The 115905-nt window shown below is 43.5% G+C and overlaps 7 protein-coding genes across 9 annotated transcripts; 5 read left to right on the forward strand and 2 right to left on the reverse strand.

Moving 5' to 3' along the window:
* Nucleotides 1-11850: 11850 nt before the first annotated feature.
* Nucleotides 11851-50623, reverse strand: LOC121612706 (membrane-associated guanylate kinase, WW and PDZ domain-containing protein 2). 3 transcript variants are annotated; one of them, XM_041945757.1, is made up of 18 exons: nt 50359-50623; nt 39814-40103; nt 37794-37910; nt 32936-33055; nt 30719-30892; nt 28136-28331; nt 26542-26612; nt 25307-25468; nt 24020-24548; nt 23129-23684; nt 22838-22901; nt 22346-22759; nt 17460-17660; nt 17284-17360; nt 16991-17137; nt 15827-15965; nt 15409-15512; nt 14731-14944 (listed from the first exon to the last, which is right to left on the reverse strand). In XM_041945757.1, the coding sequence occupies exons 2-18, from the start codon at nt 40091-40093 to the stop codon at nt 14876-14878; spliced, it is 3420 nt and encodes a 1139-aa protein (XP_041801691.1). In that variant the 5' UTR covers nt 40094-40103; nt 50359-50623; the 3' UTR covers nt 14731-14875. The 3 variants fall into 3 exon arrangements, with proteins under 3 accessions (XP_041801690.1, XP_041801691.1, XP_041801692.1); XM_041945758.1 differs by having other exon boundaries at nt 14828-14944; nt 15425-15512; XM_041945756.1 differs by lacking the exon at nt 15409-15512 and having other exon boundaries at nt 11851-14944.
* Nucleotides 50624-51550: 927 nt separating this feature from the next.
* gpkow (G patch domain and KOW motifs) lies at nt 51551-60834 on the forward strand. The gene is made up of 11 exons (XM_041945593.1): nt 51551-51744; nt 51986-52155; nt 52271-52416; nt 53735-53841; nt 55161-55365; nt 55520-55652; nt 56226-56394; nt 56554-56674; nt 56857-56926; nt 59013-59098; nt 59183-60834. The coding sequence occupies exons 1-11, from the start codon at nt 51551-51553 to the stop codon at nt 59309-59311; spliced, it is 1530 nt and encodes a 509-aa protein (XP_041801527.1). The 3' UTR covers nt 59312-60834.
* pqbp1 (polyglutamine binding protein 1) lies at nt 59058-62599 on the reverse strand. The gene is made up of 7 exons (XM_041945594.1): nt 62508-62599; nt 61625-61692; nt 61404-61515; nt 61078-61178; nt 60671-60853; nt 60534-60591; nt 59058-59931 (listed from the first exon to the last, which is right to left on the reverse strand). Exons 2-7 carry the CDS (start codon nt 61689-61691, stop codon nt 59781-59783), a joined length of 672 nt encoding a protein of 223 aa, XP_041801528.1. The 5' UTR covers nt 61692; nt 62508-62599; the 3' UTR covers nt 59058-59780.
* Nucleotides 62600-62607: 8 nt separating this feature from the next.
* On the forward strand, nt 62608-67548 carry timm17b (translocase of inner mitochondrial membrane 17 homolog B (yeast)). The gene is made up of 6 exons (XM_041945595.1): nt 62608-62650; nt 63636-63735; nt 63822-63885; nt 64094-64222; nt 64329-64439; nt 65483-67548. The coding sequence occupies exons 1-6, from the start codon at nt 62625-62627 to the stop codon at nt 65569-65571; spliced, it is 519 nt and encodes a 172-aa protein (XP_041801529.1). The 5' UTR covers nt 62608-62624; the 3' UTR covers nt 65572-67548.
* Nucleotides 67549-68238: 690 nt separating this feature from the next.
* Nucleotides 68239-89717, forward strand: cacna1fa (calcium channel, voltage-dependent, L type, alpha 1F subunit a). The gene is made up of 47 exons (XM_041945147.1): nt 68239-68357; nt 69218-69405; nt 69607-69714; nt 71554-71693; nt 71783-71928; nt 72022-72174; nt 72262-72458; nt 72553-72656; nt 72764-72906; nt 72997-73065; nt 73146-73209; nt 73311-73337; nt 73851-74011; nt 74111-74336; nt 74456-74663; nt 74773-74893; nt 74984-75056; nt 75149-75212; nt 75295-75352; nt 75435-75531; nt 75679-75808; nt 75913-75972; nt 76064-76170; nt 76354-76441; nt 77262-77369; nt 77781-77833; nt 77927-78073; nt 79230-79431; nt 79536-79694; nt 79781-79891; nt 79977-80060; nt 81136-81156; nt 81288-81422; nt 81517-81582; nt 82011-82102; nt 82321-82480; nt 83955-84082; nt 84202-84298; nt 84385-84487; nt 84582-84683; nt 84873-84997; nt 85132-85493; nt 85588-85743; nt 86240-86613; nt 87092-87207; nt 87307-87636; nt 88940-89717. The coding sequence occupies exons 1-47, from the start codon at nt 68339-68341 to the stop codon at nt 89144-89146; spliced, it is 6189 nt and encodes a 2062-aa protein (XP_041801081.1). The 5' UTR covers nt 68239-68338; the 3' UTR covers nt 89147-89717.
* Nucleotides 89718-90538: 821 nt separating this feature from the next.
* Nucleotides 90539-103764, forward strand: sypb (synaptophysin b). Its single transcript, XM_041946101.1, has 7 exons — nt 90539-90560; nt 91912-91977; nt 98479-98603; nt 100592-100790; nt 100882-101073; nt 101175-101487; nt 103682-103764. Exons 1-6 carry the CDS (start codon nt 90543-90545, stop codon nt 101454-101456), a joined length of 882 nt encoding a protein of 293 aa, XP_041802035.1. The 5' UTR covers nt 90539-90542; the 3' UTR covers nt 101457-101487; nt 103682-103764.
* A 4423-nt stretch (nt 103765-108187) lies between these two features.
* Nucleotides 108188-115371, forward strand: plp2b (proteolipid protein 2b). Its single transcript, XM_041945819.1, has 5 exons — nt 108188-108575; nt 112810-112965; nt 113091-113189; nt 113969-114065; nt 114161-115371. The coding sequence occupies exons 1-5, from the start codon at nt 108480-108482 to the stop codon at nt 114172-114174; spliced, it is 462 nt and encodes a 153-aa protein (XP_041801753.1). The 5' UTR covers nt 108188-108479; the 3' UTR covers nt 114175-115371.
* The last annotated feature ends 534 nt before the right edge of the window (nt 115372-115905 follow it).

The following is a 115905-nucleotide window of genomic DNA, read 5'->3' on the forward strand; positions in this document are numbered from 1 at the left end:
ATTCACTTTCAAGAAACGTCACTTAATTAAAAGCTACAATCACGACTGATAAAGAACAAGTTGGGCGATATTCTCTTTTTTTCCTTATTGTGAACAAATCCCATGAAAAGACAAACCAACACATGAACTCATCCTACTAACATGTGTTGCCTGTGTAGCCACAGAGCTCCACTGCTCAAAAAACATTAAAAAAAAACATTGATGATGTAGAAGATGAAGATGCAACTCGATCGCCCCCCCTGGTGGCAGCCACCATGTTAGCAGATGAAACATGAGCCAAACTAAAAAACTCAGAATGCACGTCAAATAAATGTTTCCCCAAGATGGTTTCTGTCATTTCAGGTAGTTCTTATCATGTTGATGTATGTCCAACTATGCATTTTAGGTAACATTACGAGCTAACCCCGTCGGCGGCTGTATGGGCGGGACCTTGATCACTACTGGGCAGACTCTGTCACCAAGATACCAGCGCCTGTATCTGGGATTCATATGATATATTTTGGCTTCATTTTTTTCCTACAGTGGGAGGAAGAAGAAATACGTTGTCCATCTTTTCTTGCATTGTTAAAAATAAGTTGGGCTGCAACTCACTGCTTTCATTTCTGCAGCAGCAGGCTCGATACACCCACTGTACACTACCTGCTCAGCAGCAAACAGCAGACAAACACAGCTAGCAGGTTGCTAGTTGGTGAACATAGTGGAAAATCTGACAAGAGCCAGATATTTCCCGCAGGAGTGGTAGTGACCAAAAACAGAGCTAAAAAAAAAGAGTGAATACTGGAAGACTTAAAATGAATGATGACGTTCTGTAACTGCTGGATGTGTAAATCAGCAACTGTTTGATAACAGGTTTGCCACATCAATTTATAAGGTGATGATATGTCAATGTTGTGTTTAAAGCTTGTTCATGCTGCCCCCAAGTGGTCAATGAAAGATCTTGCAGGTTTAAAGATTCATCCTCTGTTGGAACAAATGGACTTGGAGCTGGGAACCACGGACAGGGGAGGGGAGTTGGAAATATCGACACACTGCTGGTTTTGGTCTTTTGTAGGATTTGCTAACAATGACAAACACATGGAATATCATCAGCCTTTAATCCTACCGATCACACAAATTGAAATACATTTCATGTATTCATCTTTGACAAGAATTCAAAATGACGCACCACGAGACTGTTTTCACAGCTGCATTTCTTGGTCCAGTTTAAACATGAGCCGACCCAACTACCAGGTGTACACCGCCAGTTTGAGCTCAACAGCTCCTGCAGCCAGGTGTGCTTTACATTCTGGGATGTGGCAGAGCACACAATCTGTATCTAGTAGCAGCAGCTAGCCTTGTCCTGCTCAGTCGTGTGAAGGCGGCGCAAAGTGTGCAAAGTGTGAAACAGTGTGTTTTCAACACGTTTCCTAGAAGTACATTGAGCATTCTGCTGGTATAGATTTGGCTGTTGGAGCAAATGCTAACTGTTGCACAGCAATGTTTCCCTCACAGGATTATGCACTAGTCCAGAACACAGCACCTCCTTCCTGTACTCACAGACAGATCTGACCAATAAGCAGATTGAATGTCCTCGTGGTTTGTAGTGAAGCATTTTGGTTCGCTTCGATTTTACTGTTCGAAAAGAGGAAACCGCTCCAACTTTACAAACTCATTAACTGATTCGGACCACAGCAAACAAACTGTAGGTGTAAAAACATCCAAGGACACTGAGTAGGGCTGGTTGCAGGGGTGCAAGGGTTTCTAATCAGAGGGGAAAAGGAGTGGTAAAAATTAAAGTGTTTAAGGATATAATCATGTAGGCGGCACGCTCGTTTTCTTAGTGCAAATTATAAAAAGTTCCAATTAAATGAGAATAAGCTGTCAGCAGCTATTTTAATAGCAGAGGAACAAGAGCGCCTCGCTCATTCCTATTTTTAAAGATTACACAGAGGTTACAAGTCAGCGCCTTGGAAAGAGTTTCAGGCTTTAATTTACAAGCTTGGGTTCAATATCACCAAATATTCTGACGAGATGTGACCTGTGCGTTGTTAATTTCTCTTTATTAGGTCTCAGAGAAACAAAATATTCTGAACAAATGATATTCTGAACAAATGAACCCGCTGACCTGTTCAGCTTTGGATGGAGATGTGAAGAGAGGCAGAGGTGCTGTTATGTAAGCCTGAGCCATGCTTGTACACACTGTACCAGTCTTACGCTGCCAAGATTTGTATTTTACCAGTGGTAACTAATGCCTCCGGTTAGAGCATCCCCAGTGTGGCGAGCGTTGACAGGCTCATCAAGGAGCTGATTTTTTTTTTTTTTTTTTTTTTTTTTGCTTCATGAGCAGTTGTGCCTGAATCCCTGAGTGCCATTAAAAAAAGCAGACACACACACACAAAGCCCCAATTGTCCTCCGCCTTCTTCTTCTACTCCTCCATGGAGAAAACAAAACACACATACTTCCCACACGCGCTCTTCCTGTCATTAGCGGGCGCGCGCAGAATAACAAAATAATAATGAAAAGAAGAGAGACATGAATCAACGCACCACGGGTCAGATGACAGTACTGAGAGAACACAGGAAGTCCGGGCTGAAAGAGAAAGTGGTACATAGGGAGAATGTGTGAGGTGGCGTGTATTTAAAGCGGTGAGTTGACAGAGGCTGGAGGCAGGAAGAGGAGTGGGAGGAGAGCGAGCTGCGTGAGAGTGGGAGAGGTTGAATACGGAGGAGGGCAAGGGTGAAAACAATCAAGAGAGGAGGGATGGAGGGAAGGATGGAGAGGGGAGGAGGAAATGGAAACAGTGTTTCCTCGAACCCGTGCCGTGGCGTGGGGGTGTCAGCGTGTAGGTGAGTCTATGTATAGATGCGCGAGGAGAGTGGGAACGAGGCTCACGCGGCGATCACGCGAAGACATCGCCAGCGCCGTTGTGGCAGCCCCCCGCGCGCTTACACACCAAAACAACTGTTTCGCGAAGGAGCCCACGGTCAGAGAGCACTTCCGCTTACGATCCACGTGGCTTTGCTGGGGTATAATCTGTCCGTCCGATTCAGCCATGGTGCGACCCACTTCAAACTGTGGCTTTTTTCTTTTTTTCTTTCTTTCTTTCTTTCTCTGCCATTGTCTATGAAATAAGAGTGTGGGCGCGCGCTGCGTCATCCCACCTCCAGCGCGTGACCCGCCTGACTCCTGCTGACAAACAGAGACGTTTGATAACCACACACGCTGCATTGTAGCCGAAAGTTAAGTGTTTTTATACACAGCAAACCCCCCTCCCCTCTCTTTTCCCTTCCATCAGTTCTTCCACAGCGCCCCCCCCCCCCCCTCCCCGCTTTCCTCTGTGAGCTTGAGTCTCCTGCTGCTTGGCAACAGTGCGGACTGCCTGTGTGGGCGTCTGGCGATGAGTGCCAGGCGAAAGCACTGACGAGGAGGGGCGCAGTTACAGCTACGGCTCAACTCTGCACTCCAGGCACCTGCGGCGCACCGCGAGTTCGCATGCACGCGCGTGCGAGCCCTTTGTGTGTGCAGGTGCGCGCTCGAGCTGGACGTGATTCACCCAAATGAGGAACAATTAGACTTAATTTGAACGTGACGTGGGAGACGCGGGAGGAGTAATTCAAGAAAGCGATATCCACCAGAGGGACATTCTGTAAAGTCTGAGACTGATCTGAAGCATGAGTAACTGGCAGTGGTTGCCGGCCAGAGAAATCACATCCCAACTTTTCAATGACAGAACCTGCAGCGTGTGATAAATGAAAATGTCGCGGCACTCATCTGTCTTCAATATGTCTCCTCCATCCCCATCGAGCCGTCATTCAATCCTGCTTCTGTCTTTCACCCTGCTCCTGCTCCCACTCCTACCCTCTCCTCACTTCTCTCCATCTCGCTATTCTGTGTCTCTCGCCCACAGAGTTCTTCACAGAAGAGCTCACAGCGTTCCCACGGTAACCAGCCTCCCTATTCTGCTCCACAGCACGCGTGCACGAGTGTTTGACAAACATCCCGCCTCAAAAGTGCCACTTATCTGCATCTGAACGGGAAAGAGGACGAATAAAGTCGTGGCAGCAGCTGGTGAAGTGCACCTGCGTCAGTCAAAACGCTGACCTGCAGAGTCCAGCGCGCGCGCGCACTGCGCCACGAGGAGGGGGTCACCATTAGATCCACAGTGTTTAACCCACTGATGAACGGACTGAAGGCTTGGCGCTCTGCCCTCCACGCTAATCACAAAGCAAGACCGCTAATCTCTGCGCTAATTTGGCACGGCTGTTATCTGGACACAGCTGCCGTTTAAAACAAAGGAAAAAAAGGGGGTTGCGCCAGACTCACGGGGGGCCAAGAGGAGGAGGAGGGACACGGGAGGAGGTCAGGATCAAGATATCCAGCATCTCCTCACCTAGCCTCGACAGGTGAGGTGGATTGGAGGTGGAGGCAGGGAGAACGGGTGGATGGAAATACAATATTGTAGCTGCCTCGAGGACAGCTTTACAGTTTCCACAGCAACTACATCTCTCACAGCACTCCTGCTCCAAGGACATTTTACTTCCTGTGAAAAACTTTACATCACAGCTATTCACTTGTCTGCTCACTGTTTCAATGGAGTCAGAGGGGATGGTGCAGTGCGCGCGGATGGAGGGTGAATAGAACATAATTGTAGACGAGCAGGTGAGGAGAAAAGGATGACAGAGGCAAGGTCGCGTGTCTGCGGGAATAACAATGAGACTCTGAAGTTCAACACATTGCAGATGTAAACCAGACGTTTTATTTCCGTCACTAAGGCCGACTGTCTGTCTGCTGACGCGATATCTCGTGTTTCTGCACCTAATAAGGCAACATATGCTGCAAAAACATGCAGCCCACGAATCCCCCTGCATTTACATGTAATATGCATGTTAATATAAAAAAAAAGTGTGCATTAAGCGCAAAGTGCCTCACTGTGCTGACCATGGCCATCTGCAGAGGTCATCACTTCACTCCAGGGCTGAAATGCAAGCGCTTTTCATTGGCCCACTCACACGTATCCTCATGAATCCTGAGCAACACGTGACTCAGTATAAACGGAAGCGTACGATTTTTCCTTCGCGCGCACTGTATGAAGCCATGAGCACTCGCTGCACTCAGATATGGCGAGGAGAAGGCAAAAGAAAAAAAAAACACCACCCACGTGCACTCCCACACACGCATCCATCATTTAAATTTACGTCAAGCTTAAACTGCATCACTGTAATCATTAGCACAGCTGCGATATTTTAAATCGGGCCAAAATTAAACATCCTTAAATCCACTACGTTGCCCGAAATAGAAAATATAAAGGGGAGTGAGATGCTTGAGTTCTAGAGAGCTGCTGCTGCTGCTGCTGCTTCACTGTATTTCTTCTAGAAGCTGTTGGGAGCAGGTCAGCACAGGCTCAGCTGAGCTTACCCACACATTCGCCTGGGGCCATTTCATTTCTCTAAGTTATATCTGCGCTATCTCGGCTGCAACAGGGTGTGCGATGCTGCTCAAAATGCCCAAATCATCACGCGTCATGAACGCATTATTTGCAGGAAAGACGGAATATTCCATCCGCACTTCAGTTAAGAGCAGGGGGAAAAGGGAGCGAGTGAGCAAAGAGGGGAAGAGAAAGAGAACAGCACAAAAGTGATTTCTGCAGCTTCTCTGAGTCATATCTGCAGCAGTGGGAAACAGAAACAGCGAGGGGGAGAGAGTGAGTGTGTGTACGTGGGTATGTGAGAGAGAGAGAGAGAGAGAGAGAGAGAGAGAGTTAGACACACAGAGAGAAAGGGTGGAGTGGGGGTGGGACAGGGGATGGGGTTATGTGTAGTAGAGCTGCACATAATTAGCAAATTGAGCTCCTTGTGAAACAAAAGTCCATTATCGTTCTCCGTGCACCCCGAGCAGGGCCGATGTCAGTGTCAGAGAGAGTCGAACACATGCCCACAATGCCCTGCGTGGAGATGGGGGACGGGTGGAGGCATGGTGGAGCAGAGAGGAGAGACACAAGCACCTTCACAGGGCTCTGTGGAGCTTCTGAACACTCCCACTGTGACAGCGAGAGCGCAGCGAAGAAGAGAAAAGATAGCTCGGGTTTCCTGGATTTTGTGTGTGTGTGTGTGTGTGTGTGTGTGTGTGTGTGTGTGTGTGTGTTATATAATAATACTGCTCTGAGTATCAGCACCACTGGCGCTGTCACCAAGACCTCCAGCCGCCCCTGCCTCTCATCCTGTGAGCTGGATGAGGGCACGTATGTAGCACATAATGAAGGATGCAATCTCTCACCCATGCAGAGAGAACTGTCACATCATCATAACATGAGAGGCTGCGCGGCAGACTGCGGGGTCACATTAGTTGTCTAATAATGGACATCCCAGGTTATGTCCCACTGTGCACACTACACACACACACTCACCAATAAAGACACGCAAAACACACACATATATATATGCACGGCATTAATTATCACCCCTGGGCTAGTGGTAATTATACTCTGGTCACACTAATTAATCTCTCATGCACTCCGTGTGGACCTACCTCCCCCTTTCACACATTTTTGCGCACTCACACCAGCACATACATTATATAAAGGCGCACGCACGCGCATGCATGGGCTCGTACAGGACGCACTCGCGCGACCTCTCCCAAAATAACAACCAAAAAAACATCTGCCGCGCTCGCAGCGAGCCGCGGCAGATGCCCTCAACCCCGCCGCTTCTTGGAGGAGGGACTCGACGTCGGAGACCGCTTCACCCCGAGGCCTCGGACTCACATTGTTCACACTGCCATTAACGGGAGGAGAGGGGCGAGATGGGGTAGCATTTGGGACAGCTGTTTACAGCGCGCCGCCGGGGGAAAAGAAGAGAGGGGAGCGACTTTGTTTTGATGCAGTCGCTGCACGCATGGATGAAAAGATTTTTTTTTTTTAAAGTGGACAAGTTTATTCAGCTTTCTTGTCCGGAGTCTGAATTGTTACGTGAGGCACAGAGAGCACGGGGCAGAGATGACGACTCCTGCTGGAGGAGCAAAAACTAATTGGACAAAAACAAAGAGCCTCGCCTTCTCTGGCCCGGACTCCTCCCTCCCTCCCCCTCTCACGCACTCTGTTGACAGATGGCGAATCAGTGTGTGTGTTCCACCTTTTCTCTTTTAGACCGGGGCACGCCGAGGAAGGTCGCTCAGTCACTTTCCTCCCCCTTGTCATCTCACCCTTCTCCCCATCCCTCTCCCAAATCTTCCTTCTGTCTCTTCCTCTGACTTGACTCATATTTAGAGCTGAGAAACTCATGTTGGTACCTGATCCTGTATCAGAGAGGAGGGTTTCGCTGCTGACCCCAGCTAACAGGCCAGCTTTGGGTTAGGCTGAGTCACAGCCAGACAGGGACAATATGGCTCTACTGTGCGGGTGACTCTTTATTAAATGTGACACTTCTTATGATGCGCTTGTCTGAGCTTGAATCCAAAGCCAGCTACAACCGCTACAGGCAGTTAACAAGGGAGGATCAGCAAGATCTACATCTGCAATTCATCATTGCATTTCACACCTACATAAATAACTAATATGTGCTTCTTTCTAATGACTACATCACCCCCGGGGATGAGTGGAGGGGGCCAGAGAGGCAGACAAGCGGAGGAAACGACAGCGCTAATCGATAAGGGATTTGGTCAAGTCTGGAACAATCACTGATAAGAGGATTGGGACCATAAGAAAGCAGATAGCAAGCAAAATCCAGTAATAACTGCTGAGATGATTGTGTGCCGAGAAATGTTATCATGTGCACAAAGACCAACGGATTCTGTCACTAAGGCTGCAACAATATATTTCGCGGTGTACTTTTTCACATGAATTGCTGCCTACTCACAAAGCTTAATGCATCCGGAACAAAAGCTCTATCTGTGTGTGTGCGTGGTTAAGTAAAAAGCGAGGACAGATGCACTTGCTGTTTGCCAAAGCTGTGTTTGCAGCACTCTAACTTCAGGTCAGCCTTGAGTTTGGGGTGGCGATGGTGGTGGTGGCGGTGGGGGTTCAGAGTGAGGAGGAAAAGAAAAACACACTTTTAGCAAACAGTGGGCGGATTCTTCATACAGGAGGGCCTCACCGGTCCAGAAAGTTCAAACCGCCATAAAAAAAGAGCCATAACCCTCCAGTCTGGACTTCACTTTACCTCAGCACGCTACTATGCAACTCCTACGCCGCTCACGTAATAGACTGTGATCTTTACACAAATCAAACCCTCTGCGGGCATAATCACACAGCACGAGGAAATTGACACCTTGAGCATTTATCTTTCTACCCATAATCCTTCAGCATATTTCCTCATGGTGGTTTATTTAAAAAAAATCTCTTCATAGGTTTAGTCCCATTACTGTGAGGATTATCTCTGACGACTAGAAAGGCTGCAGCTCCATACAGCCTGTCATTATGAAGGCTTAGCATATAAATGTTCTGTCACACCGGGTATTATGCAGACTGTGGTCAGCGCCGTATTTTAGCGCAACCTGGTCAGGATCACTGACATCCCTGTAATCTGACATGAAGCTCATCATTCAGTCCGTGCTGGAGAAGAACTTACTTTCTACGAATGGTGGAGCTGGCGTTGGTGTCTGTGCTGTCGGTGCGCTCAAGCCGGTCTCGCTCGGTGGTGGAGGAGCCGCAGGAGAGACCTCGGGTCAGCCTGGTGTGGGTCCTCCTCTCCCTGCTGGGCCCTGGGGTTGTGGCTGATCCAGCCGTCGCCTGAGCTGTCGAGGTGCTACCGTTCCCGCTGCTGCCGCCGCCACCGCCGCCGTGATGGATGGGGAGGGACAGAGGCTGGCTGTGGTTGTGGTTCTGCTCGGGGGTCTCCGAGCCAGGCGTCCGCGGGCTGCGTTCCTGCCTCAGGTCTTGGTTCTCCTGGCTGACCCGGTCCAGCTGGCCCTCCAGCTCCTCGATGCGCCGGCGCTGGGTCTCCAGGAGCTTGGCCTGGCTCTCGATGATGTTGTTGAGCTCCAGGAGGTACTCCACTGCCCGGTTGGGGCTCTCTGGGCTTGTCTCCATGGTGGGCGTCTAGGGGTATGACCACCACCAGACACCACCACAGTTCCGACCCCGTGGGGCCGAGATCCACCCCCCCCACCAGCCCTGATGAGTGGGGGGGAGGGAGGGACCAACGAAGGCTCTAGTGAAGATTAATTAATGTCTTCAGATCTTTAGAAACAGGAAGTCACAGAGATTGAAAGGTTGAGGAGTTCAGAATGACTACATATCCCCAAATCTGAGGACAAAAATGAGCATTATAGCATCTTAGTAGCCATTAAAAATGTTGCAACACTGAGAAAAGAGTTCAAAGCTCAAAAAGAAGCTCAAGACTCTGCCGATTGTCTGATTCCCTGAAATCACAGTCAGTTTGAAGGACCACGCCAAGTCAGCGCGGAGCGGGTCAAGAGTTTGGGGCAACATGATGAATTTTAATTCATTAAGCAAAATGCTTAAAAACAAGCCTGACTGGGAGGGAGTGACCGAGGTAAGTATTGTCTAAATGAGGCTGATGAAAGATGTGTAATGAACCTCCGCTTGCTCTGATGGCTCTCTGAGCAAACAAACACAAAGGAGGACCAAGTCGAACATCAATACATCCACTGACCTGTAACATCTCCCGCTCATTAACTTTAAGAGCTCTGATGTGAGTTCATTATAAAACATGTCAAACACAACCCCTCCTCAGCCTCCTGGACATACAGAGGGAGGCAGGGGGGTAGGGGTAAAAGGGGAGGGGGGGGGGGGGTGATTGTTTTTGTGATCTACCACCAATTATAAGGCACTGTCAATCATTACATAACACAGAAGATGCTGCTCCCTCCCACGTTGAACATCCCCGCAGTCTATCATCGTCGCTTTCAACCCATGGCTTGATGTGTCTTTATGGCACAGAAAGTAAGCAGAGGTGGCTGACTAAGTTCATTCTCCAGGTCCAGACCCTCCCCTCTGGTCCGACAAATTACATCCCAGTGCGTTAAATTCAGATTAGTTCCCAAACTGTGTGTCTGTGCGCTTTTTCATCCGAGAATAATGCAGAGTTTGCGTCCACGTCACGCATTCATAAGCGCCTGTCTTGGAGATAAATTGTGTCTCCAGTAAAGGACCAACAACTATCCGGAATCTCTCTTGACAAGCCCGAAAGTCTCAATAGGCTGTGGCAAATCTTTAAACTGCACTTTCGTGTTTGCCGCTTTCGGCGCTGACCTGAAATCGGTTTAAACGAACAGGTTGAGTTATTTCCTACTTATCTGAGGCGAGTTCCGGCTGTGTCAGGTGGGTAATCCAAGCAGGAGCGCGGCGGTGAATCTGCTTTGCGGTGGCGCAGAAACGCGGAGAGGTTTCGCTCCTTGAGAGTCTCAGCTGCAGCGATGCGTGCGGCTTTTCCTCTGAGCGCATCACTGTCAAGTCAGCCGTAATGATATCCGACTTCCGAACAAGACTTTCAAAATAAAGGATTAACTATCTGAGTGCTGTGCAGTTGACTGCAGATGAAAAACAGAAATGCATGTGAAGTAAAAGATTAATGGAAGTGGTGATTAAACGAAAGGCTTTATTATTGTGTCATGCATACAGCCTGCATTGTCTTACATGACAAGAAAAACGTAAGCAAAACAAACAGTTTGAGTAATTTGGTTTGTTTACAATAAATACTCCTTCCTCGACTCCGTTTCCAGGCTTTTGGGAGACGGTGTAACAATGTACTAATCCTGGCCAGCCATTCCATTTTTGATCATCTGCACTGCGGCTTTCTTGAGCCATTTCATGTAATTTTGCCACTTTTAAATCATCATAGTGTGTACAATACAAAAGAAAATGAGTTTTCCCAGCATGCATTCGTTATTAAGGCAAGAAGCCAATTTAGGATTGCAATTGTTAAAAAAAAGATAAATAGTAATAATAGCAAAAATCATATATCAAGTCGATTTTCATCCAAATTATTGAGGAAAACTTGCTCTTTGGAAGAAAGACGAAGCGCGCAGGTGACATTTTATTTTGAAGGTAAAATCAGAGTCTCGCGTTGCAGCTTTGTAACTTTACAGACTTGAGGAACCCTGTTGAGCGCTTAATAATCAGGAGTGCACATGTAGAAAACAGTTCTATACACTATAATGCCTACAGGACAGTGAAAGTACCACATTCTAGCCTGTTCAACATTTCCCAATAACTGAAATGTTTGATTTGAGGCTTTGTGAATAATTACGATTTACTTATTTAACTCCATCTGAGTGCATCACTGTTATTGCTGCGGTGGGATTTTTTTGGTTGTTTTTTTTTTTTTTGCGTCTGAGCCGACTTGAACAGAAGGATGCGGCTTAGGATAACATGAGAGAAAAGGCAGGCCTCAGGGCGATGTTATTTTTAGTGGCTGTGCTCAAGTGCTCATATCTGAGCTGAGACACTGGCTGTAAATCCAACCGCGTGTGAGTAACAGCTCACACAGGTGATGCTGCTCTGCTGTACAGTATCCGACACTAATATTAGACTGAGAGGCGAGCCCGCATGGAGAATGTAAAAGCCCTGTTCTCGCGAAAATCAGGTGTAATAATTGATCTGTGGAAAATGATCAGATTTGCAGCCTGTTTCTGTATAGGTAACCTGGTTTATAGTCTTTAATTTAATTAATCTTTATTCTCAGACACACACCTCAACATGTTTCTGGATATATATCCTATTTCATGGGATCCTTAAAATAATCTCACACACACACCTTCATCATTTTAAATCCCATCGCTCCCAAATCTGCTGTAGCCTACAATTTTGCTGCCATCTGCTGTCCATTATTGTAGCTCTGCTGGTGTTCAGCAGAGCAATAAAAGCAATAAAAGGAAAGACATGCATGACCACTGAGGAAATTGGTTGAGCAGTTTATTTGGAGTTTTTTATTAGAACATGTTTACAGTCCGGCCATATAATCCCCCCTTAGGAAATGAAAGTCTAAAAAAAGAACATTAGCAAACGTTATAAAATAACTCTTACGTATAGGCTACCAAGCTACTCTGTACAGTCACTGGTTGGGGGAGACAGTATGTCAGTTTGCTCACTGTGCTGCCATTTCTGCAGCACAGTAATGCAAACAAATGGGCAGGGCACACCAAGCACTTTATTTCAGTTCTGCGGTTTGTTCAAAACAGGTACACGTGAAGGAATGACCTCACATATAGCATCCATCTTTTGATAATTATGGGCTGGTAACAAAGAGCTGTAACAGTCTGCGTCTCCTAATGCCGCCATAAATAACCAACGCAACATTGCTTCAATGTCTAAATCATACAAATCCACTCTGTGTTCTGAAAACGGCGTGAAGTCACTTTGTAGCTTTTCTTCCTCATGGCTTATCTAGAGCAAAGTATCTGAAAACCTGAGTATTTCAAAAAAGATAATTTCATAGAAAAATAACATCTCACAGTATCCATTCAGCTTTTTTTTTTTTTTTATCCCCCCCATAACGGAATTTCTTTAAAAAGAGAGCAAAACAAAAGGATGTGCTATTTTGCCTTCCTAGACGCGACACTGAGCTCAGCTTCTGCAGAGGCTTATGATTATTATTCCTGTGGAGTCACAATAAGGGCCTTTTTTTTGGCATGACTGAAATCACTCAACGGCCCGCCCGCCTCTCGCGTGTTAGAGACCTCAGAGCAAAGGGTTTTCACAGTAAGAAAAATCAGTGGTTAGGATAAAGTGGTTTATGTTACCAAGGCAACTGTACGTGGCACGATGGGCACAGCACTCTCTAGAATCTAGACAGTGGCTTTGTTCTGACCCCACATACACAATGTTAACAGTACAAGAAATATGCACACCGGATGCATATTTTTGGCATCTTTTGCTGACTTCTGAAGAAGGGTACAACAATACAGAGTATCCTTATCCACACTCAAGCAGCATATTACAAAACATTCATTTATGAATAGGGCAGGTATAATATAGTTCTGTGTTTACATTTTCACGAAAGCTATACCAATTTTCACTTCTCATCACACATTAATAAATAATACGAACGGGTAGATGTTGTATGTAATATATAGATATACTGCATATGTTTATATTTATATAGACATGTATTACGGTACAGTAATACAAATCAGGGCTTGGCTCCAGGTAGTATTTACAATAGGTTCTGTCATTTATTTCTCTACACATATGTACAGAATATAGATTTCACGCCTGCCACCGAAGGGGATTTGCATTATCACAATCAGATATTCAGTTATACGGAACAACATCACAAGTCGAGGCAAGTGTCCACATAAGACAAAGAGGATATTGTACAAACATGTTACACTGTGTCCTCTCAGACCAGGTGGGCGTGGCGCACTGGAAATGGATGGCTGATAGTCTTGTACAGTTGCATTATTATTGCTCAGTATCTTCATGAGGTATAAGTGAATGTCTATGCAGTCTTTGTACAGTCGGGATGGTGCTTCATGGTGGACACTCTGCAAAAAGTCGCTCGAAGACGGAGATGCAGAGAGGTGAGTGAGACGCAGGAAGTAGGATGGCCAAGATGTCTGAAATACCTTGTTGTCCTGGAAACATCTATTACAAACGTAAGGAGAGGAGTGAAACACAGCGCCAGCGAGACAAAGACAACATCGCCGTTGTTCCGCCAGCAACTCAGACAGAGCTTTGCCATGTTGGCATCATTTATAAATTCAAATGAGATATCGATATTGAATCAGCCAGAGGTCGGCTGTAAAAAGGCACAAAGAATATGACTTCGTACGACTGTAGATATCGAAGTGACTGAGAGAAAATGTTGGTAGTGTGGGTAGCTGTGGAAAACAAGTCGAGGTCTAACAGTGTGAGAATCTGATACGGCGTCATTCAGCTGCTGCATGCTCTCCTTCCTGTTAAAAATCAGGAGACAGCGCGTCTTCCTCCCCCCTGCCCTGTCCGCCTCCCGTGGCGCCCGTCCCCCTCCACGGCCTGAACCGCCCTCTGCTGGCTGGGCGTGAGCCAGGGGCCTGGCAGCACCTTGGCCCTGCGCCTGCCCGCTTCTGTGGCGGCCAGAGAAAGGCCCGAGATGCTGGCAGCAGACGTGCTGCCGTCAGATTGGCTGCCTCCAGACTCTGACTCATCATCCCCCAGCTGCTGCTGTATGGACAGAGAGGAGGCGAGGAAGGAGAAGGGCCTTTTCTGTGACACCGGATCCATCACAGCAACGCTCGGTAAAGGCCTCTCGCTCTGCGCATCGTCGTCTTCCTGACCGTCGTTCAGCTCTGTCGCACCATCCAGTGACCTCCCCTGCTCCTCCTCTCTCCTCAGCCCTCTGTACTCTGCTGCCACCTCCCAGTTTTCATCATTCTCCACCTCCCAGTTTTCATCATTCTCCACCTCCCAGTTTTCTTTGGGTCTGGGAAGCTTTTGGTCGGGAATCGGAATGGGTAGAAAAACAGCCTCACTCTCTTCTCTCTCTGAACTGACTCTCTCCTCCACCTCCTCCGTCCTTTCTTCCACCCCTTCCTCAACAGCAGGTGCCTCCCGCTCTTCCTCTCGCTCAGGCTCTTCCTCCCTCTCAGGCTCTTCACCCTCTACCCTCCTCACCCTCTCCTCGCTTCTGCTTTTCCTCTCTCTGCTTTTTCTCCTCCCTCTCCCTCTCTCCCTCTCCCTTTTCCTTCCCCTCACAGTCCCTCGTTCTGTCTCACTATCGTCAAAATTCCTGAGGGCATCTCTGGGTAAACTCTGAGTCCCCCCTTTTCTCCTCCTCCTCCTCCTGCCCGAGGCTTCCCGAGACCCCTCTCCCCGCTCGGAGACGGGGCTTTGCAAACCCGAGCGCCCTCCTCCCTCTGAGCCCCGTCTTCTCCTTCCCGTCCCTTTCTCTCTCTCGCGTCCATTTGAAGACCTGCTTCTCTTCTTCTGCTTCGAGCTGTGGCCCCTCCGCCCGCTGGAGTCTACTGCAGCCAAACCCTGCTTCTTGGGGTGATGCAGGAGGGAGGGGGAGGTGATTCTGTGCTCACGGCCTGGACGCACATTATATGGAGAGGAAGGGGAGGAAAAAACAGAGTGAATGGGCAGGTAAAATAGAGGAAGAGCAAAATTAGTTTATGTAATCTGCTATTAAAGAGCTCTGAAATCCAGTGTTTGCTTGGTTTTGTTTGTTGCTATTGAGGTGCATTAGATCAACTTGCATAACAACAGCTGCTTTTCTATTTTAGTGCAACCTTCAGATGAACCTTTATGAGAAATATGACATCTTATTATCAGTATGCTCCATTAAGGAACTGTAAATTGTGAACCTGGTGAACTGGGCAACAAATCAGCATAACACTGTAAATTTCTACCCCTTTACTTCAGTTGATAATCAGGTTTATGCTATAACGAGGAGTCAAATGCACAGGCTGTGAGGTGCCTTTCACTACAAGTGAGGACAGGAGTGGTGACTGAGTAGAGGAATGTAGAGATACAGAAAAATGGGAGAACTAACAGGAACCATTACCAACCGCGTATTCTCTGTCCGTCCAATGACATAGAAGCAAGGCTCGCCTAGCTTGGAGTTGGTCATACATAGAGACAAACTGGAGAGCTCCACTGAGAGAGAGAGAGAGAAATGGAAAAGGCAAGAAAAGAAGGAGCAGAAAGGAGAGAAGTGTTTGGAAACGAGGAAAATCCAGAGGGAAAATGTGGTGTTTTAAGCAAAAAATGAGCCACAGGTGCAGAGGGGTTAAAAGGTGGGTTAGAATCAGTCCCACAGAAGAAGAAAAAAGATTACACACCCAAGACAAATGCACTACATGCAAGAGAGATAAGGTTCGGAACATCTTATATTTCAAATCTCATGTATTATAATTTCCCCTGTACACACATGTTGGTAGCAACCTGAAGCATCCCTGAATGTGTCTCACCATAGTCAGGCACGTAGCCGTTTCCCCTCTTGAGCACCAGGTGGATGCGGTGGCCTCCTCTGCGGATCTGCTCCACCGCTTGGCTGTGGGTCATCCCTGCTGTACTGTCCCCATTGATCTCCACCAGCTGATCGCTGACCTGCAGCCACAGCACATTACTTTAAATATTTCTCAGATTATCCTGCAATATTAACACGTAACAGTAACTAAGACATTTTGACATATCATGGCAGGAAAAGCACAGCTCTAACAGGGGCTCTTCCCCAGAGTGCCAGTAACCCATGAGTGCATTTACATGTGCACCAGCATCCTGGTTAAGATCTGGTTTTTGAAGTGTCCTGGTTATGTTCTGTGCACATAAACATCTTATCCTAGTGTCAGAAATCCTGATCTGGATCTGGTGTTTAGAAATCAGGACATGCTACTCGGAGTACTCTGATAGAAAGCAGGATACTGTGGCATGTAAACGCCTTCTTCTTTGTTGGTCATTTTCAGATGATCAGAAACCTGGATACTGTTAGAATAAGCAGTTTTTTCATGCCCCATGTAAACGCCACATGATGAATATGATCAAAAACAAACTCAAAAGCAGGATACCAGCGCACATGTAAACACACTCCACGACAGTGTGACAGTAAGCTAGCGTGCACACCAGCGCCCTGAAACTGAGGCAGCTAAAATGAATTTATTTACACATGTACTTGTGATTACTTACTTTCATTACCTGATGTGGATTAAATGGAAAAAGACTAGTCTACAGCAGCTCTGTGAGCAAAGTAATGCAGAGTATTGACCAAACACCAAGCTATCACAATTGATCCTGATGGATGGAAATCCATCCAATAGTTGCTGAGACACTTCACTCAAAATCACTAGGACAACCTCAGAAGATAGAGGATTCGGCCTTCGCTGTCATGACTGTACACACAACATTTCATCATCAGCAAAAATGGTGCACCCTATTATTGTTCAATCCATCAAATATTTGCTCTGAATTATTCAAAAGGAAAGTTTGAGCAGGTGCACAACATGCTTGGCTACATACAGCAGTGAGATACAGAATACAGAAGGTAATTCAGATATAAATACTTCACAGTAAAAGTGTATAAAGGGTAGTACCGGTATATATACAAATTGTGAAATGCACACAGCAAACTGCCACACCTGCATTTTTTGGCTGCGTGAGGCCGGCCCCCCCTCCATCAGTCCCAGGACGTAGAGGCCCATGTTGTACTCGCTGCCCCCTCGGAGGCTGAAGCCGAAGCCTGAGGGGCCGCGATCCAGGTCGACGCTGTAATATCTGGAGTCTCGCTGGGAGAGTGCAGAGAAAGTGAGAAGGGGGAATGTTAATCATCACTGCAGTAAATATTATACACTGGCAGAGGATGAGATGAGTCACAGCAGAGCCAATTCAGTGATCATGAGGCGCACACTGTTAATCATGCTGCCGTCCTCACCTTCGGACGCGACCTTTGACCCTTTCTGCCTCTGTGACCGGGGTCATACTCAGTGGTTTCTGAAAGGCTGGAAGAATCTGAAAAACACGATGATTGAAGTCAGATAATGCATTCAGGACCAGGCTCTGCTTGTGTGTGCATGCATGTGTCTCCTGGATACTCGTGTCCACGCTTACAGGTGCTGGGACGGGGGATGATGGTGAGGCGCAGGGTGTTCCCCGCTCTCCGAAGGATTTGAGCAAGCTCCCGATGAGGCAGAGTCACCACGGAGCGTCCCTCCACGGCCTCCAGTCTGTCTCCAGGCCGGATCTGACCGCTCTTGGCCGCTGGGCTGCCCCGACGGACCGTCACAAACCGGTGAGGGAGAAGTGAAGCAGCTGAGGAGAGGACAGAAAACATCAAACAGTTACAGCGACCTTAAATGACTTGTTGAAACTCCATCAGGCCCCAAAACTTTCCTTTTAACTGAAAGGCAGCGAGCAACCAGTGGGGTCAATATAGACTCATTTAAAAGCTGGTAGATTTATTTCACCACTGCCTCTGCCAGAAATCCTAAAACAAGCTATAATTAAGCTCTGGATCATTTTTGGCAGGGTATACTTCATAAATTACTTCCCACAGAAGCCTTTCTTTACACCTCCCCCACTGTCTCCTTGAAACTCTCCTCTTCTCCTTCATCATCCCATCTATCTACCTCTCTCTCCGTCCGCCGACACACCGGGAACTGTTTTTCGCTGTTCAATGATTTGTCTTGCTCCTCAAGAACAAACTGTCACGGGACACAAGCTTTCCAGCAATATTTTCCTGTCCTGAATCTGTCAAAACGGCACATAACGACAGGCTTTGGATATTTACACTTCGGTTTTACGGCGTCAGTGATTCTTATGCTCAGCTCCTCTAAGATCCACAAACTTGCAGTCTGTCCGCATTAGTATGCCTCCAGCATACGAAACACACACTTAAAAACACACGCAGCAATATTTTGTTCTTTCTGCTGGCGCCGCAAAACATCCTTCTTCTCTGTGTGGGAAAACGCTGTCCATCCTCTCCCACCCCTTCGCTGCTCAAACACGCCTCATTATCACTCCTGGAAAGCTTTGACAGGCAGGAGAGTGCAGCTGGGGTCACAGACCAAGTGCAAGTTTCCTTGTTGTCAGATTCAACGGACCTCTGAACTGAAGCGAGGGGGGACAATTAGCTTAGTGTATCGAGAACTCAATTTGTCTTATCTTCTGTACAAAGAGATCACTCACAATTAAGCTTAATCCTGGTCACTGCCTGAGGCTGATGAGAAAAGTATCGAGCAGCCTAAAAATAAATTTGCCTCCATTAATCTTCTGCGCCAACTAAAAAGCTTCTTACAGTTTTCAGATGGACAGTCTGTCTCTGTCTGTTCCCCTTTCTGTATCTTAGTAAACTCCCGATTAGTCTCTCTATGACCCCTCTTTGAGGGTATGCTGTGTTTTGGTGACAGCTGGCCCCTCTAGAGTCTTGCCAGTGGCCTTATGTAACCCATCAGGCAGCATAAACATTTTGAGACTCTCACTCAGCTGAGGTCCATAGTCAGTCTATATCCCCCCAAGATAAAGATGGCAAGTTTAAGTTGTCTTATAGAGGGCCAAGACATGATTGTTAATGGCTTAAAATGATAATTTTGGGGGCTTGTAATATGAGCTGAAGTGTGTGTCACATTGGAATGATGATCCCGTTAAAAGGTACAGCCTATAATTCACAGAGACACATCTCCAATCTGGGCCTAATCTGGGTGACCCAGGCAGAAACGGCAATCAGGTCAAATCAAAGCCAAGGCAGCTTTGCAAATAGTCTTCTTATCATGCATAATACATCTGTCCGACATCAACAGTCGCCAAACACATGAATACACATGCAACAGCCATGCTCGCACGCACCCAGCACCATTGTGCACCCACACACACGCATGTGCAACACCACACACACACACACAGTGACTCACACGCAGAGTGATTGGGACAGATGTACTCAGCCACACACACACACACACGCTTAAACTACACACAGATGCGTCCAAATGGACTGCTTTATATTAGTGTCTTTTCCTCTGGCTCTCCATGTTCTCCTTTCCAGAGTAATCCCACTGCGGTATGCCCAGCAGCCAGCAAGCCTCTGACGCGCTGCACTGATCACAGCTCAGGAGTGCTAGCAGCCCCCCTCCCCGCCATCGTAAAATCCCCCTCTGCAGCCCAGATGCATCAGCCGGTGCAGACATCCCCACAGCAGCCTGCAGATGCTTAGTGCGTGTCGGAGGAGCGGAGAGAGCACTGTTGATCCTTAGCAGGATCATTCATACAGGATGAATATACCATAGTGTGTGTGTGTGCAGGTTAGCTGATGCTGCATCTGTTAATACCGCACGTGTGGCTCTAACACACAGACCATTACCATATCACCACATCATGTCATGTGCAGTTTTAAGCCCAAATGGGTTAAAAACATATGACATTTCCTTTCATCTGTGGCTGTCGCTGCAATTATCATCTAGTATAACAGTAAAAACAACCCTAATACATATGGATCACAGCATCAGGGACATCTAGAACATGTGAGCCTGTGGATCTAACTTTCGACACATCTGACCGAGCAAACTTTCGTGTGCAGCACAGAATCAAACCCTCTAGCTCAGGCACAAAGCTAAACGAGAAACATTGCACCAAACCGGCACCCTCCCATTTTCCGGCAAACATGAGACGAGAAGTGGAGCGAATAATTACGTTTAGACTCCTTCACAGTTTTCAAAGCAGACTGTAGTCTCTCCAGCATGGCTCTTTGATTAACACGTGCAGAAGAACAAACCAAAAAAAAGAAAGAAAAGAAAATCCTAAATTCCGTGTCAGGCAGCTTGGATTCACATGAAATGGTCAACAGGAGCTATAGCACAGGTTTGCTGTCCCCTCTGTTGCTCCTCTGCGAGGGAAATGTTCGGTGTAGCATTTCTCTTAAGCATTCAGAGAGCAGCGGAGAGAGCGGGAGGTAGGTGGGAGGCGGAGGGAGGGAGAGAGAGAGAGAGAGATGGAGAGAGAGAGATAGAGGGGGGGGGTTTAATCTTTTGAAAAACCAGACTGGACGCTTTTACTGCAGAGTAAAGGGGTGAGAGAGGGAGAGAGTGGGCAGGAGTGAGGGAGCGAGAGGTGAAAGAGAGAGGTGGGAAGAGGAAATGATAGAGGATGAGAGCAGATATGGAGGGACAGAGGGGACTTCTTGCTGTGACACGACAGGAGTGAAATGAAGGGGAGAATGAGGACACAGTGGAGATGGAGGTGGAGGGGGAGGGTCCCTGTGCTGCAGGGACAGGTGCACCTACAACCTTAATCTCCCCATGAAAACGTAAATGTGTGTTCGCTCAGGCCATAAAGCAAATTGAACCTCATCGAGCCGCAACATGGGGCAGCCAGCGCGAGACAAATGACGGGGAGAGTGGGTGATACATCGTGGGGATGCTGCGGTTAAACTGCGATTCAGAAGCACGACACTGAGAGCTAATAAAGGCAGGACGCGTTCGCTTCCCAGAAAGAACATAAACAAGCCTCTACGTCCTGTCAGGCCAGAGCCGATAGAGAAATACAGAGCGAGGTACTGTGATATGATACTTTCAATTCATTCTGCAGGACTCACTCGAGCTGACAAACCGAATAAAAACAAACACACTGCTACATATAAAACCCGATGGTTATCCACCAATGCTCTCATGTCTAAATATGTAGCTTAGCACCTCTAAAGCTCACTAATTAACACATTATATCTTGTGTGTTTGGTCAATAGAAAAACAGAAGTGTTAAAATGAGTCCATGTAACCCCATGTAAACTACAAACAGTAACCAATATTTGTGCTCTATTTGTGCTGGTAGAGGGATTTACAACCTTTGGACAGATCCAGGAAAACTGTTTTCCAACAGACTCCACCATCAGCAAAGTTAATCGGCTGCTGGCTCAAGCTTCGTCTTCAGAGTACAGACATGAGAATGGTATCGATTGTCTTGTATTACTCTCTGGAGAATAGCGAATGAGCATATTTCCCAAACTATACCTTTAATAAGCCAGTCTATGTTGCGTCATGCATGAGATTCAGAATGTTGACTCCAATAGCATCGGCCTATCCCTCAGAGCACAAGGAGGTGCAGGCAAACACCCACCCACATACAAATGTATGTGTTTGTGTATGTTTGCAAGATCCTATAAAAACAGGAAGAGGTCTTCCAGAGATGAGAAGCCGTACATTAATAGTAAGCTGTGGGTGCACCTGCATGCAAAATGATGCTGATATGTCTTTTTATTGGGTTTTGTTATCCAGACAGCCTCAGCCCAACATGATGCTGTGACGCCCTACTGCCATGGAGGCGTCAGTAGCTCAGACTTGAATGGAGTGTGGACTGGGGGCTGTAGAGGTGCCGGTTCACCTCCTGGGAACTGTGTGTGTGTGTGTGTGTGTGTGTGTGTGTGTATGTGATGCACAAAAAAATAGTGTGAAGAAAAGTATTAAAAGGAAAGTACTTCTTCTTCTACTTCTTCTTCTTGAAATACAACTTTGTTTAGTGGGTCCACTTCTTTTTTATAAAAAGAAGCAGAAAAATGTTGAGAAAATATACACTTTAGTAATTATATTGTGAAAAAGATGTACTCAATGCACAACAGTTTGTGTCAGTAGTTAATGCCAAAACTGATTTCCATCAACAATTAAAAAAAAACATCTTGGGAGGAAAAAAAATAATTTACAAGAAAAGGGTTGATGATGCCTCATGACTCATCTGATGGCAGGTAGCCATGGTGACCACTTTTTAATCTGCAATTACCTAATGGTGCGTCTGTCCACAAGGGCATCCAGATGAAACCTGCTTCCCTGGGCAGGTAACCAAATGGTTCCACTGGGCCAGAAAAGTTCAACTGATGCTGCGCAATGTCAGCCCACTCTATCTCACATCACTAGATGAAAAAATACAGATCTACAAACCAACGCATGTGCTATATTTAAAGAGTTTAGCTTGATGCACATGTTGCACAGTGTGATTGTTCATGAGGCGACGCTCACCTTTGCCGTTCTCTACATCCTGAGAAGCAATGACGAACCCAAAGCCCTCTCCTGGCTTCCTCCTCAGCTCCACATCGAACCCTCGTAGGGGCCGAGTTCGTTCGCCGCCCTGCCTCTCTAGACCTGAATCAGGCACTGTGACACCGCCCGCCTCATCCTCCAGGCCCGTGTTGATCCAGTCTTTGGGCTCCATGGTCAGGGTCACTGGGATCGACTCCAAGAAGCTGGTGCTCTGGATCAGAGAGGAGCGCATCGGGGCTGGGGAGGGAGGTGCGCTAATGGAAGTGCGCGGCATAGGCAGCGCTTCTGGGAGCACAGAGGAGTTGTCTGAACCAATAGGTGGAGGAGGCGGGCGGAGCAGAGGTGGAGGGAGTCTCCGAATAGAGCCGGGGGAGACGGCTGAATGATAGATGGCTGATAATGAGAGAGAAAATAACTGTGAGGTGGATTTAGCCACAGTGGGTACAGTTACTAAAATCACTGGTCATTTACCTCCTCTGTAAACCAACAAGATGACTTCTGCCTGTTTGGTGTGTTCCTGCAGAACTGTTTGTACCTGCCAACAAACACGTAATTATATTGTGACTCATTTTGAGATTTTTTGGTTATATTTGACACGTTTCAATGCGGTTTTCATCTCTAAAAGTGAGTTAAAGCTCCACATTGTTGATTTAGTATGTATTAACACAGTGGTTCCCAACATGGGGGCAGGGAGATGAATTCATATGAAGGAATAACTAAATTCTAACTATTTTTCTGACTTTTCTCTGATCTTTTCACTACCTGTGCAAAGCTGAGACTCTGGACATCTGCACCGTTGATTTTGACAATAGCATCCCCTGGCTGCAGGGAGTTGCACTGCTTCCTGTCCCAGACTCTTTTCACTATCGTCATCCTGCCTCCTGGACCGCCGGCCGTCACGCTGAAGCCGAGTCCTCGGTCTCCTTCGCTCTGCGCCAAGGCCACCGGCACCAGCTCCCCTCCGCTGAAACTGCCAGCTCCGCTGCCCATGCTCATCGCCCCAGGAGAGGACACGCTGCTGGGACTCGCGGTGGGGCTGGCGTTGCCATGGAAACCGTTGAAGCCGCGGTGGTGGGGGCTGTCGGGGGTGGGAGGGGGTCTGAGGTGTGAGGTCTGCGGTCTGAAGAGGTGGGAGTGAGCATTGCGGGGGCCGCCGGGGGAGGACAAGGGCCTCCTTGGCGACTGAGGCAGGGGCAGCCGGGACCCTGACAGGGTGCAGGTGGACAGGTCGCTCTCAGACGACTTGGACGTGCCGTAACGAAGAGGATGAGTAGGTGTCGAGAGGGAGTTATTGTTGTGATTACGAATCATTGATGCCCTGATAAAAAAGAATGAATGGAGTCAGAACCAATAATAATTGTAATAAGTCTTTGCTTTGACATAACTAGCTCTTCTTTTCATCATCAATTAATCAGCCAACTTCTTATTTCATTTCTTATTTCATTTCTCCTTGAGTCTCATTTGACTCTCAGAGCTCATTTGGAAAAGCTGAACTTGATATTACAGGTAAACTTTCAAATCATGCTTAAATTTAGATTTTAATCACCTCAACTGAAAGCTGATTATTTTAATCAAGCTAAACATTTAAACACATGCGCCTGAAAAGCATGATCTCTGCAGGACCCTCCTTTGTGCCATGCATGTGGGTGCTACCTGTGTGAACCGATGGCAGAAACGACTTCGCTGTCACTCTGGCTGGCGAGCGTTGGGTCGAACGACTGCAGCCTGGCTAAACTTCTCAGGGAACGAGGAGGACGAACGGGGGAGGAGGAGGAGGCGGCGTTGCTCATACTGGAGCGTCTGTACGAGGGCGGCGGTCTGGAAGCGAAAGACGTGGCATTTCCGTTGGAGTCCAGAGTCACCCCTGGTTCCATGTAGCTCCCGTCACTGTGGGCCCCATTAAAGTTAAAGTGCTGGGTCTGGGGAGTGGGCGTTGGGAGGCGAGGTAGTTGGTGAAGAGGCTGAGGCTGGGTGGTGGTGGGTGCTAGGATGGGGTCCCCGCTGTCCAGTAGCCTTGGCGGTGGCTGCTTGGGACAACCGTCATGGTTGTAGAGCATGGGATACCCTCTTCTGACCTCTACGTCCACACTGTGGCCCACAGGCACAGACTTCAGCATCTCCACCACCTCTTTGTGAGACACTCCCAACACACAAACGTCGTTGATGTAAACCAGGATGTCCGCTGGCACAAAACAAAGCACATGGATACAGATATCATTACAACACAATCAATATTATAAATGCAGTTTTTAATGATCTGCAGCGAAGTTACACACCTTTCTCCCTTTCTGGACACTTTGACTATGTTTTATCATATTACTGCTTGAACTTTTTTGACCATTCTCATATGCTTGAGTGCGCAGATAAGTGCCGTCTGCAAATGAAACTCAGTCTGCGTGTTTTATGTGGGTGTTGACTAATCCAACCAACTAATCCCTCTAAACCAGCCTATTAACAGATATGAACTAGATCAGTCCCTGCAGAGACAGCCTGTGCTGCAGCCTCTGAAAGTGGTAATATCTGCCTGTATGGGTATTTACGTGTGTGTGTGTGTGTGTGTGGATGCATACCGTTGCATATGCGTGTGCTATGATAGCTTGATTATGGTGTGCTAACCCTGAGGATTAAGGACTGATTGTGATATAGACTTGCTGCGGGAGATCAAAATGTATAATCCCAAAGAGAGGAGGCAGAGAACTGGAGAGACAGGCTGTTAAAACACAACGCTGATTAAAACGTTTTCTGTTTAGCAAGATTTCAGCAACCATAGTTACAGCTCTCAGTCTGCAGCTATGGCAAGTCCTGTACTTCTACTAATAAAATACCAGTAAGCATTGTCTTTGTCTCCTCTCTATAGTTGATATCACCTCATGTATCTCTTTTCTAGCAACCCACTTCAGATAGCTTGCTCATGAAGTAATCATCCCTGGTTCATTGTACCTGTCTTGAGAGCTGTGGGTCCACTTGCAGTTACACTGTAGACCTGGAGGAACTCTCTTGGCCTGCTGCCCCCGACGATATTGAAACCAAACCCTCTGGAGCCCTTGGTCAAGTGCGTGTGCACAGGGAAACCCCTCAGCTCCCCAGGCTGGTCTGTGAACCCTGGTAGTGACCGAAAAAATATACAGAGACAGAGAGAGAGAGAGAGAGAGAGGATGAGGTAATGATGATGCTTACCTCCAAGGAAAAGTCATAAAAGCCTTCAAGGTGGCAAGGATTAAAAAAAAAAAAACGCCAGAGTAACATAAAAAAAGAGAGGAGTGGTAGCTGTTTCTTTCCTGTGTGTTTCTACAACCTAATGGTTAGAAGTGTTTTAGGAGCGAGGGAAAAGGGAGAGAGAGTCAGAACACTGCAAACCAATCGCCAGATGGCTTTTAACAGAAAATACTGATAAATAAATAGACATGCAAAAAAACCCCAAAATGCTGGGTGGAAAGACTGCATTAAAAGCAAACCCATCACAGACTACCTCCTTAAAATCCACTGGACTAACCCAGTGCTGTAATCTGGGTCTTTTAATTTATAGTTTACTTTTTGCATCAACATGTTATTACAGATTTTATGTCTCTCCCATTTAAATGTATTTTTCATTTAAACATTTGTCAACCCTGGCACATTATGGCAGTGCCTCTTGGATTCCACTTGTTCCAGATTTCACAGTAATCCCTCCTCATGCAGGTAATTCTGGCCATAATGGGAGATTATATCACCTTCTGCTGGTGAGAGAAGTGTACTGCACTTTACTGAGACAAGCTGGAGTCATGGCACTGAAGCAGATGGGCTTCTCACAGTTTGCAATCAGCCATGTCAAACAGACATCAGAAACTGGATTATGTCCTTGTTCTTTTAACAGCGAATCATGTGACCAAATTATGAAATTAAGTTGCCAGTCACATGCCATCCACGTGTCGACCCTGCCAGCCTCAGCAGCACGTTTTGGCTCGGCGCCAGCAGCTCCGAGCTTTAGGCCTTAATCACTTACATGTCTCTGTTCGGCTAAAAGCTCATTCCATCTCATTTGACTCTAACAAGCCGGCTGTGCCTGCTACTTCCGTTCTTTACAAATATGCAGCTTCATTTAGGCTGTTCAACAGTTAAACGCGTCGCCAGTCGCCGCAATAATTACATCCAGAGAGAGACAAGGCAGAAAGAAAGGAAGAAACAAAGAGGCTCACATTCATTTTTGTAGACGGTTTCCCTGCTTGAGGCTCGAGGACTCTGCCAGCTGGTCCTCTTTGGGTTGCGACTTGGAGAGACAAAGGGGCAAAGCGAGAGAAAAGCTTCCCTCTTCAGAAACATAATCGTATTTGATATGACAGCATTGGATTTCAATACACTCGGAGCAGAGAGGCCTGTCATTGATAGTCATGACAACTTTGCGTTGCAGCTCTGCCGTATTCAGAGCATGTTTAAAGGAACTGTTTGACATTTCGGGAAACATGCACATTCACTTTCTTACCAGGTGTTAGGTGATAAGATCGCGACCTGTCTCGTGTTTGTCTGTTACATATGAAGCTGGAGCAAGGAGACTGTTTTCTTAGCTTAGCATAAGTACTTGACACAGGGGAAACAGCTAGCCTAACTATCCAAAGGGAATAAGGGGGTTTGTATTCTTGTGTGGAAGTGTGTATTAGTATAATAGTCTTAGCCATCCCAACACCTCCATCCTTGGGATTAAGGATTATTGGGTTATGGTTCGGCATCATAAGTAAGGTCGGGTTAAGGTTAAGCATCAGAGAAACTGGCTTGTCGAGGTTCAGAATATCTTTGGTATCAGGTTAAGGTTCGAGGTGTTTTTCCTCTTAGAATTATCTCAATTATAAATCAAAATGCTCTGACAAAAAAAAAAAAAAGAAGCAGGCTTGTAATGAGCTCATCCAATCATCTCATTCAGCCCAAATGAATTGATTGGACGGCCTACCTGCTTGTTTACCTGCGTGCCTGCCAACCTGTTTCTTCAACAAGGGTTGGCGGATATATTGCTAAAGCCATAATGAGCTGGTCGCACAAGAATAGCAGAGAAAGTGCAGCCAAAGTTTACCACTACTAACATGTCAGCTTGACAGCTGTGAGCACTAAATATATCTGTGCTCATTGTTCACGCTGATTATCATATTGTTAGGTGTTTTCTTACATGTAAATGACACATGAGGAAGTTAAGGCAGCTAACACAGCAGCACACACACACAGCAGTGAGCGGTAATTGTAGCTGATTCAGACTGAAGGGAACATTCATGATGGCTATTCTGCTTGTGTTCATATGATGGTGGCATTTAACAGAGTTGTGTGTTTATGGATGTATTACAAGAACCGGCCCTTCGCATCACCACTCCTCTCCCCACCACTCTCTCCTGGGCTCGTCCTCCAGCTGTAGTCAGGCAGTGACCTTTCATGTGATTCGGGGGAGTGGCTTTGGGGGGGGGCATAAAGGGAGGAAGGGGGTGGGATATTGGATACTTTCAAAATACAGCCTGCTCTTGCAGGTTTCTCCAACGTTACCGACCCCAGCTTTAAGGAACAGAAATCATACCAGAAGCAATGGCTGCAAAATAAGTCTTTATAGAGGTGATGTAGATTTTACCGTACGTTCAGACAGATCTACTTCCCACTGTTTCCAGTCTTTATGCTAAGCTACGCTAACAATCTACTGGCTCCAGCTTTGAATTGAGTGAAAAGATACCGAGCGTCATACGGATCTTCTCATATAACTCTGTTGCAAGATGTCACAAATGGCTGAACTGTTCCTTTAATAGATTTGTAAACACTCACTCAATGTAGTGAGACTCTCCTGGGTCGCTGAAGGCCAGCTCCCAGTGATCAGGCATCACACCTCTCACCCTGGCACCACTTCTGCTGCCGATGATCCCGTTCTCTATGGCACGACCATCCCCGCTGCTGGATGCCCGGGGCCGCCCGGGGGACCGATGGAGGGGAGGAACGCTGCTGCTGACACCTGCAGAGCCTCCTGTAATTACAGCAGCAAAGAAAACGTGTTAAAATCAAAACCGCGATGTATCACCTAACAGATGCAGGAGGTGAAAAAGTTTCTCCGGCATTCTGTAACGACCTGATGCTGGCGATTCCACTGGGGGCTGCCGGGTGAAAACTCCTGAGGTCAGCATCACGGCTGGCTCTGTCCTCCCTCTGAGGAGGCAGAGTGTGTGACCATGCATGCCACACGACTTGTGGGAGAAAAATAAGCATATTTTTTGCCTAGCTGTCCTTGTAGCTGTCCTTCAGCTGTGAGCTCCAGCGTGGATCTGAGAGACATAACACGGGCGGAGTCCTGCTGCACACGACAAGTGCTGCCGAACCCATCCGCCCACACAGTATCACTTCAGTGGATGACTCAGCAGAGGTCAGGGTGTTGGATTGCTCTCTTGAACTCCATCCTGCCTGCATCCTGCATCCACGCCCCCCCACCCCCCTTCACCCTTTAGTCCAGGCTGCCTGCTGCCCTACCTGCCTGTTTGGAGCACGTCTCTAACTATCTGGATCTCCGCCTGCCTGCGTTTCTCACCTCCCGCTCTGCCCGCCTCTGTCTTATCTTCTGTACCATTCTGGCTCCCTGCCTCCACCTTTCCTAACACTCACCCTCCCTACCTGCCTCCACCAGCACCCTGTGTCACTGCCTGTCTGCCTTACCCTAACCATCTAATCTCACACTCGCCTTCTGCGCCGCTCTGGCGTTCTAGTTTCTTGCTGCCATCCCTTCTCTGACATTGCCTTCGTGATTTTATCTGCACAGATGACCCGAATACGAGTAGTGGAAAGAACAATTTTCAGGGACTTGTCCTGTACTTGAGTTTTTGCATTTTATGCAGAGCTGTTTTATGAATTGTACTTTTTTCTTTATTATATTTATTCGACTGCTATAGTTCCAGCATAATTTAGAGATTTAGATATTAAATAACAGCAATACATCATGAACTTAGGAGACATCATGCATTAATATTTATGATTAAACAGAAGGCTCTGGCTCAGCGGGTTGTCCACTAACCACAGGGTTGGTGCTTTGACCCCAGCTCCCCCTGTCCACATGTGACATGATGACGATAGAGCTTTTTATTAGCATTTTTTACATTTATCTGCATTCTTATGCAGATATCTGTTTATGGAGGTTAGCCGAAATGTTGTCTGGAGCTAAAACAAGTTGCTAACTGGACTGTAAACAATGACTGGTGCACAGAAGAGGAGCTCTTGGCACAGATATCCGTTATCCGGATATCTGCTGGTTACACCGGAAGCCAAAAAACATTGACTGTTGCTCTCAGAGGCTAAATTATCATCTGATGATAGCTGATGCGCTTTGGATTAAAGCATAAATACAACAATTTATCATTAATCAAAAATGTATTTTCTATTCGGCTTGCGATCCCTCTTATAAAAAAACACAAGTTTACTTGTGGCCATTTGTCATCCATTCATTCAACCTTTATTTAAATCTTAAAGAGGCAAATGAATAAATATTTCACAAAAAGGCAAAGAGCAGAGAAAAGTCCAGAAAAGGAAGAAGAAGTAGGACATTTTTGGAGCAGAACTTGACCCCTGAGCTGGAGACCACTGGACTAAACTACTTCAGCCACAGGGGACATTTTTCTGCAAAATGGCAACTTTTACTTTGACACTTTAATTTTGCTGAGAATACTTCTGTACTTTTACTTCAGTGGGATTTTGAATGCAGGACATGGACTTGTGATGAAGTATCTTTACATTGTTGTATTGGTACTTTTACTTGCACAAAGGATCTGAAAGCTGAAATCCACCACCGGTGATTAATAAGCCTTTCAAGCCTTAACATAATAAACCGTGTCTGGTACAGTGAGTCATCCATCACATCTACGGTGAAACAGAAAACGTTTTTGCCTCGTGAAAGGAAAAAATCAAAGACCTTGTGTTGGCCAGAGTTATGTGAATTTAAATGCCTTCTTCTTCCTTGTCACATGACTTCCTCTGTGTTTTCCCTCAGCCCCCTGTGTGCATGCTTACCTATCTGCTTACCTCCTTGCCTGCTCGACCTCAGGGAGCCTGACCTTCCTTTGGAGGTGATCCAGCAATCAATGGGGCAACAGCCCCACTGAGAGTTTAGAGCATACTAATCGTGCTAATGATTGATTAATTTGGGTATCAGAGACTGGGGCTATAGATAGAAGGACGATGCAGTATTTAGCTGCTGGCTGCTGCACAGGGCTTAACAGATACGTTGTCTACCATCGATATGTCTGAAAAACTGCAAAAAAAGGGCCACTTGTGATTCTATGAACAGCTGATTACCTCTTGGTTTTTCCTTGGCTCACATGCATGACCTTGCCCACACATGCGGCCACGCAGACCAGGTTTTCCGATACTTGCCTGACAGGCCTGAGTCGTCCTCGCTGTTCTCGCCGTCCTCTGCAGCTTTCTCCAGGTTGCTCAGTGATTTGCTGCGTGTGCGGAAGTTTCTGAGCAGGTTGCGGTGCTCCTGGTAGGTGATGGGGGGGCTCTCTGCGCTGATGTGAACGGGTCGAGGCGTGCCGTAGTAATTCCCTGAGACAGAGAAGGACAGGAGAAAGGCGTATCTCTTTGAGAAATGGAATCGCAATGAACATATCAAGCTACAAAATGAACCACACTGACTGCACATTTTCTCTGTCTTGACTAATATTGAAGTAAGTGGAAATGCCCTTTATAATAGAGCAGGAACTGAAGGTTATTTTCATTTTCGATCAATCTGCTGATTATTTTCACAGTTAATCGATGAATCATTTTGTCTATAAAATGTCCAAAAAAATGTGAAAACTGCTTATCATAATTTCCCAGAGCGCATTATGTTTAACCAACAGTCCAGAATTTTCATTTACTAACATGAATGACAAAGAAAAGCAGCAAATCCTTACATTTAGGAAGCTGCAACCAGAAAATTTTGGACATTTTTGCTTGAAAAATTACTGAAACGCCATTAACTAATTTTCCATAGACTAATCCATTAATCGACAAATTATCGGAGCTCTAGTTGTAAATAAAATCCACTGACATAAATCTGGGTGGTAGGAAACAGCAGACTGAGCTCCAATCTCATGAGTTCACAAGGTAAATATAAGATTTTACATTCAAATATTGGCAGAGCTGGTTTATGTCATCATGTGCATAAACAACAGCATATATTTCTACATGCATGTGCAATGTGTATCCCCTGAGATCATCTCCTGAATACGTTCTATATTCTCAGTTCTAGCCATCTGCTGCAGCTGCTAAAGAAGAAATCAAATTACCTCCATCCCTCCATTTGGCTCACGGAGATCCAAATGGGTTGAGGGGAAACATTAGATTACTGAACTCAGCAACAAGGTCACCAGCCGTCACCATTTACGGTGGTTTCTGCAGGCTACTGCACGCACAACGCTGCCGAAACTCCCGATTGCTTTGCCGTAGCGATGTGTCTGTCAATGTCGCAGGTAAGGCAAGTGAGGATGACATTTATTGCTCCCATTAAACTCTTATAAATTATGGATGCTAATGTATGGAGGCTTTTTAATCAGAGGCGGCACTCTGACCCTCACGGGGGGGAGGAGTCTGCAGGGTGGATATGTGGAGAGCAACACCTGATGGCATCAGCATGCGTAAAGAGATTTCCAACAGACCGGCCTATTATAACCCGTACAAACCTCATTCATCACAACAAAAAGCTGTCAATAAATGCTCTTTAAGTCTAGGGAACACAGCGTATATGAAAAAGAAGAGAAAAAAAGGTCTTTGAGGGAATAGTTTGACATTTTGGGAAATAAGCTTTCTTGCCAGCTAACTGAGAAGATTAATACCCTTCTCATGTCTGTATGGTCATTATGAAGCTACAATCAGATGCTAGTTAGCTTAGCTTTGCACAGTGACTTAAACAGCTAGTCTGGCTCTGTCTAAGATAACGAATATCACCTGTAAAGCTCGCTAATTAACACGTTTTACCCCCCCCCCCCCCCCCCCCCCCCCCCCCCACACACACACACACACACAAACACACACACACATACACACACACAACTACCTGTAAAACTACAACTTGTTGTCTTTATACTTCAGGATTTGTACAAGTGTACGTGTTAATTATTGAGCTTTAGAGGTGCTGGTAGGCAGATTTTATTGCCTTGGAAAAAAAGCTAGGCTGGCTGTTTTCCCCTGTTTCCAGTGCTACGCTAAGCTAAAGGGCTGCTGGCTGCAGCTTCATATTTACCATACAGACATGAGAAGGGGATCAATCTTCTCAGTTAACTGGCAAGAAAGCTTACTTCCCAAAATGTCAACCTGTTCCCTCAAAGACCTTTTGTTCCCCTTCGTTTTCATTTAGCGCTCTGCAAGAACGTCTTTAACATACAGCACAGAGATTGTAGTAGCACCTCAATTATATGAATTAAGTGAATGATTAAATTTTTATGTATCTTTGCAGTATTTAAACACAGATACATTTTGGCCGTAGAAAAGTAAATGTAGAAACTGTGTTATAATTAAGGTGCAGAGATAAACCACTCGATCTGCACTGTATATGGAATCATGTAAATGCAAACAGTGAGTTGAAATGTTGATCAAGTTCAGCCTCACCTTTGAACTTTCCACTCTCGAGCAGCGCTCCCGACTCCTCCAGGGAGAAGAACTCCTCAATGGAGACAAAGTTGTAGTCTACCCCTGAGATTTCCCCATCTCTGGGCTGTCTGGTCGTACCTGGGAGAGGGAGACAACAGGACAAATTGCACCACACATCAGTGCCGTGAGGCTAGAAATACTGCCAGTTCTAACGTGGATGTCAATTAATCAAGGCCTTTTCCTCTCATCGGTTCAGTTCAGCGTTTAAACAAAACAAGAATTCAGCAAACTATAAATAGTCCAAGCATTACATTGGTTTGGCAAGTTATATAAAAATAGTTCAACAAACGTTAACAACCTAATGAGCCTATTAAAGCTACAAACATCTTAAAAGGAGAAAAGAAATGTAAACAACAAGTGACCTCTTTAATAACAGCATTTTCAACCCACAAGCCAAAATTTGCCCTTTGGTATGAAGAGCACGATGGCGATGGTAGGCATTTACCAGGGCTTTGTTATGAACAGATCAATAAGGGCAGAATTAAACATTAATGAGGCACTGTGAAAGTCTTAAAGTGTTTCTATCACCATTGCAAAGATGGAGCACTCAGATGATCAATGGTCTGTCATCATAATTGATTCGCATTGACCTTGGCCTGGAAGAGAGCGGCGAGTCCAAACCACAGCAGGAAAAACATCCCATCATTACAGAATCGCTGTGGTAACCCTCAGTGTTTGCTGTACTGTCACCTCCTAACCGTTAAATACATGTGCAGGCATGTAGTGTGAAATCTATCACAGTTTTATAACGCTCATTAAGTCAAATCTGGTCTTTTTCATTTGCAAATTGAACTACAAGGCACCAGTTCTGACCTTGAGACAAGTAATTTCTACTGTCTTAAAGACATAATCACACCGAGCCCAAACTAAGCGAGCCTTCGTCCTCCTGGAGGACCGCATGTGATGTCAGTGTGGGGCCGGCAGGAGGGAGTCACACCCAGCTACCCTATAAAACCCATGATTAATGCACTGCTGTCCTGGGAGCTGCTCTCCCAGCCACAATGACACACGCAGGAATGAACGGAACGTGCACGCAAACACACACATGCACAAACGTAGACCCAAAAAAAAAAAAAAAACACACTCACACACACCGCAACCGACTCGCACATGTAGACACACAGGACACACAAACGTTAGAGAGCATGAGGCATCTCCATCAGTCTGACCTTTTCTTTCTGTAGCACAGAGTGTGTTTACTGTACAGTGTCTGCACAGAGGGTGAAGCGCTGGCCTCTGAATCTCTGCTAGCATTTTTATTACCAAAGCCAATGAAGAAAGCAATTTTCACAGCTTTAGCTGGCAAAGGCATACACGCAGACCTATCAAAAAAAAAAAAAAAAAACCCAAAACATTATATATGTCAAGGGCTGCAACCAACAAATTGATTCATCATTTGGTCTATAACGTCAGAAAATTGTGAAAAATGCCCAGCACAATTTAATGTAAAGCTAGAATCAGTGAATGGTGCTTAAAAAATGACATAAACACAACTGATTAACAAAACGGTCGCTGACTAATCTCTCCTGAACAACTAATCGATATTGATTTTCAGATGTTGTGCCTCCTGCTCCTCAGAGAAGAGGCAGACTTCTCCAGAGAAGTTTGACCCTCACTTCCTGGCTCATTTGGAAACCGTCTGGTGCTTTTAAAGGGGATGAGAGGGACTGATGTGATTGGCCATCGTTATATCCCGCCCCAGCTCCACCTGCTGATATTCTATAATGTACTCCATCAGTCCAGCCTTTCTTCCACTTTGTGCCACGCTGCACCAGGGTTGTGTTTGCACCTCCGGTCACCAAAAAACACAAAAAACTGGTGACCCGTGCGCAGTTGCACCCTAATTTTGTGCTCGCACCCCGTTAAAAGAAATAAGAGGTTTCTGTGTCCAATTAAAGATCTCATAGCAAATCTCCTGATGCCATCTGACATGTGCGTAATTCTTCTCCTCCCCTCAGGACACACAGTATCTCTCCAGCTGATGTGGTGCGAGGCAGGGATTCATTATCCATGCACCCTCCTAGGAAATATATATGGCATGTCAGCGGGGGACAGGATGGATTATTGACATCTTCTTCTTCCCCGCCTGTCCCTGTAGGCGCCACACACTGATCCCCTGGGAGAGGGTTGAGAAAGGGATTGGAGAGGTAATTACACAGAACTCTGTATCAACACCCAGAGAGAGCTGTCTGTCAAGATCATTGCACACAAATAGCTAACAATGAATCCTACAGTTGAAAAGGCCACAGACGGCCTGCCTGACAACGCCGGAGCATATTAGAATAACTAAATGATGATGTTTCTTATCTCTGACTCACTCCGAAGACAATTAGAAAAGTCCTTTATGGAGGAGACGGAGACACAGCGAGCCTTGAAATCATGACTTTGTCTCTGAATCATCCAAGGGCATATGTGAAAACGGTTAGTGCGATTATACAAATATGGATGGGAAAGTTCAGGAGGGTAATGTGAGGGCTGCGAAGCAAGCACGAAGAACAAAATGGCATAAATGAGGCCACAAAAAAAGGGTTGTTTTCATACTCGTGAAACAGAAAGCTGTGTTACACCAAAAATGCTTTGTTTTTCTGGACTGAACATGCAATACACTGTTGTTTGTACACATTTCTTCCTAAAGGCTACACAGTAAGCGCTCTTCAGTCACAGAAAACAGAGCCATTAGACTGCAGTCAGCCCCTCCTCTGTGTTGGCACTGATAGACTTTTGCTTTTAATTTAATTCCCCCCTCTACATTATTGATATAGTAGCCTGCATCTACTTAATTCTGTCATTCATTTCCATTTTTATGCACTGCCCTCCTGACTGAGCCTTTGTAATGATATTTCTTGCATCAGTGCCAGCTCCAACATCAGAGAATATTGTCTCATCAAAAGGATTCAGGGATTGAGATACTCTCTAAATAGCACAGCGGTACTAAGCCACAGTTTCCGAAGACGAAATCGCATCCAAATGAAGAAAAAAATCCAAATCAAAACTGAGGCTTCGTCGTACTCCCTTATAACAAATAAAACATTTAAAAACTTGCACTATACTTCATGGGCTACTTCATCGTAAGTAATTCAAAGATTTAATTATCAACAAAATAACAGCAAAGACTCTCCTGAAACAGGAGGAACGTACATTTGGTCCTGAAGGGGGCCACAATGAGCCACTGATGAAAACTCCTCAGCTTTAAGTCCCTGTTTCAACAATCAGCTGCCTCCTTGATGGAAAAAAAAACAACAGAGGAAGGAAAAATTCTGCTTCTGTGTTTCTACGAGTGGCCTGAAATAAGACGTGATGGTCTCCAAGCCGTCTCGGGATCAGGATAGCATGTGTGTCCTGGCGTCGGCCTGAGAACAACGGCATCTTACTGTGTCATGTCCAGCAGATCAGAGGATTACACACCCGGGGGCTGAGCCTGCCTTGTTGTCACTCTTACTAAAAGAAAGCACTCAGAGACGGGAAGTTGCTCCAAAGGTTTGACACGCCTGGCAGGGGAAGGCTGGACTGCTTTATCTACTGTATTACAATATTCTGCCAATAAATACAGTATCTACCTTCTCTAACCAAACATCTAGTTTCTGATTTATCTAATTGTAGTTTGTAGTGTATATCACAGTCCTCCTTTATCCATTCCCTATTTATCCATTTCCCGAAAAGGCTAAAAGCACTACTCTTTATTTGGGCAGTTTACTCCCTGAGCAGCTGCTCGTAGATGTAGCAGGATGCACGCATGCATGGATAAGTAATGAGAGAGCTCGATATGAATAAAAGAGCAATAATACTATAATATAAATATGCATGTTGAGACAGCTTTATCTTTCTTGCATCATCCTGGGAGGTTTGACCTGTGCCTTGCTCTGTCAGCGAGCGGGTCGTGTGCCACGGCGGCAGACTGTCCCACATGACCTACTTCCTGGACTAAAGGAGAGATTAGCGGCAACTCCACGCTGCCACGGCAAGGTTAAGACTACAGGCGCACTGGGTGGTCTGTTTCGCCCACACTACCACCTGAGCAAGAAAAAAGCAAAGCAGGCCGACGCGAATCAGAAAATTAGATCACAAAACCCAGATCTGCCTCAGAGAAGCCTGCACGGCTGCTATATCCTCTTGCCATTTCCAGTGACGTCATATTATAGAGGATTAAGATAGCAACAGATGCACTACAACTAGCTGCCTTTGGCTGCCATTGTGCTCGATTTTATTCATAAGCATCAAAATGAAACTGCTTCTTCTTTCAGGGGATCATGCAGAAACGGTGCAGATAAAAACAAACTGCCATCACATTTACACCATCTTGCCACCACCCAAACAAAGTAATACCCTGGAGCACAGTGGGGGGAGACCGCCGCTGAGGATAAACCCCGTGTTGTGACAATACAGACTGTTGCTATGGAAATGTCCAAACTGATTGCACTTTTCTGCCTCACTCAAACGAAGATATTGTCTTATGTTAGCCCCGATAATGTGGCAATTTCTTCATTATTTCATGAAATCCCTCCAGTCCTGCCTGCATACATTGACACAAGGAAGTGTGGAAAACAGTTCCACAGGCTTAAAAACCAATTAACACCAAGATTGTGGCAATCATAAGATGTGTTAGCGAAGAGTTAATGAGGTCAGCAACTTAAGAGAGGTATGCCTGGATAGATTAACGTTAGGAGCACGGTGAATATAAACTTAATTATGAAACATACATATATATTAGCGAATAACAGCAACAGGACAGAGAGGACAAAGGTTAAAATGACATAAGAAATATAAAGACGAGGTATGGGGAGAAATATGGTTTAATACAGCACAAAATGGGACTCACAAGGTACAGCGCGGAGGTAGAGGTTCTCTCGGATGACCTGCTGAAGTTGGCTGTCCACTGAGCCGGGTGTGAAGCACTTACTCAGATACAACCTGAGATCCTTGCACAATGTGGAGCCTGAGGGAAGGGCAAAGATACAAGTGTGGCAGGGAGAGGAAGAAGCAGAGACAGAGAGAGAGAGAGAGGGGGGAGACATAAAGAAATCAGCTCAGTAACACCGCTGATGCATATTTACTCTAAGATTTGTTTGTAGGCTGTCAAATAGATTTATTTAAAGTACTAATCTTTACCACTGCCAGGCTTGATTTAACACTGGTATTTTACAACCTAGACTTCCACATTCACACCTACTTATCTCTCTATATCACTTCACATACATCCTGAGTATAAAGTGTTTGCCTGACTCCCTCATGCATACATTACAAACCACTAAGGTTAATTGCTGCAGTCACAGCAGCTGAGGTTGTGAGCAGGGGAGGCAGAGCTGATCATCGGGGCTCAATCTCCTCTCTCTGATCTCTTAATATCATCTCAAGTGCTTTACGGCCTCTGATGACAGGTCACTTGTTGTTATGGATTGGCCGAGAGCTTCTCCAGCTTGTCACTCTGACAGACGACCACTCTGTCGGCGCTTCTCCTGCAGGCTGCCGCCCAGCTATCCGCCCCCTGTCGTCCCCCTACCCCCACCGTCTGTTACAGTGGTTCTGCGCAGTAGCAGACTGAATTAGCTGTGCGCTATTAAAGAACGCCACAGCGGTGCATAACTTTATTAGCGGAGGCAGTCAGCTGCACGTACGTACTGTATGACTGGCCACATATGGCGGCTGCCTGTAAAGGGAGATGAATCTAGCCAGCTGCCTTTTTGGGAGAAATGATGAGCTTTTGTTCATCATGTTATGAAACAGCTGCTATTTTCTAGTCAGCTGAAGAGCAAAAATTCAGGCCTCAGTGTCAGGATGAGCTGATCTCTTGAACGCGGTGATGTATCACATATGGGCAGATGTCAAGGTTAATAGTGATAGAAAGAGGAGCTACTATACTAGAGCTATGCTGTCAAAAGCCACTGAAGAAAACACTAAATTTGTGAGCATTTGATGGATAGATCAGATCATGACTCTTTGTTTTTGCCCACAGAGCAGCGGTAACAGAGCTAAAACCTTTAAACGGCTGCCTGCCTCAGAGGAATGTCGCCTGGTGTCCCGCATTTCAGGGCTGCAGCAGAGGGAGTTGTAGTAGTAGTAGGAGTAGGAGGAGGTGTGGTACAGCAACCCGGCACATCAGCTCATCCATCACTGTCCACACTACACGCAGTCAAGCTGCCCAGGGAGGGCCAGGCAGACTTCAGAAATGATAATGGATCTACCAGCAGCAGAGGGACTGGGAGCAAAGGTCCCCATTTACACCCCTGTGGCCAAATCAGCTATCAATCTAGGCAGCAAGGCCATCGGGAGTCGCGGTCAGGTGACACTCCGGTGACATATTGCTCTGTTCAGAGCCGACAAAGGCATCCGTTACCCCAGCCCCCTGTTCGAAACATCAAGGCCCCTTGCCGATGACAGACAACTATATCGCCACGCTCTTGTCATGTGTCATCAGCAATTTTGACCTCCCTACCAACATATTGACCGATCGCCTTGACATATCCAGACTAATTGATGAGTGCGAATCAACGTCAGAATGCTACAGGCTGCAGATGTGGCTTGTGAGAGTCAGAGGGGGGGTTACTGAGCAAGATTATTGCGGACGACAACTCTTACGCCAGCGTAACAGACTGTTTGGGTGTTGTCCGATGAAGGAAGCGCAACGGTGTGCAACATAAACAGCAACAAGTTCGACTGTCTGCAGTGTTGGGGAGAGATTTAAGATTGAATGCATTATTATGGGCAAGGTGTAATAAGGGAAGGCCTTGCAGTCTGTTATCTTCACACCTTGACTGTGTGGTGATTATTTACACATCTATAGCAAAGCGACGAGCTGCAGACTGATTTACAGAGGGCTGAGTTATTGTGCTGAGTCATACCTGGTGACACAGTTTTGATGCGGATAGGATGGGGGCAGGAGTTGAGGACACCGCGGACATCTCCTAATGTCATCCCTAATACAGGTGTTCCCCCAATCTCTAGGATGATATCGCCTACTATGAGTCCGCCCCCCGGAGCCGACGTGACAAAAGGAAACTCTCCATAATCTGCTCCTCCACCAATGGCGATCCCCAGCTCCCCCGAAGAGCCCAGCAAGGGGACGAAGCTGTCCTGCACCTTGGAGCGCCAGTGCAGCTTCTTCACCGCCGCCTTAGACATGGCAAATGAGCTGCAGAGGAAAGGAAACAGGATCGGAGGGTGAGCAGAAGGTGTGAGACGAGAAAGAAAGTGTCAATTGCATAACAAGCAAGGGAATGATCCTGTGACTTCAGGCAGGAGGTTGTTTTGTTATTTAACCTTTGTCAGCTGCCTGTGCCTGAGGTCTGGGGAGTTGCAGTGTTTCACATCACAATGCGGAAAAGTCATGAATAATTCCAGCTTCATACGTTGGGACACTTTCTCTGAGAGCAGCCTGGAAGTCAGCAATAACACAACATGGGAACTGCGTCTTTGTTTTATGCAAACATACTCAACAGCAGTCCAACCAAACGACGCCGAGACATTCCCTCATGTTCGCTGCGCTTTCTGCAGGCTGACGTTATGTTTTTATGTAAACACGCAAGATAGGAGTTAGAGCACAAGCACGTCTTCAGTCACATGGGAAAATCTAGTCTGCCTTCCGTGAAGATGCGGGTCATTGAATGCATGCACGTTTTGACAGGCGAGCTGAGAACCTGTAGCTGCAGTCCAACACTGGAGCAGTCAGCATCAGTTGTGTTTCTACAGTGATGCACGATGCTTTCAAAGAAATACAGATTTTTATAGATTTGCCAGGACAGTGAATAATCACCCTGTTTGCTTGTGTATTGTTTTCTCCAGGACAGATCCTCCTGTTGTCTCCTCAGTCACTGTGTGTAATGACATGTTTTTGTACTAATGGTTGCAAAGGTGACAAATCTTATGGCAAAGCTGTATTGAAAATAGTGTGTTTTGCTGCTTCCTGGGGAGCAGCTGCATGCGTGTGTGTGGGCTGAGGATGTAGCTGACATGGTGAAGATTTCTTTGAGTCGACAGTGACTTGACAGCTGTGATGTCCGGAGAGAGCGGACAGTGTTCCTCTGACATTATCAGAGCAGCACTGTCACCTTGACACACAGGACAGAGTTACACAAGGTGGGGTAACGGTATCCAAGCATGCCATGTGGATTATATAACAGAAAAAAGATCCATATTAAAGGCATACTTTGACATTTTGGGAAATATGCTTGTTTGATGTCTTGTTGTGAGCTTGATGAAAAATCGATACCCCCTTATATCTGAATGTTAAATATGAAGCTGGGTCCAGGAGACGGTCATCTTAGCTTAGCATAAAGACTGGAAACAAAGGGATACAGCTAGCATGGCTCTGTCTGTCTACCAGCAACTCTAAACCCCACTAAAAAACACATTTATATTGTAGTTTTGCAAGGGGTTAAGCCAGATCAATCATCCTGGCTTATATACTAACTGATATTCGCTTATTGCAGAAATCTCTGTATTGGTGTATATGTTGGAGGAAAGGTAACAACTAATTGCAGTGAAGAAATGCTAAACTAGGTTTGAGTTAATTTAGAGAGACAGTGTCACCACATAGTTTGACTTTGCTAAGCTAACAGGTATAAGAGTCGTATCAATCTTCTCATCTAATGTCAAGCAATTCTTTTAAACTTATTTTGGAAAACCTTTGGGAATACAAACTTGCTCAAATGCAATATTCCTAATGGACAATACTGATCTCCAGATCCATTGTGGTGGAGATTAGCAATTACACATCACCAAGATCCAATCCTCTTAAGCGACTGTGTGACTTTGATGATCGCTGGCTGAGTGGGGATAACACGGCCAGGGCCAAGCCCAGACCCTAGCAGAGGCACCCTGGGCTCTGTGGTCCAGCAGGCCTAATGAGACTGCTTTAAAGAGTGAGAGAAGGACAGGATATAACTAATCCTTTCCACTTGACTGGTCATTCGACAGGCAGATCGGACAGAGATCCTCTTCCTCCATCCTCTCTCCTACTGACTCCCTGGTGTTTTTTTTATATTCAGAGATGGACAAATGAGGAGGAGAAAGGCAGGGAGCAGAGAGAGATAAAAAGCAGAAATAGGGTGAGAATGAAATGTGTAACAATGAAATACAGACGGACTGCATGTGTTTTTGTCTCACACTCTCGGAGAGGAGAGAAAAGGGAAGAGTACAGAGGTCAGATGGAGATCGAGAGGCGCCACACAGCCTGAGGTTGGCGTAGGACTGGCTTGTTTGACCTTACAGGACTTCAGCTCGGGCGACATGAGTCAGAGTTGGGGAAACGGCTGAGCTGGTTGCCACAACAGCAAGAACCCGAAAACACACAACCTCCATTTCATTCTCGTTTCAAAGCCAACGGCTGTCACTGTTGCTCTGAATAAAACGCAATCAAACAAAAAGTGCCGTTCACGCCTGCACGTTTCAACCTGAAATTATGCTTTTTGCTTCATCCTTGCCAAACAATGCCCCCAGCGCCTCTCTCTCTCTCTCTACCCCACTGTGAAACCTTCTGCAGCAACATTCTCGACCCGCTTCCCCAAACCCAGCCAGCCATCCGCCCACACAGAAAACACGGTGATACAACTTGCAATAAGTGTGTCGTGAGAAGAAAATAAAAACAGAGGCATCAACTTTTCCCATCTTATCATACACAATATATTCCCATGTGCATCAATCCTGAATAATAACTCTATAAGCCGCTAGTCTCTTCATGCTTTATCGAAAGATTTCTCAGAACTTCACAGCAGTAATGATTAAAATGCTAAAAATAAAACATACGATTGGTCCGGGGTATTATCCTACCCTGTTGGTCCTACACAGTCGCAATGTGTGTCTACATTATACGCATGGAGGCAGAGCGTGTCGCCCGAGCTGTAGCTCTTGTCTTGACCTCCTGCGTCTGATGGGGGCTTAATGAGCCACAGCCTGTCAGGTCCGCTGAAGCCTGGACACGTCCCGCCGCAGACACACCCTGACACTGCTTTTCTCTCACTCTGCTGTGGGTGTTGAGGCTACAAACTGGTCCTGCACACTCAACTCGCTGTGTTCGCTTGAAACACAGTGCTGGGCTGGCATCAAAGCCGGGGACGAACGCACCGCTTCCGACTAAGTGATCTCATCAGATTAGACTGTTGTGTAATTCAGTGGGGTATATTAAGTAATCAGTAGTTTTCGATGAATATTATTTTCTTTTTTTTGTGATGTCCCCTTGTGGCTACACACATCGGATTTGCTTGTTTACGCTGCCATATTGCTCTTTTCTCACTCACACTGTTTAAAACAAGACAAAGAGTCGACAACGCCGCTAAGAGCTCTGTGATTATGGATTCTGCTGCTTTTCCTGCGAGACCCTCCCTCCTCTGCCTCTGAATGGCTCACCCTGACATTCTTACCCCAAACCTAACCAGTCTCACACCTCATGCCTAAACCTAAACAACCCAACCATCGAAGGCAACCAAATTCAAATTCATTCCAACGTCTGTCAGACTGTTTAACTCCAGCATCATTTAATGGAGCTCTGAGCTGATGTTGTTTCACATCACAACATCACAAACCTTTTTGCACTACTCCATTATTCATGTTAACATTTGCTAATATCCATTACATCTGTGCAACTCCTCTTGTGCAATATTCCGTATTTTTATTGTGCTTCTATATTTTTGACTGTTACATATTTTTTACCATGCAATAGTAGAATATATATATATGTATTATTATTCATATCTTACTCATGTGCAATTCAAAACACACACACACAGCCAGCATGGGCTTAATAAAGTCTTATCTTATCTAAGGCAGAGTGCAGTAAAGAGTGGGATCCATAGGCTGGGCTGTCTGGTGTGTTAGCATGCTAACATTTGCTAATTATCAATAGAAAGAGGAGCCGATGGGAAAGTCATTACTTTTGCGGCCATTTGGTCATAACGACGACAGCGCAAGATGAAAAGTCAGAGGAACACCAAAGAGGTGACAATTCATCCTGAGGGGAACATGGACGTCTGCAGCAAATGTCAGGGCAATCTATCCAATAGCTGTTGAGTTGTTTCACACACAAAAAACAAAACATGTCAACCTTACATTGGCAGAAGACAAAAAGTGAGGGGATCACAAAAGACAATGGAATTCAATCCAGTGTTTCTTGATATTTCAGTCTGGACCAGTGGTGTGGTGACCATGGTGCCAGCTTGACTATAGCATATATATTACTCCAGATGAATTATATAGAGCCAACAGTATCACTGTTAGATATAGAGGACACACTGTATGGATTCAAGGATGCTGAACCCTATAAAAAGAATGCTCAATTGAGATTTCTGACCTTTAGGTCACGAAAGAGCTGACCAGAATATATCCTGTTTCACTGACTTCCTCTCCAGCAGCAACCTGCTCGGGGTCTCTGCAGCTTGCAGCTTTGGCCGTCCACAGTAATTTCAAACCGCAGCAATCTGTCAATAGCAAAACACGCATCTGGACTCTGAGGCTATTCTTAGAGGTTGTTTTTTTTCTTATCTCCTAACCACATTTGGTTAAATCGGACAGCATCAGGCACATGCTCAAGGCTATTATGATCGGTGTAGAGTTTAAACAGCTGTGCCACACACTGCTTTCTGGTTGAATTATGTCTTTTAGCCCGGAATTAAACACATACTGTTTGTATCCAGACAGCATTGATTTTTCTTAACAAAGTTAATTAAGAATGATAATTATTTTTTCCACTTAAAGATAGAAAAACTGTAATTTAAGCTTCATCTTAACACACTTAATACCCCAACTGCTGCACTGTAATAATACCTTATGGTGCAGCAGTGCTAATGCTAGAATATCAGGTCCTATTAAGCTCTTTGCAGTGATTAGTCTAAAAAAGCCCTGGCAGCTCATAATCATGAGTGAAATACCTTTATTACAGGACAAATTAACGAAGTAGTTGGATCTCGGGGGTGTTAATTTATTAAAGCTACACAGATGAGCTTTGCCACGAAGCTCAATAATTCAAAGTCAACTTGAAGCAATGTCGCAAGGACACGAGGGGATAGTGCTGACATTGGGCTGGAGAGCGTCTTGAAAGACCTTCAGGGAAAAAAAGGTTGTGAGCAAAGCACATCAATTAAGACGAGTGAATAATTTAATTGGCGAAGCTAAGAAAGCAACAACAACATCTCCTGACAGATTTATCCAGCGGGGTGAGGTCCAAGGTGCTCACACTTCCATTTGAAACAGCACTCAAAAACAACGAATCACCTTCACTTTGGCAGCTCGACGCCTATTCTAATACTCCCCTTGCATCGATAACATAAGTGAGGCTTTACGGTGGAGGCAGTGTCTGTCAGCTCTCGGGACTCTCTCCATGTTCCTGATGTCTATCTAGATGCCGGCCCTCATCCCCATCAAAGCCGTCTCTCAGCCGGTAGAGCGCTCTCTGACATAATCGGCTTTGACCACAACAGAGTTTCCCAAACTTCCACGAAGACCAGAAACTTTTACACAATCATCTTTTGCCATGAGAAGTAGCTCTAATTCACCTCTGACGCTCTCGGTCTGTCTAATTCTACATGTTCATGTCACTGAGCAGCTTCTCTGCGCTACATGAGTCGGCTTACGCTCATAAAAGCCTCTGCTGGTTTGACTTGGTGGAGCCATGCTCGCTCCAGTGTCCGCATTCTGTTTCCGCTCTAAATGAGGTGTACGATAATGAAATCAGCCTGTTCAATTAGCTCAGCTAGAATGCTCTATGAATTTATGTAAGCGTATTTGGTATTTTATGCATGCTGACTGAAAGTTCAAGGGAGTGAATCGTCGCCGTTCCTAAATGTGAATTTCTGAGAATATTGATGGACTGACTGTGTGTTTTGTCAGCTGGAATGTGACCAGAATGCCGAACGGCTCCATTTGTTGGTCTCTGTGCAAGCACTCGCAGGGAATAAACAACTGAAAAGACTCGAGGTTCTTTGTAAGTCTGCACACACCAGACCAAAGTCAGCATGACTGATGGTCACATAATGAAGTTACTACTGATCGTGTGCTCTTTAACTGCACATCTAACAGTAAACTTCAGGAGAGCAGTCATCTGTGATCTGCTGGTTGTATTTTCAATTAATCAGTATCCAACAAGTCGAAAACTGAAAGATATTCAGTTAACATAGTGACAAATCCTCATTTTTGACAAGCTGGAACCTGCTGATATTTGGCATTTCTTATTGGATAAACGACTGGAATGATTAACTGATGATCAAAATAGCTGCTGACTACATTTCTGTTGATTGACTAAAAGATCAATTAACTAATTAGCTCTAACTTAAATATTTTTGGTAGGTCGTTTTGGTCCGAAGATAAGATGAAACAAGCTTGTCTACAATCTACAATTAATTAGTTATTGAAAAAAATTATGACTTCTAATGAAATAATCATTAATTGCAGCCCTACATAACACAAATAAATAGCATATTCTGATTTTAATTGACTAATTATTGGTAAAGGTTTTGTGAGCAGACACATTATTCAATGGGCATTGTAGCATTGTACTAGAGCTGCAACTAATTATTATTTTCATTATTGATTAACTTGTCAATTTTTTCAGTAAACGATCTATCTAAAAACTATACAGTCCAAAACCCAAAGATAATGATCTTACTGGATGATGAAATCCTCACAAACGATGAGCTGCAAAACTGAATGTTTAATATTTTTGGCTTGACTTAAATGATTAATGAATTATTTAAGTAGTTGCTGATTAATTTCCTGTCAATCCATCAATTCAGCTCTGCATTACAGAACATTCATTTTGAATGTAGTGTGCAGCACAGCTTCAATCTAAGCTCAACGTCATCCAATTTCCAAGCATTTCCAAGGATATTAAAAGCTCACATTAAATGTGATAAACTAAATGAAAAGAATTGTTTTCCATTTAGTTATAAAGAAGATATTTTTTACAAAATGTGGGAGAGGTGCATAAAACAAACCCTTCACTTGAACGCATCTCGCACACCAAGCACTAAGCTCATCCCTTCACTCTAACCTGTAGTGAAGCACACTGCTCCTAATCTTACAGCATCCTCCCACGGGTGGTGTTGGAGGTCAGACAAGTAAGGCATCTTAAATAACCGGTGACCTTAAACTCATCTGAACTAATAGACTGGTGGAGTGGCAGACGGACAGAAAATGCACAAGAGCCTCCTCGCGGCTCCGACTTTCTCCGTCTTATCTGACATCTGTGCCTTGACCTCTCCCGCCGAACATTTACACCAAACTGTGCGAGCAACGTGGGGTGCACTAAAGCTCCCTGATGCTCACTCACTTCCAAATCTAGGGCACGGGAGTGCTCAACACAAAACAGACAGCAGTGGCAGATTTAAAAATAAAAGATTAAATGCTTGTGGGTTGAAAAACACAAAAAATCTCCCTCTGTCATACACACACGCGCACACACACACACACACACACACATCTCTCTTACACACTCAATACAAACTCAATACATGAAAACGCTGGTAAGAATATGTGGAATGAAAAGGACATTCGCTATTCTCTGCACGCCATCAATAAATCCACAATCTATTCCAGTGCGTGGTTTTATTAAAGCTGCTCTTGTGTTGACTGCATACAAAGGGACTTAGTGTCAGATTAAAACATTGTTGAGCATTGGAGTGACACTCGTACACACACACACACACACACACCTTAGCGTGATGCTCAGTGATGTTCCCTTTGGAGAAACAGTATTTTTAACATCACAGGACCAAGGTCAAGGCAGGGGCTGCATTAGCGGGGCACGTTGCGTACAATCTGCTCCTCTGAGGAATACCGCCACAACAACAGGTCCTCTTACTCAATCTGCCAGGATGCATTACACCCCTCGCTGCGATCACACATGATCTCTCATCAGGAGGAGAGAGCAGTTTAATTAAACAGAGGAGATCAGCTTCTCGACAAAGATGACGGATAAGAGAGACAAAATGGGAAAAGCGGGGAGAAATTAGGGAAATTAAAAAGAGGGCAATAGAGAAAACAGAGCCGGCGCCAGCCTGGAAGGAAAAATGGAATAAAATAGTAGTATCAACACACAGGCGGGTGCAGTAACCTTATAAAAGAATGGCTGAAATCATAATAACAAAATGAATTATTCATGAGGAAATGGAGGGGAGGTTCAGTCCACTATAATGAGCATTTTTGTGAGGTCGCAGTTTGGTAACCTAAGCAGGCCTTCAAGTGTGTGTGTGTGTGTGTGTGTGTGTGTGTTTGAGAGAGAGAGTGTAAGTGTAAGAGAGATACTGCTGATTCAGTAGGGATGGGTGAAGGTGACCCTTGCCTGCTCCTGCTGCCTGTCTCACCACCTGATATTGATCCCAGTTGTCCAACTCAGATCTGACTCAAGGATACATGGATTCATTGCCGTCTTGACATTTCAAATATGGCACTGCGTAAATTATAACTCCACACACTACCATTGATTAGTTATTGATTTGCTTCCTCAGTCAGAGTCTAACCACTTAACAGCGGCTTAACCAATCCCAATTGAATCTCAGTGTGTATGGGCAGGGACACAAGCGGCGTAGCTCCAACATGGGAGGGTTTTTTGTTGTTGTTGTTGTTGAAATTTCATATCAGACTCCACATGAACTGTGGAGAACTAAGAATAGAGCAGGCTACAACTGCAGAATCCAAATGCAGTGGCTGGGAGCAAAGGTTTGGACCACAGATGGGAGAATATGCCTGCGTAGCCCTGCCCTGTCAAGGGTAAACTGCCTTGCACACACACACACACAAAACACATCACACACACAACACACACACATGCATACTTTGTTTTCACCACACCTTAAAAAAAGCAGCATGAATATGCATGGAGCCGAAGGACACAGGAGGTACATAATTAGACAATCAACAACTCCCAGATGACATGCATTACTACAACAGGGGAGAAATGCACCTCACTTCAGCCTCCACTCTTGTTAGCAGTGAGAGCAGAGTCATGCTCGTACGTCGACATGCATTTCCACTTACTGCCGGTTCAAACTTGGGCTGACAGCTGGAATCAAGGGAAGACAAATGCAGAATAAAACCAAAAGGCTTCGCTTGGTTATGCTGTAAAACAGGTGCTGGGCTCTAACATGAGGCAGGGGAAAACAAACAGTGGGAGGGCCAGAGCGGCAGCATGAGAGCATGTGTGGACAGTCCAACACCACATGTCTCTCCTTCTCTTCTCCAACGAATTAATGATTCATAATAACGGCACAACCTTGACTGCTCTCCAAACCCGGAGCAACGCACACTACTAAGTCAGGGTCACGCATCCATCACTTCAAAACAAGCCCCCGTATCAAGCAGGGACACACCCTAAACAAACAGCATCTGCACACAGAGCTGCAAGGCACTCGGGCACACCCCTGCACTCGTGTGCACACACACACACACACCTGGCCGTGAGCTCAATGTCTGTTTCTTATGGCAAAATGGGCACAGGTGCGATGAGCATGAGCTTCTGTTTACACTTCATTAAAGCAATTTCTGAACAAAGTTTTAAAAAAGAAGTAGGTTTATGAAGGAAAGGTCTGAACAAACTTTTCAAACCTAATCATGAGTTCACACACACACACGCACACGCACGCACACACACACTTAATGAATGTAAACTTCATCTATCAAAATGACACTCTTATCCCTGAGATCTGCCACCATCATCACAAACCCACATTCTTCACTCACTTACACACACACACTCTTTGACTAGTTTACATGCACACACACTCTCTCTCACTCACCCACCCTCTCTCTCTTTCACACACACACATGCACACACAAAGAGACACTTGGATTACACACAACAGCTTCTCATATTTAGGGAAAATACTGACCTGCCTTGGCGCTGACACACACACATTCTTTTCAAGCAGTTCAGCCTTTCAAAGAGGATCCGTTTGAACGCGTCTATATACATTGACCCGACTGAGGTTCAAAAACCAGCCTGCACTGTAAATAAATAGGAGTTGCTTCGCTATTAAGCTGCAGCCGTGTGCGTGCGTGATGAATAAGCAGCGTGATGTGGGACCACCGTATCCCGGAGAAAGTCTGAGGCGATGTGCACGGCTGACGGGATATTTGGACAGTGATGCTCTGAGAGCTGTGGAGATCTGATGTAGAGAGAGAGAGAGAGAGAGAGAGAGGGGGGAGAGAGGAGAGAGAGGGAGAACACACACACACACACACACACATACGCACATGCACACACACGCACATACACACTATCGGGCAAATCTGACAGCGGTTGCTTATAATTTTAGCAGCTGCTGCACAGCTATGGGCAAAACAGCGTGGAGGTAGGATGGAGAAATGTCACGGTCCAAACGCGCTGTTAAACTTGTGAGGAGTGTCTGTGCCTATTGAGCAATAAGTGCTGGACTTTTGTTTGATTGTGAGGAATTTCTTACCTTCATGTCCGCTTTCTCCTCGTCGGATGCGTCCTTCTGTTCTTCGTTTGGCGGATCGTGTAGGTTAATTCATCAGGTATGCATGTGCTGGTTGATTCTAGTGCAGCAATCAAAAAAGACAGCGGTCGGTAAAGCCTATCTGGCCGGGTGGAGGTGTCATTGAACTGCAGGCGCGGTGCAATCAGGGCGCGGAGCGTCAATTGCCGAAGATCAGATTAGATCAGATAAAGGCTTTGCTGTCCGGTAGAAAGTGTGCTCAGGTTGGTGTCCCTGCTTCCAAAAGGCACTTTTGAGGGAAGCAAACAATGACAAAGAGGCAAGTGAGAGGGTTACCTTAGCAAGTTAAGGAGCACGGAGGGGAGGGAATAAAAGAGTTAAAAGTACCGCCCCTAATTATTCTCAGTCTCGGTGTACCTGCATCAGCAGCATCACTTTTCGCTTACGAGTTATAACCAGGATTTAAAGGCGTGAGAACCAGATTAAAACGTGAGTTGTTCAAGACACATTTGGAATATTTTCCAGTGCCATTTATGTACAGTAATAAATCTTAAGTTTATAAAGCTGCGAGGTAAGTGTAGATAGAATTTTATTGAGCCTCAAAAGAAAAATGGGTACTGTCTAGTAATATGCACCCATGTCAGCTTGACTACATCAGTAGTGCCTACTAAATATAATTCCTGTAGAACCAGAAATTATTTTTTAAAAGAGTGAGCCGATACAATCATGTAAAAAGAAAAGAAAAGAAAATGTGAAAGATAAATTATTTAAATTTAAAGGGGAATACGTCCTGCAAGACATATAAAATTATCACAAAGTGTAAATATTAGATGCCATAACACTACCACGTTGCATTTAGGCCTGTCGTTTTGACAATTTAATGCGCAAAATTTAATTTCACTACTATTAAGGACACACATATTATTTTCTTTTGTCTGTAAATATATACAAACTGTCTACCAACCGGCTTAGCTCTGCCTTGCCTGCGAAAAATAATCAAATTTAGTTGAGCCAAGGAGAAGAAACCGTAATTAAATATCTGTGAAATCCATTGAGCAAACGGGTGGTTGTACCTTTAATTCCAATGCATGATGGGATTTGTAGTAGACTACGAGGACAAACGAAACGAGTAGAGCAGAATCAAACTACGAGTACCAGAATTCCTTTCTCCTTCTCCTGTCGGTCACAAACAATAATGGCGTCGCACGGGGAAGATAGAGGTACCTCTCTGTCTGTTACTTCTGGGGACCAAGGAGAGAGAAAAAACGCGACAGTGTCGTTTGGATTTTCTAAAACAGTTAGTAAATTTAAACCTTCGACTGGCGACGCTTTGATCAAGAAGGATGACAGAGATTACTTGACCGGGATTGACAGAAATGAATTACAAAGGTAGGCTTCATGAGCTAACGCTAGCTAACATATCGTAGCATTATCGTAGCGATTACGTTTACTTTCTGGTATCGCTAGCTAGCAATTAATGTAATGATTGAGCCTTTATAGGAAATGGAAATTGGTGTACACCTTATCTGGGTTAAGTGTGTATATTCTTTATTTTGTACAGTACCCGTTGGTACATCTTGTTTTGAAGCGACCCTACCTGCTAGCTCGCTAACTTATATTTGTCCTGCAGCTCAAAACCATCAGAGAAGCCCAAAGAGCTCATCATCCCTCTGATCCAGAAGAACCGCTGGCACAAACCGGACCGAGCGGGCCAGAGCGAGGGAAGTGGAGGCAAAACACAAGAAGCGATCCAAGACAGCGACTCTGTGGATTCTCAGGCTGTCAAAGAACTCATTGAAGGTGTGTACATTCAGAAGATACGATTTAGTGTGTGTTTATGTTTGGTTGGAAGGCTGAGGGTTATCATTAGCTCTCATACAAAGCTCCTTTATATATTTCCAATCTGTGTGTGTAGACTCCCGGAGGCAGCTTGAGCAGTGGCAGAATGGCCCGCAGTCAGAAAGAAACCTGAACCTCAACATCCCTCTGTTGATGCAAAACAAAGTGCCCGATGGCTTTGAGGATGGAGATCGCGTCAGGGTGGATCTACGGCCTGAATCTGTAAGTGTGGACATCAATTGTGTGACAGACAAACTCTCACCTGAAGCAGAGGTACACAACAAAACATACCCTGTGCTGTCTGTCAAGACAGCCAAGTCTTTCTTATGAAAGAGGAAAGGACACCCAAACATGAGAGACATTTGAAGAGGCGAATGAGATTGGATGACTTGCTGTCTCAGTTGAAATCCTGGCATGTGAGGATGTGAGGTTAAAGGATAATGGTCCTGGTATCTTAGATTAATTAACTTAACTTTTCCAAGTTTGAAGTATTTGTTGTCCTACTGTACTATATTAAAAACACTGCTTTTTATGATATCTAGATAATGCTAGCTGATACTATGTTATTTTCCAACAATGAACATTTGTGTAAATACTTTGTTGAGTCGTATTTATGGTTTTATTTCAGCTTTGTACTGTTGGTGGCTTGGGTTTGCTGCCTTGCTCAAGAATATTAGTATAAAAGTAGTTTGAGGAGGGAGTGACTCTCAGGCTATGAGTTAATTGTGATTTCTTTAAATGGTATCAGATTTTAAGATCACAATATAAACTGCTAGAGGGGCATTTCTGTGAGCATATGTAAATGCCTGACAGCACAAAATGTCTGGTAGACTGGCTACTTTGACTCGGATTGAAATTTGAGTGTGTGAAAGTGCTGACGGTCAACTGAGTAGAATAACACCCCCGTGTGCACACACAGCTTGGCGCATGCGTATGGGTACAGATGACTTTGTCGGTACAGTAACGCTCGGGTGGCAGACAGGCGTCAACATTCTCCCCAGAGACATGCAGGCAGCCAATCAAATCTCTTTCTGTTTCTTTTCATCAGAGGCCTCACGCCTCGTCACTGTCACCCCATCTCGGCTCTCAATCACTGTAGACGTGACTGTCAGAACATGAGAGTCAGGGGAAACTTGCTCACTGTGCCCCGCAGCTCATTTTTAATGCCGTCTCCTCTGTGAGAGCTGGCTCCCAGCTTCCCTCAGAGAAAAGCCTTCAGTGGCGACAGAGATGAGCCGGGCCATTGCTCCGATGAGGGCTGTTGCGGCTGCTGCCTGGTGACTGTAGTCGGCCTGGGCTAGGTCTGACAGCCTGGAGCCAAAAAGGCTGACTAAGACTGGCATCACAAACTGCTTCTCTCTGACAGTTGGCTCCAACAGTTTTTGTGTTTCAGAACTCAAAAGATTACATAAGTGCCTGATTTAACCCTGATGCACATTTTAATGCAGACTGTGGTGTCTGTTTCTCATCTTATTTGAGAGTTTAATGTGCGCCTGTCTCTTGATTTTCCAAAAGATTAAATCTTGTATTTCTTTGTCAGTCAACAGAGGCAGATTATGAGAGCGTTCCTGTGGAGGCTTATGGACTCGCCATGCTTAAAGGCATGGGCTGGAAGAAAACAGAAGGCATTGGGCGCACATTTAAACAGTAAGTAACAAAGTGAGCCCTTGCTTTACCATTTTCTCTCCTAATCTAATTTGTGCTAAACCTGCACCACTGTGGTGTTCGAATTCAAGCTAAAACAATTAGTCAATTAGTCGACTAGCAAAAAAAAATTGGCAGCAATATTTATGATTAACTGCCTAATTCATTTAATACTTAAATGGGTTTTAAATCATTGTCAATACCTGAATACCCTTTGGATTTTTGATGGACCAAACGTGACATTTGAAGAGGTCACCATGTGCTCTCAGAATGTGTGCCATGCATGTTTTCACTGTTGACATTTCCTATACTCACGTTTACTACTGTAACACTTAATCATTAAAATAAGCTAAATTATTATAATTAAAATTATAGTTAGTTGCAGCCCTAGATTGAATTCCAATTCAATCAGGAATTTAACATTTATATTCTGATCAGGACATTGAACTTTAACTAGTCCTGAGTTTTCATATCGCTACACATTAACCCCCATGAACCCGAACCAGTTTTCTCAAAGTGGGCTCATTTTTACTGAAATATATAAGTCCTGTACCTTTACTGAAACAGCACAATCATGGCTAGAGGTAAGGAGAACTCAAAAATGTATTTTGTGCAGTATAACAAAGTTGAAACGCCATAAATCATAAAAAAAAGGAAAAAAAAAAAAACAACAAAAACAACTTTTTGCTCAATTGTTGCCACGTGACTGTAGGTCTCAGTGTAGTTATATAAGGCTTCCCAGTTGCATTGAGGAGCCCAGAATGTGTTTTACAGGATCTGGTGAGTGCAAGTAGTTCATATTTGGCAAAACTTTAAATGTGACATGTAGAGGAAAGTGATCTTGATAAAATATCAAGATTTGGTTATTTTTCGTGACAAAAGCATTCGTAGCACATCCTTCATTCAGGGACCATCGGAGATTTGAAAATCCAATGATAATTTCAGTTTTTACAGTTTCTGGGTATGATAAATGGTGTAGTTTTGGTGTTTGGGTGATTAGGGAGTTTGTTTGTTTTTTAAGAACAGCGTGGCTTTTAAACCTGCCAGTGGGTTGTGGGGTTCAGAAGATTAGAGTGAATCTGAAACTGAAACTAAATCAATATTGTAGACTGCAATTGCATAGAAGCCATAATAAAACAGGAAATATGTCTTTTTCTTTTCATTTTATTTCCATGACAACAAGCAATTGGCAGGATTGCTCATATTTGTACTCAGCCTTCATTGCCTCATTTTTTAATAGAATATGTTTGGCTCAGGCTGTTTCCACCTTCATCCATCTCTTCGTTCATTGATTTAGTGTTGTTGTTCCCTGTCTGCTACAGAGACGTGAAGCCAATCGAACACCAGCTCCGTCCAAAAGGTTTGGGTCTTGGAGCCGATCGTTCAGCAATAAAGGACCTGGAGCCCAGCAAACATCAGCGTCCCCCCAAGCCAGGCGAGGAGCGAGCGAAGGAAGAGGAACTCGTGATGGGTCCAGGCGGCTGTGTACTGGTGGAGTCTGGGGCCCATAAAGACTTGTATGGCAAGGTAGAGTTGATCTGAAATGTGTTTGCATCCCTCCTCACCATTGCTGACATGCCTTTACCTCCTGGAACAGAAGTATCATACAACTACCTGTTTTGTCTCTGTGTATTTTTTTTCTCTGAGTAACTTTGTCATAACTTTCATTCATGGGCTGTAGATTGAAGGTGTCGATCCAGACAACGCTCGAGTTATGGTGAAGCTGGCTATTGGCAGCAAGACTGTGACAGTGAGCCAGTACGCTGTTAAACTCGTTGGGCGCAAAGAATATGACAAATACAGCAAAGACCTCAGTAAGTAACTCTGGACAAATGAAACAGAAAAGGTTAACATTTCTGGATGCTAATGAGCTTTGATTTTTGTGCTCCTGCGTGCCAAATTAGATGGTATTTCTCTCCACATTAGTAACATTTAGAGGTCAGCAAATGCTTAAATTCTCTTTGCCCACTTTTCATTTAAACCAATCATGATGCATATTTTTATTGCATGTAAATCAGTTACAGGACAAAAGCAATAGGACACAATAGGACAGAGCTGAATTGATTTGATTAACTCATTTTCTGAGCAAAAATGGCCAAAATTGAGCTGTTGCTGCTTCTTGAATATTAATATTTGCTAGCATTTTCCATTTTCTCTGTTAGTAAATAAAATATTTCTTGGCTTTCAACTGTTGGTCAGACAAAACAAGCAACTTGGTACTATGATCAGCATCAACACTGGAAATAGAAATGTAAATAATTGTTGGTTAGTTGTATGAGGCACTGATCGTCCTTTAAGAATAAAAACACAACCACTTAATATAGCACACACTCACAGTAGTGTCTATGTGTGCCACTTTTTATTAACTGGATGTTTCCACCAACCAGGTCGCCTCAGCAAAGCCCACAAAGACAAGGAGAAGGAGAAGGAGAAGGAGAAGGAGAGGGAGCAACAGAAACGGGAGGAGAGAAACAGAAGTAATGGTGATGAGGCAAAACACAAGTCTTCAGAAAGAGATGAGAGGAAGAGGAAACACAGAGAATCCAGTCAAGACAGGTACATTGATCATTAAAAGACGAAGATAGAACGAGCTGCTTTTCATCTGTCTTACTAAACACTATTTTAAATGTTATGATTTTATACACTTAATAGTTAACAGTGTGTCAATGTTTGGTTTAAGGAAGCTGTATACATATACATATCTTTCCTCTGTAGAGAGAAGCCTCCAGTGAAAGAGGCACGGCGACCACCGGCTCCCCCCTCCTGGCTCCAGAGGGACTTGAAAGTTCGCTTTATAGACAAAGCTTTCAAAGGGGGCAGATACTACAACTCAAAGGTAGTAATACACCAACAAGATATCGTAATTGCATTGTTCTGGAATAGGACCAGTCAAGAACATACAGTTCAAAGAAAAGCTATGAAATATTGCACTATATCTGTGGCTGCAGTGTTTTAATGATTATAAATGTTGTGTTTTTTTTAATCACAGCTGTTAAGGTTAGTCTTGTTTTCTTGTAGATGCGTGTGGAGGATGTCCTGACACCGACTACCTGTGTGTGTCGAACTGAGGAGGGAAGACTGTTAGACGGTGAGTCACTAATGCCATCTCATTCTCTCTTGGTGTTCGTTTTCTCTCTCTCTGGTGTGAAATGTTCAAAATATGTGTTGTTACCATGCCTGTTAATGTTTAGAATACATCTGAGTAGCTCTGACGAGCCAGGTACCCAAGGTTCCTCTGTGTCATGTTGTACCACCCTGATTCCAAAAAAGTCGGGACACTGTGGAAAACGTAAATAAAAACAAAATGCTAGAAGAACTGAAGAAGATTTTGGAAATGGACTTCCCCTTGGACCCACTTATATTTTTATTTGATGTATTTCCTAACCACCTTTTTACTATCGAACAATGTTACATATTGCATATTTTGTTGATGATTGCAAGAAAAATGAGTCTATGACTGCTCAGTTACAGTTAAAAATGCCTACTTTTTTACGAAGATGGGCACCAGTCATTGACTATCTTGGTTAGGACACCCATACCAATAATTTGTTTTTTGTCTTTTTTTTTTTTTTTTGTACCATTTTTGTAATACTGTAGATATGTATTGAAATAACTAAATGTGTGCTCTTCTTATATTGTTATTTTTATATGACAAATGAAGCCCAATCTCAAGATGAATTTTGTTTTCATTATGTTAATTGCCTGTTTTTTGCATTAAGGCAATAAAGTTAAAAAAAAAAACAAAAACAAAATGCTGTCATTTGCAAACAAACAGTGTTTACCTACAGCGGTTTTACAAAGTGTTCCCATGTATTAATTTCCTTTATCCAATCATGTGTTCACAAAGTGGTGAACCTCGCTCCATCGTTGCTTGTGAGCGACTGAGCCTTTCCAGGATGCTCCTTTCATACACAATCATGATACTATCACCTGTTACCAATCAACCTGTTTACCTGTGGAATGTTCCAAACAGGTGTTTTTGGAGCGTTCCACATCTTTCACAGTCTTTTGTTGCTCCTATCCCAACTTGTTTGAAACATGTCACTGCATCAAATTCAGAATAAGCAGATATTTACAAAGATCAGTGAAGTTGGTTAGGTCAAACATTAAATTTATTGACTTTGTTGTGTTTTTTATTAAATTGTACATGTCCAAAAGGATTAGCAAATTATTTTTGTTTTACACAGTGTTCACACTTTTTTGGAATCAGGTTGCACATGTGCCTCTATGGAGAAATCTTTCTAGATGGTATATTTACAGTAGATGAGGAATAGACAGATACTACTTCTACTACTACCATTACTCATACTTACATCCACCCAATGTAGCTGCGGCACGTGCTGTATATTGCTTTGTCCATTTATTTCACTCTGTTCATACTGTTAATATTGTTCAGTGTGCGTGCGTGCGTGTGTATTCCTCAGTTATTTATGTAGCTATACATGTACATTATTTTGCACTTTACTGCTTTTTGCAATTCTGGTTAGATGCTAACTGCTTTTTGTTGTCTCAGTAATTGTTCTCTGTGCAATGACAACAAAGATAAATCTACTCTAATCCTGATCTAATCCTGGAATAGTTTGATATTTTGGGGAATAGATGAGAAGATCGATTCTGCTCTTATGTTTGTTAATTATGGAGCTACAGCCAGATGGCCGCTATTTTTTTCTTAGCATGAAGGCCTGCAGCAGGGAATAAAACAGCTAGCCATGCTCTGTCAGTTTTTGTAGACATTAAACAAATGATATATGACTTGTTAATTAGAGGTGCACTTATTTTTATATCTTTGAACAAAGCCTGATTAACTGTTTCCCTTTGCTGCCAGCCTTAAGACAAGCATGACATGAGAGTGGTATCAATCTTCTCCTCTAACTCTTGACAAGAAAGCACATAAGCAAAATGTCAATGTGCCTTTTAATTTTCTGATATTCAGTGAACCCTCTGAAAAACAGTGGTATTTAAAAATTTGGTTAAAATTGTACGTGAACAGTTCTCATTGATTGGGGATTATGTACTATGTATTTTTAAATAATACATATATGTCTCTACTTTGCTATGAAATTATAGGTTAACTGGCTAGCCTTATGTTATGTATCTCAATAAGGTGATGTCACTCTTTTTATGGGGATAACTCAGTTTAATTCTTGAACAACCATCTCTTCTTCCTGTGGCAGATGTGAAGCAGGACATGCTGGAAACCATTGTTCCCAAAAGTGAATATGATTCTATAATGGTCGTTCTGGGTGAGCAGAGAGGACAGGTGAGCAAAGGATCATCTTTCCTGCAGGTTGTGTGTGCTGGTTTTTACTGTTGCTAATCGCAGTATTTACATTTGTTTCTTCAGGTCGGCCGTATTCTCCAGCGGGACAAGAACAAGTGCAGAGCGATGGTCCAGCTCGACCGACATGAGGAGAAAGTGTTCACACTGGACTATGACTGTATTTGTCACTATCTGGGAGCAGTAGACCACTGATCCACATCTATCCAGATACCATCCCAACTTAAATGTTGTTTTTTTTAATACTCAAAAATAATGGATGTCTTAAGATTTGAAAGCATTTTGTAATAAAACATTGTCAAGAATTTTATATGTACGGATGTTGTTATAAGGTCTACCACCATGCCATAAAGAAAAGTTGAGTCATTTTCACAGTAAATTCTACATTTATTAGCAAATGATGTCCACTAAAGGCCCGAGTAACAACAAGAACGTCAATCTTTAGGTCATATAAAAACATATTTACAACTGCTCTACACGTTTGATGGAGTCTGAATGCACTGATGGTGTAAAAGCCCAGCGCTCAAATTTCTGACAAGTATACACATTTCAGAATGAACGGAAAACTTAAAGCGATGTCAGGCTGTACCGGCAGATGTTAAGATGCGAGCAATGGGAAGACAAACTACGCAGCTGTGTCTTTGCTGGTTCCCCGGAGATCGGTTTACTCTTTGGGTATTTGGTTTGCTGCGTTAGCCCGAAGCACGGCTCCAGGACTGGGGTACGGCCGCTGCTGGAACAGAGGCCCCGCTGCTGTGGTGTCCGCACCCGTCTTTGCTTCATTACGCTTGGGCAAACCGCTTGACCATGTGCCCCTGTAAAGATACATACGTTTGTTTTAATAGTTTGGCTTTATGCATTCAGCTAATACCTGAAAGGGACACTCCAGACAAGTCAAGTCTGAAAAAACAACCCTGATGATGTCATCAGGGTTATCTCAACCTGGTCTTAGGGTCTACTTATTTATTACAGAAAACCTGCATTACAAGAGTTGTGGAGTTTAAATTAGGTGGTTGTTCACCAGGCAGGGAGGGTTGCATGACACCAGTATTCTGACAAATACTGGTGTCAGGAGTCCAGTGGAAGAAAAAAGGGTTGGCATTCATATTTCACTTATATCTTCTATAATAGAGTATCAGTGTGTTTTCTTGCCAGGAGAAAATAGAACCAACGGCTATACTGTCACTGCAGGTCGCTCTGAACATCCAAATTAATTAACATGGTCAATGAAAGAAAGCGGGCAGCCATTCCGCCTCCTGCTTTGTCCCTGCTGTAATGCTTTGATTTTGCTCTGGGCTTGTTTTTAGTCCATCTCTTACAAGTCTCCCAACTTTATGGACGTGTGATACTACATTTCTGGAGCACTCTTAAAGAAAGGACAAGGGCTTGTTGATGATCATGATTATAAATATTGTACCTTGGGGCATCAGAATAAGCACTTGGATCCATGGGGTCCATCTCATCATCTTTTCTCCCTGAAAGGAAAATAAAAATGTAACATACATCCATGGGAAAAGCATGTATTGTATCGTATGATACAGATGTAAACATTACCTCTTTTGTTCTTATTGTACGGTGCTATGTCATCTCTCCGCTGCTTTCGTCTGTCTCTGTCCCTCCCATCATCCCTGTCTCTGTCTCTTTCCCGTTCCCGTTCCCGATCTTTGTCTCTTTCCCGCTCTCGCTCTCTGTCTGGCTTCTCAAACTGCCTCTCAATTCTCTCATCTCCTCCTTCAACTGAAAAATGAAAAGAAAATAAAAGCACATGGTCACAAAATGAACCGTTGCCAGACTTCTGCAAAAACTGTGTTCTGAGATTATGTGCCAAATGATGATCAGACCTGCAATGACTGGTGAGTCATACATGAATATATATGATAACAGATGTCCATGGAGATGTGATGGCAATGCTCATAACTGTATCATCAAAATGTAGTAATGGAGGTTCTATAATGCCATACCTCTAATTTTCTTGGCAGGTTTTGTTACCACTGCAGTTGGGTCATTTGGAGACAGCCAGGCCACCAAATCTGTCTCCACATTCCAGTAATAGGGAAGACCACTGTGGGTTGAAGGAAAAACAAAATTAAATAGTAGTACAATCATGAAAGATTAAAACATAACAAGGTAATGTAACTCATTTCCAGTGTGGTCCTTTAACATACACAATACAACCACACAAGTAAAACGACACATACAGCAGAAAGTGGTAAATATTGAATAAGACATGACAAAATAATCATGAGTAACCATGTCATTCATTATTGTAGAAATCAAGTATACGTACCAAGCAGAGTCGAAAACTTTGTACCAGTTTGGTGGTAGATTCTCCAGTCTGGTGGCTTCGTAATCTACGTTGTTGTCATCGTAATCCTCAGCAATAATCTCCTCATCTACCTCTGGATGATTTGGAGGAGAAACGTTGGTACATGACACAAGGAAAATGATTGAAACATCAAGAAATGTGTCTGAATGCTCCAGGGTTTTGTGTAAAATGTTTTCTACTACCTTGCTCTGACGGTTTAACAATCCCCCTCTTGGCCAAGCGGGCCAGCAGTGCCGCGGGTAGAGGCATCCTGCAACAGAGAGACGGGGGGTTAACTCATGCAACCAGGACCACAAACCTTCATCCACTGACTTCAGCAGCTGGAAGCAGAGATACACAGATAAAACCCTCCCTCCTACCCCAATCATTCAAATGTGATACAAAAAATATACATTACGCTGGTTGGTTTATAAACTTTTAACACAACAGTGAATTTAAAAAGAAAGTCAACACTATGGTGGTCTTAAACGTGAAAAGCTTCCGATCCACTAACTCAAACTTTGCAACATTAAGATAACTCTCATTTCCCACAGTCAATGCAATGTGCCTCTACACTCAGTAACAAAGCAGCAGGACTGCTAGACATGAATGCAACAAAGCCTGTGCTGTCCAACAGCCACATTGCTGTGACTCCCGTCAAAGTTATCCCGAAATGTAAGGAAAGGTCCCTGAATCAGGTTCAAAGACTGGCTGGCTGAGGAGACTCCACTGCTGCCATTTAAGAAACGTTGTCTCACGGACTAGCGTTTGGTCATCGGAGCTCTGGATGCCTGTGGCGCACGGTGAAACGTTAGCTTGTGTGTGTTGCTACGCTGCTTTAGCTTCTCAATTTCAAACACAAGCCGATAAGATAAAATATATTCGCATAACTCAACATAACTCGTGCGATGAAACGTTTAATTAAACAAAACAATAGCATCGCCTCCTCGATAAGTTAGCCCCGTGGCGACGACTAAAGCAACAGATACACCTATATGCTTAGTAAATACACCTAAATCACACTAATACTGGAAAAACACACAATTTCCTATAAATCTGAATGAATAAAAGTCAATTCGAGATTACCTGTTTTATTAAAAATCGCCTCTTCGATCTTCGAGGTGATTGAACGGCGCGACTTCCCAAAACAGCACACGGCGCGCACAATGATGACGTTTCACTGGTCGCTTGACGACAACAAACATGGAGGAGTATGCCCGTGAACCTTGGTAAGATTAGTTTTTAAACGATCCCCTTTCGTTATTTATTAAAAAATGTTAACCCTGGCCATATTTTTGTCTTCGTAATGTCATATTCAAGTTGTTGTGAGAGTGAACGGAGAGGCTCAGTGGGTTAGCCGGCTAGCTTAGTGAAGGGTCAGGGATATTAAGAGATAAAGCTGTGGTTAAGTATGAACCCACAGATAACATAACGTTTACTAGCCGAAGTCACAGCAACCTTTTATATCAGCTAAATATGCCAGTGTTATTAAGTGACAGCTGAAGATATTATAAAAAGAATAAAACTTAAAAATAAAATTCAAATGTTAAACTAAGCTATACGTCTCAGTTTAAATGTGTGAATGTGACCAAGCCATCACTGACCCGCAGGTAGACAGACTACCGTTACAGTACTTTACATAGTCTGTCTAAAGTATTTTCATGGTTAAATGAGTCCATTATTTTATGTAATTCATTTGTTTCCTCTTTTGTATAAATTAGACAAACAATGTGAAAAAATACCCATTTGATATTTTGCTTTATAAATGGTTTAAGCAGTTGATGAATTAATGCACAATTACGGATTATTGTTCTGTTGAGTGACTAGTTAATTAATAATCAACAACTATTTCTTTAGCATAAGATGGTGCCACATCAGTATATGATATGATCGGTATGACAGGGACAAATAAATGTTAAAAGTTTCGTCACTAATTCACTGACAATGAATCAACCAGATTCTGACAATCCAAAATCATTGCAATTGCTCTGTGTGAATTCTGTCTTGGTGCCAGTTTTCTCCACCCTATAAAGTGTAATGAAAGGCTTTGTGGTCCAGGCATAACTCATTGTAGAGAGTGTCCTTGCAAGTCTGCCTTTAGAGTGCTGAAAATGCACATCTTACATTACCAAGCCTTAACATGTCTCATTTTTTTTGTCATTCCATTCATATATTTGCACTTTCTTCCTGTCTCTTCTTCATGCATTCCTGCAGTCCCTGGAGGATAGTGGATGACTGCGGAGGTGCTTTCACCATGGGTGCAATTGGAGGAGGGTTGTTCCAGGCGATCAAGGGCTTTCGTAATGCCCCCGCGGTGAGTTTTACACGTAATGGTAATGATAGTGACTTCCGCTCGCCAGTTTTTTAAAGGCAGAATTCAACAGTGCTCTAATGTTTCAGGGAGTCGGACACAGACTGAGAGGTAGTGCGAACGCTGTGAGAATAAGAGCGCCACAGATTGGAGGTGAGAAGGTCGTCCTTTGTAGCCATGAGTTGTTTCTTTTACTGTAGCTCTTGGAATATTCTTATGTTACATATTAAAGTTAAGTCACGCCAGTTATTGTGTCTATTAAATGATTTACCTGCAAAAGGGTTTGTTGTATTTTGGTAGGATTATACATTAAAGCAGTCAAACACTCACTTCTTTAGCTTTTTGTGTGGTGGTTTTGCAGGCAGCTTTGCTGTATGGGGAGGGCTCTTCTCTACAATCGACTGTAGTTTAGTTCGCCTGAGAGGGAAAGAGGATCCTTGGAACTCCATAACAAGTGGTGCACTGACTGGGGCTATCCTAGCAGCACGCAGTAAGAGGATGCTCATATACCAAAATCAATTCGACACCAGCTTCCTGTGTCACTGACCACATCAAATTCATTATTATGAATGAATGAATTTTGTATCTTTCTGCAGGTGGGCCGTTAACAATGATGGGCTCTGCCATGATGGGGGGAATTTTGCTGGCTCTCATTGAGGGTTTTGGGATCCTCCTAACCAGATATACAGCGCAGCAGTTTCAGAACCGTAAGTGAAGCAGATTGAGTTTTGCAAATAATATTTTAAGCAGCTATTATCAATATATTTGAATTAACAAAGGACCACATGATTGTATGTGGAAGTTGTCACTCTTAGTGATGAAACCAAAGAGAATTATCACCTCTGCAGTTCCCCTCAGTGTTTAAACATCTTTGTAATCTCAATTTTTTTGTTTTCGCATCAGTAACTTAACTGTTTTGTTTAACTCTTACCTCTGTAAGAGCATCGGTTTCAGCACAAAAGCTGTAAAAACCAACTGTACACTACCTAACTCCAAATGAATGCCAATTAATGCTAATGTTGCTCCGTGTCTGATGGATGTGTAAATAGGCAATTGTTTGCCAACAAGTTTCCCATCTAAAGTTAAAAGGTGATAGTGTGTCAGTTTTGTGCTAAGTTACACCCAAGTGCCCAAAAAAACCCATTGTTGCCAGTTTAAATGAACAAAGGAAAATCGTTGAGTCCCTGAATGAGTATTTGTACAATGTAACGGCTCCAGCCTCCCTGCAACCCTCCAGAACCTTCCAAACAGAAGTGTTTTCACTGCATTATTGTTAATAACCTACTTATAGAAATAATAACCATTCGTGAATGGTCACAGTTTGCAAATGGCAGCCCACTGTACTAGTCTACAGTACTGTGAGAAAAGCCTCTTTACACATAGAGATCAATTAGTTGTTTTGTGTTGCTTTTCTGTTGTTTTGCTGTTGGTTTATGCCTGCCATTGGCTGACAATTTTAGTCGGCATTTTCCTCCCCTTCTGTTATCTGTGGTTACTGTACAACAACAACAACAACAAACTCCGAGCTCCGACTTGCGGAAAGCCATAGACGTTTTTCACAGCAGACATGTTGACTTGTTCAGTGGATGAGGGTGGGGGAACGTGGGCACAGCAAAAAGAATAATTGAACAGTGTAAGTGGACTAAAAAAATGGTTAGGTTAAGTGCATCTAAGAGAAACACACATTCTAACTTCATACTGCCACAAGAGCCTGAAATTAACTTTATTGTGTCTTCCTTGTTTTCCTCAGCTATTCCCTTTGCAGATGACCCCAGTCAGTTACCCCCAAAGGATGGGGCTCAGCAGCAGCAGCAAGGGGCAAAGGGGCAGTTTCAGTAGAGAGCAAACAGGACTGAGGCCAGCGGTGGACACAGTGAGTCAGACCAGAGAGCAGAGGGGACACCAGACATTACTGCAGGTATCAGGATGACCAGGAGGCGGAGATACTGGTCCTTAAACTGGTGTCAAGTAGTTGAGCTGTTTGCTGATATCTCAGGGGTAATCTCTATAGACAGGTATCTGCATCTGAATGCAGAATCTGTAGGCAAAGGACATGATTTGGGTATCGGAAGCATTCTGGTTTCCATTTGTAGTCTGTTTGTTGTTTATTTAGTGTTGACCAATCACCTTTGAGCAGACCTTGGTTGCATGCAGGCAAACAGTCCGTGTGGATGCAAAAGAGGTGGAACACATTCAAAGAAATGCAATCTCATAACCCATCAGCTATTCTCTGATGATAATTTAGCTTTTTATTTATTTATTTATTTATTTATTTATGAACTAACCCTAACCATGTTTACAAATGTTAGCCAAAGTGTGGAGTTGTTGTCAAGTTTGAAAGTCAAGTTGCTAATTGGACTGTAAACGGTGACCAGGAAGAAGAAGTCTGGGCCTGGCTGTCCATTAGCTGGATATCTGCTGGCTACCCCAGAAGCCATGAATCACTGGCCGTTGCCCCCAGAGGCTAAATCGTTTTCAGAAAATAGCCGATGGGTTCTGAGATTGCCTCAGGGCTCAATTAATGCGAGTTTTAGTTGTTTATTAGTGAATGTTTGTATGTGAAGGATCCTTCCGACAAATCTAATGTTTGCACCTCCAGCATCTCGTGCAACATTTTCTGCATTAATGGTTACTCACTGTGACCTTTTTGGGTTAAATATGCAAACAACATTGATATTTGAAGTCAATTTAATTATTCTGCAGTATTCAGTATTTTAAAAGAGTAGCGTGACATTTTGTGGAACTGCGCTTATTTGCTATTTCTTGCCAAGAGTTAGATGAGAATATCAATGGCACTCTTGTGTCTGGATGGTAAATATGTAGCAGGAGCTAGCATCTTAGCATAAAGACTTGAAAAAAGGGGAAACAGCTAGCCTGGCTCTGTCCAAAGGTAATGAATCTTATATAGCTCATTTGTTTCATATGTATAAAAAATGAAGTGTAAAAATATAAGTTGTCGTTTTATGGGGGGTTACGTGCCTGGCTATTTCTGGGCTGGGCGCAGTGACTTGCTGGGAGTCTTGTCATCGCTGTGAGGTTGCCAAGCAACCAGTGGAGTTTGCATCTATCTTCCCATGTGACTCTTGGCAAGAAAAGCGAATGTTTCCCAAATCATCAAACTATTTAAATATTATATTTACAGCTTCCAAAGATTTTATACTTGTGTGCACAGATTTAGTAAACAGTGAAGCCAGTGTTTTAATGGCTTCAAGGTCAAATAATGAGAAAAATTAGATGTCTGTTACATCACAACATCGTGTTTGCACAGCTAGGTTTTTTTAATATTGAAAGTGGGTAGTCTGAGAGTATATTTCTAAATGTGTCATTATATGTCAGCAATCAATGCAAAGAACTGTGGATGATTTAATGTGTGTGTGCTTAGGATGGATCCACGCTCAACCAAACCTCATTCCTTCCTTTGTTTGCAGTATCTCTTAATAAGATCTTGCCTCACCTGCTTGTGTAATTTTGAATCTTTGTTATAATGTTACATATTAGAGGGATGAGCACAAATCACGTCTTTTCTGCAATATTGCAAAATATGGATGAGTTTCTAGAAATTATGGCTTGAATTTTTCAGCTCCGTTAGCCAGTTTTCATGCACACTTTGTCACTTGGATCACTGCATTATCCATCAAGCGACCAAGCACTTTTTAAGCTCCATCTCTGTGTTTCTATTAAAATGCACCTGCACACAGCAAAGAGATGATGCAGTATGATCCTGTGTTTAGCTCTCAAACGATGTATAGAAAGAGTGTTTATTTTATGTATTGTCTGAATGTATTTATTATTTATTATATTTATGTTGCAACTGTTGAAAAGAACAATAAAGACATAAAATGTAATTCAAGGCTAGTGTTATTTTTCCACGTTTTCCACTCGCTTTAGCATGCGTAGATGTAAAATAATAACCGGTGACATTACAAACATGACTGCGCCTCTTTCTATTTACAGTGGAAGTGCGCCCCCTGCCGCCTGTCTTCCGTTACTGCACCCATCTGCTGCTTCTGTCCGAGGTCCTGAATCAGGTTTCTCTTAACTTGCAGTGTTGAACAATCCTAATTTTTCCACCCTGACAATACTTCTGAATATTTCTCTATTCTTTTTTATTCTAATTTTGCAGTAAAATCCCTCAGAGCCGCAGGGTTTCTCCTGAGTCTACCTCCACCTTCCCCTTGAAAGATATCCACTGTCATCCTTTTAAACGGCTCAACTAGTTTAATCCCGACGGCTGACCACCGCGGATATGGGGACGCGTTTGTTTTAATATCCGTCACCGTTTTGTGCCTGCACAGATAAAAAGCAATTCCACTTTTCGTTGACACGCGTAGGAAATTACCAGAAGTTGGATTTAGTAAAAAGTGGATTAATTGGATTTCTGGGCTACAAGCAGGCGGTGAGCGGGATGGCCCGTAGCCTCTCAGCTGCACGGCCGCGCTGCATGTGGATATGAAGTGACAGGCTGCAGATGGTCCGTTTCGTACCCCTAGAAAGTGCACTCTTTTGGGGGGCCAAATTCATATCTGTGGTCCGTTACGCATCGCAGATCCCCTGAGGAGTGGATGGTGGGTTTTCTGAAGTGATTTCGTGGTGTTAAACTGCGGACATGGATCCGGCTAAGAAAGGTAGGGGCCCCTTCACAATGTGTGAGGTTTTGTTTGCGCACAGAAGAGAGAGAATATGAACATTATACCTTCAGGAAGTCTCACTGTACTGGAAAGCTATGTGCTGAATAGAAATCAGGGAAAACTGCAGGTGGTGTAGGTTCAAACTATCTTTTTTTTTATTAAATAATAAATCCAGATATTCAGTGAAGGTGACACAGTTGGACAAACACAGTTCATTCAGACAGTGAAGCTCGTTGTCTACAATTTAAAAGCATACTGTACAACTTTTACCATAATCAGATGCACTTCTGGCATCACATTCAGTATTCCCACAATAAGCAGGTCCGTTTTAGCTCTTTATGTCCATATTTTTGGCTTCTCCTGTGTAGTTTTTACACGGGTCAGATGATAAATGTGTCCACAGGCTTATTCTGTGTGCAGGGCTTCCTCAACAGGTGTTCATGGGCCTACATGGGGATAGTGCTGGGCTAAGTGCCACGCTGCTCCCAATAAAGAAGTAGGTCACATCTGGTCTTATAATATGAGGCATTCAGGACAGAATACCTGTCTGCTACTGCAGCCATGCTTCAAATCCCTCCCTAACTGTGTTGGATAATAAGATGTGGGCTCATATTAGCGATGAAATGATCACCTGGTGTGAGAGAGGACTGAAAGTTGTACACAAACAAGGGCTGGAATCTCCTTATCAGTACAACAGCAACGAGCTCTCTATGTCCATCACACCCCAGGTGTATCATACGTCTACACATCCAGCGTAAAACCAATCACTTTGTGAATCCTTCACATTTTGATTTCTGGATGCTTTAAATCACAGAATCACATAGTTACTGCACACTTGTTGTCGTTCTTTTTGACAGATGCTCCCCCCGGGGGCGATGGAGGAAAATCAGACACCCTTGGGTCAACTGGCTCGGCCAGAAAGAGAGGAGGGGGGGCCAAGAAGGCGATGCAGGCGAACAAGTCTGCCCTCAGGGCCCCCCGAGCCCTCTGCTGCCTCACCCTCAGCAACCCCATCCGCATGGCGGCACTGGCCCTTGTAGAGTGGAAATATCCTTCTCTGAGTCGGCTCGGGTGCACAGTGGTTTGTGTTTTTCTGCGAAGACTTCTTAATATGATGCAGATGTATAATATGTTCATGAAAAGGTGTTTGGTTGTAGGTGGGTTAAAGTTTTATTGTGATGTTCTGTGTGTATTTTCCCGGAAAGATGTGTTCACGAGGCCTGTTGTAGCCTTAACTGCAATCCTCAAGCCCTTTGATATTTTCATTCTACTCGCCATTTTTGCCAACTGTGTAGCCATGGGTGTTACCAAGCCGTACCCTGACGATGACTCCAATGCTACCAATCACCAGCTGGTGAGTTTCCAGTGGAGAGATATGCAGAGGCTGAACCAAACTTCTTTCTTTGATTTCATCTTTTTCTTTGTTAACTCTTACTGGAGCAACCTTCTTCATTTCACCTGTGTGCTCCCACTCAGGGTCTTTGTCTGGGTGTTTTAAAACCAGCTTTTAAAGTATGTTGCACCTCTAACACAGAAATTTCAGAGCAAAAGTGCACAGCAGAATGTGACAACCAACAAAAATCATCACACAGTCACAGAATATGTCACAAAAACAGGGATGAAATGTAAAACCTGGGTTAATTTTCTACATAGAAAGGAAAGAAGGGACCTGGAAAAAGAAAGCACTGTTCGAATTTCCAGTCTTAATCCAACAGTTCAGTATTCCTTCCCTTGTCTGTATGACTGACGCATGTATGCATACACCCATGCATGACGCATAGTCAGAAACTACTAAACTAAGATCAATCAGTGAGAGGATGTGTGAGGGGAAAAAAAGGTGTTTAAAGAGAGATCTTAGAGTCGCCACTATGCAGAATATCACATGAAGTTTGAACTTCAAACAGATGCTGGAGCTTATACAGCGCGGTAGAAACTGAAAGTATGAAAAGTTTAGGACAGCAACTTGATCCCTTTGAGGGGAATGAATGACGCTGTCAATGTGACCGTTTTGGATTTTCAATTATTAAAGAAAAGTATCTGCATATATGTTCTTATGTTCCTGTTTCCAAGGCTTGACTTGACATCCGTCTCACGTCATTTAAGGACACTCATAGATGATCTGTGACAGAAGTGTTGGAAAAAACGATTCAGTTTCTCATGAAAAGAACAGTGGTCAGCAGGTATTTTACAGACAGCAGTGATAATTAGTGAGAAGGTAATAGCATTCTGTTGGATGATAATGCTATTAGAGGGAAAAAGTTGCGGTGTGACCTGTTTTAAGTGACCCTGTCAGGGATCATGACTTACTTAAATACCAGCCATCTGCCTCATCTCATCCTCTATTTCTCTCTCTCTTATCCTCTTTCTTTCTGATGTTTTTTTTTCTGTAAATCACAGATGACACGGTGCTCAAACTGACAGCAGGCCTGCTTTTTCTTTGGCGCGTTGGAAATATGAGACCTTATGAGCCAACAGCAGCTTTATATACAGTATATTTACAAAAAGTCACACTGATAGCAGCAATCTTGCATTGCTGGAATTATCTTTACCTTGTAGAGGGTGAAAATAACCAAATATTTGAATCTGATTTTAGGTCATTGTAGTAAAAAGGGTAGCAGGGACACATACCTACACTTGCAGCAGGATAGATCTCTTTATTGGATTGTACAAAGGAGGTAAGCTGACAGTTTAACACACACCTCCTCACAGTGACTTGCTGTACTATCAGTTAATATCTCCAATTTTTGCATCAGGTTTTGGTGAATGTTGCTGATTTTTGTGAGTTCCAGTCATCTTCCATTAAACCACATGCATAATTGTGCCAACCCAAGGTAAAGGCCTAAGTGACAGTGGTAGCGGCGATTAGAAGCATTTAAGCTGAAGGATACAGAAAAGGGATTCGTTGACAGGCTTAAGCATGTGTTAGGCAGTGGGTTAAGAGGTTAGAAAGCCACTGCAGGCAGCCTCAAATGACAACACACGTGTTTTAAAGAAGGAAGCGTGGAAAAGACGGTTAATGCCACCTCTCGCTGCGTGTGGGGAGAAGAAATCAGCAGTTTCTAAATGTCTTCACTGTGACAATCAGCACTCTCCTGCATTTATTCCTTGCAGACGCACTCGCTGACGTCTAACAAAAAAAAGGTCATTCCAATTTTGCCAAACATCCCTATATTGCCTTTTCTTTTGTTCTCAGGAACAAGTTGAATACGTCTTCCTCGTCATCTTCACCATCGAGACCTTCACTAAAATTCTTGCCTACGGCTTAGTCATGCACCCCAGCGCCTACATACGCAGCGGATGGAACTTGCTTGATTTCATTATCGTCATTGTCGGGTATTTTTGGTGCTTCATGTTGTCACCATTTGGAAGCCACAAATGTTCCACTGCAAAGACATCAGCAGCTATTATGCGTCTCTGTGCAGGTTGTTCAGTGTCATAGCAGAAGCCATGACGGATCACAAGCCAGGGGAGGCCCACCATGCTGCAGGGAAACCCGGAGGCCTGGACGTCAAAGCTCTCAGAGCGTTCAGGGTGCTACGACCTCTTCGCCTCGTATCTGGAGTGCCAAGTGCGTTCATCATTCAACGCAGTTTGTTTCTAATGTGTGTTCCTGCACTTCATCCCACATGCAGAGTTGAAAAGTGTCTGTTTGCCTTGTCAGGTTTACAGATTGTGTTGAACTCCATCATGAAAGCCATGGTCCCCCTCCTGCACATCGGCATGCTGGTCATGTTTGTCATCATCATCTACGCCATCATCGGTTTGGAGCTTTTTATCGGCAGGATGCACAAGACGTGCTACTCCAGCAGCACAGGTCCCTGCTCTCACAACCAAAGCAGATTTTACGCAGCGTCCATATTCCGTGCATGATTGGCTCAACTCCCGCCGTTCTCTGCTCTAGGTCTCATGGTGGAAGATGATCCGTCACCTTGTGCGTTTGCCGGAAACGGCCGCTTTTGTGAGGACAATGGGACCGAGTGCAGGGGCAAGTGGGAAGGTCCCAACGGCGGCATCACAAACTTCGACAACGTTTTCTTCGCCATGCTGACAGTTTTCCAGTGCATCACTATGGAGGGTTGGACAGATGTGCTCTACTGGGTACGCAGACGTGTCTCTGGATCCCTCAGATGTTGCATTTGTCTGTTATAATTAAAAACGCTTACCTGCAGTTTGTCTCTGTCTCTCTGCACAGATGAATGATGCCATTGGCTATGAGATTCCATGGATTTACTTTGTCTCTCTGGTCATCTTTGGATCCTTTTTCATCATCAATCTCGTATTGGGTGTGTTGAGCGGGTGAGTCGCTGCTGCACCTTCTGTGCATTTATTGTGCTATGAGAATCAAAATGAATCAATTTGCCCTCAATGTTCCTCTGAGTTTTTTGAGCTATGCATGTGCACAGAGAGTTCTCCAAGGAAAGAGAAAAGGCCGTGGCGCGTGGTGAGCTGCAGAAGGCGCAGGAGAGCAAGCAGATGGAGGAGGACATGATTGGCTACATGGACTGGCTCATAGAGGCCGAGGATGTGGATGAAGAAGGAAACAAACGTTAGTTCAACCCGTTTTAAGCGCACTCAAACAAAACACAAATCTGTAGCTTTACATTTATACATAATCTGCCTCTGTTTGACTTCAAAGGTGCTGCAATTGCAAAGAAAAAGATGATGAAGAAGTTCGGCTGGTACAAACACAGCGAGGACGGTGGAGGTACGTCGGCCGCCACCGTCTGTTAGTGTGTATATTTTACGTTGATTCTCTCTAACAGCTTTCATCTCTGTGGTCAACAGAGTCAGACTCGGATGATGATATAGCATACCTCGATGATGACAGTGGCTTCTGTGCCTCTCTCATGTAAGGAAACAGAAAAATGGTATTGTTTTGATTCATCACTGACATGCAGCCGTTCATTAAGTCAATTCGTGATTTTCACTCACTTTTTTTGGTTTTCTCAGGGCAAAGATGATGGCCAACAGCTTCTGGTAAGATTTTTAGTATTATCGTAATTATGTGTTGAAGAGCACGAGCGTTCAGAGAAATCAAGTTTATTAAGTTAAGGTTCGTTTTCCTTCTGGACGAACGCATAACAATATACAGTTTGCATCTTTTATCATTTTTCTTGGATTGACATGTTTCAAAAAGTTGGGACAGGAGCAACTAAAGACTGGGAAAGTAGTGGAACGCTCCAAAAACACCTTTTTGGAACATTCCAGCTGTGAACAGGTTGATTGGTAACAGGTGATAGTATCATGATTGGGCATGAAAGAAGCATCCTGGAAAGGCTCAGTGGTTCACAAGCAAAGATGGAGCGAGGTTCACCACTTTGGGATAAAGGAGCAAACCAAAAAGGCCTCAAGGAAAACACATTGTCTCATTACAATCTAGCAAATATTTTATATGTTGTTTTGAAAATGAAGAAGGGCTCATTCAAGGCACTATGTAGTAACTGTCAGCCTTCACACCTAACTGAAAATACTATTTCCGCTCTTTTCTAGTGACCAGTTGTGCCAGCTGAATCACACATTCAGGAAGAACTGCCGTGTCGCCGTCAAGACCACCAACTTCTACTGGTTGGTGCTTCTGCTGGTGTTTCTGAACACGGTGGCCAGTGCCTCAGAGCATTACGGGCAGCCAAAGTGGCTCACGGAAATGCAAGGTAAGGATCCGTTCCCCTTTCATCTTCACTGAACAGCTGTAAACGCTGACACACGGTCACCGGAGAAAACTAAAAACTTCCCCTCTGCGTGTCCATCAGAGCGAGCCAACAAGATCCTGCTGCTGCTCTTCACTCTGGAGATGCTGATGAAGATGTACGCCTTTGGCCTGCAGATCTATTTCATGGCGCTGTTCAACCGCTTCGACTGCTTCGTGGTGTGCGGCGGCATCCTCGAGACACTGCTTGTAGAGATGGACGTCATCCCGCCCATCGGCATCTCTGTGCTGCGCTGTATCCGTCTGCTTAGGATTTTCAAGATGACTCGGTAATGGTGGTGAAACATCTGGAGCTTTTCAGGCGGCTGCACGAGGAAGCTGTTTTCAGCCGTGACCTTTTCCATCTTCTCTGATTCCTGCGTGTTCTCTTTGATCCTGTTGTTTCCAGGCACTGGGCCGCTCTGTCGGACCTGGTCAACTCGCTGCTCAACTCCATGAAAGCTATCTGCTCCCTTCTGCTCCTGCTCTTCCTCTTCCTCATCATCTTCGCCTTGCTGGGCATGCAGCTGTTCGGAGGCAAATTCAACTTTGACGAGACACAGATGAAGAGGAGCACTTTTGACTCCTTCCCTCAGGCTCTGCTCACCTGCTTCCAGGTGATGTTACTGCCGTCTCAACTCAGACATTTCACATATTGTGCTATTGGTTAAAGGTCTCTCACTCTGTCTGTCTTCTGTGTCTCCCTCTGATGGTCTTTCCTCGCAGATCCTCACTGGAGAGGACTGGAACGCTGTGATGTACGACGGCATCATGGCGTACGGAGGGCCCATCTTCCCCAACATGGTGGTGTGCATTTACTTCGTCATCCTCTTCGTCTGTGGTAACTGTATCCTTTTCCAGTGTTTGTGCCCTCAAACGTTTGGTCTTTAGTCCCAAACAGAACAGAACAACTGGACTCCTTAATCTTTTTGATCAGACATTCTGCTCAATGTCTTCTTGGCTATCGCTGTGGACAACTTGGCAGGAGGCGGCGGAAAGAAAAAAGTAGAGTAAGTCCAACACAAGAACGGATTATAGGGAGCAGCGGATGCATTAATAACTGACTCATCCTTTTATTTCCTGCTGTGGTTTGTTTTTTCAGAGAGAAAAAGGAAGAGGAGGAAGAGTGGGATGAGGACGAAGAAAAAGAGGATGAAGATGCAGGGGTAGAGAGTCTTGCAGCACCACACTGGGCATTTTCAGTCTGTAGAGTGAACAACTGCAGCTGACATTTTGTCTCTTGTGTAGAACGAAGAGGATGACTGGCAGGAGAATGAGGAGCTGAGGGCCATCGAGGGCCTGGAGGGTGAGTGTGACGCCCCGCAGGAGCAACAGCAGATGTGCTGAACTGTCTGTTACACCTCTGTTTGCACTTTATTTTATTGTAGGAGTTGCTCCATTAAAGCCTGAGTTCTCGGGGCCCAAAGAGAAGATTGTCCCGATCCCAGATGGAAGCTCCTTCTTCATTCTAGGAAAGAAAAACTGGTAATCTGAGATCATACATGCGCCAAATTAACTAATTTCTGCTCAAGTCCTCTAATCTTCTTCTTTAACTCCCCACTGTCTTATGCTTTGACACAAAACATTGCTAAAATAATCCACTCTTCTTTGTAATTTCCTTCCTGTTCGCAGTTTGCGCGTCGCCTGTCACAACCTCATCCATCACCCGTACTTCACCAACTTCATTCTCATCTTCATCATCCTCAGCAGTATTTCCCTGGCTGCTGAGGACCCAATCAAATCCCACTCATTCAGGAACATAGTAAGATCCGCTCACATCAGATCTTCATCAGACAGACCATCTGCTCATCATTACCTGCACAGTAAACAAGATCCAACACTGATACTCGTTTCTCTCATCCTCAGGTGCTCGGATATGCGGATTATGTTTTCACTTCAGTTTTCACGGTGGAGATTGTCCTAAAGGTAATCGTCGTAGTGGCTGAAAGTGTCATTTCTTCGACTTTGGACAGAATAGTTCTTAACTGCGTCTCCTCACTTCCTCGCTCATGTCTAGATGACGGTCTACGGAGCTTTTCTGCACACTGGCTCCTTCTGCAGAAATGCTTTCAACCTTCTCGACCTGCTGGTCGTCAGCGTGTCACTCACGTCCTTCTTTCTACAGTGAGTGGACACCTGTCTAACACCAACTGCACACACCTCTCATCTGACGGAAAAATCAATAGGAGTCGTTTTCCCAGCGTAGTTCTACGTTTTTTCTACATACTCTCTGTTTCTCTTCCCAATCTGCCATATTTTATTTCCTTTGGTTTCTTGACTCTGAATCTTTTGCATCGTTGTTCTCAGTTCAAGTGCGATCTCTGTGGTCAAGATCCTCCGAGTGCTGCGAGTGCTCAGGCCTCTTCGAGCCATTAACAGAGCCAAGGGACTGAAGGTACACAGTTCTCCTCTGTTTGATTTTCTTTTTTTCTTTATCCAAACGTTATATTAAGTATGGCAGTTATTGTAATAATAATGATGATAATAATGTTAATGGTAATAAGAAGAAGGTTATTTATTTAGCTTCTTTCATATAAGAATTGCAGCTCAAAGTGCGCCACAGTAAAGAAATCACATGCACCAAGTGCTTCACATGAGAAAGGCAGAAAAACATAAAAATAGGGATAGAAAATCAAATGCAAAATCAGATGAAAAAATATAGAATAAGATGGAGACTAAAACCCACTTAATAATGATAGTGAACATAAGATAAAGATAAGGACGGAAATAACAACAATGCATAACAAGAGATGGAAAATAAAACCACTGAAAATTAATTATACGGAAGTGCCGTGGTGCATAAGTGCAAGACAGAGCAAGCTTTTTTGGACTAAGGCCGCATCCCCAATTTCCTTTCAGCTGTTACTGGAAAACTTCCAGTAAACCAGCAGCAGATTATCGAAGTGCTCTTGAAGCCAAATAGTCAGCAAGGGATTTAGCAATATGGCTTGGTCCCAGCCCATTAAAGCCTTTGTATACATTTTATCACATTGTACAGGTGTTGCTATTTTTGTGGTCAGTGGTGGGGCAGCAGCAGCATGAGGGGCCCCGAGGGGGCACCTGATCATGTTTAACTACCATAGGGGCATCCAAGAGGGCACTTTTGCAGCATGATGGACACCTCGAGTGATATTTTTCATTCATTTTCTGTATTTAGCACATAGTTTATTGATATTGTGGCTAACACATGACCTTTGTTGTTTGCATGTTCGCAGAATGTGGTGCAGTGTGTGTTCGTGGCCATCCGAACCATCGGCAACATCTTAATTGTAACAACACTCCTTCAGTTCATGTTTGCCTGCATCGGAGTGCAGCTCTTCAAGGTGCGTGAGGGATTGTCCACTTTATGTATGCCATGGTGCCTATAATGTGTTTGTTGGCACTGTCATGGAGGTGTTAATTATGTTATGTGATGGCGGTGTTGTACTGGACAGCGTTATAGTGAGAGGTGTTTCTATTATTCTGCCCTCATGTATGTAAATGGTTGACAACCATTAGAAACACATCTCAATGTAATGTGTTCAGTGCAACATCACCTTTAAATATGACCTCAGTAATAAACATGTACTTAGTTTCTGACCTTTGTAAAGGTGGATGTTATGGCAGAGCTGTTGTATTGGACTGCATTAGACTTTATTAAGAGGCCGCTGAGTGTATTTTCTCTTCCTCACAGGATTTTAAAGGGACCTGTGAGTGTTTTTAATGGTTTAACTTGCCTGTGTTTAATGTTACAGGGCAGATTCTACAGCTGCACAGATGAAGCCAAACACACACCTGTGGAGTGCAAGTCAGTTTCCTCTTCTTCATTCATATGCAGCACCAGACAGTCTCCTGACACGCTGCCACATGTCATAAAATGTGTGCGTGTGTTTAATTTCAGGGGGACGTTTGTGGTCTATAAGGACGGGGATATGAACCACCCCATGGTGAAAGAGAGGATTTGGGAAAACAGCGATTTCAACTTTGACAATGTGCTGATGGGCATGCTGGCTTTATTCACCGTGTCAACGTTTGAAGGCTGGCCACAGTGAGTAGTAACTTTACGCTTTACATTGTGTTGGTGCAAAGGATGAGGCTGGTGTGATTTTATTTTATTTTATATTGTTAACAAAGCCCACAAAGTGTACTTCTCCACCCGGTCTGAAGTTTTACTGAAGATGTAGAAGATGTTTTTTTTTAAATGCATCACTCCCAGATGAAAAAATATTATTTTTAAATTCAACTTTTTGAAGAATGTGCTAAGTACAGTGCTATTTTTATCGCCCTCAGGTATACTTAAATATACTCAAGTACTCCTTGAGTATATCACGTGAGTAATACTTGAAGTGTAAACTGACACAAGTGTACTGAAGTCCACCGGAGAAAATCCTGATGCATGAGCATTCAAAACACACTTGCAGTAAAATTGTATTATATCGCCAATGTGTTGGAAATATTCTTAAATGCTAATAGTGTTTTTCTTGCTATTCATGCTGTTTTGTAATGTCTTAATTTCCCTGACATAGGGACAATAAAGTTACATCTTATCCTATCTTAAAGGACTTGAAAATGAGTGTACTTTTCATAAGTACACTTTATTACCATTAAAAGTATTAGCAATTTAGTACACTTTTTTAAAAGTACGCTAAAGTACAATTTATAATACACTTGCAATAAAGTACACTTTTTAAAAGTACTTTGAAATTCCACTTTAAGTATTGCAGAATTAGTTTATTCATGTTTAAAACATTTATGTAGAACTTAATGACATCTATTTAGAGGTAAACTTTTAAAAAGTATAACTTTTCTGGACTTAAGTCATATTTCTAATACACTAAAGTACTAGTTGTACTCTTTGACCTGGGCTGAAAGAGCTGGGCACTGCAGATTTTACAAAACATGATGGAAACAGTGTGAGTAGTGTGTTTGTTGGGGACTGTTCACACTCTGGTGTGTGCTGGTCCCCACGTTTATCATGATGATCCCTCATTATATGTGACTCAGGGCAACAGTGAGGCTCATTGATGAGTTTTCAATAGCTTTTTGAAACCAGTGGAGCTCGATGCCACAGAGAAATAAGATTTCATGGGTTTTGTTCATAATGATAAAAAAGAAGAATATCAGCAGCCTCACCCTCTAAGCTTTATATTAAATCAACGTTAGACCAAGAAATGTGTCCTCACTGTTGTCTTTTTTGTTTAAAGGCTCCTTTATCGGGCCGTGGATGCCAACGCCATAAACCGAGGGCCCATTTACAACTACCGAGTGGAAATCTCCATCTTCTTCATCATCTACATCATCATCATCGCCTTCTTCATGATGAACATATTCGTGGGTTTTGTCATCATCACATTTCGAGAGCAAGGAGAGGCCGAATTCAAAAACTGTGAACTCAACAAAAATCAAGTTAGTCATTTTCCAAAACTTTAAGATTTCAATGAAGCAGTTATTTGTGAGTGACGCATGTGTTTTTCACAGAGAGTAACGTTCACTCTGCTCTTTTCCCCCAGCGTCAGTGCGTGTACTACGCTCTGAAAGCTCAACCTATAAAGATCTACATTCCCAAAAACCCGTCGCAGCTCAAATTCTGGAAAATAATCAACTCCAGCCAGTTTGAATACGTCATGTTTGTGCTGATTCTGGGAAACACGCTCACTCTGGCTGTTCAGGTATCGTTTCGCACTACTCTGCATTAAAACAGGGAAAAATCGACCTGTTCCAGGTGTGACGGTTTGTGTCGCTGCTTCTCCCCCAGCATTACGAGCAGTCTAAAATGTTCACCTCCATCATGGACATCCTCAACATGATCTTCACTGTGGTTTTCACCATAGAGATGATTATCAAGCTACTGGCTCTGCGGGCTCATGTGAGGTTTCACTCTTTTCCCGCTGAAAATAACATTCAGGTCAACTGCCGCTGCCCTCTCACTTCCCTTTTTCTGTCCTTCGCAGCACTACTTCATCGATCCATGGAATTCATTCGATGCTTTGATCGTTGTGGGAAGCGTGCTGGATATTGCAGTGTCTGAGTTTAGTGTAAGTTTCTTCACACATTAATTTCTTTTAGCTGACAAGGGAAAAAGATAGCGTTCATTGTTCATTGTAGACACATTTCAAGAGCTCCTGTGAGTCACAGTGTTTCCACCACTGCTGTAAAAGAAGTGAAATTGTCAAAATGAGAATAGAAAAACATTTTTTTAACATCAAATCAAACTAATGTTACAAAATTCCAGTAAGGTTAGTGCATACTATATTAAATACTTGATTAGAGCCTTTGGTGGCACTCCTTTCTGTCTCTAAAATGCAAAAGTAATGAGTTTAATTTAATGTTTTGAAGCCAATAACTCTATTTGAAAGATTTTAATGTGAAAATGAAAAGCTACAAAATCTGTTCTCATTAAAAAAAATGTCATCGTCAGACCTTAAGATTGGTAGGTTTTGTACAAATGGGCCCAAATGCTATAATTCAGAGGAGGCAGGGAGTAAAAAGTCAATGGTTTGATAAATGCTTCAGCGAATGCGCAACAGACAGATTCACAAAAAGCTGGAGAGATGACTGAGGAGGAACAGGCCAGGAGCAGACAGACAGGTGACGGTTTAGCACCTGAGCACAGAAATACAAGAGTCAGGAAGGCAGGGAAGCAGCGAGAGGCGAGTCTTCAGAGGTCTAGGTCGTTACCATGAGGATAAACTGACGATTCAATGAATACTGAGTGGAGACAACGGTGCTTATATACTGTGGCAGCAGGTGAGTCTTGATTGTCTGATTGAGAGCAGGTGTGCTCAGGAGAGGAGGAGGCCGGACCAAACCTGTCAGCCACATCCTGCAGTGAGACATACATATACATGATAGACAGGGGAGAGACAGACAAAAGACAGGAGAGGGAAACAATATAGGAAAAGGAGCAGTATTTTTGGAGTAAATTTATTAAAACTTGTCTATTTTTTTATTATTCCAACAAAAAAAAAAAAAAAAACATTTGTATTTCCTCAGCACCGTTGTGTTCTCGGTGATGCACTGATAAGTTTAAAACTCCATGTCGCCATTTGTGCCCCTCTTTCCTCTCTCATGGCGTCCGTCTGATGCTGCTTACCTGGAATATGGATCCAGGGAGGAGGCGGCCATGGTGAGGTGAGAGCTGAACACAACCACAGCAACTCCAGATGTGTCTTGTTGTCATACTTCCAGATGTTATAAGTGTGAGCACTTGAACATATATATTTATTCACCTGTTTTTGTCTCAACGCATCCTTTGGCTCTAGGGCGGTGGAAAGGGAGAAAGTGGAAAAGTGTCCATCACATTCTTCCGTTTATTCCGAGTGCTGAGGTTGGTTAAACTGCTCAGCAAAGGAGAAGGCATTCGAACCCTCCTCTGGACTTTTGTCAAGTCCCTCCAGGTCAGTGCAGCAGAGTGAGTGATTCACCTAACACATGATGCTCCTTTATTAACTTGTTGTTTTGTAACTGTGCTCCTGACTTTGTTCTGCTCAGGCTCTGCCTTACGTTGGTCTACTCATCGCGATGATCTTTTTCATCTACGCTGTGATCGGCATGCAGGTGAGCCTCTCTTATCAATCAGTGCAACTGGCATTAATCAATTTAATAATTAATGACAAGACAGTCTGCTCCCACTTCAATGTGCTTTTATGAGCCATACTGACCCCCGCCAACTCTGATCCTGACCCGTGAACGCAACACGCTATGTTCACATAAAATCTCTGCGTCTAACTTGAAGTTTAATGCAAATCTTTTTGCTCGTCCATCCTCTTTGTTTTAAAAATCTGCAAAGCTATTTTCTTTTTCACACATATACTTCGCCTATATTTTTTGTAATTGTGTTAAGATTCTTGCAGTACCTGTTTCCTCTTCGTACGATCTTTATTGTGACAGGTACAGTATACATCAAAATACCAGGCAAATGCATTGTGTGTGAAAACCTGATTCCTAAAACCTGATTCTTACCAAGTGCACTCTTCTCCTTCCAGACATTTGGGAAAGTGGCCATTGATGACAACACACATATCAACAGAAATTGCAACTTTCAGACTTTCTTCATGGCTGTTCTGGTGCTCTTCAGGTGAGCCATGTTAACCAGAGAGACACAAACACTAAGTGCATTTCACGTTTTTACAACAGCTCAAATGTTACCTGCACCATTTGCTGCCGAGTGAAAGTTATGCCCCAACAAATATCTCTTCTTTCCTTCAACTACTCTCATTCTCCTCCTTTAAAACAAGATTTTAAAGCTAAAAGTGAAGCTGGAATGAGAATGCTGCCCTCTCTCTGTACTCGCAGGTGTGCCACTGGAGAGCAGTGGCAGGAGATTATGTTGGCAGCTCTGCCCGGCAGACGCTGTGACCCAGAATCCGACACTGAGCCTGGAGAAGAGTACACCTGCGGTAGCAACTTGTCCTACATCTACTTCATCAGCTTCTTCATGCTCTGTGCTTACCTGGTGAGCGAAGCTGAGGAGGATTAAGGATCCTTTCTGTCTGTTTTTTTTATTCTAATCACTCAGTCCTCAGATGGTTTGTAGTAAAACACTTTCCCTCTTTTGATAGAACTCCTGACTGCAAATTAAATTTAGGTATAATTCATCCAGACTCGTGTTTTACAGGCTGTCAGGTCAGGTGGGATCAAAGTCAGATGAAAGTAGAGAGGATAGTGTTGCAGCAGCGGTTTTAAAAAGCTAACCCCCTCTCCTCCACGTCCCAGCTCTTCAGAGAACTCCCACATCCGTGGATTTGGTTAATCCAGACAACAAAATCCTGATTTAAAAGGGTGAAAACACTGCTATCACCTCACTGCTATTTTAAGACAGTGAACAGGTTAAATGAAGGTAACTTTAAACTTGGAGAATATGTGAGAGCAGAATCTGAAGTAGAGAAAATGGAAAGTTGAAGCTCATGATGTTTCTAGCAGTTGCAGACCTGTGGAGAAAATGCAAAAGACAGTTTTGCTTATTACATCTTATTCCAGATTAATGATGAGAGTAATTCTAGATGCTGCCGAGGATTTTAAATTCACTTAAAGTACAACAAGTTCCACCAAGTTCTAACGCTGAAGTGTCAGCGCACCACCTAAATTAACAATGCAAGGCCAGAAATCCTTATTGTGAAAAACCAGCTTCTAACAAGTCTCTCCTTTACAACTAGACATTACACGTTTAACGTATTCATGTATTCACAACATAAATCTGAGTCCTGAATCTGTTTTCCCACTCGAAGCTGTTTCCTTGTTCCATGAAGCCAGATTCACGACCAGGCTCATGTTCGGCTCGTCTGCTCCGTGTGTGTCATTCCTTCTCTGGTTTCCTCTCTTGTGGACAGCTGACATCCGTCAGTCTGTGTGTGGTCTGTAACCTTCAGCAGAGACCCACCGGGCCCCCCTGACTGCTAAAATAGACCCCAAACGTCCACTTGGACTCAAGGAAGAACTGATAAAATTGTTGTGCTCAAAGGTCAAAGGTCACTGTGACCTCACAAAGCACGTCTTTGGCCATAACTCAAGAATTCGTCCACTTATTATGACAAAAATTTCATATAAATGTGACATAGGATAAAATGAAGAGTTGATGACATTTTATATCCAAAGGGTCAAAGGTCAGCGTCACTGTGATGTCATAATGATCTGCAGAAACACTTTTCTGCTCATTATTGAACACTGTAACTGAGGAGCAGAAGGCGAGACTGTGACCATATTTCACATTTGGTCAGATACTGAACTGGTGACGCTAATCTTGGGCGTCCATCTTGACACTGTGCTGATTGTAGAGATCTTCTGTGCTGCCAGGTTGAAGATTTGCCTGAAGCAGCCACGTTTTACAGTTTGCAGCTTCTTTGCAGCAACGTTTTTTTTTTCAGCATTGTTCAGGTTTGATAATGTTTGTCACAAGCAGTTGTTTAGTTTCTGTCCTTCTCTCTATCAAGATTATCAACTTGTTCATTGCTGTCATCATGGACAACTTTGAATACCTGACACGAGACTGGACCGTGCTCGGTACTCACCACCTGGACGAGTTTAAGAGAGTCTGGTCTGACTACGACCCCGAGGCCACGTAAAACACATTCCTCTTTAACCCTTCGCTACTTCTCCTGAGCTCATCTGCTTGTTTCCAGAATATTCTCACTGCATCTGTCTGTAAATGTCTGTTTTGTGTTCTTCTGCGTCTCGCAGCGGCCGTATAAAGCACATCGATGTTGTCACTATGCTGCGTAGGATTCAGCCTCCTCTTGGTTTTGGAAAACTGTGTCCTCATCGTGTTGCGTGCAAGGTAAGTCAGCCCGAATTCAGAGCTGCACACCTGATGCACTCATGAGTAGATCTCACTTCTTCATCCTCGTCCTCTTGTCTTCTCAGAGACTGGTTGCTATGAACGTCCCGCTGCATGCAGATGGGACAGTCACCTTCAACGCTACTCTGTTCGCTCTCGTGCGAACGTCACTCAAGATCAAGACGGAAGGTTAGACGTCCTGCACAGACACATGAGAGTGGCTCACTCAGTGTTTTTAGGGTGCTGTTTCCCTGACCGGATTTGTTGCCTTTGTCCCCGTCAGGCCCCATCGACCAGCAGAATGAGGAGCTGAAGGTGATCATTAAGAAGCTCTGGAAGCGCACCAAGCCCAAGCTCATTGATGAAGTCATTCCTCCCCCTAGAGGTAAACCAAAAAACCTGCATGGTAGCAGAAAGCACTTTAAATGTTTCATTTTGCCATTAGAGAGTTGTGAAAGTACCAAATTGCATAAGAAAATGATCCGTTTCCAAAAGTGTGCTGTTTGCCTGAATACAACAACATTTGTAATTCTCATCATCCGTCAGTTAACTAACTTTTTTTTTTCCTTCTCAGGGGATGAGGTGACTTGTGGGAAGTTTTATGCCAGCTTCTTGATTCAGGACTACTTCAAGAAGTTTCGCAAGAGAAAGGAGAGGGAGAGGAAATCCAAAAGGAAGGACAAGGCGGCTTCTCTGCAGGTGAAGTATATTGTGATTTTAACTTTAAAGTTTGAGTGTAGGAGGACTTTTTGCATATTTACTGGACGCTCCTGATTAACGCCTGGGGTGCAGACTGTACGATAATGTCTATAAGCATGTTTGTGTGTTGACAGCAAGGGCTGCGGACGCTGCAGGACCTGGCTCCAGAGATGCGTCTGGCGATGGCCTGTGACCTGGAAGAAGAGGAGGGTGCAGAGGGAGAGATAACAGGTGACGAGATCTTCGACAGTGAGGCCGGGACCTCGGTGACCACCACGCCCGCCACCACCCCTCTGCCGCACATCGACATGCTGGTGGAGCAGACGACTGTGATCGTGGAACCTGAGCCCAAGCCAGCCAACGGGGACGTGATCACAGAGCAGGTGATGGGCCTGTTGGAGCACCAGAGACCGGGATCAGAGCTGGCGGGGGTCAGCATTGTCACAGAGCAGCCTGTGAGGTCCGAACCCCTGCCCATCAGGTGTGTTCCTCTCATGTGATATCAGGCTGTGCATTAGCTGTAAATCCACACTCTGGTACTATACATTTTTTAGAAAGTCATAATGAGTTGCGTGCTCTCTCCTGTGCAGAGTGGACTCCATCAGCGAGTTGCCTCCTCCTCCTCCCCCAGAAATTGCAGGTGGAGGGGTTGCAGATGGAGAACCAGTTGTGGCGGCGACAACCGGAGTAGCCGAGCAGGTTTATAGCTGTGAGGCGGATGCTGCAAGTGTAGCATCAGTAGAGAGGTGAGAAACAAGAAAGAGAGTGAGTAGAGAGAGCCGTCATGTATGCAATAAATTAATAAATAAAGAAATAATCACATTTCAGCCAGTTTAATCTATGAGGTCACTGTCTGAAAAAATATTGCATATATTAAAAGAGCCATTTGAAACCTTTAATCACATTCTTCAGTAATGCTGCTGCAATGTGTGCCACATTGCACATTTTCGTGTAATTTACATGAGTATGTTAATAAAATAAGTTCAACCGACAAGTGTTTCTGGTGCTGACAAGCAACAGTAGCGAGATTTAATCAACCAGTCGGTGTTTAAATCATACACATCCCTACGTTGAACAGAGCCAGACGAGCTGTTTCTTTATGCTAAGCTAAGCTAAGATAACTATTTCCTACCACCAGCTTCATATTTAACAGACAGATGTGAGAATGGCGTCCATCTTTTCAGCTAACAACTCCTTTGGAAAGCTTATATCATGCTAAAGCTCTTGGTATGGATCTTGTAGGTACGTGTATCCGGAGCCTGTCTCTCCTGTACCGACTGAGACAGGCTACAACGGGCCGAGCCTGGACAGAGCTAGCAGCATTGGAGAGATACCCTATGATGCCAATGGCTTTGTTAGCAATGGCTACAACGACACCAACATGAATGGAGGGAGTGTTGCTGCAAGCCCAACGCCCTACGACACCAATGGATATAATGGGAACGGATACACAGGCTACAATGAAAACGGCAGTGTCATCAGCGCCAATGGTAATGGAAGCACATGCAATGAAAATGGCAGCACCGTCAGCGGTTACCCTGGGAACGGCTACAATGCAAATGAGAACGGCGGCACGCAGTTTGTCAGGAGACGGCTACTTCCTTCCATCCCGAAAGGTGAGAATCATGTCTGTTGGTTTATGTTTGTTATATATATATATATATATACACACACACACACACACACACACACACACCAATGATATACATGCATGTCATTGCAGTCACAGGCTATCACTGCTTAAAGCTGGATTAGGGCAGGCAAAGCAGGTAAATCTGCCCAGGCTGTCAGTTGTGTTGGTTTGTGGTGCTTTGATTTACTGCTTGTTTGTGCTTGTTGTGTTACGCCACTTTCAACTGAAATGATCTACCACACACCACACTTTAGCTGGAGCACACCCCGTTCACATATTCAAACAATGCAAACACACATGTCAAGATCTAAATGGTGCACAAATATGTCCTTCCATGAAGAGAGGGTCTATAAAGCTGGCTCATTTTGTTTGGAGGCCCCCTAGTGGACTAATCAGGCATTGCTAAAAATCCCTCATGCTTCCCGGCCACTTTCCTCACACCTCCCTGCTTATTGTTTCAGGTCGAACACCTTCCTTTAACTTCCAGTGTCTGAAGCCACAGAGCAGTGTGGACAACCACCTCCCCATCCCAGGGAACTACCGGGGGAACACCTCCCCATCCAGATCCCGTTTACAGGTAAATCAACGACACATGTGTGCACACACTCTCATGATGTTAACAGTGTGTCTCATCTTGTTTCACTGGTCTTCTCCTGCTCTTGCTCTCTTGTGTCAGACCCAGCACAGCCTGGACTCCCGCCCCAGCAGCGTGTCCTCGATGTCATCCGCCTCCTGGGGAAACACAGTAGCAGCTGGCACCACTCCTGTTCCAGGAATCATCAACTCCTCAGGACGCAGGGGCAAGCTCATCTACACCCCTATGATCCTGGTGGACTCAGCCACCGGCAACAGCCAGCCGCTGTGGAGCGACGCCTCTGCCAGCCTCCCAGCGGGAAGCCGTCCTGGCTGGTACCCCGGTCAGACGAGAACCTTCACCAGCGTGAGGATGCCACCGGTCAACCAGGGCTTCATTGACAAAGGCAGCGCGGACAGTCTGGTGGAGTCGGTGAGTAATAAAGCAGCAGGTGATTTTTGTGACTGAGAAACCTTCAGACCACCAGCATGTGCAACTTATAAGCATATACACATATAGAGTGTGCTATTTTGAATTACTCTGAACCCTCTGGCAGTTTGGTTTAGTGGGTTTTTTAAACTAAAACAATAATTTTCCCTCCTGTATTGACTGATGTGCATTTTAACAGATGTATTAAAGGACAGGCTCACAGCTCTTAAGGTCTATCTTAAAGCAGTAGTCAACAGTAGCAATAAAAATACTGTAACTCTGGAAGATAATGTCTTGATCTGATAATATCTGGAGGAGATTTTTGCACAAAACAGCAGACTTTTCACATTTTATCCTCCATCTACTGTGGCCCTGAGAGCTCAATGCACTGCAACTCAAGAAAACACATGCTGATAGACAAAACACAAGTAAATTAAGAAAACATGTCAGCTAATTTGACAACACATGCAGGATTTGGAAAAACAGGAAAAATAAATGCAACCAAAAACAGAAAAGCTGCAACAGAAACTGTTTCCAGGAGACACGGCGCAACATAGCTGGGTCACGCTTGTTGTCCGAGCAAAGAAAATTTTCCAACACCGCTTATAAACAGCCAACTTCAATAACTTCAAGCATGTCCCAGCTGCGTCCATCACTTTTCAGTGCCCCCGAGAAACCGTCTCCTTTGTCATCTGTGCTACTTGCAGACTTCCCGTATTTGTTTGTGTTTTCTCTGTTTGCGGCATTTCCTCTAAATGCTGCAGGTGTCGTCAAATTGATGAAGTTTTCTCAATGTGCTTTTGCTTTATACATCTGCATGTGTTTTCTTAAGCTTTGCTTTCAGGGCCACCGTCATTTACACTGGAAGCACAATAGGAAGGCATTATGAACAGAAGGAATGATTACAGCAAGCAAAACCTGTCTCAGTTAAAGCTGTTATTGGCTGGTAGAGTTTGACTCTTATAAACTGGTGCACCACTGAGAGAAATTCTTCTTCAAATAAGTTTAATACCTCCTCATTCTCCTGAGTGCACTGTAAATCCTTCTGCCCCTGCTGTACTGTTTACATTCTGATAGAAGAAATAAAAAAATAAAGTTGCTGCTCACTGGTAACCAGACGGCGTTTCAATTTGCTAAGTGACTCTTTCATCTGATAAATTTTCTGTGCATTGGACATAATGATAATCAGATAGACGTGCGTGTTATGTTTGCATGTCAGAGACAGAGGATGAGTGGCTGAAAACATAATCCCTCTCTTACATCATTCTTCCTCTGCTTTTGTTTCCCTCTTTCTTGCTAATGTCAGATCTTGATCTCCGAGGGTCTCGGCATGTACGCCAGGGACCCCAAGTTTGTGAACTTTGCCAAGCGGGAGATTGCAGAAGCCTGTCACATGAGCCTGGACGAGATGGAGAGCACCGCCGCCGACCTCATAGCTCGCGGGGCCAGTCAGTCGCTTTCTCGCTTTGAGGATGAACTGGCCGACGAAATGAACTGTGTGATTTCTTACTGAGATCAGCAAAAGTGAAATAACTGTGTGAGAAAGTGAGACATGGAGTTTAAGGTTAAAAGAACAAAATATTTTATGTGGTGTGTGTTTATATCCGCTGAGGAGGGAACAGGAAGTGGACTGGACGGCACGTGGGTAAGAGTGACGTGATGCAAACGAGACATTTTGCTAAAATGTGTTGGGTGAGATATGCTTTTATTTATGACTGCCAAAACACACACACACACACACAGAGTTTAAGAGCAGTAGTCAGTATGTGGCAGCATTCAATAAGGTATGAACACTACGGCTGTGGTTTGCAGAAGAGCTGCTGCATGTGACAGAAAACTGTGACATTAGCATCATCATGACAACGGACTATTTTTTGCATTGTATTCTCATTTTTTACTGTATTTGAATTGTTGTCACTTTATACAGCTGCCCAGTTAATGGCAAATAATCATAACATATACAAGTATATATGTACAGAATATATTAAACTATTAGCTCAATAAATCATTCCTGCTTTGTGACACAAATAATGAGATCCAGTTGAAACCATTAATTTGTGCTCGACAGCATTCGCTATTTTAGAGAAATATATTAATATACTGAATATTGAATATCCTCTAATATTAAAAATGCAAACTCATAGAAAAGTTTTTGATTTTTGTGACAATAAATAAAGCATCATGTTTTCTCAGATGTATATATTTTTTTCTTTTTTGTAATAGTGGTTTCACAGCAGTGCTAGAATGGATGTTGAAAAGCATCAAAATACAAAAGAGTGAATTATATAATGAGCCATTAATGGAGCGGCAGATGGACAACATCTGGGTTTCATTTCCCCTTGCAGAGAATAAGAATCATGCAGAAGAGTAAGCCATGCTTGTCTGGTGTTCAGTGCTAAAATAAACACTACATTCATCCCTTATTGCATTTGCATTGAAAAACCTGAACTCTCCCTGAACTTCCCCCAACGTGCTATGCGCAATAAGGTTTGCCAATAATAATCTACCAACATGGGAAATATATTCATCTAAAAATACAATCATGCTGCTTGTTAATGACCAGCAGCAGTTCACGAAGCATCACCGACCTTTTTATTTCCCCTCTACATCACTCCTCGTGCCTACTAAAGCGTGAACAGTCTCCATGCGCCCCTCTCTGCGTTAGGACCCCCGGGCGGCTCGCAGCCCCGTTAGAATAAAGCGGCGCCGCGATTGGACACACGGCCCGGCTCGTCTTTACTCCACGTCCAATGGTTTATCTGACGTCACGACGCATCACACGTCCTTGCTTAGCTCGTGACGCAGCCCGGCTCTTCCTCCTGGGCGCCTTCCTCCCCTGGGCTGTTCCGGATGAGACGCCTCCCTCCCACCGCCCCTCTGATCCTCTTATCAGCGAGTAAGCGGCCAAGATGGATGTTGTAAACCAGGTAAGGCTTTGGGGGGGGGAAATCATCATTTTCATTAATGTTTTGCTCGGTCGCTGATGCTCATTTATTTTAGCTCATTTTCTTTTAACGCGCGCTCAAATAGGGATATTATTTTTTCTCATAGATCCGCCGGCCTTACGGTTATAATGCACTGCTTTCGATGCACTGGAGTCGAAATTGTAAATGATGCATCTCTATTGAAAAATTGCAGCGGTGTAAAGGTGCGACAGAGCGCGATGTAATTGGACAATTTTCCACCGCTGATGCTGCAGTCGATGTGATGGAGCGGCCCGCCGACAGTCCGAAAATGTGTAGGATGTCCAGATTGCTGCAGCAATGACATGTAGCAAAGGGAGGAGAGGATGTAGCCGATTATCTCCAGGGATTCGGCTAATTGATTCGGACTGCTCACGTCTCAATTCGCTTGCTGTTGCTAAGAAAACAAAGAGGAATGTGATTAATTTCTGAGGCCCTCGGTGTTTTCCGATAGCCGCAGTAGGCCCGACACAGAGGAGGACGCGCTCCTGCATCCCCGTGGCCACAGCTCTCACATAGCTGTGTGGTTTGTGACAAAGCCAGCAAGACTTCCCTCACAAATGAGCGGACATCGGGCTGTCAGACGCTCTCAAACACGATATTATGTCGCCTCATGCGTCATCTGTTTAATATGGATGTTGGGCATCCGTAGCGCCGGCTGCGTGGAGAAACAATGAGCCCCACAGCCCGAGACAAAACCCATCACTGCTGTTTATTCCAGTGCGGCCATTTATTGATGCACGCAGGGACACACCGCCTTCTTTGCGGTGTCGCATTCACCTGTCCTCCTCTTGGCCAAAGCTTGTCAATTAGAGAGCGATTGCGCGAGATTTTCTCGCAAATGCATAAAAGAGACTGCTGTGAAATGTGCAGCGGAGAAAACAGCCAGTTAATCAGCTTTGTCTAATTGTAATGCTGGCAGGAGCTTTCCCTCTCTCTCTCTGTCTCTGTCTCTGTCTCTCTCTCACTCACACACACATCACAGCGTTTGAAGCCAATATCAAAATGCCTGTTCTGTAGTTGTACAGCATCTCAGCAGCATCTGTGACAGGGGAGTCTCTGTCCTCACTGGCAGATATTTGCCATGTTACACACACCTGCAGGTGCCAGCAGTAGACCGGGCCTGTGGGCTATAAGGCTCAGGTAATTAGGTTTATGTTTTTAAATCAGCATCATCACATCATCATCATCATCCCCGCTCTGCTGAGAGAGGCTGGTTTCACACAGCGAGAACAAGAGTTGGCATGAAAATGTTTTTTTTTGTTGTTTTTTTTTTTAAAAAAACCCTCTAATTTCTGTTTTTTTCTCCTGACAGTTGGTGGCCCAAGGGCAGTTCACAATAATCAAACAACCTCTGGGATTTATAAAAATTCTACAGTGGGTAAGTAATTTTACATATTTACTGGCGCCTAATGTTTGAATATTTTCCAATTTAATAAAAACAAATCACAGAATAAAACATAATTGTGATGAAGCACTGGGAGCTCATATCGTTTGCAGTAAATAATGTTGCCATGTCTCTTACTGACAGATTTGTGACCTTCTGTCACACAGAGGTCATAAAGCTGCATGGGGCTTAATAATAGATGTGACTCTCCACTCTTTCCTTTACAACCCATCTCTCACGAGACGTTTTTTTCTCGGCCGCAGCAGCATTACAGTAACTCCACCTCAGGTCTGCTCTCTTGAACGTATCCAGATAATGGCTGAGGCTGATACTGGAGGAGTCTCTGGTATCCCGATGCTGACGCTGCCCCAGCAGGCCTGAGCAGGAAGCACCAGCAGGCTGTGTTACGTCATTATTGTAGTAGCACTATGTCAGTCCACAGAGGAATATCATGACAATTCGTCAAATCCCTCTCAGAGGACACGACCTCTGCATACTTGTGCAGTTTATTATCTCTGTCTCATGTGCTCAGTCTCCTCCACCAGATGATGGAGCCAGAAAACTACTTGTGTTAGGTTATCTATGAAGAGAGCAGCATAAATAGATTATTTTACTTAGTCTTTTTTGTTTATTTTTGGAGGATTTTCATTAAAGATGGCCTTCTTAAGAAAATTAAAATAAATAAATCCACCCAGTTCTATACAGAGTTGAAACAATTATGTGGTTAATCCTTTAGCAACCACAGCTAATATTTTACTAATTAGAGTAAAGTCATTGGTCATCCCTGGGTTCTCCTTCTCCATTGTGAGTATTTACTGCTTTTCTCTGTCTTATTTGATCAGAAACTGATTATATTGGGGGTTTTATCGCAGAAACCCCGAAGGAGTCATCAATCAGACGAGAAAAACAATCAGCAGAATAATGGATAATGAAAATAACTGCTACTTGCAACCAGTTCCGTTCGTGTTGATCTATCCAGAAGTTTTTAGAAGATCAGACATTGAGGATATTGTCCTATACAGTCACATGATGTCCGATCATCCACAGTGTGCGTCCTCCATCAGCAGCAGCATCGTGCTCACACTGGCGAGGCTGCAGGGTTAAGCAGTGGCGCCTCTCTACAGCACCACAGTGGTGGGAATAGTGCTGCTAATTACCCATGCAGACCCCGCAGCTAAGCGAGGGCCTCCAGAATGTGTCTTATGTTAAACCCTGATGTGATGCTATGAACTGGTCCAGGCTGGTCTGGGCCTGTCGTTCTAGTTGCCAAAAGCCGTTCTGGAGCTGCAACGATTAATTGATTGACAGAAGTATAGCTTGCAACTATTTTGATAACTGATTCATCATTTTAGTTATTTTTTCCAGGCAAAAATGGCCGAAATGTTTCTTGTTCTGGCTTCTTAAAAGATGCTTGATAATGCTTTTTTTTCTGAGTGAACTCAATATCTTTGGGTTTTTGACCAATGCTCCAACTAAACAAGCTATCTGAGGAGGTCACCTTGGACTCATTGGCCTTTATTCACTATTTTTCACCAATTAGTCTTCAATAATTGGCATATAAAATAAACGTTAGTCGCAGCCCTAATCATTTTAGCTCTGTGTTCCTGATAATCCATCATTAAATATATGCATGCAGTCTAATTATATATACATTTTGGCAGGGCAGATGAGAAGTAAATTGAGGAGGGGGGTGCCCCTCTTGCACATGGATCCCATAATTCTTAGCTCTACCCCTGATCCTCAGTATGAAAACACACTTAGCACAAGCCAGATGAAAACGTGCATGCCAAATCATCTCCGACAGAGTCCCACACTTTAATGGGCTCTGCAGATATGCCAGAGAACAGCCAGATGAGTGAGTGTGTGTGCTGCATGACTCTGTAGTCCTTCCCTGGAGCTGTGTGAGTGTGCCAGCACCTCATCGCTGCCTCCCTGGGTCACAGCAAGCACAACCACCAATCAGGAGCCCCGCTCAGGAGGCCAGGGCCCATGAATCATCTGTCAGAGGGCCTGCGTGCCTCGGCGTCAGACTAGAGGAGGAGCTGCTGGAGCTTCTGCTTTTTTCTGGATTAATATGGGCATGCACAAGCAGCAACACAGTGTTTTTAGGAGGGTGGAGAGAAGCCACCCCGCCTCTCAGTGGAAACAGGCAGTGGCAATGAAAAAGATGCTTCTGTTTCTCAGAATCAAACCTTTTTTGGCTTCTTGTTAGTGCGCTTTCAAGCATTTGTCATGTACATACACTGAATTTGAATTAGAGAGGAATGGATGAGTGGAATATGTGGGTTGAGGATGTTTAATATTCAGAAATCGTGTCTGCATTTCATGGTGAAAATAATTAGCGTAAGCATGTGAGCACCGTTTCTGCTACGTGAGCAAGATTTAAACAACCTTCTGCATGTGTGACTCATGTAGCTTTAAACCCACCTCCCCACCCAACTCCACCCCTCTCTCTCTCTCTCTCTCTCTCTCTCTCTCTCACCCTCCCTCCCTCCCTGTCTCTGGGGAATAGTGCTGACAAAGCCTAGATTTGATGGATGTTGTAAGACATTGAGTTCCCAAATAAAGCTGATGTGGAGCTCAGCCACAGAGATCGCAAACAGCCTCCTGCAGCCTCCCGCCACAGAGCGGCACCGCTATGTGGAATTTCATTTGCATTCAAATTTCACTTTCTGACTCATTCCCAGCAAATAGAAAGAGGCTGTTTGTGAGAACACGAAGCAAGAGCCTTATTCACTTTGGTGTAGTCCCTAATTCGTAATAAAAGCTGTTGATTTTGCCGTAGCGCACAGGCTTTTGCCGTTCAGCTGCTGGTGACTCTCTGTGGTCATTACTGCAGGGCCTCTGGTGGCAGCTTTCACAGCTAGTGTTTATTTCTGCACTCTCTCGTGCTCTCGGCTATGTGTCGGCATGTAAGGAGCTGCTGACCCTCCCTTTAGTTGAGTATGAACAAATATTTTTGACATAAAAAAGTCTCTATATATCAGCAGAAGCTTATTTCAGACATAGCAGTATTGGCTTATATGTTGTAATGTATGTAATGGCAGTAGAGAGAGGGTTTATTTTTTTTTAATCTTCAAAAATCCATATCTACAAGTGTTTGTTTTATGTTTATGTAGAATTTGAAAAAAGAATATTGCCCAATATATTATTGGATTTTTCTACGTTTCACATTTCAGTCTCAGAATCTGTTTTAAATTGAGAATCGCTCAGGCTCTACAGTTGGTAGTTTTATTGCTGTGTGGATCTGTGTTTGTGAGTGTGAGGAAAGCGGTGGCAGACAAATCGCTTGTGTCTGAGTGTGTGAGATTGTGTATCTTCTCAGCACAGAATGAGCTGACAGCCATCCAGCATACCAGGAGGGGCAGGAACCAGCCTCTGCCTCCTCACTGTGCGACGCTGCCAATAGTGTTACCATGGCACCTCGCACTCAGCGTGCCACCATTTCTTCTCTCAGTCTGGCTGGCCCTCTCGTCTTCCTCCATCACTCCTCCCTCCACTCATCTGTCACCATAAAAGTACAACTCTTTAATTGTGGTGTGGCGCCTCCCGTTTAGATTCATTTTCCAGGTCTACTTGGACTAAGTCCAGGCTGAAACATCTCAAGAATCATTGGATGGATGGACACAACATTTTATTCACAGGTCCCAGTCGATGAATCCTATTGATTATCTTTTCCTTTAATTGACCTTTGCAGTTTTAAGTGAAGTATCTCATCAACTATTGGATGGATTGTCATGAAATTAGGTTCACACATTCATATCCCCTTCAGGATGGATTGTAATAGCTTTGGTGATCTTTAACCACCATCCAACCCGGTATAGACCCGCTGATCCAACGTACGAGTGACACGTTTTGCCTTCCCTGATCCAGTGATCTCCTGTAATTATCGCTCCCTGCTGGTACTGCACTTTCAGACATGTGCATGCTTGTTGGCGAGGCAAAACGTGACGCTGTCACGCAACTTCAAGTGGATCGGCAGGTCTGTTACACGCTTGTGGTGTGAGACTGAGCTGCAACATCAGGTCGAAATTGTCCAGTATTTTGGTTTGTATTCAAAAACAAATTCCTACACCCTCAGCGTTCAGTGCTAGTTAGCAAATTATGGTATGCTAACATGCTAAACTAAGTTGGTTGGAAACATACATGCAACATCAGCATTTTAGCATGCTGTGCATGGCTGTCGGCACTCTTTGTCTTGTTACTTTCATTTGATTTACAATTAAATACACACACCTAACAGCACATATGATAAACCAATTAAAACCTTCAAATCAGCTACTTTTCCATCTGAAAATGAGACTATTCAAGACTGTATTCACAGTTGACGTATTGACACGAATCTACATGTAGATATGCTGCTCCCTTAATTGATTTCTCAAGTCATTGTGATCCAAATCCTTTGACTCATAGCATTGTGTCACTGCGCGATGATTCAGACAGAGCAGCAGTGTGGGTTGCTGCTGGGATTATCTCGTAGCTGCAGAATTCAGCTCTTGTTAGCTTGTTAGCATTTTCTCCCTGCAGAAGAAGGAGAAGAAAGCCAGGCCCAAAGTACAGCTTGGGCACAACATGTTATTGACCTCCATATTGATCTCTGTCATGAAATCGCAACTGCTAGCTGTCTCAGAGGATAATGAAGGAATGATATGAACAATAGGAGCTCCAAAACCTTTGAGCAGTCTTAAACATTTTTGCCATAAGGAAGTTTTACTTAACAGAATGAGGTGGATGACATCTCATAAGATCTTTTCGGATAAAATGTAACACACCTTTGCATTTTATTTTTTGTCTGTGTGTAAAAATCCATGAACTAAACCAATCAATCAATCAATTGTGCCAACGCTGCAGTTTTGATACGCTGCTCATGCATTGATTAATTGCACAGCTCCTGCAGCATTGCATCCAATTATTCTGCACTACAATGAACTCGCAGGCCCCATCATATGATCTTATAGATTTTATATTTTCTGGAACAACGTCTTTCCAAAGGTTGACACAGCAAACTGTCCTGAACGTGACGTCAAGAGTAATACATGAATGAACAGCGTCCAAGGTGCGTTTAGAGTGCCACTTCCTGGTTCAGACACAAAATGTTGATGATGCTCAAATATTACATAATAAGATTTGTAAGATCAGGGCCCATAGCTCCACATAAGAATCTTTGTATTTTAGTTCTGAACTCAAATGCTCAACTGCAGATGGAAAATGACTTTTTCTTTGCTTGAAATCTGTAATAATCTGTTCCTCTCTCAGACACTAATGCTGCTACTGTCATCACATCCACACTTATTTGCAAGGTTATTAAAACCTGTTAATTTGCCAACAACAGGAAGGGGGCGTGTTTGAAATGCTGGGAAAGGACAGTAGAAACTATGAAAGAGCCTGCAGAGGACAGAAAAGGATGAGTAAAGGGATCACAATGAGGCTCCCCGCAAGCGGCCAGTGTGTTTAAATCCAACAAACGAGCCTCCGACTCACATTATCTAAAAGATTACTGTAAATAGTTTAGTGTGTTGGTGCCTGCAGCGAGTAGACAGTACTACCAGAGTTAAGAAGGAAGTGACGTGTGTGTGTGTGTGTGTGTGTGTGTGTGTGTGTGTGTGTGTGTGTGCGTGCGTGTGCATATGAGCTCACGTGTGCTTGTGTGTGTGTGTTGTGACTGGCTTTGCAGTAGCTTGTAGCAGAGTATTTGGTGGCAGATGGTAGAGCACCTCAGCCAGATTAATTGTTGGATTTGCCATCCAATCGGATCTGGCCGGCAGCGTAGGGAGGGTGTGGTAAAAATAGTCTAATCTGTTGTGTGTGTGAGAGGGCGTGAGATTATCTCCACGCATGTCTGTTGGCGCCGTTTACGTGACTGTAAGATGGAGCTGCGGAACAAGACTGAGCGTCCACCTGAAGTAACAAAAATACTATTGTACTGTATATATCATAAATAAAAATGCTATGAAAACTACAACAGAAAAGCCACATCAACCAAAGTCTCCTCACTAAACCAAGAATAAACTCAAAAATCAAAATGGTGCCTGCAGTCATTATGGTCCTAGAATAAAAATGACATATATAATATAATAAAATATAAATATATGATAGGAATAAGCAGAAAAATAAGAAGAATGTGTATCTTACTCCCTGTATGATCTCTTGAAGCATGTGCTGGCATTATTTTGTATGAAATGTGTTACATAAATAAGCTTGACTTGCCATTACAACTTGACAGTTGTAATGGTAACTATGGCAACAGGTGCAGCCTTCGCTGCATAGCCTGGTGATAACGCTGCATTGATTTGCACTCTGTGTGCATTTCCCAGCAACCCGTCGTGATTGGTGGAGCATGAGTGTTGCTTGAGACGTTGCAGGTGGAGATGGCACAGTCTGCAGCTTTCAACTTAAAATAAGAATTTTAAATTAGCACTTTGTGTCTTCTGTGTTTTGTCTGTGAGGTGTCACTGGATGAGTTGTCAAGTCTTTTCCTTCCTCTTTCTCCCGCAGATCTTTGCAATCTTCGCCTTCTCGACATGCGGCAGTTACTCCGGCATGTTCAAGATGAGCGTGGAGTGTAATGACCGGTCGGAGAGTGACCTGGGCATAGAAGTAGAATTTGAATATCCGTTCAGGTGCGTATTCTGCCATTTACTGTCACCACTGTAGAGGAAACAAAAAGCAAATACAACAGTAGGCTCTTACAAACTGTGAAAACACATTCAGCACACTTTATATATGTTATATATATATATATATCTTATACACAAGCAAGGTCACATTTTGAAATGAGCTTTTTAAGATTTGATCAGGGACATAAGGATGAAGTTGATCCTTACAATAGTCCTCCTTGAGGCATTTGTTATGAATTAAATAGTCACATAAAGTGTATAGTACAATTTATAGTGTGTACAAATCTATAAATTCTGTAAAATATCTATATATTTGTTTCATCTTTGCAAGAAATGAGCAAATATACTCCTAATTTATAGTCATTAGCTTAGTTAACAAGCTCATTAGTTAACATCAGAGAGATTATAAAGGACATTCAGAAACCTTTGTTTAAGGGAATAGTTCATCATATTTCTTGTTAGATGGTCTTTGATGCCACTCTCAGGTATACGGTATACCCTTGTTTTTCGCGGGGGTTACGTTCCAAAAAGAACCAGTGATAGGCAAAATCCGTGAAGTAGAAACCTTTAATTTTTTTTTTTTTTTTTTTACATTTATTATACAATTAAATACTCTATTATACATTGAAAAGAAAGAACAAACCATTTTACAGGCTCAAGCATTTGTTTCACAAATAAAAGTACTTTAGAAACGTTTTTTTTTTAACAAATAACTTCTGTACTGTACTGTCAAATAATAATTTTAATCATCGATGTGAACAGAAGGCTTCAAATTGCGGAGATTAGCTCGCCCACCGCGACCCGAGTAATTGGATTAAACGGGAGAAAATTAAAAATGATTATGAAAAAATACAAAGTACAGTCGGACAAATAGTGACTCAGGTGTATTTCACTGCTCTTCAGACTGAGCCGCTGCATCCTGACTCCGCTCTGCAGTGTTTTCTTCTTTTGAAGCCCGCGGTGCAGGTGTGTTTGTTCGGGAGAAGAACATAGTGATAGGCTCGAAAACTCGAAATTACAAGAGAATTTGCACGTATGTAATGTAAATTTGGCAAGCTGTTTTACGTACATGTACATACTAAACTGCAACGTTATTGACGCACAGGTAGAGAAGAAGTGGAGTGACTTTTTAGCCAATCACAATGCAGAACACAATGCACGATGCAAATCCGTGAAGTAGCGAAACCGTGAAAAGTAAACCGCGTTATAGCGAGGGATCACTGTATATGCTAAATATGAAGCTACTTCAGGTAGGTGATTAGCTTAGCTTAGCATAAAGGCTGGAAACAGGGGGGAACAGCTAGCCTGGCTGCCTTAAAAAGTATTAAAAAAAAAAAAGTCTACCAAAGACAGAAAACAGTAGTTTTGGGGGCTCAGACTTCCTGTAGTCCAGCACAGAACCACCATTAAAACCACCAAATCAGCCAGAGGTCGCCATAACAACAGCCATGCAGGTCTTCTGTGCAAGCAGGTTAGCACCACCCAAATTTATGTTTATTGTTAGGCGGCGACCTTTAGTGGCTGTAGTAATCATAATGGGAGCTAAGGAGGAAGTCGGGGGACATAGTGTAAAGAGCAAGACAGTCTGTGGGGTAACTTACAAAACATACTTAAGATATGTCAAATATTTCTATACAAATTCAATAAGGAGCTTTAGCAGTGCTGGTAGGTGGCAGGAGTCAGGGTAGCCACTTCTATTTGTTTTCAGTCTTTGCACTAAGCTAAGCTAACATCCCCTGGCTGTAGCTCCATATTTATCTCAAAGTGGTATTGATCTGTGCATTTCCAAAGTGTTCTTTTATGGATTGCCTTAATCGATAGTACACAAACTTAAACAATGAATAAAGACTGTAAAAATCTAAAATGAATATGAGACGCCAGTGCTTTCACGAGGCGTTTCACATGCGAGAACTGTGTGACAATTTTCCTTTCTCTTTGTTCTTCTTGCACTTTTTCCGTCTCTCTCTCTCCCTTTGTGTTGCTGTTCTCAGGCTCCATCAGGTTTACTTTGATGCTCCCACCTGTAAGGGAGGGAACCCCGAACGTCTGTTCCTGGTCGGGGACTACTCCTCCTCAGCTGAGTTCTTTGTCACCATCGCTGTCTTTTCCTTCCTCTACTCCATGGCAGCCCTCTCTGTATACTGCTTCATACTGGAGAAGTACCGCGAAAACAACAAGGGGCCCCAGATTGTGAGTTTGTTCGTGCCTCACCTGCTTACAATTAATATCTAGTTGTTGCTGTTTGTAGAAAAAGTGATCACGTTGCCTTGTTGGTCCCCAGGACTTTGTTGTGACGGCGGTATTTGCCTTCATGTGGCTGGTGTCCTCATGTGCTTGGGCTAAAGGCCTGTCAGATGTGAAAACGGCCACCGACCCAGAGAAAGTCATCACTCTCATCACGGCCTGTGACGAGCAAGGGAATCGCTGCCGTGAGGTCTATGACCCCAAGGTCTCCGGCCTCAACACCTCTGTGGTGGGTCTCAGATTCTTAATGCTGAACAATAAAGAGTTGAGAACAGAAACAGTAAATTTACTAGAACACACACATCTCTAAACACCTCTCGTGCTCCGCAGGCTTTTGGCTTCATCAACCTGATCCTGTGGATAGGAAACCTGTGGTTTGTATTCAAGGAGACTGGCTGGTTGGCTGCCTTCTCTGGAACATACGTCCCATCACAGGAAAAGCAGCCCGCCCCCGATTCCTTCGGCCAGGCAGGCTACGGTCAGCAGGACCCCTACGCCGGCTCCCAGGGAGGCTACCAGCCAGAGTACGGCCAGCAGGGAGGCTACAATGAGGACGGAGGTTACAGCCAGGGCTATGAGCAGCAGCCCACCTCCTACTCTAATCAAATGTGAGCCTGCCCAGCCAAACCACAGCTGAAGGATGGTGAGTGTAAACATATGGACTAGTGAGAATAGGTTTCAATAGGTATGAAGTAGGTAGGAAATATAACCTGAAACTGCAGCTCCGCTCAGCTTTAATGAGCTTTACAGCGAGTTTCATCTTGTTCTTTAGCTGTTTGGTCTATAAGTCTCTCGGTTCACTCTGAACACTCTCCTAGAGATGTTTCTTGTGAAAAGACCCACTACTTGCTCAGACAGACACAGTTAGCGACTGGCTTGTGAACATCAGCAGCTAAAAAGCCAGATATTTCCCTCAGGAGTTGGTGGAGAACAAAAACAGAGCTAAAAGAGAGTGAATATTTGATTCATCAGACAGAAATATGAATGATAATGTCGCTTCGTTACTGCTTATGTGTAAATAAGCAACTCTTTGCTAACAAGTTCACTATGTCGGCTTGGACCATTTTTACACCTATAGTTCGTTTGCTTGTAGTGTAGTTTAGCACAACAGTCCATCACTACGAGCCATGTGAGAACGTTCATGTCACTCATTGGTCGGATGTGTCTGAAGTGTGAACACAAATGTAAATACGAGAAGAAGGTGCTGAGGGAGGTTCACTGGCCGAGTACAATGTGCTACGTTGTTCTAGTCTAGATCCAACCTCGATTTCTTCTCCGGCTAGGTGCTAGCAGCTGTTAAATTCGCTCATCTGCATCCCACTATGGAAGCACACCTGGCTACAGAAGCTGTTTCGTTCAGACTTGTGGAGTACAGCTAGTAGCTGGATTGGATCGAGGTCGTATTACGTTCCTATCACATATGAACCACTCCAGAGTTTGTTTGGGACCGAGAACCTTGACAAGAGGTGGTCTCAGTCTGGTTGTTCAGTCTGCATCGGGGTTTGATTGACAACTTTCACACCAGCCTAAACGAAACACACTAACCAGGCAAACCCATCAGGGTTCGTTTAGACTGAAACAGACAAGTCAGGAGTGAAAGCACCCTGAAAAGGTCAGAATATGTTAGTGTTCTGTCTCCAACTGGCCAAAAAAAGTTATTGAAGGTTAAAAAATGTGTTTTTGGACAGATCTGTGGATTTATTTGCCCCATGCATGACACTGCTATCATGTTTGGAGGGAATCTCTTAATGGCTAATAGAAACAGGATGAACAATCACAGCAACTAATAACTCTTTAAATGGGCACATGGGCATTGTTTCTATAAAGACCTAAAATGTGAACCTATCCTTTAAAAACAATCCACTGACATCTTCCTGACAGGTGGTCTCTCATTGCTGTCGTGCAAACGATGACCAGAAAGATGACAGCAGTGTTTGTTCATTGATCAACATGTTTAGGTTCAGTAGCGAAGGTGAAAGGAGGATGCTGCTGCTGTTGCAAAACACTTGCAAAGCAGTCTGTGGTACTGTACAGCCCCTGGTACTGTAACTCTCACTCTCAGCTCTGTTATATTAGATTCAGTTATATTTTAATGTACCTGAAAAAACATTTTCTTTATCAGCTATTTGGGCAAAAGGGGGGTGTCACTTATTTCCATGCACTGATCAGATTTTAGCAACGTTTAAGTCAAAATGTGACGACATTAGTGGGGTTTTTTTGTTCATGTCAATTAAACCTGATTAAAAGACGGCTGCAAAGATTTTTTTAGTGTTAAACTGTTTAAAAAATGACTGAAAATTGTTTTCACTGAACTGAAACTTTGATTGTTGCTTATTTTATCATGAATATTTAATGTTCTAATCTAGAGAAACACTTACAAGCCTGATTATAAGCAGATTTTTGTAAATATCTGCTTAATCTGAAGTTGATGCAGCAACACTTTTCAAACAAGTTGTCACAGGAGCAACTAAAGACTGGGAGAGTTGTGGAACGCTCCAAAAACACCTGTTTGGATCATTCCACAGGTAAACAGGTTGATTGGTAACAGGTGATAGTATCATGTATGGGTATGAAAGGAGCATCCTGGAAAGGCTCTGTCGTTCCCATGCTTTGCTCTGTATATTACAATATAACTCTGACACATATCACCTAAATGTCTATGCAGTATACTGGCATGAGTGGAGTCGCCACCAACAGCTTCAGTCGTGTCAGTATTTTATCTCCCATATTTGTTAAAGCCATATTTGTGTTTATATATTCAACATGCGATCGTGTGTCTGCTGTTTGTTTAATATTTCCCTTCCCTCTGTCTCTCGCCTCTCTCTCTTTCTCCTCAGGGTGACCTTGTGATTTTGGAGGGTGGCTCTCGACCACCACCTGCATTTCCACACTCCTCTGTTTGTCTGTTTGTGTATCTGTGAGTTGACAGGCGGAGGGAGGGAGACATGGAGGGCAGAAACTGGTGGGGCCTGGGGAGGTGAGGGCCGCTGGGGAGCAGGATGTGGAGGAAAAAAGGGGCGGGGGGGAGGGGGAATGGGGTCTTTGCTGTAACATGATGTTTATTCTCGTGATGTATTTAACTGTAGAAGACAACAGAGGATTGTCTGTTTGGTTATACGAGAAAAACTTGAATACAAATACCAAAACATTCGTTGACGAATATTTAAGAGAAATCTTGTAATGGAAAAGACATTTATGAAAAAAAAAGAAATTGTAGTAATATTTAACTTGGGAGAATGTATTTGTCCGTGCTGTGTAAATATCAACATGCTGATATATAAGATTATATGTACACAGTTGAATAATTGTGCACTCCATATAAGTTGTTATACAACAAATGTTGAGCACAGAGTTATTCAATTGCATTTACTTTGGTTCTGTTTAGGAGCTCACATAGTTTAGCCTTTGCCCTTCAATTCCCTTAAATTATTCATACCACGATAATGTTTTTATTTATTCGTCTCAGAACCTATGAACATCTTTTTTTTTAAATTTTCTCATTCTGTGTTTTTTTGATTTGATCAGCCGGCAGGACTTAAGAAACGGGGTAAAGCTGCTGAAAATGTCAATATGGCAAATTTTGACAGAAGAAAATTGTCAATATATCGGAAAAGTGAGCAGAGAAAGAGTAATGTTTAGGTAATAGCAGTGAATAGATGATAGTAGTGGGGTTTAAGTAGGTTGTTTGAACTTTATTTGTGTTTTTATATATATTTTTCCATCAAATATCGCTGTCGAGCAAAGATGAACTAACAGAATATTTTAAATCCTGGCATATAAAATCAAAAGTTGCATAGGGTTAAGAAAATTAGTGAGCATGGTAGCATCTCATACTTGCCGTGCTGTTTCAGAAACTCTTATAGTGTGCTATCAGTATGAAAATCGTGAATCGGGGCAGTGAACAACAGTTTTAGCAGCGTGTGTTTGTTTATTTGTTGGGATTTCTGTAACGGCATCAAACAAATGTTGTCAATGAACCTCGTCCTGTTTTGATCGCCTTTTTTGTGGTCCGGAGAGTTGTAAGACAGAGTCATATAGTTTTTTAACTGGTGTTTCTATCACGCTGTAATCAGTGACGTGCATACTCACACTCACCTGAACTGTAGGGAAATGAGAATAAAGAATATTACACTTTAAAGACCTCGGTTATGCCGTAGTGAACACATATTATTATGAAGCCGTCTGAACAGTATGTCTCCATATATACTTCTCCTGCATCCTCAATCCTTCTTTAGCTCTTCTCTCTCTGAAGGCAAGCGAATTTACTGCATGCGTCCTTATATCCTAGAGCATCCCTGAACATGTTTGAGAGGCTGAGGCTCAAGGCTGCAGGAAAGTTAGACTACACTGTAATGCTGTAGTATGTTTGGTCCATTGTAGTGGTTACTGCACAGCACATACAGCAGCTCTGCTATATTCTACTCAAAGCACAAATTACGTCCTGCAATAATTACTTCCTTCCACATACAATTACACCCGTCCTACTTCCAGTCCTCTGTTTGGATATACAAGATAGTGTTTGCCAAATGGTAAGAGATGTGTCTTGATTGGTAGTTTTTGCTTCCACAGTCCTCATCAAGATGAATAGTTGTCCATCTCTAGAATATTGATCAGTTGCACAACCGTGGATTCACTCATTTTTCTTAAAATCAGGGTTCTTTGATTCAGGCGGTGTAGAAGCACCTGGCTTTCTCTCTTCCTCTAGTCCCCCCCACCCACACCTCTGTTTCTTTCTCTCTTTCACTGTAGCTCTTATAAATATGCTGAAATGAAATATACTCTGTTGTTAGTGGTGAATGATGTCTTGTGGTACTCTCTACGCCTTTGGATAGTGCTGTGTTTATTGTGTATGATGTATTCATATTAGTATTTATGATAATGATAAGTCAGAGGAAAAAAAAAATCCAAGACTCTCCAGAATTCTGCTGTATTCTTATTATATGGGATCCATGTGAAACAAAATGAAATAAACTTGAAATTATTCTGTTGAAGGTTAAAATGCGTACTTCTGTTCATAGGGGTTGATTGTCTTTTCATTTACTTGGTTGTATGTTTCAAAATAATTTTAAAAAATGGTTTGATGAATATGTTTTCCTAGAAAGTAAATATCACTATTCTAAAATACTTAACTTTATTAAATTCATAGCAAAGCAACACAGACAAAGGTGAAACAGAAGCACTGAACAACCTTGCTCTATTAAGTAGCAGTATGTTAGTTTGACCGAGTCTGTGGTTTTAGCTTGTTGATGACGCTCCAGTGCGCCCCCTAGTGGTTGAGAGGGTATCGACTGCATGACTTTCTCTCACTCTCATTTTGCTCAATATGAGAGTTGATTTCACAATTTTAAAGACTTAATGCAAGGAGAACCAATATTTGAGGGATAGACAGGAGGGTATTACTCCTGCCAAAGGCACTGTAAAGACAGTAGGTGTCCAAAACTGATTTTAAGCTTATACATAAATTAATTTTAATTGATTTTATTTCTTTTAGTAGTTACTGGGCAATCAAATTAAAGTGTAAAATACAGGTAAAGTAGTCTAATGATGGTCATGGAGTGGATAATGTGTCTAGAGACCTCAGAATCAATATGATAAACAGAATAATTTTAATGATCATATGTTCTAATAATGAATAATAATAATTAGTAGACAGAACCCTGTTATCAGTGTGCAGGTCGTTTTTTTATCTGTTACTGTCGTTGACAAAACAAGTAAGTTATTCATTTTAGTATGTTTCCTATTAAAACTTTTCTCTTTCTGTTCAAATTAAAGATCTGTATGTGAGCTATTTATCACCAGCTGTTTCTCATACTAACTGCTAAATCAAAACCACAACTGTTACAGGCCTGTAAATATACACAGCTGGAAAGAAATCATTCACCAATTATATCACGGATGATGCCTTCAATAACTATTGGAAATAGTACAATTCTTAGCTGATCATCTCATAAGCAATGGTGGAATAATATTAAAATCATTTACTATGGTGAAAGTCGCAAAACTTCACTACAAAAATGCTCCATTACAAGTAAAAGTTAAAACTGCACTTGAATAAGAGAACAGAAGTATCAAAAATAGAATGGACCTTGTCAGTGTTATTTTGTGATTATCAGAACACGATTGTTGATGCATGATCATGTAACCACTATTTTGATATTTTAGTAGCTTATTCTAACAACTGTTATTTTGATTGATATTTTATAAAGTGATCATATGTTGTGTGTGTAAAATGTCAACCTGAACAGCAACTAGTTACAACAGCTTTGAGCTAATGTAGTGGAGTAAACCTTGGAAATGAAACAAAGTAGAAGGAGGCATATAAAGTAGCATAAAATGCAAAGTACTTGAGTAAATGTAGTTACTTTCTACTACTGCTTATCGAGCAGCCAAAACTAAGGGGTAACAAGTGACAACTTATGGTGAGAGTGACCAGAATAAGATAAGATAAGATAAGATAAGATAAGATAAGATAAGATAAGATAAGATAAGATAAGGTCAACTTTATTATTGGTGTTACAGGCAGCATCAGTAGAAATAGCAATAGCAAACGCAATGGAAAGTTAAGAAATATATATATTGAAAATGAAGGTATTGAGAAACATTGAACAATGGCGCAAGGACTGAGGCAAAAATTACACATGGTTGTTATGGATAAGTTAAGTACAGTATTTAGCTCTACAGCAGAATACAAATACAGCAAACTAAGCTCATGTATTTAAGCTATTTGCATTTAAAATTGCATTTATTTATATATCAATTAGGCTACTTTATATAGCTTATGTAGCTTGTAAAGTTCCCCCTGAGATCAATAAAGTTATACTGCTATGATAATACATCACAATTCATTTGATGATTGTGTTTTGGACAATTAATCTAAATCTGGAAAGTAACTTAAGTTATCAAATAATAATGGTGGCGTAAAATGTATATTTGTGTCAGAGTTGTACTGTTGTTGAACGGAAGCATAAAGGAGCTTGAAGAAGAGCAACAACAACAACAACAAAAACAACAACAACAACTACTACTACTACTACTACTACTACTACTTTATTAAACTTTTGGGGAAATTCACCTTCAAATACTCAAGCACAGTGCAAGTACCTCAAAACTGTACTGAAGTACAGTACTGCTGGATTAAATGTACTTAGTCACTCTCCACCGCTGTCTGAAGATAAAACATGAACTACTAAAGAATCACGTCTGCAACAGGTCAGGCTAAGAGTTTCCGAGGAGCACCTGAATGCAGCATGAGGGCAGCTTGGCTCGGTGGTTGCCGGAGTGCCAACAGCAGCTCCCCTTGAGAAAAGTGAAAGCCAACGCCCCACTGTCAGCTCCTCGGCTCCTCCCTCCCCCCCTCCACCAAGTAGACTTTCTACGGAGCCGCTGTGGTCGTGTCTTGACCGCGCCAGGTTGTATTTCACCGAGACTTTTCATCGGAGACGTTGATTCATCCGACTGAGGGGAGGGAGAAAACTTTTACGCTAGCTAGCTAACTTGAGCGGAAGCAGCGTCAACACTGGGACCTTTCTGTCTGAGATCATACAGCGCCCGAGATAACTGTTTATTCAAACGTCGTTCGTGCTGATAAGGCTCCAATACAACATACTGGCGGTGTAATACGTGAGTTATTACAGAATGGCTGATACAACGACCATCCCCGGTGCTAGCTGCATGGAGAAGCTGAAAAGTTACGTGAAGACTCCAAAAGGGCTTATCCTCGCAGGAGAAATAGTAAGTTCACGGACCCGCGTAGCTAACATGTAACTTTCAGCTTCTGTGCAGTTTGAATGGCTGCAACTGTTTTCAGAGCTGGATATGCTATGTAAAGTGTGCTTAAGTAGATTGCAACTAATCAATATTTCATAGATAGTAAAGTGGGTTAATGCAGCCTACCGGGTAGTTATTGATTTTCTCACTGTTTGGCTCCATAGAGGAGTTATCCCAGCCTAATGTTGTAATGGAGCTTGTCTTATTTTTAATTTCTTGTAAGCTGCACTGTCTCACTTTTTGAAAAGCAGTATAGGGTCAGGGAATGAGAGGCATGTAGTTTGGGGGGGGTTGAGGGATCATGAACAGGGGTTAAGGGTTTCCACCTGTCACTTGTGCTCCACCGTTGTCTCATTTGGCACCAAAGAGCCAAATGCTGAGCGTTAATGGCAGATGAAAGGTCACACGGGTTAACTCGACCCAGCGAATGTTGTCAGGCATCTCCTTTTCTCCTCATTACCCCAGGCTGCGGACTATTTGTAGGCAGAGAAGTAATAGCCCAAGTATGGTGAAGACAAAATGTAATGTATATCACATTCCTAGTAGCATAAAGGCTCATAAAAATGACATTTTCCACATGATGTTTTTGCACATCTGGCTGTAGTTAACTTGAATGTACTGTACACCTACACACAGGCAAACAGAACCATCAGAGCAATGCTAAAGTCCAATAATGGGTGAGTTTGGTGTGTGGTTTTAAGCGGCCCACTTCCTGGCAGAGTACAACCACATCCTCTCTGGAAAGACCTTTTTATTCTTACGGTTTTGCACATGGTCGCCTTTGTTTGCATTGCACAGCGGTGCGTTCTCTTAACCCATGACTCTCTTTGATCTGAAGTTCCTTACCTAAGTTCTGCATTTTAACCCAAGTTTACACAGCGAGTGGAGTATTATTACATAAATCACAGTAGCTTACAAAGTGCTGGAAACAGTATAAGGGTGGAAAGCACTTTTCATCAGTGATAGGAAAGGTTCTGGGCTCATAACTCAGCGACCTCGTTATAAAGCAGGCTCTCAGATGCTGGTGGTCAGCGGTCCACCCACTGTTACGTTTTTTTTTCCTTTTCAGAGGTAATGGAAACTCCAGCCTGTGCGTGAAGTTTGCTGCGCGAATTGCTCAGCACACATCTCTGGTGTGCCATTCAAGGATAGCTTCCAGCTTCACTGGACTCACTCGGTAGCCATTTGTTTCCTCTCCCACTCGCGTCTTTACCGGAGCCTGGTAATCTCTAACGGAAGTCAACTCTGATGGTGGATGTCTCACATAGTTTACAGTGCAGGGAGAGCGCAGTGGGGGTGAAACAGGAAGACAAATGTCATTACTGCTTATTATGTTATTATTTGTTTTTTAACTCTGGCTGTCAGAGGCGTGACTGTGCTTGCCGCTGAAGAACAACGTACAGATCGCAGCCACACGCCCATGTAGTGCAAATTTCTATTTGTCATTGGGCACAGTTAAGCCAGTAGCGATAAGTACGGATGACTCATGCACTGAGCTGGCCTCTCACCCTGATTTTAATATTCACAATATGAAAGCAAACTTTGTTTTAGTTCAGAAAGGGTGGAAGAAAAGTAGAGAGGAGAATGACAGTTGAGTAAATGAGTGAAAAGTGATGAAACAAGAGTGATGAAATGGACTGAATCCTCTCAGCACACATGGTATACACGTCAGTGAGTCACAGCAAGTGCTACAAACCACCCCAAAATGTGACTTCCCTGGTAACCGTTGCTGTTTGGTGTGCCTCTGTACCACGGACTAGCTCTTGGCTCTCATGTTGCTGCTGACTATAATTAGCCAAGCGGCAACTTCCCTCCAGTCAGTTCGAAAGAGCAGCTCATTATGCCGATGTGAATGGAGCCTAGCTGGGATCTTAAAAGCTGACCCATGCAAACAGATCCGCCGCTGTGTGGAAAACATAAAGGTGTCAACATCTCGCAGCCTTTCTTGTTCTGAGGGACTCTTGTAGTGGGTGTTTCTCTGTGTGACGGCCTGCTCAGTAGCCGCTGCCCTCAGAGCAGCCGGCTCTGGCCTGAATAGAGCCTCTTTTGTGCAGGACCTTGGCCCTGGCCATCCCGCTACTCTACAGAGGCAGCCTGTGCCGGTCTCGAGAACACATGAGCTACTCATGCATCTGGCTTACTGGCTCTGGGTTTGCGTAACAATTGCGAGCGAGGGGAGGGGAAGCAGTGGTGACAGATGTAGGGCTGGTGTCGAGTCAGTTACATCATTTGTGTATCATATGGACTTCAGTGATTTGACACTTGGCACTGAGTTGTCTGTATCTGAGAATAAAACATTGGAATGTGCAAGATGTGCTTTTTTTAATATACACGCCAGAGTCCAGTTAGTAAGACTAACAAGAATAAATTACTGGACTTGGCGCAAGAAAACAGTGCTGATAAATGTTCTAGAACACCTGATTTCAGGTCAGTGGATCATATGTGCATAACCACAGAGTTTATAGTTTCATTCTGGATTTAATTATGTCTTGTATAGAAGATTTGGATGTGAAATGAAGGTTGAATTGAATTTAAGATTTAAAAGTTTTATTTGTCACATGCTGATATATATGTGCAGTGAAATGTAGGCTAAGAAGAGCAGAAATAAAGAATTAGAAAATGGAGAGATAGAAAAATATAACCCTAACCCTAACCCATACTTAACATAAGTATTAATATGCTAAAGTGTTATTAGAGCTGCAACGATTAGTCGATTAATCCATGAGGCGGTCGCAGTGGTTGTAACAAAATTGTCTGCAGACACATCAGAGACGATTATTTTCAAGTATTTTTCTGTGGTCAAGTGAATAATACATTAGTGCTAATTAAATGATCATTGCAACCAAATACAAAATGATGCTGGTGGGTGCTACCGTGTGCACTTACATTGCTTTTATATTTATTTATGTATGTTCACAAACTTCTGTTCTTTTCTCAGAGAAACTGGGAGAGGCACATTTTTTATTTAGAATAAGTGCACTGCAGACAGAGTGCACATCAACTTAAACACAGAGACAGTGTAGAAAATAACATAAGTGTTAAATAAATGTCCATTTAAATTCAGCAATTGGGTCTCATTTGTTATTATTATTAAGTTGTTGTACTCTATCAACCTTGTGCAAAAAACCAACAACAGCACAATATTGGCATTATTTATTGGCCATCAGCCGCCCTGCTCTTTAAATATCAGCATTGGTATTGGACATATCAGTGGAGCACTGGTAAGGTAACAGAAGATGAATCGAGTTGTTTAATGGTTGCAGCCTCTCAAAAGTGTGTGTTTTTCTTTGTTTTACATTGTAGTAAATTGAATGTTTTGTGGGTTTTGGTTTGTTATTCGGACAAAAAAAGAAAGATGTGGCTGAAGGTGGCTGTGCAGGCTTTTCAATATATAAACATTTTAAATGTACAAATATGCAAATGTGCAGGTGAGCGCAAAGGAATTAGAAATCGATGTTGTAGAAAGGGAAAGTAAAAAGAATCGTGTCTGGTTTCTTCAAGTAAATCAGATGGTTAGGCTTAAAAAGACTTGTAGCTATTTGAATTTTCCACTCCTTCACAGCTGTCATATGTTGCATCCGCCCACACAGTTTGACAGCAGCAACAAAAGCAGTATTGAGAAAAAAGTCTGATACTGGTTCATGGCTGTAGGCTGCCTAAGTTTATGTTTTCTCCACATTGGCAGCGTTTCAGTGGAATGGACTGGGAAGAATGCGCGCTGACTTTTTTTTCCTCATATGGAAAAATGTGATGTGATGGAACAAACGAGCTGTAAATCTAAGAAGGGACAACACGTGATAGACGGACAGTTTTATTTGACAGCGTGCGGGATAATCCACCCAGTTGTCTCGAGCTAACAGTTGTTTTGTGTAGAAAGTATTTTTCTTGGCAAAAATGATTATTATTCCGTGGAAGTTGAGCTGTGAACTGACTAGAGTAAATAAAACAGTGATGGCTTTGTTCGAGTGATTTACTGTCTGGCTGGCCTTTGCTATTGAGCGCACACAGATCTTTTTCTGAGCTGGTCTGCTCCCTGTTTTATCAAGTCACTCAAACCTGACCTGCAGAGTCTAACAGAAGGGAGGAATTTAGGCAGCATCTGTTAGTTTTCTGGCGTAACCCGAAAGTATTCTGGGGTATCTTTGCCATTCTGATGCCAAAATGTTTCTGTTCATTGCTTTTCCCCGCCCCCTCTTAGATCCTCAGTTTCATTATCATCATCTGCTATGCTGCATCGTACTATGGAGGCTACTCCGCTGTGGCCATCTGCGAGATGATCTTCGCCATGATCTTCTTCGGCGTCTTCATGATGGAGCTGGACAAGCAGTTCCAAGTGATCAGCTGGATCTGGAGTGTGAGTCCTCTACGTGCCTTACCACAGCAAGCGCACACAGGCACACACACACACACACACACACAGATGCACAAACTGTGCAGAGTTGCACAACGTTTCATCTTCTGCTTCCTCCTTTTTTGCAGGATTTTTTCCGTGCTGCCATTGGTGCTGGCCTTTACATCATCACTTCACTCATCTGTGTGATTGGAGGGGCTGGAGATGGTGCTCGCATCGCAGGCGGGGTCAGTTTAACCGCCGAAAATGTTCATATGTTTGTATATGTTTCATTGCTTGTTTTGACAACCATTACCATTATCTATGAGTCAGTTGTGTTGTCGGTGTGAAAACTGAAACCAAGGAGGGGGGTTTATAATCATTTCATGTGTTTGACAAGGCACTTAGTTAGTATTGAGTAATATTGTCATCTCAAATTATGTCTCATGCTTCCTTCCTGTTTAAGATGAGTGCAGACGGCAAGATCTTTGGCATAATTTGCCTGTTTCAGACGCATTTCTTAGATCTCAGACAAAAATCCTCAAGTTCAAAAAGAATCCGCAAGTGCTTTGGTTCATGCAGTTCAGCGACATGTCTCAGGCACTACCAGGCTCGAAAAAACCCAACCTGTGCTGTTTTTACACCTGCTTTCTTGTTTGATATGTTCAGGACTGAATACATCACATGTGCACCTGAACAACTGACACAAATTACACTCACAAACCCTTGCATGTCTCTGTTGAATATTGCAGTCATTTTTCCAGCTGTGGGTTTCTGAGATCAGTTATGTAGGTTGTGCACCCTCAAGTCAACAAGTGTGGTTCTAAAACTTCTTCTGGTGTGAGAAGCACAACAATTCTGTGGTTTTAAAAGTCTGCACTTGACTTTAGCAGTATAACAAAAAAAATTAGAGATTTATTTTGATTAGATTACAGTATTTTCAGGCATTTTGCTTACATTTGTGTTGTTGTTTTATGTTTAAATTGGATTATCATTGAGATTCTGATCCTGACTTTTTGTTTCTTAGGTGTTTGGTTTGATCGCTGGTCTGCTGTTTGCCTATGACACCTACACCATCTACCTGCAAATCAGGAGCAGCAGGCAGCACACAGCAGCTTCCACCAGTGAGAGCAACAGATATTTACTTTTCTAACACACTTAAAACATGACAACAACCTGCCTTGTTTCACATGCACGACACGTTTTTTTCTTTTTTCAGGTGACAGAGTCTAAACACTCCGAGACACACGTGCCTCTGTCGAGATCGCAGCCGGAGGACGAAGAGGAGTTTGAGGCTAACGGAAGAGTGGATCATAGAGGACGATGGACAGTAAAATGAACAGGTCACAGTTTAATCAATGCCACTGTATGGTGTGAACAGACGAGAGATTTCTTTTAGGGCCATGCTTGAGGAGGAGGGTGACGTAGTCGGAGTGAGTGGTGCTGTGGGGAACTCCCCTCACAAACCTTTGCTCCAACCTCAACGTACCACTGATTTGAAAGGGAAAACTGTAAAAAAAAAAAAAAAAGGCAATGGTTGATGTCACCAAGCAGTTTTTTTATTAATACATATGTCTACTGTTAATGGACTGCTGTAGTAAGTAGTAACTCTGTCATTTGGATTTTTAGGAATTATTTAACATCATTATTATGCTCTTCTTGGCGGTGTTTTCTGTGTTCTCAGTGAAGTTTCTCCACTGACCAAACATTTCCTTCTCTGTTACTTAAATCATTGCTCTTTAGATTGCTCCCTGTATGTCACAGTGCCTTAAAGTCTCATTCAGATTAACGAGTTCCTCCATCGTATTCACCCTTTATACCTGAATCGCAAACATTAGAAGTGGCCTACTGTCACTGACTAGCAATTTTTTTGGGGCTGTTTTTGTATTAGTCAGAGTTTAGTGTGCATCGTTAGAAGCTGTAGACGTCTATTAACTGCCAACCACATGTTCATTATTTGAATTGCAGTGTCATCCTCCAGTTTCACCTATTGACTTTGATTCTTGCTCAGGTTGTTTTATTTTTCCTTTTTACATTTGTAACACATTTTTAAAATGCAGAATATTTTTCCTTTGACATTTTATACAGACCAGTAGTACAGTCCTGTTTTTGATCATGTTTTTTGAGTACACGTTCCCTTTTTATGAGACAGATGAAAAATCTATTTCTAAAGAAAACATAGACGGAATCTTATGATGTGAATATCACAGTCTGAATACGTTCTGTAGCAGCTTCCTCTACCATTTGGTGGTAATTTGTCCAAGTAAAACATTGCCTTATTTTTTTTCTAACATGCTTTACAAGAGTCTGCAGTTTGTAATTTCAAAATTCAAAGCAGCCTTGCTTTGGGAAATAAAAGCCATTGTTACTACAAATAAAATCTTGTTTTGCATCTTATATTGCACAGTCTATGCTGTAATGATTAAAAACTGTAATTCAACAAGAACTTCATTTGAGTGCATATGCTGCTTCGTGTATTAGAACTCTAACTTGTCTTCTCTCAGATTGCCACTAGATGGAAGCAGACCCCCACTATATATGAAATACATTTCTGCGTTAAAGGGCACCTGTCCCATCAGGGAGCAGTAGAAGTTAGTTATTAGTAAGAGTTAACATTGCAAAAATATCCTCATAGCTATGCCGATGTTTGCTCCAGTCTCTCGTCACGTTGTTGGTGTTGAGATATTACCAGGAACTACTTTGTTTTTACATTCACCAGGATTTTTACTGACCTGGTGCAGCATGCATCTGTGATCTCTAATCTCATCTGAAAATGTTCTATTGCAGATGGTTATGCATGCTGTCCCCTTCTTTTCATATTGAGATTACATTGCATTTATGAAAATCCTTTTCTACTTTGCTTTCCCTGTGTGGCGCTGCTGCTTTTCAACTCCAATAACCATCACAGTATGCTACCCATGTCATTTTAAAGACCTGCAGTGGAATGATAATCCTTTGTTTGGG

Source organism: Chelmon rostratus, chromosome 10, assembly GCF_017976325.1.
Source record: "Chelmon rostratus isolate fCheRos1 chromosome 10, fCheRos1.pri, whole genome shotgun sequence".
NCBI lineage: Eukaryota > Metazoa > Chordata > Actinopteri > Chaetodontiformes > Chaetodontidae > Chelmon > Chelmon rostratus.

Bases quoted from the DNA above. Each gene is read 5' to 3' on its own strand.
- cacna1fa (XM_041945147.1), top strand. The intron at 75,809-75,912 runs GTAAGATCCGCT...TCTCATCCTCAG, and splicing joins CCCACTCATTCAGGAACATA to GTGCTCGGATATGCGGATTA. The intron at 80,061-81,135 runs GTAAGTTTCTTC...ATATGGATCCAG, and splicing joins TTGCAGTGTCTGAGTTTAGT to GGAGGAGGCGGCCATGGTGA.
- plp2b (XM_041945819.1), top strand. From the start codon at position 108,480: ATGGCTGATACAACGACCATCCCCGGTGCTAGCTGCATGGAGAAGCTG. The intron at 108,576-112,809 runs GTAAGTTCACGG...GCCCCCTCTTAG, and splicing joins TTATCCTCGCAGGAGAAATA to ATCCTCAGTTTCATTATCAT. The intron at 112,966-113,090 runs GTGAGTCCTCTA...CCTTTTTTGCAG, and splicing joins TGATCAGCTGGATCTGGAGT to GATTTTTTCCGTGCTGCCAT.
- gpkow (XM_041945593.1), top strand. From the start codon at position 51,551: ATGGCGTCGCACGGGGAAGATAGAGGTACCTCTCTGTCTGTTACTTCT. The intron at 53,842-55,160 runs GTAAGTAACAAA...TGTCTGCTACAG, and splicing joins ATTGGGCGCACATTTAAACA to AGACGTGAAGCCAATCGAAC. The intron at 56,675-56,856 runs GTAGTAATACAC...GTTTTCTTGTAG, and splicing joins GCAGATACTACAACTCAAAG to ATGCGTGTGGAGGATGTCCT.
- timm17b (XM_041945595.1), top strand. From the start codon at position 62,625: ATGGAGGAGTATGCCCGTGAACCTTG. The intron at 62,651-63,635 runs GTAAGATTAGTT...GCATTCCTGCAG, and splicing joins GAGTATGCCCGTGAACCTTG to TCCCTGGAGGATAGTGGATG. The intron at 63,886-64,093 runs GTGAGAAGGTCG...GTGGTTTTGCAG, and splicing joins AAGAGCGCCACAGATTGGAG to GCAGCTTTGCTGTATGGGGA.
- pqbp1 (XM_041945594.1), bottom strand. From the start codon at position 61,691: ATGCCTCTACCCGCGGCACTGCTGGCCCGCTTGGCCAAGAGGGGGATT. The intron at 60,854-61,077 runs GTATGGCATTAT...TTCATTTTTCAG, and splicing joins ACCTGCCAAGAAAATTAGAG to TTGAAGGAGGAGATGAGAGA. The intron at 60,592-60,670 runs GTAATGTTTACA...TTTTCCTTTCAG, and splicing joins GTACAATAAGAACAAAAGAG to GGAGAAAAGATGATGAGATG.
- sypb (XM_041946101.1), top strand. The intron at 98,604-100,591 runs GTGCGTATTCTG...TGCTGTTCTCAG, and splicing joins GAATTTGAATATCCGTTCAG to GCTCCATCAGGTTTACTTTG. The intron at 100,791-100,881 runs GTGAGTTTGTTC...GTTGGTCCCCAG, and splicing joins ACAACAAGGGGCCCCAGATT to GACTTTGTTGTGACGGCGGT.
- LOC121612706 (XM_041945756.1), bottom strand. From the start codon at position 40,093: ATGTCTAAGGCGGCGGTGAAGAAGCTGCACTGGCGCTCCAAGGTGCAG. The intron at 22,760-22,837 runs GTAAATGACCAG...TCTCATTATCAG, and splicing joins CTTGTTGGTTTACAGAGGAG to CCATCTATCATTCAGCCGTC. The intron at 17,138-17,283 runs GTGAGGACGGCA...GCACTCTCCCAG, and splicing joins GTCAAAGGTCGCGTCCGAAG to CGAGACTCCAGATATTACAG.